Raw genomic sequence first — 144,179 nt, forward strand, 5'->3', positions numbered from 1 at the left:
ATCACATCCCTATCCATTTCCTGAGTCTTGGGAATCACATAAGTGTTTTGGTGAGAAAGCAGTTTGGGAAGCACTATGGTTTGGATGTTTGTGTCCCCCCAAAACTAACAGAGTCACTTAACCTCCAACCCAACAGTATTAAGAGGTGAAGTATTTAAGGGAAAAGTTGGTCCTGAGAGCTCCTCCCTCATGTATCGGCTTAAATTCTTTATAAAAGAGGTTTCCTACAAGGTTTGGCTCCCCTTTTTGATGTTCTGTTCCTCCTGCCATATGAGGTATACTCCTAGATGATACCCTCTATGAAAAACAGACTTTCTCCCTGATCTTGGACTTACCAGCATCCAGAATGATGAAAAACAAATTACTGTTGTTCATAAACATTTTTAATGTTTAGTTATTGCTGTAAAAATAACATAGGCATTTTTACAACTGTACTAAGGGACCGAGATGGAAATTTTAGGGACACTTACCTAAACAGACCATGACTTCACTGACACAGAACTGAGCATGTAAAACACATACCTATGCCAGGGAACTAGAACCTTCCAATTCTTCTTTCTAAAAGGAAGAGGAGGAAAGAAGGCCTATGAGGGGGAATTTTAGAAAATGAATTTCAAACTACCTCCAACCTCTGCAACCTCAACTCCCAAGTACCTTCCACTGCCAGACATTCCTAGAACCTAAAGCTGCTGTTGTGAGAACAAGGAAAGACAGGCCCCTAGGTTTTTCTTCTGCAAGCATAGGTTCCCTCAGCCAGTGTGGGTACTTGGAATCTGACATGATTGTATGAAAACTCCGTTTTAGGTGCCATGGATGCAGTACTTCATACTACCATGCTTACAAAACTGCAAAGTTGACATAACTATACAACAACTATCCTTACTTAGTAGGTAAGGAAATTTAGGTTCAGATCAAAGAAACCATCTGAAGCAATATATAAAGTAGGAGAAGAAATTTGAGCTTATTTATCTTTGGCTCCAAAACTGTTATTCTCACTTTATCCCTCTGTGAACAGAAGTCCTCTTCTTTCAAAGACAAACTTTCAAGCTTTTATGATACAAGCCTTACATCTCCCTATATTAATTTATGTGATGCTAGAATTTTATCTTACATCATCTTATCCTTTGTTAGAATTTTGACTTCCTCTTGCTAATTTTATAAAGTTGGTCAAGTTTTTAAAATTCATAAATCTCATTCTCTTATATCTGAAAAGATAATGCTAATGATATCAATAATAATGTCTTGTTAAATTATCAAAATATTCTATAATACATATAAAATTTTTTCTATAACATTCATTCTATAGATAACAATTACTATTATATTTTTTATTATTACACTTAAATTTCAAGAAATCATGTTATTATCAGTTTAAAAATACATATCTAACTAAAATAATAACATGTATATCAAAAAGTACAGCATACACACTAATAGGAACTGGCAGACATAGGAAAACAGCAGTAGTCACCTAGAAATGATATTTTTTCTACTGTTTCTCTTACCAGAAAACAAAAAAGGAAGTATACATGAAATTGACACAAGCCCAGCTCCTTCCATCTTGCTTCTTCTTGAACTGCTGTCTTGATACAATTGTCAAGCAAAGATTGGAATCCAGCTTTTGTCAGAAACCATGTTCACTCTTGATTTATCTCCATGGTCCTTTAATTTTGATCTTCAGTTCCCAGTGCTCCTAGTTATTTAGAATCAATTCCTCGTCCCAGCCCATCTCCCATCTTTAGCCCCTTCCCTTTCTGCCAAGACCTTCTCCAGGGCGGAAGTGAGTGTGACTCATGGATTGAGTCAGTAAATTTACACGCAGTGTCTAACACATGCTGATTGGTATCTTTAGGCAGTGTAGGGTACACACATTTTGACATAAAACAAATAACAGATCTGGCTCCAGTCCACTGTAGTCTTGCATGAAGTCAAAATGAAAAGTGGAAAGGCAAACTCTGTAATCTACATGGATCTATTTTGCTTTATGTAATCTTGGGTTGAATTGGCCAATTCTCTCTAATTTTCCTAACTTTCTTCTGATTCTCAGCAAATACTTGATCCATCATTTCTAATTAAAATGTATTTTCTTGGCAGGAAGATCATCTACCACACATATTTTAAATAATTCTCAAAAAAGAGTAAATACATAGGTTTGCTTCTAACCTCATGTGTGGAGCAACTGTGTAGGTGGTCATTCTGAATTTAGACTCCAGGGCAAAAGACACCTAGCTCATACCTTGCAAAGTGCCAAGTAGCCAATTAACTAATTACACTCAGAACTCAGACATTCTTCTAATCTCTGTGGCAGAGTAGCCCTGCATTGCCAGACATAAATTGTATTCCACCCAGATCTGAGGAAGTGTAGAACAGTCACTTATGAAGAACAAAGAGAATTTTAAAATATTCTACCAGTGAAGCCTTTTGAACTGGTCACTGATCCTGGCCCTCATACCACATCCACTTTGTAGACTTAATAGTAATTTTAAGTGCAGTCATGAAAGCAACCATTTTATCCACCATAGAAAGCAAAGGGACACCTTGTTTTGTTTGCTGAAACTCTGCTGTTAAACTGAGCAGTAAAATGGTCACAGGCAGGCTGTATAGGACAAACATCTGAATTCTAGGGAAAATGTATCATTCATCACTTTTTCTCTAAACAGAAATATTTTTTCTGTCATCATCTGCCTTTTTATAGGCTGCTAATGATGGGAGAAAATGATCAAATGGAGGCAGGCATTCACCTTCAAACTAAAGAGGGCAGAAACAAATGCCAAATGTGTCATTTACCATCACCAGCCAGGGAAAAGATTTTTATTACATTTTATAAATTTTCACATTGACACTGAATTGGGGAACATTCACATTCAAATAAGCATGTCTTGAGTGTACTGGAATACTGCTAATAAGAAGCAGTAAATGGTTGGATTAATTCCTCTGCTCCTTGTGGATATGATTAATTTTCCTGGCATTTGTTTCCTATTCATTGGAAATTTAAATTCCTGAGGTTATCCTGTACAATTTCTTAAATATTCAAATGGAGATGTCCATTATGGAATGCAGGAGACAGAGATATGAACATTCTCTCCATGAGCAATGCTTTTGAGTGCCAGACTTGACATAATTTTAGCTGTGGTCCCACAGCTTCTAGCTAAGCACCAAGATGCCCCAGGCTGCTCCAGCCAACTCACAGAGGTGCTGCGGGATATTTTAAATTTTGAAGGGAAATCCAGTAATAGCTGTCCAACACCACACCAACTACTGCTATCAAGTAGTTTGGATGTAACTCATAAACAGAATGATTAGGCAATTCTTATGAGCTAGCAGTGCCATAAAAAATTACTCAGGTATCAAGAGTGTTTAAGACCCCAAGAAGTATGGAAATCTCAAACATAGTCCCAAGTTCAAGAACATAAGTTCATATACGGTGCCTGAAACATTATACATGCCAAAAAATATACTATGGAAATTAGAGAAGCCTACCATACTACACTATGGGAATAGAGAAAAAGAAATCACAGGACAGGGATCTCAGTTCCCTCTTTATCTCCTTGCTGACTGCAATTTCCAACATATTAAGGCCTTTCCCTGAAGAAGTGAAGCTAAAAATAGTGAAATCTGGGCTTTGTGGTGAAAGCTGTTCATCAGCATGTAGTTTGAAAATGAGAAGGAGGTAATGTCTATCTGGTGCTTCTTGTTCCCTCTTTGTTCTTCAGTGCAGCCCTAGAGGAGCTGGAGCAGCTGCTTAGGGAAGAACTATGCAAGATCATCATGCCAAAGATTAGCAAAGATATCACTGAAGGAAGCCGCCCGGATGGGAGACCAGTCTGGGCTATCCAACTCCAGAGGAAATTGCAGTCTGCTAAAGAGGCAAGAGATTCTTGGGATTGGTAAACTTGTGGGAGTAAATTTGACCCACAGTATTGTACACAGGCCTGGAATAGTAGGACCAATAGCAGTAGTTTAATAGTAAAGACCTTGGCCACAATCCTATAAGGGATAGGTGATTGGATTGTACAGGACACTAGGAGTTATGAAAACAGTCTCAGTTGGACAGAGGAAGCTTGTTAGGGGGGAAAAGGGCTGAGGACAGAGAGAAATATAATCTCTTATTCCACCATGAGAAAGCCTCCAGTGGAGAAGGACTCCACTTCGGAGTCCACTGGGGGATTAACTGGTATCACTTGCCTCATAAAGGCTCTTAAGGGAGTCATTTTTTCACAGTTAATATTCAAGAATTTTTGGACAAGAAAATAAATTCAACTAACTTTAATCCCAATCATACACTTATAGTGCAGTCCCCAAATCATTAATGAATTAATAACATTCCCATTAGTTCTCGTCGTTAGTACAGAACCATAAGAGTATGTGTAGAATTGAGGATACTCACAGTTTGTCACTGGAAGGAACAATTACGCCAAAACTAGGAATGCAACATGAATTTCTTTCTCTGGGTCCTTCTCTGCTGAACATCTAAGTGTGATCCAGAACCTGGGGCTCCCTTTTGCCCTAATAAGGCGTCTCCCTTGAAATTTCATTCAGTTCACAACTTTAAAGGTAAACTACCTATTGGTAAAATTAAAATTTGTTGCTCCAACCCAGACCTCATCCACAATTTATATCTCCAATTACCCATTTATCTCCACCTGGATAGATAATGGGTTTTTCTAGCTTAACATGTGAACACAGATCTCCTGTTCTTAGGCCTTGAACCCCTCCTCTTCTTCCCAGCCACTACAGATGGCACTACTGTCCATTCAGCTGCTCACTGATTCCTCTCTCATTCTTTTATCCCTTAAAGACTATCTACCCAAAAGTTCTTTTGATTCTACTGCCCGAGCCTCTCATAATCTGTCTACTTTTCTCCATGGCATTTGTCACCAGCCATCACCTCTTACTAGAATAAGTTAAAAAAGTAAAATGACCTTTTCTTTCCCTCTCATCCTCTCCCATTCAGTTTTCTTTCATAAGCTGTAAAACAGAATTGATATCTTTAAATCTTTTGGTAAAGACCCCCCCAAACACTTTGTTAATGCAATAATAAATTATTACACTAAGTAATAATAAATTCAATAAAAACTGAATTCTTTAGCCCATCTGAGCATCTTACATAATCCATCCCTGCCGACTATCCAAGCTCTACTGTTACCAGTCTCCTCCTTTTCAACCCCTTCAATGACACACCATCTTCTTTCTTAAAAGACACTGAGCTCATTCTCACCTTAGGTTCTTGATACAACCAATATTACCTCCCTGGAGTGCTTTTGTATCTGCTGTTCATTTACCTGGCTCCTTCTGGCCATTAACATCTCATTTCCAATGTCACTTCTTAGGAGAGGACCAATCTCACTTATGCTACAGTCACTCCTTCTTATCATCCTAAAGCACTGACCACTATTTGAGTATCTATGTATTTACTTGCATATGTTCATTTCCTGTCTTCTCCTTACTGAACTAGGGGCTCCAGTGATGAAAGAAATTGTCTTCTCATTCAACTCTGTATAAGTTGCCACCTACCACATGGAAAGAGCCAAGTACATAGTCACTGGAATTCTAAGTAAATGAATGGGTATCTTAAGATATCCCTTTCACTCTGTTGCTGGTAATGTATACCTTATCTAATTGTCACTTATGGACATGATCACTAAATCTCACTTTTCTTTAGACTTATACAAATAAGAATAACTAAATACCAGAAGTCAAGAAAGGGAAATTGGAAATGGTACTGCAATTACAGCTTATATTAAATAGAAGGTTGCATTATAATATAAAAGAAAACACTTCTGTGTATCTTGAAAAGAAAGAAGACAGGAACATTCCATTAATTGTACATTTCTTGAGTGAAGAAATAGCACTCCTATATTTATTATAAAATTTTCAAATCTAATTCCATAGGCTTTGACATAATTGGAATGGATTTTTTTAATTTTATCTGCATTTGTATCAACATCACTAAACTTAAATATACTTAAATAATTTCTATGTTCACCTCTTCAGAAACAGGTAAGTAATAGCATAGAATTGTGTTAAAACAAATTAGACTCTTGTATTTCAAAGAAATTTTAAGAATGTTTACTGGCATACTTATTCTTCCACTTAATAAAGTGTTGGTTTTTTTAAAAATAATGATTATCAAATAGTTACTACTAGAATAAGTACCTGTTACATTTTTAAAATAACATATTCTTAGAATTTTTATAGTCAATGTTACAAGTGCTTAAAATTCATGAGATTTTTGAGTCAGTGTATAATAAGGGAACTTTTTTACAAGTCTTAGGATAATTAAAAATGTACACCAGTATTTAGCCTTTCAGAGTGTCAAGCAATCATAAATCTCCTTTGAGTTTTTTTTTAAAATATCAGATACACACTACATAGATGGGTGATTTTCCATCCAACTAACTGATGCCTATACATTCAAGCAGTTCATTTTATAACACTCGTAATAGAGATATAAAAACTATGAAATTATTGAATACCTTTCTATTCTTTGAGTTTTCACAAGTAGACATTTCCCTAAATACTTCCAGTATCATGCCTATTACTGATTTTCCTGTATGGGCTTGGTATGAGTTATCTGTTTAATAGATATCAGTGTTTCTCAATTGAATGGAAATAATCTTTAAAAATGACCTTAGAAAGGGATTTGATTTCCTCTGCTCTCCTCAACACATCACAGAGTAATGGATAGCAAAAATTTACCTACCTCTGCTATTTCCCATAGATAGGCTGCACCGAGGTCTAAACTGAGAAGCAATGAAAAGAAAAAAATCCTCTCATGTTTTTAGCAACAGAGAAAAATAAAGCAATGATTGTGAAATGTGCTAAGAGCATTTTCCATAAAAAGAGTCCTATTGTATTATTCATGCTTTTATTTTCTGCCCTATGATACAATGACAAATTAAGACCTTGCTGACCCAGGAGACACTGGGTTCCCAGGGTGATCTATCCCTCCAGGTAGGGTAACAACTTGACTGAGAGTGTGTTTTTCAAATGTAAACCAACCAGTCCAGACCCCACACCCACTTCCGCCTTCTTTACAGGGTTGTACTTTCTGCACCACTCTCTCCCTTCTTAAATCAAACTAAAATCAGGCATAAGACAACTAACTAACCAACTAACTAACTAAACTCTATGCCCCAGAGTCCATACAAATTATTCAGACAAGTCAATCCTAAACTAATCTTCCCTGCTTCACCTGTTCCTCTGAAAAGTTAATAAAGTTAAGCCATAATAAAGGGACCCTATGACAAACTATAATGAAGGCTCTTTCCCACAATTCCTCCTTTACTTCTGTCTCCTGATGGACCCAGGCATTTTCCTTGTAACCCCTCCCACATGATGTAATGTGTCCTCTCCTCTTGGGGCTGTGAGAATACAGTTGAAATTGTCCCTGATCTGCTAGTCTAGCTACAACTCACCTGTTTTATTATACAGTATGTTTAGAACACCTATTCTGCTGTCATGCCATCTACTTAGAAGAGCAATTGTAAAAACCCCTAGCCTCTCCACATTACATAAGGGGTAGCTGATTCCAGTGCTTCCAGGGCAGAGGAGGTGAGCCAATCCCAGCACACAGGAGGAGGATCCCTACCTCCATTCCACTGCTCCTAGGGCAGAGGAGGTGAGCCGTGTGGGTGCCAGCACCCTCCCCCCCGAGGAAATGAGAAGACACATAAACAAGCCTCAAAAACAAACTTTCAGATCACCTACAGCAACCCCAAAGGGAAACGAGAAGGAACAATCTGATACTCAACCACATCGACTCCTTGAACTGGCAACAAAAGAAGATCTGGAAAAAATGAAACCAGAAATAATTTCTCACATAACAGCAAAGATTGTGCCCATAGTGCAAGACATGATTAATAAATCTAGAGAGGACGCAGATAAAAAAAAAATTAGAGGATCTGAGGAACATGATGGAATCCCAACATAGGAAACAAATGGAATCCATAAAACAGATGCAAACAGATTTCCAGGAGATTAAAATCTCCATCGAAAGTCTGCACAGCAGAATGAAGCAATGTGAGGACAGAATTTCAGATATAGAAGATAAGATTGCAATTAGTGACCAGGAAAAGAAAAATTGCTTTCAAATTGTAAGGGACTACAAGAAATCAATCCAGCAGCTGCCAGATGATGCAAAGAAGAATAACATAAGACTAATTGGAGTCAATGAAGAAACAAGAAACAGTGCAGATGACATAAAAAAATCTGTTCACAGAAGTGATGGCAGAAAATTTCCCAAGCAGGGGAAAAGAATTCGACATACAGATAAGTGAGGCATATAAGACTCCAACTAGCCTTCATCAAAAAAATCTACACATAGGCATATAATAGTTAGGATTCCAGAAACCCAACAGAAGAACAAAATTCTACAAGCAGTGTGAGAAAAGAAAAAAATCAAATACAAAGGAAAATCCATCAGAATCACATCAGACTTCTCAATGCAAACCCTCAAGGCAAGAAGAGCTTGGAGTGATGCCTTTCAATCCCTAAAGGAAAATAGTCTCCAACTCAGACTGATGAACCCTGCAAAACCATCTTTCAAAATTGATGGAGAAATAAGATACTTCCATGATAAAGAGAATCTTAGGAATTTTATGAATACCAAACCAGCACGACAAAAAATTTTAAACAATACCCTAGGAAAAGACAATGAGGATCACAACTCCAGGAAGCCCAGCAAAATGAATGGTCAGCCCAGTAGAATTGGGCATGACAAATTAAACACAAAGGGGGAGAATCCAACAAAAAGAAAAAGTCATGACAGGGCTTATAAAACTTTTAACTTCATCTCCCTAATGAGTGTATAATTCAGTCTTGTTATTGTACTGATTAGTATTTTTCTGATTCTAGTGTTGCACACCTTTCCTTGTGCTGTACTGGCTATTTATCATCTTCTTGTATCTACTTTTTAATTGGGTTGTCTATTAATGAGCTTTAAGAGTTCTTTATATATTCTGGTCATAGGTTATATGCATTGTAAATATGGTCTGTTTAAGGACTACTTTTCATTTTAACAATGTCATTTAAAGTTCTAAATTTTGATGGAATCTCATTTATCTATTTTTTCTTTTGTACATCATGTTTTTTGTATCCTAGAAAGTTCTTGCCTACTCTAAATTCATAAACATTTTCCCTTATAATTTCTTCTTAAAGTTTTATAGTTTTAGGCTTTCATATTTAGGTACATACATCCTTTCAATTTATTTTTATGTATGGAAATAAAGGGTTGAGATTAATTTTTTATATACGAATCCCAGGTTTTCCAGTGCCATTTGCTGAAAACACTATCGTTTCCTCGGCTCTTGAATTGAGTTTATATTCTATAAAATGCTAATGTTAAATAATCTTTCAAAACTCAGTGGACCATATATGTGTGGTTCTATTTCTAGATTCTCTGTTTTATTCCAATGATCTATATGTCTTTCCTTACACCAACACTGTCTTGATTATTGTAGTTTTAGAGGAAGTCTTAAAATTAGGTACTAAACGTCTTCCAACACTGTTTTTTTTTTTTCTTTTTACTTTTCTAGGTCCTTTGTACTCCTACTTAACTTTTCAATTTCAATATCCAATTCTTCATTTATAGCAAGTATACATAGACCTCAATTTTTATATACAGATTGTGTATTCTAATCCTGCTAAATTCAAATACAAGTTCTAGGGGCTCCTAGAGATTTCTTGGGATTTTCTCTGTAGATGATCATTTCATCTACATATAAAGATTTTGCTTCTACCTTGACAATCCTATCCTAATTGTGTCATTTTATTGCCAAACTATTTTGGTTTAGGCCTATGTTTAAAAGTTTAATTGATAGATGAAAAGTAGGTGTATCTTCCCTTGTTCCCCACCTTAAGGAGAAAGCATTGTATCTTTTCCATTCATATAAGGCATTTTTACTGGAAGCATGGACTGCATGTCTTATCCTTTGAGAAGTTTCTGTTCTACTTCTAGTCTCCTGATGGCTTTTACCATGAACAGCTGTAGAATTTAGTCCAATACTCTTTCTCCAACTACTGACAGGATCATATGGCTTTTTCCTTTCCTCCCTTAAAATGATGACTTTTGGGGGTGGATCTTCCAATGCTGAACCAACACTGCCATCCCTATAACAAAACCACTTTCTACATCCTGCCTGATCTGACTTCTAATACTTCGTTTTGTTAAAAAATTTCTATCTATGTTCATACTTTTTTCTTCTATTATCTTTATCCAGTTTTAGATTTAGTACAATGTTGAGTTCCTAAAATGAGGGGAGAAGTGTTCCTTCTTTTTTCTGCTTTAATTGTTTGATATAATTTATCAGTTAAAATGTATATGAGCCTGCTATTGTCATATAGGTAGGCTTTCAAGTTAGGAATGTACTTTCTTTAATAGGTGCTATTCAAATTTTATATTTCCTCCAGAGTTAGCTTCATTAATTTGTCTTCCAAGGTACTTCTTAGAAGCTGTCAAATTTATTTCAAAAAAGATTTTTGTAATATGCTTTCTATATCCTTTTAAATTCTGTAAAATCTGTGGTAATGTCTCCTAGATCTTGATATTGTAATTTTTAAAATGTATAATTGATATTGTGTAATAGGAAGAAATGGTCCAAAGGAGCAGGGGAAGTGGGAGGGGTAGGGGAAAGGAAAGAAGGGAAAAGAAAAAATATGAGAAAAGGAAAAAAATAGAAACAAAGTCTTTGCAAATAGGGAAGGGTAGAGGGGGTGAAGGGAGGGCAGGGGAAGGGGATAAAAATAAGAACCAAGATACTCGTGTAAAGGTACAAGATCCCAATGATGTATGTAACTGTGTGTTTCTACCTAAAATGTACCAATAAACTTAATGGGGGGAAAAAAATGTAAGGGGTAGCTGAGCGGGAAGCAAAAGCCAAAAACTTTTTGTAAAGTTCATAGTTTAGGAGCACAGATCAACTGAAAAGTTAATATTTAGTCATGCAATAACAGAGCCCTTCCCTTCCCCACCAATCTACCACAGAATCAACAAGATTCCTGTCTAGTGACAGTGAGTTAAAGCTAAAAGAGCTTCAAAATGTAGATTTTATTTCAGGAGGAGCTCTTAGGGAAGTCCAGAGAAAATATAAGAGGCAAAAGAGAAAGAATTATCAAAAAACTCCAGTGCCTTCAAGCTACAGCAAAACATTATACATAGTCCAACTCTATGTTGGATTGACAAAATTTCACTCTAAAGCTTGATTTACCCAATATATCATGTCTCACTGTAAAATTATGAAGCATTATAAGAGGTAAGAAAAAATGCAGTTTGAAGGTACAAAGTAAGCATCTGAACCAGATTCATATATGACTAGTATTTTGGAATTATCAAATGAAAAAGTTGTAAATAACTATAATTAATACCTTAAATTATCTACTGGGAAAAGTAGACAACATACAAGTATGTATGGTTAATGTAGGACAAAAGAAACTCTAAGAAAAAAATCAAAAGGAAACACTAAAAACCAAAAACACTAATGGAAGTGGAAAATGGCTTTTATTCAGTCATCAGTAGACTGAACACAGCCAAGGAAGGAATCAGTTAGCTTGAAGATACACCAGTAAAACTCCCCAAACTGAAAAGTAAATAGAAAAAAAGAAGGAAAAATGAGAAAAAAAAAAACAGGCTACAATATCCAAGAACTATGGTATGAGTTCAAAAATGTGCATACATGTAATAGTAACACCAAAATGAGAGTAAAAGGAGAAGTAGGAAGAATATTTGAAATAATAATGACCAAGAACATTTGCACAGTAATAGCAGACAAAAGATCAAGGAATCTCAGAGCACCAAGTATGATTAATAGAAAGAAAAGAAAATCCTGTATTCAAAGTACAGAAAAAAAAACATTAAGAATGTACCAGAGAAGGAATATATAAAGGTAATTTAAAAATTTTTTTTAGTCTCATCAGTAGGATATTTGTTTAAAGTAATAGTAGTAACAACATGTCAGGTGATTTTAGCATATGAGAAGTGAAATTAATTGTTAACATAGATTGCAAATTTTAGGAAATCACTAAAAATGAAAAAATCATAACTGATATACTAATATAAAATCCTCAATTAAAACCAGAAAAGTCAAAAAGGCAGAAATATAAAAACAAAAGAACTTCAATGAACAGTAAAGAGCTACAAGTATGATAGCTAATCAAGCTACATTGGTAATCACTTTAGATTTCAATGACCTAAATACACTGATTAAATGACAAAGATTGCCGGAGTTGAGAGAAAAATAAGCCCAAATTATATGTTGTATACAAGAAAAACTGCTTGAATATAAAGACTAAGACTGAAAAGTAAAAGGATGGAAGTTGACGAAGTACAAATAAGAAGACATTCAAAAAGCCTATATAAATTTCAGACATAACAAACTTCTGAAAAAGAAAAATTACCAGGGATAAAGAGGGACATTACAAAATATCTAAAAAGGCATAGCAATCCTCAATGTATGCAGACCTAGCAACACAGTATCAAAATATTTGATATATATCCAATAAAATTTCAAGTAGAAATAGAGTAATCCACTACTATATTTGCTGACTTCAATATTCCTCATTCACTAAGTAATAAGACATGGAGTTGGAAAAACGGTTAAGGAGAGTTGACCTACATAACATAATCAAGAACCTGATCAAATGGACATGTAGAGAACAACAATCCCCAAGAGCAGAATACACACTAGATGTGATCCAAGATCACTCCGAACACTGACCAAGATGAATCACATTCTCCAATATAAATTAGTGGCACTAAAGGAGGGCATAAGTGCTGGATCACATGCCTCAATTTCTGAGCAAAAGAATTTTATTACTGAAACTAGGTTGGGCTCTTAATAAATCTAAGATACTACCTACATTTCCCGAGCAGCTTCAGTGTTGTTAATATAAAACCTCTGATCAGGGTTCTAGAAGCCCAGCGTAAGAGGACTATTAAGCAAAAAAGAACGAGGTTTTTATTAAAGAATTTTATATTAACATGGGTCAGAGAGAGAAATATAGAAAAGTAATTTAAAATAGGACATCCATGAAACAATTCTTTGAATTTTACTCAGAAATGGTTGAAAATCCTAAACACAGTTGTTTGAAAAATGTGCTTCAATCATATTATCAAAACAAGGGCAGTGAAATGATTAAAAGAGGAAGAAATGATGTTAGGCATGGATTAACCCATGGAAGAAAAAGGCCCTTTCTTCTCTTCCTCTATATTCAAAGACTATAATTGGGGTTTTTTAGTTCATTTCCATAATGGTGGCGATTCTTTTTTTAAAATTAAGTTTATTGGTACACTTTAGTTATACGGTATGACATTCATCATTGGAAATTTGCACCTTTCCATAATCTCTCTTAGTTCTTGCTTTTTCCCCCTTCCCCTGCCCTCAATTCAGCCCCTCCATCCCTCCCTATTTACAAAGACTTTATTTCCATTTTTTCATTTTCTCAGACATCCTGTGTAGGAAGAATCAACATAATGAAAATGGCCATAGTTTCAAACTGCTATACAGATTCAATGCAATCCCAATTGAAATTGAGGCAGCATACTTCACAGACCTTGAGAAAACAATCCAAAAATTCATTTGAAACAAGAAGAGACCTAGAAGAGCAAAAGCAATTCTAGGCAACAAAAACAAGTTAGGGGGTATCACAATCGTCAACTTGAAACTATACTACAAAAAGCTACTGTGATAAAGACAGCATGGTACTGGCAAAGAAACAGATCTGAAGACCAGGGGAACAGATTAGAAGATGCAGAAACAACTTCAGACACACTCAGCCATCTCATCTTCTATAAAGGAGCCAAACACCCTCACTGGAGGAAAGATAGCCTCTTTAATAAATGATGCTGGAAAAATTGGCTTTCAAATTGCCAAAGACTAAAACTAGACCTATATCTCCCACCATGAACTAAACTAAAATCTAAATGGATTAAAGAGCTAAATATTAAAACAGAAACACTAAACTAGCTGGAAGAGAGGTTAGGTAGAACTCTGGAAGACACTGGCGTAGGAAAAGACTTTATGAACAAAACCTCAGTTGCACTTGAAGTAGCACAGACAATCAACAAGTGGGATCTCTTCTTATTAAAAACCTTCTGCACAGCAAGAGAAATCACCAACAGTGTAAAGAGACAACCCACAATGTGGGGAAAAAAATTTTCCCCAGCAGATCCTCAGACAAAGTTCTACTATCTAGAATATACAAAGAACTTAAAATAATCATACCTCCAAATTTAAAGACCCAATCCAAAAATGAGCATCTGAAATGAACAGACATTTCTCAGACAAAGAAGTAGAAACAGCAAAGAAACATATGAAGAAATGTTCAGCATCACTGGTCATTTGAGAGATGCAAATGAAAACAATGCTGAGATTCCACCTCACCCCAGAAACAGTGGCTGCTGTCATGAAATCAACCAATAACAAATGCTGGCTGGGCTGTGGGAAAAGAGGAACCCTGCTCCACTGCTGGTGGGAGTGTAGACTGTTGCAACCACGGTGGAAATCTGTATGGAGATACGTCAAAGAAATAGGACTATAGGTCCCATTTGACCCAGCTATTCCCCTGCTGGGTATCTTCCCCAAAGAATTAAAAGAATCATACCCCAGTGATATATGTGCACCCATGTTCATAGCAGCACAGTTTGTGTTTGTGATAGCTAAATCTTGGAAACAATTCAATTACCCATCAATTGGAAACTGGATAAAGAAAATGCATTTTTTTTAAATGGAGCAGCACTCCACCATAAAGAATGAGAAATTAGAGACATTTATAGCTAAATGGATGCACATTGAGGGAATACTCTTAAGTGAAATAAATAGGACACACATATGTGTCAATACCAAATAGTTTCTCTGGCGTTAGAAACTGAAAGTTTAAATAAGGACTAAAAGGTAAAATAGATAATGTGAAATAGGAAGAAAAGGGGCAAAGGGAAAGGGAAAGTGGGAGGGGTAGAGGAAAGGAAAGAATGGAATGGAATTAATATGAGAAAATGAAAAAATAGAAATAGTCTTTGTAAATAGGGAGGGAGAGAGAGGTTAAAGGGAGGGCAGGGGAATGGGGAAAAAATAAGAACCAAAATAAAGTGTGTAAAAGTGCACATTCCCAATGATGAATGTTGTTATATTGCATACCTAAAATGTACCAATAAAATTAATAATATAAAGAAAAGATATGCAATATATTTAAACTATTTATTCTCAAAGTGGTTATTCAAAGAAGAGGAAGTATTTTAGTCAATAGCAGATCAGAAAATGCAATGGAGACTAAAGAAGTATAATAAGAAAAAATGCCAACATCTCAGAACAGACTAAAATTACTCTAGTAAAAGATAGAAGTCAGAAAGATATGAAGTTCTAAAATTGCATAATTGTTTAAAAATTGTTTAACAAAATTGTTAAAATTTAACAAAGTTTTGTTAAAAAATTTTGTTAAAATTAATTTTTAAAAATTTTGTTAAAATTAAATTTGTTAAAAAAATTTAACAAAATTGTTTAAACCTTAATAAGAGCTACCAGGGGCCAGGTGTGTAGTAACAGCTGGTGGAATCGCAAGGTGACATAGCAAAATCTACTTTATATTTGCCAATTTTGATTTTCCTCATTCACTGAATGATAAGACAAGGAGTTGGAAAAACAGTCAAGGATAGTGTTGACCTGAATAACATAATCAAGCCACCTTATCTAATTGATAATTGAAGAATAACCAATACGAAAACAGGAGAATATATACTAGATGTGATCCAAGATCACTTGGAACATTTACCAATATGAATCACATTTTGTGGTATGAATGGATGCAAATCCAGCACACTAGGAGGCTGAGGCTAGAGGATCACAAGTTCAAGGCCAGCCTGGGAAACTTAACTACTTAGCAAGATCCTATCTCAAAATAAAAACTAGAAACAGGATAGGGATGTAGCTCAATGTGAAAGCATAAAGGCCCTGTGTTTAAATGCCAGTAACACACACACACACACACACACACAACACACACACACACACACACACAAGAGTGACTGGGAAACTACCTTTTGAAAATAGGGAAAATGTGGTGAATTGTTTCCAGTGTTTGGGCAGAACTGAAATCTCGAAAGTCAGGTCAAACCCTCAATATGTTTCGGGTGAAATTCTGGGGGACTCCCCGAAATAACACCTTCACCTTGAAAGCCTGTATCTAAGGAAATCAGAAAATAATAAGGAAGATGAGGCCTATTAATGTGCAGCCTTTGGGAGCAGCTGTCTGGAAGGAAGAGTTAAGTCCTCAGCAACCAACTACAAAAGGTGAAGATGCACAATGCTTTGGTGAGAGCACCTTTAACTTTCTAGTTTCACAGTAAAAATGAGGAACGTGTTATACCAAGAAACGGTTGTGGTCAAAAGCAGAAAACAGGCATGAGGGAAGAGAGAAGGGAAGAAACCAAAGTAAGCAGTGAACATGTTGCAAGATTCAGCCAGCATTCAGGAAAAAGGAGAGTGATGTGGGAAACAGAACACAGGCTTTGCTCAACTTAGGGTTACATTTCCATAAATCCATCGTAAGTCAAAACTTTGCCTCTATCCATTTAATACACCTAACCTACTGAACATCACACCTTAACCTATCTTAATGTAAATGTGCTCAAAACACATTAGCCTACTGTTGGTTAAAGTCCTCTAACTCAAGCCTGTTTTATAAGGGGTTGAATACCCTATATAGTTTATTGAACATAGGATGGAAAAGAAAACACAGTATTTTAAAAATCCCACTGGCAACCCAACACAGTGTTGATTCCTGTAATCATGGTGCTGCTCCCAGTATCACCAAGACAGTATCATACATACTGCGTTACCGTGGCCTGGGAGAAGATTGAAATTCAGAATTTGAAGGGTAGTTTCTGCTGAATGTGTATCACTTTCACACCGTAATAAAGTAACACTGTCATGAATCAAGCCATTTTAAGACAAGGCCATCAGTACCTGACAAAAGTTCTGAACCACATGAAATTCCTCAAGTAAGAATTTTCCAGAAAATCTTCTCAGGAATCTGTGCTATGTGGATTATGATAAATCAAAAATTGTGGGAAAAACCTATGATTCTAGAAATTCCTGATGAAAAGATATGGTGGAAACTCGATCACTGACAGGGCTTAAATTTCATTTGTCCAAGGGTGCACACAAACACAAAGAATACAAAAAAATTATTATTTACCAGGATTTAATATATTATCTAAGAAGAAAATGTAACCAAGTTTACCTAGTAGGAAGACATTAATGAATCTAAACTTCTCAAAATGAAACATCACTGCTCTTACAGAGAAGGGGGGTGTACAACTGTATCTCTTCTTAATGTTTTGACTCTTCTCCACCAAAATTTCTCCTGCTGAAAGGTTTATTTTGTCTTATTTTCTGAGTTCACAGGTGTGAGACTTTGTTCTAACTGTTCTCTTTTGCAACACAGATACTGTGATTTGTTCTTCATCTGTCTTCCTTCTTCAGGTAACACCAAGTCTTTCTGATGGTATGTAAATGCTGAGTTCTAGAATTACAATTTCAGCTAGGATAACTGCTTTAGGGTTTGAGGTTCATTGTATTTAAATTTCATAGGCAAGATGGAGAATAATGTGGAAATCTCATATAGCCTGTTAACTCTCAAGATCTTTAAACATGAAGCACAAGATAAATTTGCATTAAAGTAATACAGCCTCTGAGGCCCTGAAGAAAATAGCAAGCAGCTAAAATATTCTAAAGAGATTTAAATATGGAGAATTCTATTGACAACATTTGAGCAACACATAAAATTTGGAAAGATATTAATTTCTTTGGACTTTGAGCTTGTAACTCACACAGCTAAGAAGATTTAATTGTGGTTTATTACTAAAAATAGGAATTAACTGCACAGAAATTTAATCTTTGTTAATTATTTCCTGGACTTTGATAATAAAAGGAAAATCACTCCAAACTAAATTTTGGAGTATCTTCAGATTGTTGGAGCTTATTTACATTGATTTTTAATCTCAGTACAATATTTGAGATGAACTTTCTCAGACAATGTGGCTGGATATCAGAATGCTTTGATCCATTTTACAGCATTCTTGGGACAAATCAGAAATAACCAGCAATGGACCCAAGAGAACCTGAAATAGAAAAGGTATTGGTATTAAGCAGTAGGAAAATGGAAGTAGAGTAGGCTGTACTCACAGACAGTTGCTCTTTGACGATGACTGGTTAGTCCAGAAAAAAGAACTAACTGATACCTCAGCCCTCACCTCTCCTGTCCTTTGGAACCCACTTCTTCTTGAAAGAACATTATAAACTCTTCTATAAGGAAGGTTTCATGAGTTGAAGCCAGCTACAGTCTATCTTCCTGGATTGAAGTTGCCAAGTCTATCTAATTATGCTATCAATGATATTTATATCCATTCCCACCATACTCTTCAATATAAAACTTGATACAATGTTAATATTTTGATTTCTATATGGATAGTGCTACTCTCAATTGGTTCAAAACTCAGGGAACAGTGTTGCTATTTATTAGCACCTGAAACTCCAGTAACACAGAACACAATTTATCCCCTTGTGATGATCCTAGGACACAATTTTGTTATGTTGATTAGTTGGCAGATTTTTTTGCACCAAGTAACAGAAAATCCATCCCAGCTATTTACATGAATAGGCATTTCTTTTTCTTATATAAATAATAATCTAGAGGTCTGTGGCAATGATTCAGAAGTGCAAAGCTATCAGGGATGATGTCTCAGAGATCTGCATTTACCTTCCCTGCAAAGTCACAAGATATCACCCCAGCTTCAAATGCCAGAGTCATGTCAAGTCATAGAAAAGCAAAGGGAGTATGTTGGTTACTTTTCTTGTTGCTGAGACAAAACACCCAGCAACCAAAGTTAAAGGGGTAAGGTTTACCATAGCTTGAAGTTTGTAGAGGTTTGAGTTCATAGGTGGCTGGCTCCAAGGCAAAGTGCCATGGCAGAGTGGCATCACAGGAGAGAAACAGTCCATGGCAAAACAAGGACCCAGAAGGCAGCAAGCAGCAAGTGACAGGCAGTGACCATCTTTCTGTCCTTGATATTTTATCCCTAAGGGTGAGTAGCAATCACACCCAGGGTGGGGCAGCCTTAATCCTAGCATTGGATCATGAATCAATCCCAGCATCACATCTTTGAAGCTAGCATCACACACCCTAAATCCAGCTACCTCTGAAAAGCTCCAACTATGACCTGGGACAGCATGGGGCTTTGGGGAACATCTAGAGGCAAGCCATAACAGGGTAAAATACATGTAAGCAACCTGTATCTCTCTTATCTAGAATGCAAACATGTTTACAGAAATTTTCCAACAGATATTTATTTGTGTTTCATTGCCCTGAACTGTTGCACAAGGTCACTTCTCACTGTAAGGAAGACTGTGAAAATGAGTGATTAGCTTTTCCGGCCTTTTTAATAGAGACAAATATGATAGGGGCTCATAATAAATATTAGAACAGCCAACCAGTAATAGCATCTGTCAACCACAACATGAGCCACAATACCTCCCGTACCCTTTGAGGTGATGAAGTGTTTTCCTCCATTTCGGTAAGGACTTGGTAAGTGGTGGTGTTTCTCCCCTCCGTTATCTCTTTTCCTTCTCTTTGTGTATTCCCATATGTTTTTAATTTGTTGCCTTACTTCCATTATGTATATAACTTAGTGGTGACTCTTTTAGAAAAAGAAGATAACTTTTCTTCACTCTGAGGATATTTTTTCTTTTGCTCTGGTTTCATAAGTCTGCCTCTGGTCATTAATGTTACTGAATGTCTGGCTTAGAGATATACCATAGTATTATTTTTAAAGTAAAAACAAATAATTTTTATTTTCTTCTTATTGTCTGGCCCTATTGTAAATTGTACAAAAGAGGAAACTTGGAATGTTTAAGATTTGGATTATTTATATTCCAGTAATACTTGATGAAGGTTACTTAAAATTCAGTTTCCTTTCTGTTCTGTTACCCTTGTTCCATTGTCTCCAGCTTTTCTCATTCCTTCAAGCTTAGTCAAACAGTGGGAAAGGTGCTCCCGTCACAAATTTCATTGAAATGTTTAGTCAGTTTTGAATTTCATCAAGATTGACATGGGCTTCACAATAGATTTAATTCCTACTTTTCATGAAAAGGTAAAAGCATGTCCATTAAGACCTTTCCTCTTCTAGCTTTGAAATACTGTATTATTAGAACAGTGCCACATTAGGATGTAATATTTGTTGACTTTAAAGAAATTTTTCCAAAATCTCTTGCCCTGGATTAGCATGAGTGGATTTGCTTACAATATTAACTTCTATGAATTGAGCTCTTCTTTGTATAAGCTTCCTGCTTCATTTGGCTGAAAATAGAATATCATGTGTGGAATTTAATAAAAATGGCATACACAAAGACTTTAGATCAGTCTTACCAGAAAAAAAGAAGTATTAAGAGTCTTTGGCCTTTAAAATAAAAGCTAAATAAATCTAGTATAAATAAAAAGGGTTGTTTTTCATGTTTGCATTTTTTACGGGCCCATTAATTTTCAAGTTTTCCACATGTTCCTTATGCATGAATCACAAAATGGAAAAGGAGCAAGCCAATAAAAACCAGACTTTGTAAAAACGCTGTACATCACTTTTGCACAAGCTTGGTGCCAGAATAATTAGTGTAGAATCTGCCTCTCATTACGGATACAAGATGGGCTTTTTGCTGTGTGAGCGCCGACTGCATCCCCCCGCCGGCCAGACAGGCGAACGCGCAGAGCTGGCAGAGACCCCAACACTTGCTGTCGAAACTTGCTGCTTGGGACCGAGGCTGCCAGACCTCTGCTAACGTTGATTGGCGTTCACACTTCATTCGAGTGGGTTTGCATTTGGACAAGGTCTTCATTTTCACCTTTCTTGTTATTTCCTGAGGAAAATGAGCAATTCTGTGAGGCTGGTGTGCTTTTCAATTCTAGGACTGTTCAGCGAAGCCCCTTTCCTTTATAAAAACAGCTCTGCGTATTTGAAGCTCGTTGCATACAAGGCCGTTATACTCCACCTTGCATTTTTCAGATAGATTTTTCTTCCCTTAATTTTTTCTTTCTTTACTTAGCTTAGGAGTTGTATGAATACTTGCTGATACTATTAGAGACATAAATTAATCGTTTTATCTACAGAATAAAGACAAAGTTACGCAAGGCAAAATGACATTGCATCAGCTTTTGGAAAGTTTGAACTAGACTTAAAAGGCCTGAGGATGAATAATTGACCTAACTTCTCCTAGATATGACTCTGTGCTCTGGGATGGAGAAAGCTACTCTCCTCACAGGAAAGGCTTCCTCCCGGGCACTGGCCAAGTGGGTTTTGGAAATGTCACTCTGTTTTCAATTCACTTCAGAGCCACGGGGCGTCTTTCAGACATTAACGTGAGAGTGACGCTGAGATTCATTTCTCTTTCTTAGAGCTAAAATCCATGTTCATGCGCCAGACTGGATCCGAGTTCTGGTCACTCTACACTAATCTCAGACAATAAAAGCAGCACACACACGCGTGCGTGTGTGCACAGACACATAGCCTTTTTTTTTTTTTTTTCATGAGAAGAACCTGGGCAAAATGAATCTGCAACAAAAATTAACCTGAGTTCTCCAGATCAGTGAACTGTCTGGTAAAACCATCAGGACAACTAGTCAGTTGTATGCTTTATTTCTTCAGTGCTCTCTTCCAAAAGTATTATCAAATACTATGAGCAATTTTAATAAACTGTTTTAATTGTGAAATGAAACCATTTTTTGTGATTAGAGCAAAGACAACATATTTGCAATAAACTTTCAATCTCAAGGTTTTTCCACCATATCGTGTTTCCACCTGGTAGTATTTTTCTGTTTTTCTCTACTCCTATCTTCTCTTCTGCCAGGTGGACCCTTTTATATCCTTTAAGACTGGGCTGAAATGTCATATGTGGTTAATTCCTTGACTTTGCTCTATTCATTTATTTTAAGAAGTAAATGTATTTAATGTATATATGTATTGAATACATAAGTGCTACTGCATAAACAGGGAATAAAATTATAGTTGTTTTTTTTTCCTAAGGAGAAAGTCACTCCATCTGTGTTCACCTAGAATGTATGTGTACATTAGGGTTGCAACCTTTCACTTTGCAATGCAATGTCATTAGTGGTCGGTTCTACCTTTTTCCAGATCTGCACAGACCAATGTGGTAGCTGGGAAATCCAAGGGACTCTTAACAGCGTGACATGTGGCTAGTCCAAATTGAGAGGACCTGCCATTACAATATGAACAACAAATTTTTAAAAGCACAAAATGTACAATTTATTAATAAGGTCATATATTCTAATAATATAATATGAGAATATTTTGAATATTTTTACTGTGGCTATTAGAAAATTTTAAATTACAAGCGTGACTAGTATTGTATTTTTATTGACAAAACTACACTAGAAATAAGTATCCTTAGAATAAGAATTGTTTTACTAATTTTGTATTTAAATATACAAAATAGAGACCCATCGTATTCAGTAAATGTGCCTAATTTAATGTATACATTAATAGTCATTATTAATGTCCTAGAGCTGAGAACAAGATGCTACTTTGAGAAAAGAAAAGTTATTTTAGGTTTGAAAAGATTTGCTGCCTTAAAATTTTTAAAGTTTTATTTCATATGATGTGATGGTTTGGGAACAATTATGTTTTCTCTGTGTAGATTGTTTGACTCAGTTATCTCTACATCTCATGTGTGTGTAATCTCTTCTGGGTTTTTTATAGGTAAAAGAACTTTACAGTATACAATGATTTTCCTCAAATGCTGCATGATGGTTGAGCAGAAGGCCTGACAGTATATCCTGATTCTGCCTGGCAAGATTGCTAGCTAGAATCATGATGGAAAAGACAACAAGTAATGGCACAGTGCTTGAGCAAAGCTTTGCCTTTACTACTGGCACTCCAAGCAGATGTCCAAGAAGTCTCCAGAGATCCAAAAGGCATTTTCCATGAGTTGCACAAAGGAGTGTTAAATCTCTGGGAAATTTGACGTCACTTTGGGAAGTCTATTATACAAGTAATATGTCATATTCTATTGACTTCTAGCATCTCAAGTTAGCCTCTTAAGACTTCAAAATTTGGTGAGGGGGCTTGTTGTTGTTTGGTTTATGGGTAGGGGTTGTTGGTTTTGTTTCTGCTTTTTTGGCAAAGAGTAAAAAGATGACAGCCATGACAGGCTCTTACTTGCTGTTGTCCTAAAATAAGTAAATGATAGAGTAAAGGGCTCTAAAGCAAGGTACTAACTAAGCATGGCTTACGGTCCTGGGTGCAGTCCTGGATGTCCATAAGACAGCTTAAAAAATTGAGATCAAGGGCCAGGGGTTTAGTTCAGTGGTGCCACCACCTGCCTCACAAGCGCAAGGATGCGAGCTCCATCCTGGGTAAAAAAACACAAAACAAAACTGAAATAAAGTCTGTGAAATAATAACAACATTGTATTATAAGAAATTAAAGTTTATTTCCCAAATTTAATAATTTTACTCTAGTTATGAATGTAGATTGACATTCAAATTAATACATTTTCAAAAAATGATTTTTCATGTTTTATAAAATGTTTATAAATTTTAGTTATAATTACAAAAATAATGATTCTATAACACCAACAATATATTCAAATTATATTTTCTTAACCACATTTGATTCTTCTCAGGATCACATATTTTCTGTCAATTACTTCATATTATCAAATAATATTTAATCTGATGGAAAAAGTTATTAGTACATATTCAAGCAACAGTAAACTAAATACATATGAATTTTTCCTTATGTTTCCTCTCAGTGTCAATGACCCACCTAACATTCATATTTCAACATCTTCTTAAATGTGCTTTAAATTTTTCAAGTTACTCTCAGAATCCTGTGGGGATCTTATGTTTCACATTGGGAGTATTAACTTTCATTCCTGACTTCAGGAATGAAACTTTCACTCCTGACACTGGGAGTTATGTAACAGTTTTGAAGGACAAAGGGAAATGACATCTATGGTACCACCATAAAGCAAAGACAGCAAGCAGAAGATAGCAGAAACATTGCAATTGAATCCGCAATAGATTATGGGTATCATGACTAGAATGGTGGCAAAGAGGACTGAACAGTGTAAGAGTCATTCCAGAGAGCATCATAGTGTTTGATACCCACTGCAAGGCAGAAAGAACTCATGCCTGCACTACAGTTTTGAAGAAGAAGGTGGTGGGTCTGAGAGAAGGCATCTGATAAAGAGTATTCAGGTAGATGTTTTTGCAGTATTTTATCATTGCTCATCATTTGGAAAGTAGTAGTTGTTGTTGTTGTTGTTGTTGTTGTTGCTGTTGTGTGGATTGAGATATACTCTTTAAGATACATGGTAGAACCTTGATTCTACTATTGCTAAAGCAAGCCTGGACAATCTACTTGGAGAAATTAAGAGAGTATTCTTTTGAGACTAGACTTACCCCATAGATATGCAAGCCTGAAAAAGGTTTATACAGATCGTATCCACCATAGACCATTGTGTTAACTTTTCAGTTTTTCCATGGGAAGAATGTGCTCAATTTGAGAATATTAAGGGGCAAAAGGGGGTATAAAAGAGGCAGCTGATATTGTCACAATAGGTCATAATTTATTTAACCTTCATTATAATATTACATGGTAAGTAAATTTCCTAACAGAGAAAAGGGAATAATGGAAAGACAGAAGATAGAAGGAGAAAAAGAGAAAGGAAAGAAGTATTATTTGTTCAAATGTTCCTTATTCATATATGGAAAATAACCCAGAAAATTATTGATTGCTTTAAAGGCAGTTGTGAGAACTTAAAATGCTAGTCATAATCAAAAAGATTCTTTAATCAAAACTTTATGGCTAGTGGCCAAGGTCTTCAATAAGTGATGTGGTAAAGAATCTCCAATCAAGAGGCAAAATGAATAAAGTGAAAATTACTGCTATTACCCTGAGTTGAAGATGACTGATCAGGCCAAGCTGACCTGTGAGGACTGAAAGTCAGTGAGCTGAAAACCATGTCGGAGACCCGGCCTGCTCAGAATCCGAGGGACCCTGCTTCTTCCAACAACAATCATCAGTGTTAAAGGGCTGTCATTGTCTGATTTTCACCACAGCTAAAGGGCATGCAGAGACAGACGTCCACAGCCACACCACACACTACCTCTCATGGATCATCAAATCTGCTATTGTCCTTTACAGGGGTTTGTTTTCCTCTATATCCAAATTCCCTTTAGCATTTGGTTCTAATCTCAAAAATAAACAAGCAAGCAAAAAAAACCTCCTGTTCTCTGTATTCACTAATATATTTAACATTGTTTTGTGCTCCTTTCGTGTAGATTATCTTTAACCTTAATAAGAAATCATTCTTTAACTGTTCAGTTTAGCCAAACTTATAGCCACTACATGTGTTGATATTTTCCCAAGAGCGTTTCACTTCTTCATCCTCTGAAGAAGCACACACATACACAGGCACACGCGCACACGCGCGCACACACACACACACACACACACTACTACAAATGGGAACTTTTTATTCCATTATCTTCTAAAGTGAGTTTAGTTTAGCAAATAGCTGATAAGTGTAAAGTTTGAAATTACTGTGTTTAAGATAATTCCAAATACTCTAGGTCTGTGGTTAAGAGGGTGACTTCAGTTCTAATTCTTTGAAAATGCATTTGTTTATGTGATGCACCGAGAAGACATGCTCCCCTCTGAAGGTGGGCAAACTCGGGCTTGGGCTGGCTCTCTTCATCTCCATATGACAATCTCTATTCGTGCTGCAGACAAAACCAGGAGCTGAACAAGTCCTCGTTCTAGGTATATTCTCTTTCTACTAACCCCTGAACTCCCCAGATGTCAGTGCCAAGATTCTGGTCTTGACACTTCTGGCCTGATTAGTTACTGTCCCTATGAAAAACAGCCCTAGAAGTGGGAAAGGAGACCTGCTATCTGAACCCTTGTGACAATTAATCTTGATTGTGAGGCTGACTGGCTTCAGAGACACCTAGGGGACTAGTGAAGCGCACCTCTGGGTGTGCCTGTGGGTTGTTTGCGGAGATGATTGGCAGGTAGGCCATCCTGAACGTGAGTGGTGCTATCCACTAGACTTGCATCCCAGATGAAATAAAAGAGGAAGAAGAAAAACGTCAGTCTGCATTTGAAAAGCTCCATTCTACTTGAGTAGGTCATCTTCTACTGCTGCCATCGCCTCTGGAACCAGCTTCAAACCAGTGACTCTCCAGGGAGCTTCCAGGCCAGGGGTGTCAAACCTATGGTGCATATGCCACAGTGGGCTGTTTGCATCATTGAAAGCTCTAAGAGGTTCAGCACACAGTCTCAAATTGGTGCTGTGTCCTTGATCCCTCTTGCTCCGAGGCTTCTAGTTTCTGGACTGAACATCTACTGGGTCCACTGGCTCTCTCGTGTGGAGATAGCCATTGTGGACTATCCTACCTCTGATCCTGTAAACCTATCTCCCAAATCCATTTGCATAAAACCTATAGAAAACATATATAATACATATATAAAGTAATCTATAAAAATATAAATAATCTATAAATAATATATAACATTATGTATATCTCAATCCAACATGTTGGGACTGGAAGCCCTGTCCCCTATCTGGGGAGAAGCTAGACCTCCTAGACCTCCTATGCCTCCCATGCCAGGTGCAAAGGCTGCCACTCTACCTAACCCCCACTGTGCAGCCATTCTGCTCTGTCTGACTTCTTCAAGCAGAGCCTTCACCCTGCTAGCTTTCTGCCCCGAAGACAGCCCACCTCACGATGGACTCCCCATGGGCTTACATACTGAGGCCCACCCTTTCTAACCCCCCTTGGGTACCCTCACTGTAATTAATTTAAGATGTTCTCAATGTTGTATCTATTTCATTGTACAACATTTGCAAGTGGAATTAGCATACTACTTTCCTGGTCCACGATTTCAGTGAATTCCTATTTCTAGATGTGGCTTTCAGTCAGTGGGACAGGAGAGAGTGGGGTAAGTGAGTTTGTACCCCCAAAAGCAGTTTCTAAATTATAATTGCCAAAAGACATAGTTATAGCACATTTCATTTTGTAGATCTTAATTGGCTTTAATTATGATTCTACAATTGGGCAGCATTCCAGAATGAAAATGGTTCAGAATGCCCCACTCCACCACGTGTTCAGGGTGTATTTATAGTCAGAGAAAAAGAAATGGCATACAAAACAATCCAACTGGCTACAGTTGGCGTTTACCTTGTATGGTCATATTTTGGCAGCTTTCAGTCTCTGATTGGCTGCAGGATCAGTTGCCATGATTGACTGAGATTCAGTTGCTTCATTGTAAAGGTATATTCTTGGATTAAATTACAGTGTTTATACCTCAAGCTAAGTTCACTGTGTGTAGAAACCACTTAAGGCTCCACTTTATCATGTAAGTATAGAGACAAGTTCAGAACAAACAACTCAATTTGACATAATTGGCAAAAATTCAAAATCATGTACTGCCTCAGTAATAAAACCTATATAAGGGAACTCCTCTCAAGTATTCATTCAATTAATACCAGTTTACTGCACACAGACTATCCAGAAGCCACTATTCTAGGTGAGGTGCAAAGCTTTGCTTCATTGCTAAGAGGATGCTGACAAGCTAGGGTAGTGTTTGGTGAAGATGGCCAAATTAAAATATTTGGAGTCTCCACAATTTAGCTCCACCTAAATCATTACAGATGATTGAATGGTAGACACAAAAGATATGCCTATGCATTAACTCCTGAAGCCAGTGAATGCCACCTCATGTATTTGGATAAAATATCCTTGAAGATGTGGTGAAGTTAAGGATCTCCAGATGAGATCATCCTGCCTTATCCTGGTGAGGATAAGGGCTAAACCCAAGGATGAGTGTCCTTATAAAAGACTCTAATGGATGGGCTGGGGATTGAGCTCAGTGGTTTCACCGCCTACTGTGCAAGCACAAGGACCTGAGTTCAATCCCTGGTACCAAAAAATAAAAAAAAAATTTTTTTTAAAAGACTCTAATGGAGAAAGACACATGGAGAAGAGAAGGTCATGTGTAGAACTGGAGGGATTGTGTCATTGAGTGTCCAAACACTAAGACAGCCAAGGAGGATTCTTTCTTGGAGCCTTCAGGAAGAGCATGGCCTTGCCAATACAGTTTAATTTCAGATCCTGACATGTAGAATTGCGAAAGAAGAAGCTTTATCATTTTAAGTTTGTGGTAATTTGTTACCACAGCCACAGTAAACCAATAAATCTATACACCCTAATTTGCAGTCTGGTTCCCACACCCTCTAGCCACATAGCTGATATCTAATAAATCCTTAATAGACTTCAGACCAATTGCTTTACATAGTGTGAGGACTAGCCCTGGGGTAGAGGAGAGAAGAGCATAGCCCAAACTGATTCAAGATTATTATTCTACTCATATAACATTTGTAATCTCACTGCAGAAAATACACAGTACATTTTTGCTTTTTTACCTAGCATGAGCTATATCAAACATGAAAGGAAAAACAGCACAAAGAGTCCTATTTTTTTCAAACACACTATACTTATTTTTCAAAGAAACTGTTGTACAAGTAACTCCAGAAATATATTTTAATTGTATATTATACAGGTTCTACATGTATTTGTTCTTTTTAGATCTAAAATATCTGATGTTACTCTCTTCTCATTAGCTACTTATAAAATAACTCATAAATGAATTATAAAATAATTAGTTATAAAAGAACTTCATAAATGAATTTTCATTTGACATGAGCTTATCTGAAAATCTAATATTTATTCTGAAATCATCCTAATTTTGTTATAGAGTAATTATAAATTAAAGCACAAACCAAAAACCAAAGCAATGTCTAAGGTTAAATGTAAATAATATTTTAATTCAAATAAAATATAATTTTTAAATAAGAACTAAGCATATAACCATATTTAAAGTAGCAATGCACTTTTTACTAAAATTAAAATAAAAAAGAGAAAAAAATACCAGCTCTTTTTCTGCACACTTTGCCTTAGCCACCTAAAGATGGCTGGGACTGTAATCAAGCATAAAGAAAAGATAGATGATGAGTGAAGGAAAGGGAAATAAATAAAGCTCTGAGTGAGAATTTTCTGACAAATGTACCTTACCAGTTAATCCACGTCCAGCCCTGAGCAGCATCTGCATGGCTTGCATTTCCTTTCGTTACCAGGACACCAATCACTTGCTCAATTATCATTCCTTCACATATGGTAGTATTGAAATGTGATGATTCATCATTTTCCATTGATCAAATAGCGTCCAGAATTACCTTCCTGATGCTTTTCACATAGAGGTGACTAAATAACTAAAAACCTGTGAAGCTTCCTTTTAATAAAACATTCAGGAAGGTTTGATAAACCTGATTTCTTATCATTTCTCCCATTAGCACGGCGACCATGCTTTCTCGGCAGGCTCCCGGGGCCTTCATGCCACTCTTCCTCCAAATCTGTGCATTCCACATGCTTTCGTGTGTAAATGGACAAAAATTGCTCTCAACTGAGAACATTTGGGAGCCATTTTCCTCGCATTCCCTTAAGTAAAAATATAAAAAGAACTAGGAGCAAATCGATGTGACTATTACATAAAGAGAAGCATAATATGTCACTTGGATAGTGAGTCTCTAAATATGCCATGTTATACGCGTGTGTGTGTGTGTTTTGCATGTGTGTTTAGAATGAAAGAAAAATCATTTATGTGTGAGTCATTTTCACAATCCACTCACAGATGAGCAATGTGTCTATCTGAGATGTTCAGAAATTGTTTATTGATTGTAATGGTCCCCTGGATTTTCCTTTTCCTGGTTGCAGAGCCTCCTTCAGTGAGGCTGGTAAATTGAGGACTTAGTCATACTGACGTGTTAGCCCTGTTGTATGTCTGCAGAAACTGTATGGCGTGGCAATCACACATCTCTGTCTGGCTTTGAGCAAACCATGGAACACAGCTGTCCCATATTTCCCTTCAGAGGTGATCACGGCTTAAGGCAAAGCTGAATTCAAAGAGAGAATGTGGGCAACTCAGAAAGGGCATAATCTCTCCCATGATGCATCTGAAGAAAATTGTGACACACATTATTACCCCTCTCTCTCTCTCTCTCTCTGTCTCTCTCCCTTCTTCCTGCATGCCCTTAGCTCACAGATTATTTCTAACATGAAGAACAACAGACAACACATTTTTCTGCTTCTGATACTTCACAATAATTGAGGAAGCAGGGTTTTTGTGTTATTTCTCCCCAGATACTCCATAGTCTGCTCCCAACCAACCCCTCCACCTTTAATTATGAGTCAGTTCTCTGCCTGTGAAAACTGTATTGTCCTGATGAGGTGGCTTCTCTGAGTGCTGCAGCAGCAATGGTGTGAGGAGGAGCGTGGTGGCTGCCGAAGGGCACCATGGCCTCCACGCTGGAAGACAGGCACTGCTGTCTGGGTTTCTCTGCATTATCGTGAACCCGTCACTCACATTTTGTCCCTCAGAGCATCTTCCTCGCCGATCGTCAAAAGGGAAACTCATGAAATTCAATCTCCTTCCACAGGAGATGATGGTGGAGGTCTCTGAGCTGGTCTTGATTTGTGGGGACACCAGTCCCTGAAGTCATTATTTTCAAATCAGAGGCACTAATAACAAAGGCACCATTTGATGGAGTAAATATTCACACAGAAATCATGGCAAATCAGTAGTGAGTTAGTCACTGTTCCTGTATTGTCTTTCTGAGAAATGAGATGTGTTCAAAATAGTGCCCTACTCTTTAAGAAGGGATTTGGTGATGAATGATCATGCTTCAACTTATCCAGTGAGAGAAAGGAATTGCACATCAAAACAGACACAAGGTGTCTTCAAAATTATAGACAAACCATGAAGTGTATTTTCTACCTTAAGCAAAGAAAAAGAAACAAGCAAGTAATTGCTGCCTCCTTTCAAAGGGTTAAGCGTTTCTGATTACCTTTTGGTCATGCATCACATTTTGAGTGCCAAAGCTGAAAGACACACTTCATTGAACCCCATCCAGCAAGCTCCATGCTCATGAAGGTGTCCCTTTTGATTGCTTCTCATCTGGGCTACAGAACGATTGGGTTGGAGGCTGACATTGATTAAGTGCAAGAGAACCATGTTTTACTGTGACAGCTGCTAGGCTTCTGTCAACAAATCAATGTAGTTTTTTTCCCCTTTTTGTCTTAACTCTCCTGTTAGCATCCTGCTGTTAGTAGAGATGAAAAACATCTCTATAACTGTCTGCTGATTGACCACTTTCTGATTTGCCAATCTTATGAAACGTTTTTATGACGGAAAAGACTAATCATTCTGAGCAGATTTTTTGTGCACAAATAGCGCAATTCATTGGAATTTTCCAGAGTATGGTCACTGCACCTATAATTTAGAATCTAAAAAGTGTCACTGTTCTTCCTGGATTTGATCAGTAAGTGTACAAAGACACCCTGTCCAGTCCGCGAAGTTGGGGAACGTTTTAGTAGTTGTCTCACTCCATGAACCTCAACTGCCCAGGTAGAGTAATCATTCTTGATAGTGTTCTGCATAGAGAATACAATTGATTATTTCTAATGTGGTGCAATTATTAAAAGCTTACCACCACAGTATACATCTGAAACAAGAAGTGAGTTTAAAAGACAGCAAATACAGACATCTTCAAGCAACACTGAGGTGAAACAGAACTTTCACAAGACACTCTGTATAAAACAGCAGAGGAGCCTCCTGCCTTCTACCTCCAGCTGCATGGCTAGAGACTGAACATTCAGTTTGCTTACCCAGGTCAAACACTTAGGGAGTTATAATCCAGAGATGAGAAAGAAAATTCTGAGACTTTTTAATGAAGTGTGTGAAGAGTGATGAAGACTATATAAAGCATATGAAAAATATGCTTTAAATTATGATTTATTTCATAGCAAAATGAATAGCCATAGTCTGCGGTGTACTTCAGTGGAAGCTCAAGCATATGTTTAGCCTGTTCGATCTCCAGTACCAAAATAAATAAAAACTAACGGTAAGCCAAGATTTTTACTATGTCATGTTTAGAAAACATGATTTACTTTGCCTAATGGATTTCATCTTGTGCTGTTGGTGATTTATTCAATGGACAAAGAATTTAACTGAAAAGTTGTCACATCATCAGTAATTTAAGAGGGCAAGGGGGTGCAAGCACTACAAGTTGCTCTTTGATGTTGAAGGCTGGATATATCTATGACTTGCCCTTGACTTTCTGCCAGTTTTATCAGGACACTGTGGGGGGAGGTAAAGGAAGAAAACTCCTATCTCGTGTACATTGTGTGTGTGAGGAGGAGCTACTGTACAGACCAATGAAAGCATCCTAAGCTATTGCAAAGGACACAGAGAATTGGAACACTGAATAGGTCAGTGTCCCAAGCTATGTACCATTGGACAGAAGTTCTGGGTGTTAATTGTCTAACCTCCTCATTCTGGAATGGCCTGGAGGGCCCCACGCTACAACAAATGATACACAGAAGAGGGTCGCTATACTAAGATCTCTTTTGAATCTGACACAGGAGAGAAGAACTAGAGCTAGTGTAGACAAGTCATGGGACCAAAGGAGAAAGGAAACAGAGGTAGATGAACTAATTTGGTCATGAGGCAAATAGAAAGGCGTCAGGGAAAAGACACCAGAAGAAATTCCCACCGGACAGCTCCTTGCTGTCTCCCGGCCCTCCTCACCACACCCCTGATGGCGAAGGAGGCAGCCAGTCCACCCCTTAGAAAAATGCAAGGTTTGTTTTGTTTTGGTCTTGTTCTGCTTTTGCTTTGTTTTTCCATAGTGGGCATTGAATCCAGGGCCTTCACACTGATGGATAGGCCCAGGCCTCTTTCTTTAATTTTGAGAGAGGGTTTCATGAAGTCATTAATTTGCTCAGGCTGGGCTGGAATTTGTTATTCTCCTGCGTTAGCCTTTCGGAGCACTGGGATTCCAGGTATTTGCCATGATGCTGGATAGGAAAATAGTTTTCTGATTGACATAGAGATTTAACTAGAATTTTCAAAAGTTTTGAAGTTCTTAGAAACTAAAAGTTTGCTTGGTGAGGTATGGTGGTACACGCCAGAATCCCAGCTCAAAAGTCTGAGGCAAGTGAATCATGGCCAGTTAGAGGCCAGCCTGGGCTACATAAGGCAACCCTATCTCAAAAAGAAAACAGAAGAGGATTGCATGTAATGGTGACCTATTGGCGCTGTGTTCTAATCGACCAAAATAAAAAACAAGCCAGAATAAAAAAATCAAAAAGACTCTTTTCTTATCTGACTTCCAGACTGCCCTAAAAGTCTCTGACTACTGTAATGCAGTTCATCACATTGGAGAATTTCTTCATATTCAATCACCTTTGCCATAATAGCTCGTGACTTGAAGAAACAAAAATCTTGACCACTAGGCACTGTTGCAGCTGTTGTGTGATATTCATGCACATGCTGTATGAAAACATTTTAGGTATATCTATAAGTGTTGATGCTCCCTCGTTTTTTAGGGTTTGCTTTGTCCCCTCATCTCTCTCACTTATAGTTAATAAAACTTTTCATTCAGAAATAAACATTGAATTAAAACAAATAGATGAGCACTAACTATTCTGGTTATTTCTCCTCCAGAGCGTTCATGAAGGAGAGAGATCCCTTTCGCATTAGAGGGGAAGATGAGGAGCTATGACTTTGGCTGAGTCAGTTTCTGAAGCTGAGGCCGCCGTCCCTGCAGAGGCAGCTGGGAGCTCCCAGCAGCAGACATTCCAAACCACCAACTGTGGGAGCCCAAACCAGAAGACAGGAAGTGAGCAAAGCCATGTAATGTCTACTGAGGCAAATACATCACTTACCATACAGTCTTTTACCTAGTAAAAATTCAACATTTACAGGGGCTCGTTTTGACAGGAAACTGTATTACTTGAGTTATTTTGTTTTGTTTCTTTGCTGTTTGTATGCATGTATACATCAGGTTTCATTTAGTTCTAATTAAAAATTAATTTCTCTCAAAATCATAAGAAGGAACTTGAAAAAGATCTGGCCCATTTCTCATTCTACAAGAAAGGGAACTCTATATGTCAAAGGGCTGGCTAGTGTCAGAGACATAGCTAGAAATAGACTGTAATCTAATTTCCTTTCAGATCATCATTCTGCTTCATTAATTTTAAAATCTTTGTGCATTATCATCCTGCCTGTATTGGAAATTTGGGGGAATTACAAAGGGCATCCATGGATCTTACCTCCACATAATTTACAATCTGGAGATCATTTATGCTAAAATATTCTCTATTATTATTGAAAACATTTCTTTGAGAATGAGCCTTCACAACATTTATAGTAGCTGTTTTATGACAATCTATTGTGAAACCCCAATCTCTTTTTCCCTGTGGAGATGTGCCATTCTCCCCATATTTTAATTATGAAGTCAATTTCAGTGATATTCTCCTTTCTAGCTATCATCCAACTCTATCTCAAATAACTCTCCATGAGTGGGAGTGCTGTGCTCTTTCAGAATTAATCAGAACCTATTCAGGCTCAAGTATACTTTCCGCATTCTTTGATCCTTGCTCTGTCCCTACTTAATGTACTTGCGGGCTGAGGTTTCCTTTCTGCTTGCATGCCAAATGATCTGATCTAGTGCCAAAAATTGTTCTTTTTAAGAGAATCTCTGTCAACATTACATGGGTCATCCTGTTCATTCAGCCTTGTTGGAGAAACTAAAGGCATCTAATTGCAGGGGGCTACAGCTGACAGTTCTAGAAACTGTGGCCGAAAAAGCAGTATATTCTACTGTATATGCTGGGACCTTCCAACACAGCACAGCAAGCTCTGGTCACAGAGATTGCTCCTGGCCATATGGTGCTTCCATGTGTCTACACTTCTGTCTCAACTTAGTTTGCATGATTTATGACAAAGGTGAACATGGCAATAGTGATGATGATGTCCACCAAGCACTGACTGTAGCAAGTGCATTCATAGACTACTTCATTTTTACTTTGATGTACAAAATGAATAAATGTCAGAATTGTTACAAACATGGCCAACCACTTCTCATATCATTTTTTTTCTTCGTGATTTGTCTCTAGAGTGTGTTGTCAATCCACACAGATCTCCTATCTGTGCCTCCAAGGCATTTTCAAAAGGCATTTCCAGGTGCCTGCTGGAAATGCTTCGCCACCGTCATGTCGTTGTCTTATTATTGTACCACATACCCTTTTCTAATGTATAAATCTAGTGGAACCTCTGCTTTCTTCTTCATGGCAAATAAATATAGTCAAAAAACTGGAAAGCTGAAATCCTGTATTAAAAAAGAAATATTCATTAAGAAAATATATATCTTACTGCCTTTACCTATTTCCCCTGAAAACACTAAAATAGAATGAAAGATAATCTTAATGTCACAGTGTTCCAATGCTAAAGCCTTCTCAACACAACCTGGCATTTTAAAAAAGTCACACACAAATCTAACCCCAAGCATTGATGAGTAACAACTATGTGTTGTTGTTGTGCCATTACTCTGATGAAGAGAGAGAAAAATTTGTACCCTTGTTCCGTATTTTTCCTCTTGTAGGAAGCTGGAGCCAGCCTCCCTCATGAATTAAGGTTTAAAAACCAAAAGCAACATTCTTTGCTTTGAAACACAGGGAAAATATGAGTAAACCCTCTAGCTTTTCTTGCTCTTAGTTACTTGCTTTCATCACTTGTTTTAGAATAACTAAACAATAAAGTAACAACTCCCACTAGCTTCATGATAGATGAGTCCTCTGACGCATGGTCACCATGATTGTTGGTAATGATTTAGGAACTTGGAAATCACCTCGTCTAGATTAAACTAGTAGAAGCCACTGACTCTTTCCCTTGGGCTCACACAAGTGGCCCACTGAGTCACGATTTTAAGTTAGAGGGACAAAAACTTCACCCTCAGATCATATTAGTCCCTCCTCTTTCTGAAAATGCTTCCTATGAAAAGCCATGAAGCTTGTTTACTTATGTACAAACCACCCATAATGTCACCTTTCCTGACCTCCAATCACTTTTCTCCACACCTCAGACCACCCTGTTCCTTCCCCCCATAAATATCTCTAAACCTTTACTCAGAGAAGTGAACTTGAGTCTGTGAATATTCTCTCATGACTGACTACCTCGTGAACAAACTCATTTTCTTTTTCAAAACTCATCACCTTACTCACTGACAATATGCACAATGGAGAGAACATAGGCCTGGTTCAGTGATAAAATTATGGCTTTCATCTTTCATTTTGTCCTTTGGCCAAGCTGCCCACCAGATCCTCTGTTTCTGTAGAACAACTTCACAAAATAAAACAATTTAACAGTCACAGGAAGAAAAAGAAAAACAACTAACATCTATTCAATAGATAGCATTTCAGTCAAAATGGAAATCGACTTAAAGGAAGGTGTCTGGTGGGGGTGAGGAAGGGGGATGGGGAATGCCAGAAGAGCTGATTCAAAATTGCCAAACAGAGAGAGAGAGAGAGAGAGAGAGAGAGAGAGAGAATATGAATACTGTCTTACTGTATAGCTCCCACTCCACCATTTTTCTCCCCTCGAATCTCCTATCAAAAACTTCCAGTTGTAAAACTCTCTCAATATCCTACCAGATTCACAAACTACTACATTAATAATATAAACTCATTGTTTGTCCCGTGACATTTACTTCTGATTGATTATTCACATCATTCAATTGCACAAGATTTAAAGCTTAGAGTCCTCTCATCTTCCCAAATCCAAGTGATTCTAATTGAAAGCATCTCTATTTTCTTCTCATAGTCATCTCCTTCACTAAAGCCATGGTTTAATCCTTCATCATCTTTTATCTGCATTTTACAATGGCTACTTAGTTTGTTTCTTGCCCTCAGAAATTGCTTCTCCCCAGCTTCTTTGCTTAATTTCTCTGTGATTAACAAATTTTATGTTTTGCACTTTATTATGGAAAATTTCAAACTATAGAAAAGTAATGAAAACAGTGAAACAAACTTTGGTATCCATCAACCATTTTCAACAATTTGCATGATATCATGACTTACAAGAAATATATATTTGATCTTTGTCTACATTCCTGGCACAGAGCACCCAGATCTCTTGGAATTTCCTAAGAGAAATAAAAGAGAATGGTGAATTTTTTGTTATTCATAACAAACCCTTTTAAAGGTATCTGAGTTTATGTTAATGAATGACATCTTGAAAAGCACCGGGTAACTATAAGATGAAAGCTGGTTGTCAAAGGAATGAACCAGGTGGTTAGAGAGGAGAAACTTACAGCCTCATTCCCTGACCTCCAAATCAGGAGAAGAAACAAGGATTGACTTGGTCGCCAGTGGCCAATGATTGAAATAATTATGCCTATGTCATGAAGCTTCCATGAAAGCCCAAAAAGTTGGTGGTTGGGGAGCTTCTGGCTTGCTGAGCACGAGGGGCTTCCTGGATGGTGGCATACCTGAAAAGGGCATAGAAACTCCTCTCTCCTCCTTCAGACTGGGCTCTATGCATCTCTTCCATCTGGCTGTTCCTGAGCATATCATTTTCTAATATATCAGTAAACTTGCAAGTAAACTGTTTTCCTGAGTTGTGTGAGCTGTTGTAGCAAAGGAAAAGCGTATTATGGAAACTTCCTCTTGTAGCCAGTCAGGAAAAAGTACAGGTAACAACTTTGACTTGCAGGTGGCAGCAACTAGAAGGTGAGGGCAGTTTTCTGAGATTAGCTCTTAACCTAAGGGTCTGATCTTATCTGTTATCTCCAGATAGGGACTCAATTAAGTTAAATTATAGAACACCCAGTTGTAGTACATAGAGAATTAGAGAATTGTTTAATGCAGAAGAAACACACACACACACACACACACACACACACACACATTTGGTGGCCCAAAGTATTTTATGAGTAAGAACATGGTGGGAGTTTTTCTTTATAATGACTAACTCAGATTCCTCTTCATCCTATCCCTGTTTACAGTGGCACAAGTCCCAGATATATCAACTCTAAAGAATGAAAGACATGGTTTTTTAAAAATCTAATTTAGAAAACATTACTACACATAAAATATAACTATAATTTGTTAAAGCAACAAATCCCTATTATTTCATACACTTCTATTTCACAATTTGATTCAGTATCTAAATATGGAGCATTAATTGAAATTGTTTGTCTCAAAAGTCTCTTATGTAGATGTCCATTCTTATTTTTCTTTCTTTCTTTTTTTTATTGTGGTTGTTGAAAATGATGGACTGTCGTCCACCTGCTCTTCTCTGATTGTACTCTCTTAGTGTCGTTAATATATTCATGTGTGTTCTATGTACCTCCTGTAAACTGGTAGTTTGATTTAGAGGACTGATCAGTCTTAATTTGTATATTTCCTGTAAGAAAACTTCCCCTGTCACCTCATACTTGGATCAAGAAGTATATAAGAATAGTTTGTCTCTTCTTTTTTATTTTTTTTGTTACCAGCCATTGCCTAGATGTTTAATTGTGATTTTTTAATATTCTTTATTAAACTATAGTTTTAACCTTTTCATGATGCAGTCATAATACATATTACCAGTCTTACCTGCACCTCCCCATCACATTCATATTTCCCCTAAGCATGTGATGACTTATAAAAATTCTGTTTCAAGATCTCTTTTACATCTCCAACATTTAGTAACTGCTGGTGTACATTAGGTAATTAAGAAATGTTTGCTGAATGGGAGAGTGAATGAGATCTCCTATGTAAAGTAACTGTCATATAATACTTATATTTATGCATGATTTCCACACATACAGACTTTCAGATGCTCATACTTAATGTCAGAAAGGATTCTTTTCAATATGAGTACAATAATGCACTGACAAGTCATATTAACTTCTAATACAACATTAGCAGTGAATTAAAGAAAGACATCTTAAATTATACCTTTCAAGATAAAAATGTTGTTCTAGAACAGACTTGGCACCATGCACTCTTACTAATATGAAGTCACCAGTTTTGAAGAATTTTATTCCCTATCCCCCACAGTAACTAGACCTTCACTCTAAGTAGAAACAGTTAATATTAGCATTTATAGAGAACACTAAACAAACCTTCTTCCATTACAAGGAGATAATTTCATTCTGTTGAATAGCATTTATCACTGCTTTATTCTCAAAGCATTCTCCCAACAGTGCCTCTTCAAGGAAAGAAAATCCCCTTCCCATTTCTTATGTTGTGAAACTCTTTGGTTTTTCAGTTTAATCTTCCTCTTGGCTCTCTTTGGTGGGCCTTTAATTTCATTGAGTCCTCATTAGTAAGCTCCTTGTATTGTACAGCAAGGAGTTCAATGAAGACATCCTCTGGAAGATCTAACTCCAGCTTCTTGCTAAGAATCACTAAGTTGTTAAAGACCTCTTTGGACTTTTCTTTCATTCTCTTTCTTGCCATTTCTACCAAATCTGGCAAACTCACTACAAATATGAGCTCTAACAGAGGCAACTGGGGCAATCGAACTAAAAGTTTATAATATCATTGAGTATGCATAGCTCTCAAGAGGACTGTAGGGACTGCAAACCTTTCACCTTTCCTGTGTTTGTTGGAAAGTGTTGGAGTGAGAAGAGCAGTAATTCCTTCTTTTAATACCAAGATCTGGTCATTATAGAGGCTCAAGGGCAAGTGATTGCCCTTGTACCTGGATCCTTGTACCTAGAATGGTGCATGAACCCAAAAGAACCTGTTCAATTTTACTCTTGGAAAGGATGCACAAATATTAATTCTGAATGGAAAAACTACTTATTCTTAAGGCAGAAATATTAGATCAAATGGCTTCAACATTTCAATATCTGATTCTTACTGATCTAAGAGCCCTAAAGAAATATTGAGGTGTAATAGAGAAAAAGTACATGCTTCCCAGAGTGTGTCATAGAAAACGATGTTAACAGAAAAGGAGACAGGCTTTTCCCGACATGCTCAATTCAAGCCTTTCAAAGTGTAGATTTAAATTTGCATTTGAATTTGAATTGGAAAGATTTTGGTTAAGCCTAAGTGTGAGCACAACAACAAACAGAATTGTTCCACATAAGAAAAGATTGTTAAAAATTTTTTGATTGAATGGTGTCAAAAGAAGATAAAGAAAGCAAGGGTTTATCAACAGAAAGCTGTTCACTAATGCAAAAACAACACTGAATTTCAAGTTAATATTTGTGCAATGAAGTAAGCACCATCCAATCACCCACAGCCACTAAATAAAAACTTTCACAGATAAATGCACATGTAGGTATTTTTTTAAGAGAAAGGAATTAGAAATTAAGAAACTAATATTCACATTTGGTTCAATTCTAGTTGGAGATAAAAGGGACACAAAAGAGAAAATATAAATACAGGTAATGCAGGAAGTTAGTCTATCATTATATAACCACAGAAATTAGCATTTCATCTTTGTTTTCATCTATTTGTAACCCCTAACCTTGGAGACATGATAGAAATCCTGGGTGGAGAAGGAAGGTGTTGAGTTTCCAATAGGACAAAGAAGAGAAACTATGCAACATTTATCAAGACCCTCCAAGGTGCTAAGATCTGAGGCCAATGCTGGGTTGATGACTTCTAAGTTATGACTGTAGATCAAAAGGTGTCACAGGGCATAAAGGAACACCCCAGACACACCTAGAGCCCCTCAGAGAGGTTCTGTATCAAGGCTGACCTTCACAACCTGATATATGTCACAGACACAATTAAAAGAGCAAGCAGATCAGTCCCTCTGATACAATAAGGAGAGTAAGACAACTACCAACAAATCATAAAACATTTGGGGTGGGACATGGTTGTGTATGTGCATGTGCATGTACTCACATTCTTTTTTAAAAACAGCTTGTAAGTTCAAGGATGGAAAATTAATTACTTCCTATCACATAGAGGAGAAGGATGATGAAGAGACTGAGTATTTAAATGTCTTTGGAAAAAGGTTGTAAATGTTGGTACATTTTTAAAATTGAGGTATAACTTGCATGTGACATATTAAATGTACATTTTCGGAGATCATACGTGTGCCTCTGAATTGAATCGAATACATACACTAAGGTAATCTACACTCATTACAAGACAGAGAACATTTCTAATACCCCCAGAAAATTCCTTGTACTATACCTTTGCTCTGTCAATCCTCACCACACATGCTTCTATCCCAAATAATCACTGTTTAGTGACTCTAACAACAGATGTGGAGTAAAAAACATGAGCAAGAAAGTATATGACATCTCAAGAAGCATCAAAAGTTATTACAAGGAGTGCACAAAGAGAGTAATGTGAGAGAAACCTGTAAAAGTAAGTTGGGAAGATAAGTGAGTAAAGAAATATGGTATCAAAATACCATGGAGTACCACTCTATCATGAAGAAAATAAGCTTGACTCATTTGTAAGAAAATGAACGCACCTTGAGACCCTGTTAAGTGAAATAAATCAGGCACACAAGCTTAAGTATCATATTCTTTCTTTTATTTGAGAAACCCAGAGTAAAAGTAGAGCAAAATAAAAGATAGACCATAGGAAATGGGGAGGTGGATCATTCTCAAGATGGAAGGGGATCAAGGGATGGAGGGAGGGAGGGAGGGATAAGAGATGAAAAACAGGAACTGAGGCATGTTAGGCCTATGTGCCAAAAATGGGACTATTAAGTGCTGCAAACATGTACCAAGGGGGGGGGGGGGTCGAGGGTCAGGTGGAGGGGGAGGAAGGGAAGAGAAAGAGGATTTTAAAAAGGAATTAAAATGTGTCATGGACGCGCACCAACTTCCCACAAGGAACGTAAACTTCGTGCACCACGCATACGCATTAATAAACTGAAATAATAAGAAAAGCAAGTTGGGTAGTCATGCACAGGCTCCCAAATTCAACTTTGAATGAGATGTTTATATTCACACAGAAAAAAATGGTAAAATATTCAAATAAAATGTCATTTTATAAAGATATCCTGGTCATATGGAAAGTTTTATTATTAAAAGGGACACAATTGCATATTTGCACACTGCATAAATAAGCCTGTAGCAGTTTTGGAATAGTATAAAATTTCCATCACTCAGACTTGGGACACTTCTAATGAACCAAACGTATCTTAATTTTCCTTCGGTTTAAATACACTTTCTTTTCCTTATCACTTTCTATTTCCTCTTTATCACTGTTCATTTGCAAGAGACAGATTTCATAGTAAAGAATATGTCATAGGTTGAATTCAGCTGCTGTTATCCATAAAATAAACATATAATAAAAATTTTCCATGGTTGGTTTAATTTCTGGGTGAGATATGTCTTCCAGCCTAAAATATAGATATGACTTTGGAATTAGTATCAGAAAAATGGCAGAGCAAAATTAAAATTTGGGGTCTCTATAAATTTCTTGAGAAGCCATTTCCATCTTGGGCTATCTTCCCAAGCTTCTCATAATGTGCAATAGACTGACTTTTATCTATTGGCATTGCTTAAAGTTTTCTGTGGTTTACAGTAGAATGAACTTTTAACTAATATGTCATGCAACTAATGCTCATACTACTAAATTTTTATACAAGAAAGTTGGGACAGAGCTAAGAATAAAAATGTAGTGATTCCATCAGTGAAATCACTGAGAATCAAAAATTCCTTCTCCCTGCTGGTCAGGTATAGTATATATCAAATATGTCATATAATTTTTGTGGTGGCTATCAAAGGTTTCCCACTGTTATATACCAGTCCCCTGTATTAGAGCACTTAAATATTCTCTGCTTCTGTCATTAGTACCCTCATAATACAGAATCAAAGAATATGCCTCACATCACAGAGGATTGCATGCAAGAGCAGCAGTTCCTGAAAGCCACAAATGTATTGCCCTAAAATACTCTGACATCTCACATCTCTTTCTGCAGCCTTCTTTGTCTAGCCATTCAGGCCACTCTCTGCTTAGAGCAGAGGAAGTAATTATTGCCTTCCTTTTTAACATTTAGGGGTTCACCCTAAACCAATCCAATAGACCCCCAAACCAACCCAAATGATCTTAAATTTCAAATCACTGCTCTCTAAGCAATGCAGGATACAGGTATGCTCAAGTGCACACACACCTGCACTCATAGTCACACTAATCTGCATATACATAGATTTCAAGGATAATCTATTTGATCTCCATGGCCATTCCGTGTTACTTTATTTGTAAATTTAGACAACATTTACTCCAGATAGTTCAAAGTATGCTATGTCCCTATTTCCTAATAATTTTTATCTATTTTCTTAAGTGAAATAAACCAGATATAAAAAGTTAAACATCACATAGTTTCTCCAATATGACAAATTTAAAATATAAATAATTTAAAGATTAAAACAAAAGAGAGATTGCAGAAAACAGGGAGATAGGAAAGGGAAGTAAAAATGATCAAAATGGACTGTGTATATGTAATGATTCCCCAAAATGAATACAATTATTATGTATCACAATCATATACTGGTAAAAAATGGTCTAGCTATTTTCTCATAGAAGTAAACCTTATAATCACCTTATCACATAAAAAATGTAATTTTATTCAAATGAAGCTATATGTAATTTAAGCCTATCAAACATTAGAAATCGTGGACATTCTTTTAGTATTAAATTTGTCCTACCAAAAACTGGCATGTTATAGATATTTATCTTGCTCAGAATCAATAAACCTTGCTACAAATCTTGCTAAAAATAATAGATTGGAACAATTGAAAAGTTTTCTATGGACTCTCATAGGCTTTCAGCGACAATATCCCATGATGATGGAAGATTCTTGGTAAAGAGCAGTACTTAAACCATTGACTTTTGTAGTCAGAGCTTGGAATTTTATTAGCTTTTCTCAAGCTGGGTAAAGTAGAATTAATTGATATTGACTACATTAGCAATTTTCAAAATCAGCACTGCTGTTTAGTTATGGCAACAGAAAACAATTGTGATTTCAAAAGAGCAGAATTTCTGTGGTGTTTGTTGTGGTGCAGCAGCAACATCTCCCCAGCCTCAAGCCTCTCTGTCTTTGCTCACACTCGTGTTGTCAAAACCTGTGATGAACTGAGGAGGAAAGATTTATCAGTATGTTTTCCTGTCATATAAGACAAGATATACAGAAATGGATTCTTGAAATGCTCATTAATAAGACATAGGTTGTCAGCATTGTATAGCTGGACAGGGTAAATCCATTATGATTAAGGGCTGCCATCTTAAAGGTAATTTGCACTTAAAGGTAGGCAAGCGGCCAAAGGCCCATACCACTCTGCTTGTATGTGAAGGGCTTAGGATAAAAAAAGAAGAGACATCATTTTATTTTAAGGTATTGCTTTGTTAGAAATGTTGAATACCTCCTTCTTCCACTTGTGTGTGTGTGTATACACTTGAACCTAAAGTGAAGCTAAAAGCAAAGCTCCAAGTAGAAGTCTGTTTGCTCCTTTATTTTTCACTTACACAAACTTTGTGGTATTCAGTAAGAAGAAGTTAAATCCAACAACTATTTTTGATCTTCTGCAAGAAATCCATAGAAATAGAAACATGATAAAATTTTCCTTGGTGACATTTACTCAAATGTCTGGCTTAAATAATCGAACAAGCTATGTTGGACGTTTACTTGGCTCAGTTGAGTCTAACATTACTAATTTCATAGAATAGATTTCCTATAAACATTTCTAACATAGACAAGGATAACACTGAGTGGGGAGCATATGGAAGAGTGGGAAAATAGCACAGGACAGAAACCAGAAACAAATATTCATGGGGAAAAAGCTCTGCAATATCTTATACCACCTGCTCTCATGCAGACTATGGTCTGATAACTTGGTATGCATTGGATCTTTGGCATGCTGCACCATTCTTGATGGTGTTCTTTAGATGGGATCTCAGTGACCACCTTCTCTAAAAGAGTATTCTGTCTCCTCCAGGCACTAGGTTCCTTCCCTGTTATTGCCTCCCCTCTCAATATTACCTTCTTTATTTCTTCACTCAATTCTTCTTTACCTCTAGACTAGAATTAATGTTCAGTGACAGCATAGCACTCTTATTTTTATTTACAAATGCATCTCTAGGATCTTGTATAATGATTGACTTGTAGAAAGTTCTAGTAAATACTTATTGGATTAATAAATTATATCAGAATGAAGAATTTGTTTCAATAATGGATGTTACAAGGCAATAGGTTTACTTTAATATAAAGGAAGAACAAGATAATTATCTGTGAAGTAAAAAATGCAATCATCTCTTATGAAAGTGTTAGGGCCCAGACTGAAGATAACTTTCCCTAGATTGATTGACTGACTGATCTATTACTGTAATGTATTCATTCCTTCACTCATTTATTCATTCATTCATTCATTCACTTTGTTTGTTTGTTTGTTTGTTTGTTTGAGATACTGGGGATTGAACCCAGGACCTTCACACGGAACTATATCCCCATTATTGTTCTCTGCTGTTGTTTGGGGATTTTTATTGTTATTTTGTTTTGTTGTGACACATTCTCTCTGAGTTTCTAAATTGCTCAGGTTGGGCTCCATCTTGCAGTCCTGCTGTCTCAGCCTCCCAGAATGTTGGGGCTACAAATCCATGTAGTTGTTTTAGGAGCAATTTGGAAGTAAATTGGAAAAATAAAGAAACTGATCTCAAACATTCCTTCCTCAAGATCCTCAATATGATAAATGTGTATCACACAGTACAAAGCAAATGACTATCCTTTGGATTCTGTGAGGGTTGGGGCTTTGTCTTGTTCATTTTTATACTTCCAAAGATATGCTGGCTCATATATAGTAATTGGAAGTCATTTTGGATATTGCAAGCCATACTGTGTATTCATTAGAGCCCTAGTTAGGAGAGAGACACCATGCCAGGAATTTAAACAGGGAGTCAATACTGTCAACTGTGGTGGTAAACCAAGGGCAAATGTGGCTAATGGTTGATAGGTAGAAGTGAATTCTATTGCATAACAGAAATAAGAACTGCAGGGAGCAGCTACCTCCCCTAATTGCTGAGAAAAAGGGAATAAAGAGAAACACAGAGATGATCAGAATGAGATTTGGACCTCTCAGGAGGTACCTTCCCCCCCTATACAATGAAACAGATTTTTGCCAGAAATGGAAACACTAATCCTCAGGTGAAAACCCAGACTCAGGAGAAACTGTGTCCCATCTTCTCCTTCAGTCCTAGGACCTCGTTCCCTGCTCGACATTCATAGAGCCAAACATTGAGTCAGAGCACTAAAATTAAATGTTTTTTGCTTGTCCAACTCCAGGAATACAAAAGTTGGACAACGAAGTATAGATTTGGCTTAAAAATAATTAGTACACTCCAAATTTAACCAAAAGTATTAAAAGCTTCTTTTAGCAAACATTTAAAAAATACATAAGCAAGTAGGATAGAATCAGAAATATGTAAAGGTAAGAAAATTAGGATAAAACTGGAGGTTTTATGAATATACAAAATAACTGTTTTGATGGATTGTAACTCTATTGTATTTGTTATCAAAATTAATTCTCATAAAATACTTGTAAGATAGATATTATCCCAAATTTTGTAGGTGAAAAATCTTCTTGAAATCATAACATTTTTTAAATGCAGGGTCAAAAATGGCCACACACCAAGGTTTATAAATTCTGTTATATCAAACTACCTCTTTGGGATGTGTGAGGAGTTGAGACAGAATTAGATAGAAACACATTCACAACAGAAAGTGCTGCCTTTGCTCTTTATCTTTTTCCTTTTTATGGCTCTGTTATTTTTGATGGGCAAATTTCCTCACCACCATCTCCAGTACAATGATGTATTAAAATGAGACGTGGAGACTCAGCAAGTGTAGTAACAGCATAATGCATGCAGGTGGAACCAGCCCACAAACCCCAACACTCCTTATGAGAGCAGTAGAATCCAGTTTTCTCCTTCAAATTAAAGAAAAGTCACAAATTTGTAGCAATGGGCCTGTTGTGCTCAAAGCTAAGCTTTCAAGCCAGCAAATCAACAATTAATATTTAAAGAAGAAATAAAAGTCAGGTCAGCAGCAAGTATCCTTTAGAAGCCATCCTAGAGATGATTTTTATTGACACTTTCATTTTGTTGACCCATTTTTATGTACTTTTATTATAGAATACCTTTACTTGCACACTCAAGAGCATCATTTCAAAACTCCTCTAAGAAAAAGATAAAAATTTCAGGCACCACTGAATATCTGATCAGTGTTCATTAGGACCTAAACAATAATGATGAGTGATTTTGGGTGCAAGGAGAAAACTACTGTTCCAGTGTGCTCAGAAAATGTCACGCAGGCTTCATAGGAGAAAGAGAAATAATACATACTACTGTGCAGATGTAGTCAATTTTATCTTTGTTATGAAAATTTCACATCCCATGCACATTTAGAATTTCACCTTACATCGATGTCATTATATAATTTAAATACTTTCTAATACGATCTCAATCACATATTAGGACCAACAAGACACTTGGCTAGCAGGACAAATCTAAGCACTCTGTTGATGATGTGATCTGACAATGGAGACAAAGTCCTAGGCTAAAAACCTCTCTCAAGGAATTTTCTATTGATAGATACTATAAACCTGAGATTTCTTTCAAGCTACTAAAAAAAATAATAGTGTGTCAGTGTGGGTAACTAACGGTGACTAAAATTAGCCTAACATCTCAAGTGAACCAATAACGTACAATGATGACTTTACAGACCTAAAATGGACATAGAGCTGGCATATCATCACGAAAATGTATTCTATGTGCCATATGGCTGGGAATAGAAATAGGAATATAATTTCTTGACTCAAAGAGTCATAAAACAATTAATAACCGTTGGATTATTATCCAACACTGGCAGAATCAAGCCAGATGCTCAGCAATTCTATTTACTTTTCCAGGATGCCAAAATGACTGCACCTTCCAGTCCCCCTTGCAGTTAGTTTACTGCCAAGCCCTGGGATGCTACTCAAAGTGATGCCAGCAGAAATCATGTATGTGACTTCCAGGCCATCTGTCAAAACAACTTTCCAATTTTGCTTGCTCTGTCTACTGGATACTGAAAGCAAGGGTTCAGGAGACCACTCTAATGAGAAGTGGCACCAGCAGCACCACAAAATCGATGGAGACATGATCCTGGAGTGCCACATGAAGGCTACCTACCATACATCCAATCAAACTGTACTATAATTGAGAAATATATCTTTACTGAGTTAAACTTCAGAGATTTGGGGATTAATTATCTTGACTACAGAAGCAAGTATTCTGTCAATCACTAAAGGTGGGACAAATCAGGTAGGACTTTTAACTGAGGTTAAATTTAGTAAAGCAGAAACAAGGAGCTAGAAATGATACGCAGGAACAGCAATCTGAGCAAAGTAAAAGAAGAGATGCTCACATTTACCAAAGAATTTTAAAAATCAACTTGGTTGAGGATTTGCGTAGAGAGAGTTCAAGTTGGAAAAATTAATAGGTTAGATAACATAAAGCATGTGCAGGAAGGACTTGAATCTAATCTCATAGACAAATTAGCAACAAACTTTTTCTAAGGGACAGATATTAAATATTTTGGATATAGTGAGTCATACCATCTCTTTTATAACTATTTAACTCTGCTCTTGTAGTCAAAAGTACCCTTAGACAATATATTAATGAATCAGTATATCTGTACTCCAGTAAAACTGTGTTTATAAATGTTAAAATTTAAATTCCATGTAATTTTTTTACTGATGGAAATAGCATTGCTCTTTTGAGTTTTCTGTAGCCAATAAACATGTAAAAATCATTCCTGCCTCACATGCCACACAAAAGCAGATAGTGTGTTCAGATTTGGCTCCCTGGGCCACAGGTGACCACACCCTGCTGTCAGTAATGGAGCACCACAAATGCTCTCTGACTGTAGTAGAGACCCGGGCACCAGTGGTAATTAGTGCTATGCGCCTTAACTTGGTGATGTGCACAATCAGTTTTTGCAGGAAGGCTACTGGAAAAAAGAACAAGATGTGCAGCAAAGTCAATGCAAAAAATCTTGGATTATTTTGTTAAGAAGGAAAAGATAACATTGATAAAAAGAAAAGAATATCAAATTTAACTGGAGTATTTTAAAACTAGATCATTGAAGGCGTGGTGTGCCAGTAACTAAATTAGAGCATCCCAGTGGAAGAATGGCTAATTCATCATACTCTAAAACTGTTGCAGAATTCTAAGAGATGGGAGAGACCGAATGGGAGTCAGGAAGATTTATTTAAAGTGGACACTGGCTCAGCAGGCTCTGTATTTAAAATGGCTGAGCATTGAACAAAGAAAAGCATCAGCTTTTATACATTTTGTGGAAGGGAGTGGTTTTTCTAGTGATGTACCAAGTGAGTTTACCAGAAAAGGACAAGAGCAGACAGATTTGTAATTTTGTCTTGGAAGAAGACAATGTCTTATGAATCATATGAGAACAGAGTGTCATAAACTTTGTTTACAGAATACAGTTGTTAATTTTATCTGTACCAGAACAAGGAGTTACAGCTACAGGGTGGAAGAGGCTGATGGAGTGGGGGGATTGCCCAAGGCTGGGAAGGATTGTTTTTATTTAAGTCCTGCTTAAAAGCAAAAAAGATAGATTACTCTTTTACTAAAATCTCAAGTAATGTACATAACTCATACATCTAATTATATTTTTGTAGAAGTATTTTGTTGTGTCTCATAATTCTTTTCTAAAATAACACTAGGTAGAAATAAACAAAAGCTGACATTAATTACTACCAGCATCTGAGGATTTTCACAAATGACAAATCTATGAAGTATAGTAGGGAGAAAATAGATATTTTACCCATGTTTTAGCTCCATGGCTGAAAGATAGTAAAAATATGAATTGGTCTTCTCATAAAATATATGCTTAATGGCTTAGACTCCTATGGTATGTTCCAATTGTTTTGGATACATAGAAGATAGACAGACATATAGGCAGATAGACAAACACTGTATCTTTGTCCTAACAGAGGTTTATGTTCTTTTTCTGAATAGAGTCAGATAGTAAATACGTTTGGTTTCAAGGACCATAAGACCTTTCTGTAACTACTCCTCTCGGACACTGTAACTTGGAAGCAGCTACAGACACGTAAAAATTGGGCATGACTGTTATCAACAAAATTTTATTTTACAAAATCGGATGATGCCTTATAATTTGTTCACCCTTACTCCATGCCACATGTGAATTTTGTTTTGTTTTGCTTTGCCCAGGTAGTCTGAGTAATCTCTCTGTCCCCTACCACTCTCCAACTACCATCCCTGCCAATATCACGAGAACTTTCATGAACTCCTACTGATTTAAATTTTCCTTTACTTTTTACTTTCTCTGGAAGGGCTTTCTGACCTCACTGATACTATATAAAAGTTTCCTCATGTCATACCTATTTACTCCCACACCTACAGAGATATACGTATATAGTCAGTTTAATAAAATTGAAATGAATTGAATTGAAAGAGAACAAAAAGCTAGTTTTGAACTTAGTATTTAAAGAAAAGAACAGTTTTGGCATTAAAAACATATCAATAACATAATTAAAATCATTCTATCACTTAAACTACAATAAAAAGTTTTACCAAAAAGGGGGTTATAATGACAGAACACCTAAAATAATCCCCTTTTTATTCATAAAAGATATATTTTGGGGCCTGCGGAGGATGCCTAAAATAGCAGATAAGACTGAATCCTAAATATTTTGCCTATACAATGCTTTATCTAAACATATCTATGATAAAGTATAATTTATAAGTTAGGCACAGTAACAGATGAATAATAATAATGACATCTTACAATAAAGTTATTTAAAACTACAGTTGCTTATTTCTAGAAGTTTCCATGTAATATCTCTGGAGTTTGGTTACCCATAGATAACTGAAACTAGAAAACAAAACTATAGGTAACTAAATTATTTAACATGCTCTGGAAAACTATTCAATATAAAAATGATCAAAGCATCCACATATGGAAGGAAAAATCATAAAAATGAAAGAAATACAGTGATTTATCTCAACCTTATAGCATAGTATCAAGTATTATTGAACCATACATCAATAACTTTTTATCTTTAAGCAAAAAATTATGAACACCAGCTTTTATTGCTTTTAATGTGTTTTTTACATGTGCAAGCAATAATTTTTTTCAAATGTGCCTAGTTCAGGTACATTAACTTATACCTCTCCTGAAAAAAAGAAGAAAAAGAAGAGAGTGGAGATGACATAAAAAAACAACTGTTCACAGAAGTGATGGCAGAAAACTTCCCAAGGAGGAGAAAATAATTTGGCATACAGATAAGCGAGGCTTATAGGACTCCAACTAGCCTTGATCAAAAAAATCTACACACAGGCATATAATTGTTAAGATTCCAGAAACTCAATAGAAGAACAAAATTCTACAAGCAGTTAGAGAAAAGAAACAAATCACATAAAAAAGAAAGCCCATCAGAATCACAGCAGACTTCTCACTGCAAACCCACAAGGTAAGAAGGTCTTGGAGTGATGTGTTTCAAGCCCTAAAGGAAAACAACTTCCAACCCAGATTGATATACCCTGCAAAATTATCTTTCAAAATTGATGGAGAAATAAGATACTTTCATGACAAAGATCACCTTAGGAACTTTATGAATACGAAACCAGCACTCCAAAAAATTTTAGACAAAGTCCTAGGAAAAGACAATGAGGATCACAACCCCAGGAAGCCCAGCAAAATGAATCCACTGGGCAAAACAAGAAATTAAAATCAAAAATGGAGAATCAAACCAAAAGAAAAAGTCATGACAATGATAACTCAATAAGTATCAGATATAACCATCAATGTTAATGGTCTCAACTCACCAATCAAAAGAAATAGACTGGCAGAATGGGTCAAGAAGCAAGATCCAACAATATGGTGCATACAAGAAACACACTTAATTCAAAAAGAAACTCATACACTGAAAGTTAAAGTGTGGAAAACAATACTCTATGCAACAGGAACCAGAAAAAAAGCAGAAGTAGCTATCCTCTGTGCAGATCAAGTGGATTTCAAACCCACACTGATTGAAAGAGACAAACAAGGACACTATATCCTTGTAAAGGGAACAATCCAAGAGGAAGAGATGACAATCATAAATATCTATGCACCAAACACTAGTGCACCCAAATATATAAAACAAATACTAACAGACATAAAAAGCCATATAAGCACTAATACGATAGTAGTGGGGAACCCCAATACCCCATTGTCACAAATAGATAGATCAACTAGACAAAAAAAACTAATGAAATACTAGAACTCAAACTCTTGAATAAATTAACTTTGTGTTTCACCCCACAAAATCAGAATACACACTGTTTTCAGCTGAAAATGGGTCATTTTCCAAAATAAACCACACACTCACTCATAGAACATATTTAGGTAAGTGCAAAGGAATTGAAGTTATCCCTTGTATAGTATCACACCATAGTATGATGAAATTAGAGATCCATAGCAAAAGAAACTGCAAAAACTTCAAAAACACATGGAAATTGAACAACACACTTCTGAATAACCAATAGGTCACAGAGGAAATTAAAGAAGAAATCAGACAGTTCCTTCAAATAAATGACAATGCCAATACAACATATTGGAATCTATGGGACATAATGAAAGCAGTCTTATGAGGGAAATTCATAGCAGTGAATAGTCATATTAGGAAAACAAAGCGGGCCCAATTAAACAACCTGATGCTGAACCTCATGCTTCTAGAAAGAGAAGAGAAGGACAAACCCAAAGTTCATACAAGGAAGGAAATTATAAAGATCAGGGCAGAAATCAATGCAATGGAGACTAAGAGAACGATACAAAAAATCAATGAAGCCAAGAGTTGGTTCTTCAAAAGAATCAACAAAATTGACAAACCCTTAGCCAACCTTATCAGAAAAAGGAAAGAAAAGGCCCAAATCCATGCAATTAGGAATGAAAAGGGTGAAATTGCAACAGACCCAGCAGAAATCCAGAGGATCATCAATGCCTACTTCAAGAAACTATAACCCAATAAGATGGAAAACAAAGAAGAAATGGACAGATTCCTAGACACGTACGAATTAGCAAAGCTGAATGAAGAAAACCTAAAAATTCTAAAGAACCCAGTATCAATCAATGAAATTGAAAACATAATTAAAAACTTACCAACCAGGGCTGGGGATTTAGCTCAGTGCTTTCGCCGCCTGCTGTGCAAGCTCAAGGTCCCGAGTTCAATCCCCAGTTCAAAAAAAAAAAAAACAAAAACTAACCAACCAAGAAAAGCATGGGTCCTGATGGCTTCACTGCTGAATTCTACAAGACATTTAGAGAGGAACTACTGCCACTACTGTTTAAACTCTTCAGCAAAATTGAAAGGGAAGCAATACTCCCAAAATCATTCCTGGAAGCAAGCATCACCTTGATCCCCAAAGCAGAGAAAGACCCAACCGAAAAAGAGAACTATAGGCCAATCTCAGTAATGAACATAGATGCAAAAATCCTCACTAAAATAATGGCAAATAGAATGCAGAAGATCATCAAGAAGATCATACATCCTGACCAAGCGGGATTCATCCCAGGGATGCAGGGATGGTTAAACATATGCAAATCAATCAATATAATACACTATATCAATAGGGCCAAGGGCAAAACCATATGATCATCTCAATAGATGCAGAAAAAGCATTTGACAAAATCCAACATGCATTTATGATAAAAAAAAACCCTACAAAAAATCAGAACAGAAGGTCTCTACCTCAATCTGATGAAACCCATCTATGAAAAACCAACAGCGAATATCTAACTTAATGGTCAGAAACTGAAATCCTTCACACTAAAATCAGGAACAAGACAAGGATGTCCACTATCACCACTCTTGTTCAATATAGCTTTGGCAACATTAACTACAGCAATTAGACAAGAGAAAGAAATAAAAGGAATAAAGATTGGAAACGAAAAAGTCAAATTGTCATTATTTGCAGATGACATGATACTCTACACAGAAGACGCCAAGAACTCCACCAAAAGTCTTCTAGACTTAATAACCAAATTCAGTCAAGTAGCTGGTTACAAGGTCAACACACAAAAATCAATAGCTTTCCTCTACATGAACAACAGACTCACTGAGAGAGAAATAGGGCAAATAATTCCTTTCACAATAGCATCCAAAAAACTGAAATACCTAGGAATCAACCTAATGAAAGAAATCAAAGACTTTTTCTCTGAAAACTATAGCACTTTGAAAAAAGAGATTGAAGGGGATATCAGAAAATGGAAAGACATCCCTTGCTCTTGGGTAGAAAGGATCAACGTAGTGAAAATAGCCATACTTCCGAATCTGCTATATAGATTCAATGCAATCCCAAGTGAAATCCCAGCAGCATACTGCATGGTCCTTGAGAAAAAAATCCAAAAATTAATTTGGAACAAGAAGAGATCCAGAATAGCAAAAGCAATTCTAGGTAACAGAGACATGGCAGGGGGTATTACAACCCCCAACTTGAATCTATACTACAAAGCTACTGTGATAAAAATAGTATGGTACTGGCAAAGAAACAGACCTTAGGACCAGTGGAACAGATTAGAAGATGCAGAAATAACTCCAGACACACTCAGCCACCTCATCTTTGACAAAAGATCCCAACACCCTCACTGGAGGAAAGATGGCCTCTTTAATAAATAGTGCTGGAGCCGGGGATTTAGCTCAGTGGTTTCGCCACCTGCTGCACAAGCACAAGGGCCTGAGTTTGATCCCCAGTACCAAAAGAAAAAAAATGGTGCTGGAGAAATTGGGTTTCAATTTGCCAAAGACTAAAACTAGACCTATATTTCTCACCATACACTAAACTAATATCAAAATGGATTAAAGATCTAAATATTAAAACAGAAACACTGAACCAGCTGGAACAGAGGTTAGGTGGAACTCTTGAAGACACTGGGGTAGGAAAAGATTTTATGAACAAAACCTCAGTTGCCTGTGAACTAGCACAAACAATCAACAAGTGGGATCTCTTCTTATTAAAAAGCTTCTGCACAGCAAGAGAAACCACCAGCAGTTTGAAGAGTGTGAAAAAATCCTCACCTGCTGTTCCTCAGACAAAGGTCTACTATCTAAAATCTATAAAGAACTTAAAAAAATCAGACCTCCCAAATTTAAAGATGCAATCCAAAAATGGACATCTAAAATGAACAGACAATTCTCACGCAAAGAAGTAGTAACGGCAAATAAACATATGAAAAAATGTTCAACTTCGCTGGTCATTCGAGAGATGCAAATGAAAACAATGCTGAGATTCCACCTCACTCCAGAAAGAATGGCTGCTATCATGAAATCAACCAATAGCAAATGCTGGCGGGGCTGTGGGTAACGAGGAACCCTGCCCCCCCTGCTGGTGGGAGTGTGGACTGGTGCAACCACTGTGAAAATCAGTGTGGAGATATCTCAAAGGACTAGGACTGGAAGTCCCATTTGACCCAGCTATTCCCCTGCTGGGGATCTTCCCCAAAGAATTTAAAGAAGCATACCATAGTTACATATATGCACTCATGTTCATAGCAGCACAATTTGTAATAACTAAAACTTGGAAGCAGCCCAAATGCCCATCAACTGGAGACTGGATAAAGAAAATGTGTGGTTTTTTTTTTATATATAAAATGGAGTACTACTCAGCCAGAAAAAACGAGAAATTAGAGACATTTATTGCTAAATGGATGCTCATTAAGGCAATACTCTTAAGTGAAATAAATAGGACACACATGTGTAAATTCCAAATAGCTTCTCTAGTGTGAGAAACTGAAAATGTAAATAAGGACTAAAAGGTATAATAAATAATGTAAAATAGGAAGAAAAGGGGCAAAGGGGAAGGGGAAGTGGGAGGGGTAGGGGAAAGGAAAGAAGGGCATAGAATTAATATGAGAAAATTAAAAAAGGAAACAAAGTCTTTGTAAATAGGGAGGGATGGATGGGTTGAAGGGAGGTCAGGAGAAGGGGGAAAAAATAAGAACCAAGAGAATATGTAAAGGTGCATATCTCCTTTGATGAATGTCATTATATTGTATACCTAAAATGTATCAATAAAAGATATACAAAAAATAGATGAGGTAAAACTATATAAGAAAATTGTAATAGAACCATAGTTCCTAAAGAATAGCACTGTAAGGAAAGTATAGGAAATAATGGAAAATTAAGAATGACAATATAGAGATTTGAATGATATAAAACAAGATAGACTTTTTTGAAGTATCTGTCAAATATTTGTACTTATTCAACTGTTATCAGCAAAATCTCTTAATGAGAACTTTGAATCATGAACTGTGCAGCATGAATTGTGTTAACAATAGTAAACTAAAATTCAAAATTAGCATCATTTTAAATAAAACAGCATTTTGAAAATTAGAAATTATTGTGGTAATTATTTGTGAATGGTTTTCTATTCCAAACCTTAAAACTTTATTTCCAAATCTATACTATTCCTTACAAAAGGGTTTTCTAATGGCCCCAGCCAACTAATCTCTTTCTCCTATCTGTTATTGTTTAGTATAATTCACAAGATTAACTTGATATGTGGTTTCGATTTATAATTGATTCATGCATGTAAGTTCCCTAAGGACAGAGATATTACAATAAATTTCTTTACTGTCACAGCATTTAAGTATCATCTAGAACACAGAAATTCCTCTTATTAAATGCTTATTAATGCTTATTAATATGCTTATTAATTGATTTCATTAATATGCTTATTAAGTGATTTCATTGTATAATTGAAAAAGCAGTAAATTGTAAATTAAAGGACAAGAACTTTTGGCCATTATTGGAAAGGCTTTATGACTATCAGCATGTCACTTTACCTCCCTGGGTTTTCATATCCTCCTTCATTAAATGAATTAGTATTAAAATGTTTCTAAGTTTCTCTCAGTTCTAAAATTGTATGATTAAACTTACAGGGGAAGAAAAAGCATCATTCAGTAGTCCAGAAAATTCCCCGTCCTGTCCAAAAACTCTGTTTTTTTTAATATCAGGACTCAAACAAATGGTGTATTGTTGAGAAGGGAATCATTCTCAATTACTCATCAATGGTGGAATGTTCTTGCTTTATACTCACTAACCCTCATTTCCTTGCTACCACCCACCCAGGTCCCAGGGGAATATACACGTGTCTCAGTGTGTGTGAATTTTTGCCTCTCTGACGACATTCCAAGACTAATATAAACAGCTTTTAAATTACGCATTACCCTGTCACTTCACCCTTTCATTAAAAAGAGGTTAGCCTGTATTTACATTTGAAGTTCTAATATTCTACCCTTTCCATCACACTTCTCTTTCTTAAAAACTGATTTCTTCATTGCTTCTAAATGCGACCTACAATTTTAATAATTCTTTAAATTTATGTATTGGCAGTAGCATTCAATACTTACTATTAATTGAATATTATATCAAGTCACATCTTCATTATAATTACCAGGAGATATAATGAATTATCTTTTAATTAACATTTAATATAATTTATTATAAATACATATATTGAATTAGTATTATTTCATGAATACCAAATAATTTCCAAGAATATAGACCAAGAGATTAACTATGGAATTGATATTATGTGAGATTTTTATATTTATATTTTTCTCTATTTCTATCTCTATTTTGGTGGATTGATAATTATATATGCATATACCCACAGATGCCTCTCAATTATCTGAGCTGAAGTCAAAGAAATTGCTGCACAACTCTTTATTACTCTTCATTTCATTGTAAGAAAGGATAATTATTGATAACATAAAAGATTAGATAAATATATTTAAATGTACTCTAAAAACAAATATCTCAATAAATTAGTGGGTTCAAGTTATTGATACTAACCTTTGAATTAATAATAATTTTGATCTTGTGATAGGGTCAAAATTTGTTCATTTTCCACACGATTTTCCTCTTAAAATGAGAAAGTAGAACAACAGACTTGAGCAAGATTTTCAATTATTTTGGGCAAAATAAAAACTTACAGTTAACCAGAAAACTCAATTAGTCATAACATATTCTCTAAATATCTATGAGTCAGGCAAGTTGTTTTCAAGGCCTTGTACAGAAGCTTTTTTAAATTCTAAAAACCCATAAACAATGCTAATTATTCATACCTAAAAACTGAATACTCAAGTCTATTCCCAGATTAACACAGACTCTAAGTAGATGTGGTCTTACCAAGACTATATGATCGTAACCCATCCATTTATTCGAATGCTGAACTTAACTGAACACATCTAATAAAGCTTATTTTACTGGGCATGGTTTCATAAAACATTCACATTTTATCATACAGTACAGTTTAAATTTATACTAAGCACTATTTCCCTAAAGATCAATCTGAGTAAATCATGTAGTAAATGATGTAGCAATGTATATTACTGTAAAACTAAATTCCTTTAAATGTATTAATAATCTCTAATATTGATAAGTTAATGAGTGTGATGCTGTCATTTAATAATGCAGTCTTACTAAGGGTAACAATCTGATTCTCTGTCATTCCTGTCATTTGTCAGCTACAAAGAGAAGTACTTGTGTTTATCAGACTGGGGCTCCACTTCTACTCAGAAAATAAAAAATTTCTATCATTCTCTCTTAAAAATTATTGAATTTGCCTTGGGATGTTTTATATGATAGTGATGGACATTCATTAACAAGAAGTCAGACTCTCATAACTTGCATATGTTAATTCTAAAATTTTCTCCAATCAACTTAATCATCTGAGAGAAGGACAACTTGTCAAATACATTTTACTCAGACTTAAAGTCCTTGTGTTTCTACTGCAATTTATTTCCAATGCTTCGGTGATAGGAAGGAAAATAGGGTTTATTTTGCAGGTGTAACCACAAAGGTAGCAGCTTAAGACAACATCCACTTATTAGCTCAGAGTTTTGTGGATCAGAAACCAGATGGGTTCCACTGATTTTATTGCTAGATTCTCACAAAGCCAAAATCAAGATGTCACTGGAAGGATTCTTCTGAAGGCTCTAGGAAAAAAAAATGGTTGCTTCCAACTTCATTAAAGTGATGGGAAAACTTCAAATACTTGAGAATGTCAGAGTGAGACTCCCTTTCTTAGTAGTCTGGCTTTCCCAGGGGTGGGAAATTTGTTGTCTGCATTTGCGGACATGTGGCTCCCTCCATCTTTCAAATTCTCAAAATAGCTTCAGATTCCTCTGACTTCTCTGACCAACAGGAAAATACCCTCTGCTTCTAAAGGGGTCCATGTGATTAAAAATCCACCATTTTCATCTCTTTAACCCAAAGTCAACGGAGCCATATACTGAGATATTTCTCCATAATGAAGGTTTTGAAAATTAGGACTACAGATTTTGGGGGGCACTTTTGGAATTCTGACTACTGCACAGGGAATTGGAGAAATTGAGGTTAGGAATGCAAACAAATTCCAAATTCAGATCCCATGAATAAAAACCAGACCGAAGATCTCTTATTAGAGGTAGGGAGTAAGGTTCAGAAACATACTCTAATGGTAATGTCCTATTAGTAATAGGAAAGAAGCATTGAGGCTTAAATGTTATTTGAAAATTTGTGTGAGCTAGTTCTTCTTGTCAAATAGACATGGGGAGATTGATGGAAAAGGAAGCTGTAAACAACTGGTTGAAGTCCACATCACTCAGTGGCTCTTACTGGAGAATTGCGCATGGATTTATCAGTAAGAATTGAGGAAATTTGGATTCAGAATCAAGAAATCAAATCCTAAAAACTAGGAAAGATCATGGAGACATTTCTATGATTAAGGCTAACTAGGACTTAATCTAAGGCGGTCATTACACAGTAATGGGGGACAGGATAAGGGACTGAGGATTACTGACGGACCGAGAAGGAAGTCAGTCGGGCACCAGAATCCCAATCGTACATGATCTCAGCCAAATTAGCATCTAACTTGACTCAAAAGTGAGTCACTAAATTACTGATCCAAAGCTCACCAGGCACCATCCATTTCTCAGGGCTTGGATTACTTTCAGGTTCTGAGATATACCCAAACATACTGGATCTGCAGGGCAGGGGCAGCTCAACCAGAGGTTGCAGAGCTGTCAAGACAAAGTCAATAAAGTCTCTCCGTTCCTCTCTTTTATATCATCAAAAGTCATGATGCACAGTTTTAAAAGGTACTGAAACTTCCTTCTGATTACTGGAGATAATGATGCAGACAGGAAATAACAAGGTCAGTATGTTGATGAGAGGTCAGAAGCTGTGTCAGGGATGAGCAGAGGTCAGACAGGGAAACACACTGAAGGTCTTCCCAGGATGTTTTACCCTGTTTTTCCCCTCCTAAGAGATCTTGTGGAACAGAGAGAGAAACAGGAGGCCAAGAACTGCTAAAAGCTTTTTATCCTGTAGATGAATCATAATAACACATTTCATCATTTGACAATTATTCCCCAAACATGGCCCTATTCCAAAATGGCTCTATTGTTTTATACTGTCTGATTTGTAAAATATACCAGAATGGGGATGGCAGTATACTAGTGTTAAACTAAATACGGCCGGAGACTGTCTCCTTTCTTTTAATCCCTATGAAAGAAACTGCAGTATAAGTTAGTACAGAAATAAACCCCAACCTAATTGAGGTGCATATTTTTTTGTAATAGACAGTCAGATCTCTGCCAATCACAAGTGGCTGAGCTTTAGCCAATCACAGATGCAAACTGATGAATCCATGTTCAAATAAGGGAAATGCTGGCTGTAACCCATTGAACTATTTATGTACTTTACTTCCCTGCTGACTGCCCATATTTTTGAACAGAGCTCTCTTCTGAGTGTTGCAGGATTCATGAATCAGCCCGTGCTCAAATAAACTCTAAGTCTAAATTGTCTAAGATTTTCTCTTAAAAGTCCTCACTCTTCATTTCTTAGAATTTTGTAAAACAAAACCCGCTAGAGGGTGAAGGAAGAGAGTGATGGCTTCCGATTGTGTTGATGGAGAAGACACGCAGGCCTGGGGAGTTGGGAGGTGGATTCTCCACTAAAAGCCAGAAAGAGCCAGAGGCCTGTGGCTTCTTTCTAATAGTTGGGGGTAAAGCAAGCCCTGTGATCGGCACGCTCTGAGCCTTTAGGCTTTTAAGATGAGTGGTGCACTGCTTCAGGGCATTCATGTTTAAAAAGCTCAGTGGAGCAAGAAAAGATAAGGGAGCACACAAAGATTAATTCCGAAGTTTTGTTAAAACCAAAAACTTTAATCCTGGAAAAGAAGGTGGGGGAAGCTCTTCCTCTAGTACATTCGGCTGAGTTCATGTTCAACATTACCAAAGGCTGATGTGCATATGGCACGAGGAGGGACTGGGGAAGTTCTAAAGCACTTCCTTCTCCTGTGAGTGCACTGACTGTGCACTGGGTCTTTCACATGTCAGCAGATACTCATTTGGAACTGATTGCTACAAAGATTTTGAGATTAACTTGAGGAACCAAAAGAAACAAATTGGGAGAAAACTGTTGCAAAAATGTAGAGAAAAGTGTTTAGTTCCTGGCATTGATATTGTTTTCATATGTCATTAGCTATGAAATGCAAAAGAAAACCAGGCAATAGGAGAGAATGGCCCACGGATACCTCCCTGAAAGCTAAATGTAGGCCACATGTTCGAGACCATCATTTAAATAGTATACATTTATTGCCAGGGTTTTTTCTGGTGATTCATTGTTACTCAGTTCATGTATCCTCAAGTGGGGAGGAAATGTGTAGAGGGAATTTGTGTCCACTTTTTATTTTTGACTAACTGATTGAATCAGGAAGGGACAAAGTAAGGAGAAAAATAGGAAGAGATGGAGAAAGAAATGGGTGAGAAAAGAAAAAGGAAGGACAAATTGGGGACATTACTGGAGATGGTTACACAGGCAAACTCCAAGCAAAAAGTTTTGCCTCGTGTCAGTTGCTGAATTCTGGAGCAGACTTTGGAAAGAACCCCTCAAGCAACTATGTACAAGTATTAGACAGAAAACCGTTTTTAGAGCAGTGAAGGACAAGTAGTTCATTTGGGGCTTTCCTGAATTAAACTATGGTTCAATGTGACCTAATAAGAATTACATTAAATCATTTATAGTAGCTCAAAGCCAGTGAGCCTCTAATAGGGGAAACTCTGAATAAATGATCCCCCAATATCTGGATGTGATGTTTTATTTGGAATTAGGCTGTTCTTTGTCCCAATTGGGCACTAACAAAGGGCAGTCTCCTACTACTGCCAGGCAACCATCATAAAAAAGCAGGCTACAGTGGTATTGCCTTCACATGCTGCTCACAGGGCCCTTTGAGGGGAGGGATAAGAGGTGCCCAGGCTTGTTTCTCCTGTCAGCAAGTTCTGGAAAAGATAAGGTAAGGACTCCAAGTATCACCAATTTGGAGATATCTGCCCCAAATTTAGGCTGAGAAAGAGGAGTGTTAAGACAAATCACAGCAGCATAATTACTCAGAGCTGCTAAGGGAAGATCCAGAATATATTTAAGTAAATTATGGAAGTAATGAAATAGAGTCACATTTTCTCCATAACTAACCTGAGGCTTTGTCTAAGTCTACAATGGCAAAACCCTGCCTTCATTCCTTCTTTCTGCACCAACTGTATACACATTGTTGCTTTTCATGTAATTTAAATGTTTTCTCTCTTTTATGCCTCAAGATCTCAATTTTGAAGAGTAATACACTCTCTAGGTCTTTTTAGTACTCTTGTGTAGCCAGAGAAGTTCAAGAAATAGTTTCTTCAATGAGTGAGTGTTTCTCAGAATTCTAGAATGTCAAGTTGCTGAAAGTCTGGCTTTGATTGTCCATTAGTAACAAGTGAAAAAAGCTGTTTATCATTAGTCATGATTTTTCATTCTAAAATGTTGGCAATGTTCATCACCATGAAAATGAGTCATTTCTCAATTGACACCCAGTGAAGGAAAGTATATACTAACTAATGGAAAGGATCTGTCTAGAAACAAACAAACAAACAGAAACCATCAAAATGAAATCAGTGGTACTGTATTCTCACCTGCAACTACATAAATGAAAGGTTTTCCAACATTATCCCTAACATGGCCAACCTACAAAGACTGTTCAACTCAGTAGTTGACTTAGAAGCTGGAAAAATGAACCACCAAGACCTTAAGCCAAATACTACTCCACATATATTCTTCACTATGAAAACGTAGTTGCCTTAATAAAAGTACTCATTTTGGGGCTGAGGATGGATGCCAGGGCCTCATGCACACTAGGCAAGTTCTCTACTACTGAGCCACGTTCACAGCCCTTACCAATGCTCTATACTGCCTTTAGAAAAGGCAGATTCTCTACCCTTTAATTCCTTTTACCTTAAATCTTACACTCAATATTAAAACTTCATGTTTCATAACCCTTATAGGACTTAATTCAGAATAGAAATTTTTACTGAAAATAAAAATGACTAATTTATTTAAAGCTCCGGGCTACTAGTGGACATAATATTGCTATGAAGAAGTACAACCACAGGAAAATTCGAGTGGAAAGCTCACTGGACTTGATGACTTAAATGCATGCCCTATTGAGGTAGCAGCTTTCTTGCTCAGGGATCTTGAAGGAATCACCAAACCCTCTAAGCTCAAATACATTAAATAAAGTTTTCTATATTTTATGGAGTTTACTAGGCCACATGACCAAAATGTGGTACAAAATTATCCCTTGCTCTGGATTGTGCACAATCTACAGAGAAGACAGAGACACCTAGCAAATATTTGTACTAAAGATAGAGACCATCTTCCTCACAAATTTGTTTTGTTTATGTGAGTGTGCTTCACAAACTGTTATAAACCTTCTATTTGTACCATTCTCTTATTTATTGAGCACCTATACATGCAGATATAATCATACCATAATTATGCTGTCAAATGTAATAAGCTATGATTATCTACTTAAAGATAAATAAATTGGACTTCAGAGAAATTAAATGTCTTGTCCTACATGACAGCTTCTAAGAAATTGTGCAAGTAAGGTTCAGAGCTGGCTCCAATAAAAAGATTCAATAAAAAAAATGAACTACTGAAATGAGTAAACACTTCTCAGAAGAAGTATAAATGGCCAATAAATCCATGAAAAAATGTTGAACATCTCTGACCATTAGGGAAATGTAAATTAAAGCAACAATGAAATTCCATATTACTCCAGAAAGAATAGCTATCATCAAGAAATCAAATAAGAAATGCTAGAGAGGCTGAAGGGAAAAAGGAACACTTCAACATTGTTGGTGGAAATATAAGCTAGTACAACCATTATGGAGATCAGTACAAAGATTCTTCAAAATATAGAAATTCCATTTCACCCAGCTATTTCCCTCCCAGATAGCATCCCAAAAGAGTTAAAGATATACTACAGTAATACATGACCCATGTTTATAGCAGCACCATTCATAATAGATAAATCTTAGAAACAGCCTATATGCCCATCAACAGAGGAATGAATAAAGAAAAGGCAGTATTTATACACTTTGGTGTAATACTCTCCCATAATAAATAAACTTGGGTCATTTATAGGAAAATTTATGTGCTTTCAGACCATAATGTTAAGTTAAATAAATCAGATACATGAGGTTAAATACTTCATAGTTTCTTTTATATGAATAACCAAAAATATAAATAAAGAGCAAAATAAAAGACAGATCATTGGAAACAGAGAGACAGATCTTTTTCAAAAAGTAAGAGAACATGGGGCCGAGGATTTAGCTCAGTGGTTCTGCCACCTGCCTGGTGAGCGCAAGGTTATGAGTTCAATCCCTGGTCCCCCCCCAAAGAAAAGTAAGAGGACAAAGATATGGAGGGAAAGAGGAAAGAAGGGGATAAAAAACTTAAGATGTGTTATGCACCAACTCCCTATGAGGAATGTCATCATTATGTACTGAAAACATGTACTCATAAAAATAAGAATGAAAAAAATGTCTGGTCACTTGTCAATACTCTGTAGTGCCTCTTACATGCTTCTAGTAGTAAGAGTGAAGTGGTGTTCTGAGAAAATGTGTCCTGTCTTAAGTCCCTGATAGGCAGCTCAGCTCATCATAATGGCTTCCTCTAGTAGTCAGTCCCAACACTGGTTTTTAAGAATCTAATTTTGTAGAAGGAGAACCCAGTGTGAGACTGTTAAAACTACACCAGTGAGAGTTACTCCCTCCTTATGTAGGGCAGACCTAGCTTACTGGCCAGTTAAAACAGTGTAGCATAGAGTCATTAGAAAGAATGCAACTTAAGAGTATAGAGTTACAGAAGTTGTTCCAACCAAATTCTCTTCCCTCACTCTCAGGTTAAACACCAATATTAGTATTTGTCATTTTTCTTTTTATATGATATTTCATTCACGAGAGTTAGGAACATGGTTTTAGCTAATCCAGAAACTAGTTTCCTTTGTTTTTAATATATGAACTATCCAACAAGAAAAGCCATCAGCAATTCAGATAAGAACAGAGAGGGGGAAAACTCAGTATCAGAGAAAATGTTGCTTGCCAAAGCCAGAACTTGGAAGCAGAAGTAATAGCAACTTAGGAACCAAGAAGCAACCTACAAGTCAAGAAAGAGTGGGTGAAAACATTAGCGTTCTTGCTTCTAATGTATGGAAGTCAGGGAACTACAGAGGGGAAAGTAGAGCAGAAGTATGGTCTCAATAGTAGAGAAAATAAATTGGTTTTCCTTCCAAAGAAATCACTGCTATAGGGAAATAGTGGAAGATACTAGGGAGAAATAATTTCTATTTATTTGCTTATTTGACAAACTCATATGAGCATCTTCCATGTCCTAGGATGTATGGTGGTTATAAAGTTGAAAGAACTAATTTAGTGGAGGAAAAGGTAAAAAGGTTGAAGGAGGGATAGGATCTTGATGGTAGATATAGGTGGAAGGTATTCACACCTGAGGAAAGCATGTAAACTAATTATGAAAAAGAGAAAGCAAAAAAAAAAGTGCTGTAAAGATGGTGAGCAGGAACCTGAGACCCAAAAGACCACACTGGAACAATTGGGATGGGTAGGTGGGGCGAGATAGGACCACACCTGAGGCAGCCTTGACAGAGCTAGTAATAATTATAACTAGAATTACAAGAATTGTAACAACTATCATTCATCATCACTCATATACCAGAAGAAGACTAGCACTTAAATAGTTACGCTTTCCAATCACTTCATGAAGTAGTATTATTTTTACAGATGAGGAGATTGAATTCAAGATTGACTCTCCAAATGTCACAAATTAATGGAAGACAGAACTGAAACTCAACCCTTATGAACCTTAATCCGGATATGTCACCTTCATCAGACTAAGAAACGCCTAGTAGAATAGTAAAGCATGCTCCTGGGTTTGTCTGGGCCATGGAAGCGCGGCCTTGGTACTTTTTATAATACCTGAAAGATTCCTCTCAGGCACTCTTCCCAAGCTTTGTTTCCCTGCTTGGCTCCAGCATACCCTTCCACCATGATTTCTCTGCCTTGGAGCCAGCCAAATCACAGATCAAAACTATGAGCAAATTAAAGCTCTCCTCCTTTAAATTGTAGTCTTGGGTATTACGTTGGTGTTGAGTATTATGTCTCAGCAATGAGACAGTTAACTAGCACATCTGAAGATGTATTTTTTATGATGGTTGTAAGTACTGAAGAGTTGCATGATTCCTTTCCTTGCTCATCACATGGGTCACAGCCAACACTCCTATGACAAAAGACAAGGTAACAAGAGAAAACATACAAAGTTTATTTAATCAAAGTAATCAAAGTTTTACATCACATAGGAGATATCAGAAATGAAGACCCAAAGATTGAAGGAAAACTGCCTATTTTTATGCTTACATTTGATGAATAAATAGCCATGTAGAAATATGACTGAACAGAAAGGTGTGACCTCGTGGTAATAGACTGAGGAGGAACCCAGGGTTTCTGCCTGTTCAAATTCTGCTTGGCCTTTCTGAGTAGCATTAATTCCACTTGGAATGAAGGTCTTAAAACAGTTAGAAGTGAACTTTTAAGTCTCACGGCTTACTCGGGGGAAGAAGGGTTATCCTTTCTCTGACCTGCCTTGTGGAAGAAAAGTTTTGGTTTTTATAAATTGCTTTAGGGGCAAAAGCCGAGGGAGAGACAGGAGGGCAGGGGAAGATCAAAGAGATCGTGTTTTTGAGATTGCTTCTGAGCTCTTCCAACATCCTGTACTTCAAAGATTCAGCATGCCAACTGTCATACTTTGAGGTGGCATCTTCTGAGCCCCAACATAATAGGGCTACTCTCTTAAAACTTTCTGACATTTGTCTTGCAAAGAGAAGAAATGTACTTAGGCATTTTTTTGACCCCTCTACATTTTCAAATGCTCTTGGACCTCTCCTTTCTTGACCTATAGCAGTATTTAGCACAGGCCATCTTTTCTCCCTCCTTAGTAGGCTTCATCTGTCTCCAAAACAAAATGCTATCTGGGTTTCTCATGGATTTCACCTTCTCTATTTTCTTTGGAGGAGTCTCCCCTCCACACACAATGTCAGGGTGGCCCAATAGTCTTTGCTTACCTCTTGTATCTACCAACTCTCACTCCCATCCTTTAAGTTTTAAAAATAAATTGTGTTGAGGGCTAGGGATTTAGTGCAGTGACACCATGCCTGCCTTGCAAGTGCAAGGTCCTGAGTTCGATACCTAGTACCAAAAAAAATAGATTTTGTTTATTCAAGGTTCACAACATGGTGTTATGGAATACATACAGAATAATAACTTGCTTACTATAGTAAAAGATTAATATATCTGTAATCTCACATACTTCCTTTTTAAGACAAGTGAAGCTAAAATCTACTCATCTGCTTAGTTAACAAAAATCCCTACTGCATTACAATTTTACTATCTAGAGTCCTCATGTAGTATATTAGATCTCTAAATGTGTTCCTCCTTAGTCTGCTGCTTTGTATCCTTTAGGCTTAGCTCCCCATTTCTCAGCCCCTCCTCTGTGGAAACCACACTTTACTCTGGCTTGTTTACTTGTATCTTCGATATGCTGATAAGTCACAGACTGGTGTTTCTGGTCCGTATCCACTTAGTTTCTCCATTTCTCCCCTTGCTTGTTTGAAAGTGAACTCCTGGACCCTCTCCAACTTTGCCTGGCCAGCAGTGGCCTTTCACTGTTTTTTCCATAGCAACTGCATGTTCACATCATTTTTGACACCCAATTTGCTCTCATGTCCCACCGTGAGAACTTCAGATCTGTTCAAGATACCCAGACTCTGCTTCCCACCACCAGCCAGGCTACTACCCAAGACTGAGGCACCATCACCTCCTGCTGGGCTACCCACAGGGCTCCTTCCTTCCTCCTGTACCACGTCTACCCATGGCTCTGAAGGGTCTGTTCTCAGCACAGCAGCCGGAAGATTCCCTCAAAATGGAAGTCATTCCGGTCAAGGCCCTTTTGTGATCAATTTCCTCCTTTTCTTTACAGCACTGTACTCTCACTGGCCTTTGTGTTTTTTCCTCTCTGTTTGTTCTAGCTGTTTCTACTGCCTGGATAGTCCTTCCTCAAACATCTGACGGGCTAATTCTCTCACCTCTTTAAATCCTCAGTTTATAACTCACCATTCTATAATCCTCCAACCCCTGCCCCCATCACCCTCACCCTGAACCTGATTTTTCTTTTCTTTCATTTTCCACAACACTTACAATCTTATAACTGTCCCACCTAAACCACCTACTTATATGATATGTGATGGTTGTCTGTTTCCCCTACTAGTAAGCTTTTAACAGATATTTTCTTTCTGTTTCGTTCTTTCCTAACAGTTCCTAAATGACTAGAAATTGCCTGGTATATAGAAGGTGTTCAATAAATATGTGTTTACATTCATTTGAATGTTGAATAAATGAAAAAGCTGATGTAGAATGCACTTGCTGTTCCCTTTACTTTATTTTTCTCTCTTCATGGATACTTGTTTTCTGAGTGGCCAGGCAAAGTCATCTACATTTTCTAAGACGTGATCACATGCTGCCTGGACACTTTTTAAAAATTGAATTGTCTAGATAAGTAAAGCAGATTGACCTCAAGATACAAGTCTTTCTGTACCTGAACTCACATTATGGGATGTATCTGCACATTGTAAATGATCAGTGAATACTTCATGCATGAAATAGGTAATCATACTTCAGTTATTAAAATAGAATGGGAGAATACAAGGCAAGGTGTTGACATGGAAATACACATAGGAGAAAGGACTGAAAATAACTAAGAAAAAGTATCCTTTGAGGTGACAAGGTGGCTATGAGTCCCAAGTAGGAACCCTTCTTATGTGCATACTCAATAATCAAAAGTGAGTTTGGAGGGGCATTCATTAGTCGCTGCAGTTTCATAATGCTTTTACTTGAGTGTGTGATGAGAAACATACATATCCTCTAGAATAACCACTGTGAAAAGATAATCAGAAATATTAAAATTAACCAAGCTTTAACTGTCTACAAGAGAATACAACTCACTATAAATGAGATCACAGAGTACAATATCATATGTGGAAGCTGAGTGTGAACATTTGCACACATATAATACAATATTCACATGACACTAATGCAGTAATAAAAACTAGCCATCCAGCTATTACAGGTAAAGAAGTATAAGAAATTCAACATAATTGGCCTTACTTTTACATATCTGTATTGTGTTTTATGGGAAAATTGAGAAAACTAATATTAGTTACTTCAAAGTCTATGTGTACTGATTAGTTTGCCCTCTAGTGAAGAGCCCCAGCCCCTGGTTACAGAAAGTCTGTCTTTAAAGGTGAACTTCATCATTTCCCTACAACTCTGAAAGAAATTTGCTTTGATATAGATTAAAGTTGTGTTTCAGTACACTAATTTGCCCGTTTACAAAAGTCTAGGGACTAGGGGTATGCCTCAATGGTAGAACAAGATCCCCAGCACACACACACACACACACACACACACACATAATGTGTGTTTTCTAAAGCATATGTGTGTGCATGTGTGTGAGTGTGCATGCACATGGTATGTAATTAGAAAACTTAGTTTTATGAAATCAGGCCACACTGATATAGTGTCAATCTCTTATTCATCCATAGATCCATTTCCTCTGTGGTGTACTTAGATAAGTGTGCATCGAAAAAACAAATAATCATTTTTAGTGTAATTTCTATGTGACTACAGAAAACTAATTTGTTACATCGTGATACACCAGTATTCTCAAAAATCTTTTATGTTGACTAGGGTTTTATTTTTATTAAAAAACCTTAAAAAGAGAAAACATTAACCTATAGTATATTTGTCATTTTTTACAGCCTTAATTCTAACCCTTTCATGAGAAAGATCACTTCTTTGTTGATGGTCCTTCAGTGAAGAATTAATTTTTATAACTCCATGACTTGTCAGCATGTTATTATGGAAATAACTCAGATATTATGTATTGAAATCCTAGTTTCTCCATAGTTTCAATAAGGGAGCAATACCCCCAAAAAAAGACATACTTGAAAAGAACCAATAATAATTTGAAAACATAGTGAGAAAAAATTAAATTATAAAGGTAAATGAATTTGAAAAATAACACACTAAAAGTAGTCTCCATAAAAAAATCTTGTTTTAAAAATAATGTTTCCTCAACTTTTCTTGACATCCATAAAAAGACAAAGTATCCTTACATATTTTCATATGTATTATTTTATTAATGTATAATAAAAGCTGTCAGTTACCCCCTCTGCATACTAACAGAAAAGTACAGTCCTTTGTTCTGTGTAGTACTGCATTTGCACAATATAGAACCATGAAATATTTACAAAGGGAAGGTTAAATCAATACAGCTCTAAAATTTGTACTTCAATCTTCAGGGATTTATATCATCTCGTTTTAATGAAGTATGAGGAGTAAGAATGTTGACACACAGAAAAAGTATTTCGGTTTTCCCTCTACTGTACATACAGGAAGTATTGAAGGATTTGTTAATACCTATGCAGTAACTAATTATTACCTCAACTATCATTTGAGTATTCTTACGGTGAAAAGCAGATGCCAATTATTAAAAACTGAAAAAAGGTGATGTATACTTTAGTAAAGAAAAACTGTATTTTCATTTAATTTAGCTTGTTTAAAATCTTCAAAAATTATATATTTAATTTTTGGAGTACAAAGATAGTCCAGATATATGCAAATTATAAATATAAAAATAAAAACTATGTAGTTATCTATAGTGCATCATGCACAGTATATATTTTACATCTATAATACATATTTATTTCATATTTTGTGTTATTATATGTCATTAGTACAAACTGGAGCTGTGGAAAGATTTTTCTGTTGCAATATAATATCACACTTATTAAATAAAACAGAAATGTCTCTTACTTGCAGAATTAAGCAATGTCACAGTTATTTTTTCCAATGAAATCTGTAATGATGGTGTGTGAGGATTGGATGAGGAAAGCATAAAGCTTTGGAGAAAGGTATTTTTAAAAAATAAACAAATAAAATGAACATAGAATAATAAGAACTTACAAAAGGGCACAGAATGTGCCAAGATAAAAACCTAGGTGAAATTCAAGTTGATATTTTTATATAGAATTGATTCATTCTTGTCAAATTTACATATTAAGTACAATATACTACATTTTATAAATTATAAAATTATGGCTTTTATCTAGATGTCCTCCCAAAGCCTCATGTGCTCACAGGTGGGTTTTTTCAGGGGTGGCTGGATCTAGGGTGTGCGAATATGGATTAAGACAAAAACTTCTAGCAATTAGCATCAATTAAAAGATTAGACTATAGAGTACTAGGGACGCCACCCACTGATGCATTAACAGTAAATTCTATTTATTTATAAGACTGTTTTTGCAAACTCCTGATATAAGAGTCCAAGGGAAGTAAGATTTTGGGATCTCTTGACTCTGGTTTTGATAATTATCTCCTTTGAAACCTCAAGTAAATCACTTTATCTCCCTGAACCTCAATTACCACACTGTAGAAGACAAATAAACCTGTTTCCCTGCTTACCTCACAGGACTCCTTTAAAGACCCAAAGATATTATAAATTTGGTTTGTAGAGCATTAATAATTCTGAAGAGACAAAAAAATCAGTTTTTCCTCCAGATTATGTACTGCCTATGTTTTTATTAAAACAACCCAAGAGTAGTCAGCAACCATTTGTGGAGCACAGATCCCTCAGCATGTCCCTGCGAAAGGCAGGGGCCAGAGTTCCCGGAGCATGCAGCAGTGGAAAGGCAAGTAGAATTTACATTTGAAAAAGGAGACAAAAGATTACAGTGTGAGAAATAAAACAATTATTTAATATACATATTCAATTGAAAAGACTTGCTTCATATTTTATTAGACTTCCCTTAGGTCCCCTAATAAAGTGACGATGTTATTTTGTGTCAAGGTCTCCAGCAAACAGAACATTAGAGAGCTTCAAGTGTTAATGTATAGCAGCAAGCAGAAGACGGACACAAGAGATGAAGGAGAAACTAATATGGAAATGTGTTCTCAGGTCACTGTCAAACGTGCAAGTGATTGTTAATTTCCTGGGCTGCTCCTCTGAGAAACCACAGAAGTTGCATCTCAGGACCATTCTTTGAGAGCAGAGAGAAATGGAAAAGGGAAATGATTTGCTCTTAGCTCTTACCAATCAAACTTTTGCTACAAATGGGATAAATCCTTCCTAGCTTGAATCTTTGTGTGCCTTTGGGTAAACAGAGAGACCCTGAAGCAGAGGTGAAACTGTCCAATGATATCTGCACAGAGTTAGAGCCGGCAGCAGCAGGACCCACAGAGAAATGAAGTGCAGAAGTGCACCCACAGAGGTGCAGAAGTGAGGTGACAGACAGCTGGCATGTGGCAGACACAGGGATCTCTATATTCCAAGCTTTTTGAGTTCATACTAAGAAATATCTATCAGTATGCCCTTATCATGCTGAGACTGCTGACACGTTCATCTCACCAACATGTCCCCAAATGACTACAGAGCTAAAAAATTTCAGCCTGTTGCAAGCCATTTTTTACTATGTCATCTTTCATTCAAATGAAGCATGCTTTAGGTTCAGCTATCACAATAGGAAATAGATGTGTGTACTGGAGATGGTAGCAAATAAGGGGATATTGTGATGGCTGTTTCTGTACTGTGATTCCACGGTAGAAAAATCCCTGGATGTGTGCGTGTATGTGTGTGTGTGTGTATGTGTGTATGTGTTTGAGACAGAGTCTTTCTATGTAGTCCAAGTTGGCTTTGAACTCACTATGTATCCCGAGTTGGCCTCGAACTCATGGCAATCCTCCTGCCTCAGCCTCCTAAGTGCTAGGATTACAGGCATGCCTGTAATCACACTTGGCTCTTTAACATCCTTGAACTAAGTCTTAGCCCTACTGAGTGTCCATTAAATTGCTTTGGTTGTTATTTCAAAGAAAGTCAATAGGAAGGAATCTGAAATCATTATGTGGATAAGCAAGTTGCATACTTTGGCTACCCAAACTTGTGGCTCAGCCTCATTAGAAGTAAATGTCCCTCCCTTCCTGAATGTTGGTCAGCTTTTGCAATGTTGAACTCTCCTTGTTCCCCTCTAGACTATTTTAGTAGATAATGATGCTGGGGAGAGATAGTGGCTAGTTTGCATGATTTTTGTAGAGACAATTCTAAAATTGATATGCAATGAAAAATTAACAGAAAGAGCCAAAAAATGTAGCAAAAAGGTTGGGGGACTCACATTTTACAATTATAAAACTTATTAAATTACAGTGATATTAGTAATATTAGTGATCACATAGATATAAATCAATGAAAAACAGAAAGTCCAGAAATAGACCCACACAAATATGCTGTTATCTCCATTACTGTAACAAAGTACTTGAAGTAATCAGTTTATAAAGAAGAAAGGTTTATTTTGGCTCAGTTTTTGAGATGTTTCAGTCTATGGCTAGTACCACTTGCTTTTGGGTCATGCTGGGAACATGTGGTGGGAGAAGCTGTTCTGTTCCCTGTGAGGTCACTCCCAATGACCTGAAGACCTTCCACTTGGCTCCACCCGTCAGAGGCCACACCACTTCTCAACAGCACCACACTAGGGACAAGTGTTTAACACATGGGCCTTCAGCACATCCCTGTTCCACATTCTAATGCATGCTATGTTTTTAACCAAAATTAAAGTAATTCAGTGGGAAATGCAGCTTTTACAACAAATGGTGTTGGCACATTCGTTTGCAATAAAATGGATTTCAACATAACCCTCATCACTTCCACAAAAATTTAACCATTATTATATTAATCATAGATCTAAATGTAAAATGTTAAACTATGAAAGTTTTTAGAGGAAAACATAGGACAAAAAATTTTTGTCTAAGATTAGGCAAATAGTTCTTAGATATAACACCAAAAGCATGATTAACAATTTAAAATTGGCAAATTAATCTTTATCAAAATTAAAAATCTTTGTTCTGCAAAGATACCATTAAAGGATTGTAAAGAGAAGCTAAAATTACAAGAAATCAATTTCAAATCGCTTGGATCCTGAAGTTTAAAATTCAACAATGTAAAAACAGCCCAGTTAAAAAATGAGCAAAAGACATGAAAGACACTTCACCTATGAAGATATGCAGATGACAAATAAGCACACATAAAGACTTTTAAACATCATTAATGATGCGGGAAGAAAATTAAGATAATGATGTAACATTAATAAGCCCCAGTCAGAAGGACCAAAAGACCAAAATAAAACCCATTAACAATGCCAAGGCCTGGTGAGAAAGCAGGGCAAAGGGAGCTCACCCCCAATAGAATGATGACAATGTGAAAAAGGAAAACCTTCTTACAAAGTTCAATGTGTAACTACCAGAAGAACTCGTCATCCCACCTTAGGTATTTACCTTCAAGGGATTTGAACTTATGTTCACACGAAAGCCTGTGCGTGAATGTTTGTAGCAGTACGACGCACAACGACCCTGAACTAGAAACCTAAATGTCCTTCATTGAACACTGAATGGAGCAGCAGGAAGACAGGCTCTGGGGAGGCCCCGCCCCAGCCATGGGCGCCGGCCTGGTCCCTGGCAGCCCACGTCTAGCTCAAGTGCGGCTCAGAGCCGTGTGCGACAAACTAGTAAGTGGCACACTACTCAGCAAGAAAAAGGAACCAAGTGCTGATAGCCACAACACTTGGACAGACCTCGGAGTCATCCTGCTGAGTGAAGAAAAGCCACTTACAAAAGGTCACATAGCTTGATTCCATTTATAAGACATCCACAGACAGACAACACTCGTGTCGGATGAGAAGTGCCGCTCGCAGATATGGAAGGGTGAATCTGTGAGTGGCAGCACAAGAGAGCTCCAAGGAATGATGGCACTCTCTGCATCCTGAGTGTGGTGGTGATCATTCGGATCTGTGTCCTAAAATGTCCACAACAATCTACCAAGCGGGCATATTTACTCAATACAAATTTGAAAAATCAAAAACTTAAAAATACATATGTAGCAAATTATAGGAGTAAAATAGTTTCACTTGGCCAAGAATGATGCCCTCAGTAGAGGCCAACTACAGCCTAACCTGTCATCACTAGCTACTGTTATGTGATTTTAATAAATAGTGTTGCACTGTATTCCTTCCTAAGTTCTCAAATTTTTCTACTAATAGTATTTTCTAGACAGGGAATCTTTTAGATTTTAGGAATATAACCCCTACTTTAGGTTCTTCTGTATTTCAAATTATTATTTCTTTCCAAACATTTCCAAATATTTCAAATGCTATTAAATATTAAATAACATTTGAAAACCATACTAAAAAAGTAAAATAATGTTTTATAAAACTACTATATTTTCCCCTGTCTCAAAAACAAATAAAAAAGATTGTGAAAGATTCTCCATATCCCAGGGAATTTGGATAAATTTAGTCAAAATCAGAGTGCCGTTATCTAAGAGCCACTTAAAATACTGCCCCAAATACGAATTAACTGTAATACCTTTGAAAAAGAAATCACTTCTCATATACTTACACTTGCTACTTACTCATACTCAATATGATATCTGCACTAAGGGCATTGAGGCATGACATGTATTAGATGGTAATGATTTTTGGATACAACAAAGGCAGTATTTTTCAAATCTATGAACTGGAAGTGAGAGATTTTAAATTTCATTAATAATTTCTCGAGTTAGCAGTTCCTCCACAGATAAGTCCAGGGAAATGCATACATCTGTTGTTCATATATTATTTTAATGTCCCAATCATCTGCCTAAATGAAAAGCCAGGATCAGAAGGTATTAAAATAAGTGCTCTTTCAGAGAGCAAGGGAAATTAATTTGTAAAACTCTTCAGCTCTTTGCCAAAATTCAATAACTAGTTTAGTAATATCCTTCATTGTAGTATGGCTTTATGTTGACTTTCTTACTACTATTTTGGGGGTGCAGAGGACAGTTTCTGAAAGATGCTGACAGAAACAGAAAACCCTAGACATGTGAGCTCTATTTCTAGATTATATATTGAGTTCAATGAACCACACGGCAATGGCCATGTGGCGTTGTCCTTGACAGGCGATGAAGAGTTCCACTGTAAGCCAGGATTCTTACTCCTGTAAGCACTGGTCTCGCCTCTCACAGGGAGGGAAATGGAAACCAATGTTCATACATAGGGATGCCTTCTTGCATTCTCAAAACCCTAGGACAGTTTGGTTTCATTTTCAAGCCATTTGGTTGCATGTTCTCTCCTTGGAATGGATTGCTCTTCCTTCTGAGCTGTATCTTGGGATAAGCAGAGTCCTAGTATTATTCTCCAACTGTGCAGGCTTGGGGTATGGACATAATTTTAGATTTTGCAGACACAATTGTAGGTGCACACTTGGTTGACCTAAACACCTTATCATCATCTCTGGCAAAAATTTTAAGCTTCTAAAATTGAATTTGCACTGCAGTTCCTTTGGCCTCCATGTAAAAATGAGATATAGGAGCAAAAGGGGACAATTTGGAAACCAGCTCTCCATCAGAGCAAATGAAAAGGTCAATTGCTCAGGGTTACTTAGACTCGGGAGTTAACAAGGGTATGTGACTGGTGGAAGCATTGTCAGGAATTCTGGCTCATTTTGAATTAGGATGGTTTCTTTGTCTTCACAATGTGACACGCTGAATTCTTACCTCACCTGAGTCTTTCTGAGATTATTCCATCAATCGATTTAGGTTAATTTCTAATCCTTTCATATCTATATTTTCTACCTCTTGTGGCACAAAAGAAGCTAAATACTTGGAGAGTATGAAATTTACACCTTATCTGACCGGAATCAGTGCTAGGAAACTGGTATATAAAGTCTGTTAGCACCTGGCTCCTTTCCTCTAATCATTAGTATTAAAATGGAGGAGGAATACATAGCATGGCCAAGGTGCAAGACAGAGAGAGGAGCATAGGCAAATGTTCCCAGGAAATGCTGTAAAGAAGCCAACAATGAATATCTGGTAATGCTACAATGACACAAGTCAAGGTGTCTCTTCTTCATTATGGGACAGGTAATTCTTTGTTGTGAGGCTGTCTTTTGTATTTAGCAGCATCTCTAGCTCTACCCAGTATGCCAGTAAAACTTCTCCAGTTGGGACAAGTAAAACTGTATCCAGACACCAACAAATGTCCTCTGAATAGTAAGCCACCCTCAGTTGAGAACCACCTCTTTGAAGCCTTTTCTATATCTTAACACATTCTGCAGCACATGAAAGGCAATGAACATTATGTATGCTACATTGATGTTATAAGTGACAGAGGAACAGATGGCTGAAAAGGAGGAAGAACAGGCAAAAGAGGGGAGAGAGAGGGAAAGAGAAATGAAAGGAGTCTCCGATCCTCACTGATATTCATTGGCAGATAATGTCAACTTTAAACTCAGAATCTAGATAATATTAAATATTCACTATATACCAGTACCAAACATGAGAGAACTTGCTCCTTAATGCAAAGTCATATTTAGAAACTCTTATATTTTAGAAAGGATTTAAATAAAACATTAACCACAAGAATGAAAAATAACTATTCCCTTAGGAGTGCAATGGTTATAGATCTGATCTTCTTACCATGTGGTTGTTTAAAAAAATTAATAACAATGTTATTGATGGACATATGCTCATTTTACTGAGATAAAATTACAATGGAATGGATAAGTAATGACCCTTTAAATCATAAGAATAAAGCTCAAGAATATTCTTGTATGAACCCCAAGGCAGAATTTCTCTGCATTAGTCATACCGCTATTGATATACTGTCATACTGATATTAATGCTCTTGCATGATGCCACATCAATAAAGTATTAACAAAGTTTTTATTTTCTGTTCTTATGAGATATTTTGGGAAAACGTATTTAAAAGGAATAGCTCTGTACTAACTATATGAAATAAATCTAATTCAAATTAATTAAAACACTCAGTAAATATTTGTTGAGCACCACCCAAGGAATTCTGAAAAACATTAAGCTTTTTTCTTTAAATATATACATAATGATAAAAATTCAAATCTATCCATAGTTTCAGCCTTGCTAATATGTAAATTATATTTATATTTATGCATTTCAACTATCAGTGGGTCAGGAATTGGAGACATTAATAAAATATATTATTATTCTAAAAATTGCTAAAATGTCTCCGACCCCAAAACAACCCAGCATTAGCTAAAATATAATGACATTGATACATTATTTCAGAACTCAGATCACTCTCATCCAAAATCAATCCCTTCTCTTGATGCTCAAAACTACTCTTTTACTAAGTTTTATTATTGTGTCCCTTTCAAAAATGAGCAAATAAGAATTTCAAGGGGACTACATGGCATAAGTAGAAAAATGCAGGTGAATTTTTATTTAGAAGGAAAAATAAGAATCGTTATTCCAACTGCTGTTTTCATTACATTTTAGCAATGCCACACTCATTTCTTTTGTAATAATAGAAAATTCTTCTTATACTCCTCTTTAAAGAGACACACTCAGAGCAAATGCTTCTCTACTAGGATTGAGTGAGTCACCTGAGTCAGTAATTCCAGGTAGTTCACAATGCCTTTGAGAATTCAGGACTGAGGATGGGCTCAGTGACAGAGTGCTTGTATAGAATGCGCAAGGCTCTGGGTTTAGTTCAATTCAAAATAGGGGGAAGAGGAGGAGGAGGAAGAAGATGAGGAAAAGGAGGTGGAGGAGAAGGAGAAGGAGGAAGAGAAAATACAGAATTAGGAATCCTACTTTCCTCCAGTTGGTTTTATAGTGATGCCGAGCACATAACCAAATTCCAAAGATCGATTGTCTTATATTAATTTAATGTCTGCCTGATCTTAAGAATATATCAGAGTTAGTTTTGTTTGTGCTATATTTTTTAATTTTATTGTTACGTTTTAGATCTACGTAATGATAACATTAATCATGGAGAATATACATCTGGCTTTATATTTTAGAAATTCTTGGCCCAGATTATTTGGTGAGCCAAAGTTTTAGTGATTTTTCTTTCACTGTATGAGATGAAACAGCAGAGCTGAAATTATAACCCCACTTAACATTCCATTCTGTGGAAAGAAAGGGCAAAAATAGGTAAAAAGAAAAAAAGGTCACCATCTATAATACAAAACAAATTTTGGCATTTCTGTGATGTTTGGAGTATTACCAAGACTGTTTCACATATACAATCTTATGTAATATAAGCCTGATTACCAGTTAGTAGGAGTCATGGCTTCACCTTGCCAAAGAAAAAATAAAAATTCAGTCACTTTAAGAGATGTGTCCAAGGCCACACGCCTGGAAACTTCAAAGAAGCAGAAATCATCTGACTCGTTAGCTAGTAACCCTACCCACATAGTCTGTGTAGAACACCAAAGAATTTTACACTTCTTCATCCTTTTTCATATGTCTTCTCTGATATTTTCTATTACATTCATGGTTATACAGTGTCTGTGCTTTCCAAGGATTTGCTGTGCCCTCTGCACTTTGTCTGCATTTGTCACTCAAATTTCTCATCTAAGTATTTTTCAAGATTAATTTCTCTGTTACCAAACTACTCAAATTTGCTTCTGTAATTCCATCACATTTTTTCTACATCCAACTATCATGAGAGTATTTCCACTGAGACAGTACATAGGTGTGCCTAACTCACTGCGGAGAAAACAGAACTTACCTTACCCACCAGTGAAACTGTGTTCTCTGTCCTGGAGCATGACGCCAACATTAGCTCAGTCCGAGGGAAAGGGGATGAAAGTCACCTTATTCTCTTCCTACCCACTCTCCATTCCGTACATCCACGTGCACAGACTGCGTCTTTGGTGGAGTTAACCTCTACCATACCATTGGTCACTTTCCCTTCTTCTTTACTCCGACTGCCACTGCCTTCCTTCTCTTTAACTTTTGTACTTCAATATTCCCCTAATTGATCTCTCGTTAGCTTTTCAAATTTCTATTGCTCATAGCTGCCCAAACTTTCAGGAAACAAATCTGGTCTTGTCGGACTCTTCACCCTTGCCAGTGTTTTTCAGGTCAAGATCAGCTAACAGCTCCATCCCTATGAACCTTCATGCTTGTTCTAGCCACTATCTCTCTGACGTACTTCCACCTACTCACTCTTTGGCCACATGACTTTCTTCCCAGGTGTACCGACTTTTGAACAATCCCTCAAACACATTATGTCCTTTACATGTCCCCAGATGACTCGAATGTCATTTATTCCCTATCTCCATTAACTTCAAGAGTAAATTCCTTTTTTCCCCTTGGAATTTAACTCAAACATCACATTTTTTTCAGAAATATTTCCCTCCTCTCCTAGTCACACTCTATATTCTCTTGATTGCACTCCTATTTTTCTAGAGTCATAAAATGCTCATACTATTTAAACTATTTTTTTATTCTAAATGTTCCAAACTGTAGAAACCTTTGTAAGTGTGAAATTCATTTGCACCTTCTAGGAAAACAGCTGATTTTTCATTCTTTCAACTTCTATAAGACTTCTATATAATTACACAATAACCCTAAATCAACTAATTTTCTCAAACTTAATTTTTTACATCAGATGAAAAATAAACATCTTAAGCTATAGCTTCACTCTTGGAAGCACTCATTTGGTGGTACTGCTTTCATTTTTCTCACTTTGGCAATGTTTATGATATGCTATAGAATGTCTTATAATTTGGACATAATGCTTATATGTATTATTATGTGATATAATTTGATATATTATTGAATATTATACTTATTTGGTAAATAATGTAAAAATTAGTGAAGAAGAAAAAATTGCTTATACAAAAAATACTGATTCTACTAATGTACTAAAATTTTAAAAAGAAGAAATCAGGAAATTTTTAATTTCAGCCAGTTACTCACTGGAATCAAGCTACTATTTCAAAGCTCCACTTTCAGTAAAAGAACTAAAGCTTTCTGTGAATACCTATTGGAAACAGATTGTCTTAAAAGAAATATAGATATGAATTTCATAAAGTTTTTAGCTTTTGGGAATAGCTTTTCTAACTTGTAAGTGTATTGTAAAAATACTGTGCATTTTACTTTCACAGACCAGTCTAGGAATACATTATGTTACATTACGTGGAACTATTTGTACCTGTTACATATTGGTTGCAATCCCAATATGCATCTGTAGGATGGAAGTAAATTAATAACACAACAACCAGTAGGTAGAATATTATGCAAGCATTATTAGGAAAGCTAGGTGAAACCATAGTTATAATCTGATACTAAATTGAATGGCAAATTAAACCTTGCATGCCTATTATCAGTTAACAATACATAATATGCCACACTGAAAAATGATTGAAGAGTGATATACCAAATTTACGAACCTCTTCTGTCTCAATTGTGATATTAGGGTTGATTTTCATTTATAGTCCAAGCTCTTTATAATTGTCATAATATCTTGAATAAAAGTTTTGGAGGACGCTATTTCTATAAGTCCATCATTGGGCACAGAACAGATTTCAATCATAAATAAAATAATAGAGAACTTTGTGAATCTTCTATGGGGGAGAAAGTAAGCATATTTTCAGCTGTAAAGAAAACAGATTCATTTTAGTCGGAAGGATAACTTTTCTGTCTATATTTAAAATATAAAATACAATGAAGAACTGTGAATAGACAGCAAACTGACAAGGAGCAAAGTGTGCAGGCTGGTTTTTTTGTTGGCAATTTGTTTTCATTGGGAGTAGTTTACCAGAATCCCTTTCTCTGTATGACTAAAGCACAGTCTCAGATAAAAGTGAAGTTGTACGCGGCCTGAGAATCAGCAGTGAAACACCAGCCACTGCACTCTGGATATCAACATTGGTTGAAGGAAAGCAGAGACAAGTGTGAAGACAGGTGTTCCGGAACTTTCCTGCTTATCTTTTTCCTGCTGTTGTCTGTGATAACCAATAATGAACCAAGCCAAAGACCACCAGTTAGATATGAACTCAGGAAGGCAGTAGTCATCAAAAACCAATGGTCTTTCACAGATTCACGTCTCAGCCACCGTAGTGGCCCACCAGCTTGACATGACTAGCCTGCAGAACTTTCAGCAAAGTCTCACCCATTCTCCTACTCTGGAATTGGTTAGTGGCATTTCTCTGATGCTCTAACTTTCTCCCATCTTTGGAACTCCACTGCCACAAATTATGTAAGATCTGATCTCCATAATTAATTCATTATATTATAGTACAAGTCTATGTACCAGACTGATGGTGCAATATAAAACACAAAATATGGAGCCTGGGAATAGATAGACATTCAAAAGTTCTCTATGTAAAGGCCTGGATGATAGGGTATTTCTATTACATACATAAGAAAAAGAGATCCCATTTAAAAACTTGAGCTGTGAATTCAATAATGACATATATTCTAACTTGAAATACACGTTGGGGTTTCAAAAACTGACTTTTGTTCCAAAGTATGTTCAAAATGTGACTATAGTTGAACTCAGATTAGGGAAGTGGTTACCCCAGTGGTGCTTTTTAAAATAATGTGAGTTACACTTAGCTTCCAGACTTTTTGATTCCGTCATCAAAGAAAGGGTCCTAGAATCTGTATTTTTCACAAGACTATTTATATCATTTCTATTTAAATCTCTATTTAGCCACCTGTTTTCACAGTCTTTTTCAACTTAATGTACATATCTAGAATTTTCGTTTATACATTCAAGTGAGATTTGATATGTGTTTCATTTCCTTTGAAGAAATAAACTAAAAAGTATTGTTTCTGGGGTTTAATATTAATTTGTATACAATTTATTCATGAGTATAATATTTAATACAATATATAAATGTTGAAAAAGTGTACTATATTAATATAAACAAAGAAGCTCTGCAAGGAAAGAAAAGAAACAAGTGTAAAAACAAGTAAATGAAGGAGCCAGACCATAAAAAGGAAAAGAAATTCAGAGTAACATCAACACTGAATTTTAGTTAAATTGTAAAACCTTCATATAAATGTAGGAAAGACACCTATTCTCAGAAATCAAGAGATAAGTCAGACAAGAACAGAGACAGAGACTGATAAAAGAATAGTCTTTATTTAAAGATAAAAGCATTTGATTTAGTCCTACTAGAAGTCAACATAATTTGTCAGGGTCTAAAGTTGCTTCACAAGTAAAGTCTTACTATAAATCCTTTAAGGATTTTAGGAAAGGATCAAATTAAAAATGATCTGAGAAATTCTAGCTTCCTGTGTTGTTTTTAATGTGTCAACTTAGCTATCATATGGGACTCAGTTGTTTTCCTACAAAGGTATTTTGTATATGTAACTAATATGGACAATCAGTTGACTTTAAGTAAAAAAAAATGACTCTCAATATTGTATCCAATCAGTTGAATTTCCTAAGAGCACAGAGCAATGTTTCTCAAAGAAGTTATTTTGCTTGAAGACGGTAACAAAAATCTTGCCTGAATTTCCAGATCATCTCCTTCTCCGTGGATATTTAATTTAAAACTGTAACATTATTTCTTGCCTGAGTTAATAGCTTGCTGATCTACTCTGCCCAAGACTTTGGACTTGGCAGTCATCACAGTGTGTCAAACAGTTCCTTAAAATAAATCTTTCATGTACATATATACACACACATACCCTATTGGTTCTGCTTCTCCTGACTGACACACCTCCATTAAATTTGTGCAAACCTTTTCCAGTTGCTTGACCAGCAAAATGCAGTGAAAGTAATGTTCTCAGATCTTCTGAGGTTAGATCATAGGAAGCCTTGTAGATCTCTCCCAGGTCTCTATTGATACCTTTGCAATACTTGCTTTTGGTAACCAGACCCCAACTCACAAGGAGAAGACGTAGGTTCTCTCATTTATACTGCAGCTGAGCTCCCGCTGCAGTTGGCACCAACTACAGCACATGAATGAGCATCTTGAGGTCCACATCACTGCAGATTCACAAGACAGCAAGAGCCAGAATCACCCAGCCACCACATGATACAAAGTGGTAACACTGGTAAAAGTATCCTAAATGAATAAACTTTAGAGTGATTAGCCCTATAGCCATAGTAACTTGAGTTACAAAATGAAAGGAAATGCTTCAAACACTGCAACCTGGAGAAAAGTAATATGTCATTCTTTCTTCTCAGAAGAAGTACCCTAGGTAAATTAGTATGGATTCAGAGCCCAGTGACTTTGAATTAACTTATTCTGAATTTTTAATTTGCCCTTTTGGAAACGAAATTCAAAATACAAATCTGACACTACCCAAGGCATATTTTTTTAGATCATGAATTTCTCTGCCAATGGATATGTAGTTTTCAAGCACTACTCACATAAAAGTGTCTAGTAATAAATGAACACAAATAGAATCTGTGTTGACCAAGGGGCTTTTTTTGTAATAATGCACAAGGATAATGCCTCCATTTAATCAACTTACTTTACTAAATACCAAAAGCCAGTAAGAAAGCTTGGGTACTAATTAACATGCATTCCTTGAAGATAGTTATAAACAAAAAGTAAATTAGTGTTATCCATTGACTTCAAATTATAAATCTTGAAAAAAGGTGAATTTTGCCTGTCTTATGTTTTTCTTAAAGTAAATCAATTCATATTATATTTTCAGAGAAAATGATAATGACAGAATGGATGTTTGTCCACTGGTACTATCATACTTAGCAGAACAGTAGCCCACTAAATCAGAACATATGATGAAAGAACAGGTATGCTGGATTCCAGTTGATATTTTTCTTAAATGAAGAAAAAGATTTTAATTTATTTATTTTTATAAGTAGAAATTTTTCATGTTTAAAATTTATTTTGGCTCATCTAGATCTAGATACAGATATAGGTACAGATATACACATACAGAGAGATAAAGATGTTAATGGAAATGCACACATGTATGTAGACATAGATTTGGTCATTGATATAGGCTGACAGATATTTGAAAAAGTAAATAAAGAAGATCTTTTGCATTTATATGATTTGGTGAATGTGGTTAAATAGAAACATCATAACCCATACAACTAGAACATTGTGGCTTCAGTTTCAAAAATCCAATCCTAGGATACAGTACCAGTGATTATCAACACTGGTCTCCCTCTCATGGGAAGGACTCTGAGGAGCATTCTTTTGTAAAAAGGCAATATTTTAAAGCTCGCATTCTGCTATGCTACTTTAATCCCCATGAAGTTGTTTATACTTTACAGATTAAAATTATAAAAGCAAGTACAATTAATTATACCAGCCCTTAATGTCAAACTAAATCCTTTTCTAATGCTGGTGTTAGGAAAGAGAATCATATATTCCTTGTCTTAGTTATTTTTCTCTCATTGCTGAGAAAAAAAATACCCAACATCCAAAATTAAAGGGGAAGGGGTTTATTTAGCTTACAGTTTGTAGAGGTTTGAGTCCATAATTGGCTGGCTTCAAGGCAGAGTGGCACATGGCAGAATGGCACACAGCAGTGTCACAAGGAGAAACAGTCCATGGCACCCACACAGTAGCCAAAACAAGGAACTTTAGCAGCATCTTTCTGCCCTTTTATTTTATTTTACTTATTTATTTTTTTGGGGGGGTACTGGAGCTCCACCTCTGGTCCTTGAGCTTTCAAGACAGGCAGCGTAACCACTAAGCTAAATCCCCAGCCCTATCCCTTTTATCTTATCCAGACTACCGGATGATGCCAAACCAATCAACGTACTGGTTTAGTAATCACAGGCCATTAATCCCAGCATCATACACTCTAGATTCAGCCACCTCTGAAAAAGCCATCTATGACCGCATGGGGCTTTGGGTCCTGTAGGCATTAACTTCAAAACTGTACCCAGCTCAGAAGAGAGAATTGCACTAGAATCTTTTCTAAACTAAGTCAAAAGAAGAATGAAAAGTTTCTATGCTATTTTTCTTAATGTTTGGGAAATTTTTCACCTATCCATAAGAAATGTTTGTATCTTTGCTATCATGGGTCCATGTAAAGACATCATTCTGAAGAACTAGTTTGCCTCCCACTCCCCGTCCTGTTAATGGTTAATTACATAATGACTCAGGGTGAACTAACTCTGTGTATTCTTTCGTTTTATGTAACTCATCATTACAAAATACAAACAACACTGCAAATCAAAGGTATTCATCATTGACACTCTAAAGAAAATAATTCTACATAACTTTTAAAGATATATGACAAATACAATAAGTTTAAAAAATGGGTCTGTATTCTATTATCATCTGTGGGGAAAAAACACAAATGTTCCACAATCTTCATGTTACTTCAAAACTTTCATTTCTCAAAGGAATCCCACTATTTAAGAAAAGTAAAGTACAAAAATACATAAAAAAAGATTTTTCAAAGAAAAGTGGAACAATATATTGAAAGTAGTTTGATGCTTTACAGATTGCCTCTAGAATTCCCTTCATCTATTTCTTAGATATCATACTCTACATACTCTAGAAGGCAGTTTACCGGTCATTTTAGAAAACACTCACAGACACATTCACACACACACACACACACACACACACACACAGCTGTACAAGCTGAATGTGGCAGCAATGCATCCACCCCCTCTCCCTTACCCTTAAACTTACAGATTAATAGTGCAATTTAGATTTTTTAATGAAGCTTTAATTTTTTTCTCAAAGACTTGGTCATTTGTCTGTCATTGAAGTGACATCAAGAAATACCTGATAGGAAAACTTGAGCTCTTCCAGTAGATCTGAGAGATCCCAATAATGAATATTCGCTGTGAGATACAAGGGACACCACCAAGGGTCCCTAAAACTTTAAGCTTGCCTTACAATGGTTGGCATCACACAACCCGTCTCTGGACCTACTGTCTCTGAGAAGCTGTGCTCTCTTGAATTAGAGACCCAATGTGATATTTCAAACACTGTGTTAAGCCAAATTAATCAGGATCAGAGTGTTAGAAAACAAAGAAAGGGATATATATAATTGAACTGGATAAATGTCCTTTTCTCTCCCACTTGATATGCATTGTTTACTGTATTTTGCCTACCTGTTGGTCTGACTATCTACCTATCTATCTACCTATGTAACTGTCTGCTGATTATCTATCTAATCTACCTCTCTCTCTCTCTCTCTCTCTCTCTCTCTCTCTCTCTCTCGCTCTCGCTCTCTGTTGCCTTTTATCATGGGTATCTATCTACCTACCTATCTTCTATCTGTTTGTTTATCATTTTATGTAGCCAAATAAGGTAAAATAGATCAGGAAACCCTCTATTATGAGAGGATGCAGCTGTACCCATCAAAGGGCAAACAGCCAGAAGGTTTAGGCCTAGGGAAAAAGCAAGAACTAGGACCATTACACCTTTAGGCCTTGTATTATAAAGGCTAGAGAGCCATCTAAGTTCATTTAAGACAAAGTTTCTACAAATCTTGGGAACAAAGCATATAACACTAGTTTGCTTTTCTTGAAAAGCACCCCTTACCCTGTGGTAGCACCTCCTTTGGTAGGAGTGAATACTATTCAAGCATTTCTAGACATTTATCTTGACCACATAATAGCACAACTAATAAGAGACACTTTCTACATTTTAAATTTAAATGACATAGATAGCTAAATATAGCAGTGGTTTTATGTCCCTAATAAATTAGATCACCAAACATATTCAGTTTGGTGAGGGTTCACCATTTAAGCATAAATAAAACAATGCAAATCTTGACTGATGCAAAGATATTTGTCTGATTGATCTGAACAGATTCAAAAGTGGAAGTAAAAATCAGAAATGAAAACATTCTTAAAACTAAGAAGCACCTCAACATCATAACTACCTGATTTCATCATGCATGCAACACCTGAAATATTTTCAAGTGTTCTCATCATCCTGCTCAACCTTTTCAACTTTTCTTTATCTTCACCCACTCTTTCTCTTTCTTTTTTCTGTTTGATTTTTGTTTTTTGCCAGTTCTGGAAACACTGAGGCATTACTTAGACCCTTACTCCAGAGCATGTGCAGTGATCCCAATGTAAATTCAACAGCCACCTTACTTCCAAGCTCAGATCCTTCAGCTTGGTAAAGGGGAGGTAGAGATCTTCTCTCTCTCTCAGCAACTTGAAAGCAAGGACTACATCTCACTCAGTTTCCCTTTTTAGTGCCTAACACTGAGCCAGAACTACAGCAAGTCTTAACTAAATGTTTATTGGCTTTTGAATTTAAACTAAGAAAAAAATTCTTCCTGATAAAGAATGTGATGTGTGTTCACTTATACAATGAAATCAAGTTTTTCAATTTTTTATATTTTAGGCTATGAATTAAAATAAGCATCTAAAATGCTTGGTGATTCAATATTAGTTATATATCAGCATGAGTTTTGTTCTTTCAGATCAACACGGGACATACTTTTAACACTTTAAAGTGTGAAAAAAATACTGTGTGCCAGTGTGACTGTTTATCACGTACACAATTGCATCCTCCAATCAGAAGATACTTTGGGGAAAAAATGGCATACTGCAATGGTATGTGTGTGCTTCTGAATATATAATAATTCCACACCTCAGCCACCTTCCCTTAATAAAGAACTACAAAACACATCAACGTCAATCCCAATCATCTTTAACAGCCTCTTTAGAAATTGCAACGATTTTAGTGAAGCTCAGCCGGTCCCAGCACCCAGAAGGAAGCTCCCCACCTCCATCCCAGGCTCCTAGGGCAGAGAAGGTGAGCCGGTCCCAGCACCTGGAAGGAAGCTCCCCCACTGCCATCCCAGGCTCCTAGGGCAGTGAAGGTGAGCCGGTCCCAGCACCCAGAAGGAAGCTCCCCCTCTGCTATCCCAAGCTCCTAGGGCAGAGAAGGTGAGCCATGAGGGTGCCAAAAGCACACCCCCCCCCCCGCCGTGGAAATGAGAAGACACATAAACAAGCCTCAAAAACAGACTTCTGGATCACCTACAGCAACCCCAAAGGGAAACAAGATGGAACACTCTGATACTCAACCACCTGGACTCCCTGAACTGGCAACAAAAGAGGATCTGGGAAAAATGAAATCAGAAATAATTATTCAGATAACAGCAAAGATTTTGCTCATGGTGCAATACATAATTAAGAAATCTAGAGAGGGCACAGATAAAAAAATAGAGGATCTGAGGAATATGATGGAATTCCAACATAGGAAACAAATGGAATCCATAAAAACAGATACAAACAGACTTCCAAGAGATTAAAAACTCCATCGAAAGTCTGCACAGCAGAATGAACCAATGTGAGGATAGAATTTCAGATATAGAAGAAAAGATTTCAATTAGTGACCAGGAAAAGAAAAATTGCTTTCAAATTGTAAGGGAACATAAGAAATCAATCCAGCAGCTGCTAAATGATGCAAAGAAGAATAACATAAGACTGATTGGAGTCAATGAAGAAAAAGGAGAGAGTGCAGATGACATAAAAAACTGTTCACAGAAGTGATGGCAGAAAACTTCCCAAGGAGGGGAAAAGAACTTGACATACAGATAAGTGAGGCATATAGGACTCCAGCTAGCCTTAATCAAAAAAATCTACACATAGGCATATAATAGTTAGGATTCCAGAAATCCAACAGAAGAATAAAATTCTATAAGCAGTGAGAGAAAAGAAACAAATTACCTACAAAGGAAAGTGCATCAGAATCACAGCAGACTTCTCAATGCAAACACTCAAGGCAAGAAGAGCTTGGAGTGATGTATTTCAAGCCCTAAAGGAAAACAGCCTCTAACCCGGATAACCTGCAAAAATATCTTTCAAAATTGATGGAGAAATAAGATACTTTGATGATAAAGAGCACCTCAGGAACTTCATGAATACCAAACCGGCACTCCAAAAAATTTTAGACAATACCCTAGGAAAAGACAATGAGGATCACAACCCCAGGAAAACCAGCAGAATGAATCCATTGGGCATGACAAATTAAATGCACAGGGAGAGAATACAACAAAAAGAAAAAGTCATGACAAGGCTTTTAAAACTTTTGACTTCATCTCCCTAATGAGTGTATAATTCAATCTTATTATTGTACTGATTAGTAATTTTCTGATTCTAGAGTTGCACACCATTCCTTGTGCTACACTGGCTATTTATCATCTTCTTATGTCTACACTTTAATTGGGTTGTCTATTAATGAGCTCTAAGAATTCTTTATATATTCTGCTCATAGGTTATATGCATTGTAAATATGGTCTGTTTAAGGACTACTTTTCATTTTAACGATGTCATTTAAAATTCTAAATATTGATGGAATCTCACTTATCAATTTTTTTCTTTTATACATCATGTTTTTTGAATCCTAGGTAGTTCTTGCCTACCCTGAATTCATAAGTATTTGCCCTTATAATTTCTTCTTAAAGTTTTATACTTTTAGGCTTTCTTATTTAGGTTCATAGATCCCTTCAAGTTATTTTCATGTATGGAAAAAAAGGGTTGAAGTTAATTTTTTATGTACGGATACCAGGTGTTCTAGTGACGTTTGCTGAAGACACTCTCTCTTCCTCGGCTCTTGAATCAAGTTTATATTCTATAAAATGCTAATGTTAAATAATCTTTCAAAACTCAGTGGACCTTGTATGTGTGGTCCTATTTCTAGATTCTCTGTTTTATTCAAATGATCTATATGTCTTTCCTTACACCAACATTGTCTTGATTACTGTAGCTTTAGAAGAAGTCTTAAAATTGGGTGCTAGACATCTTCTAACACTGTTTTCATTTTTGTTTTTGTTTTTGACTTTTCTGGGACCTTTGTAGTCCTACATAACTTTTAAATTTCAATATCCAGTTCTTCATTTATAGCAAGTATACACAGACCTGAATTTTTATATATACCTTGTGTTTTCTAATCCTGCTAAATTCAAGTACAAATTCTAGGGGCTCCTAGAGATTTCTTAATATTTTCTCTGTAGATGATCATTTCATCTACATATAAAGATTTTGCTTCTGCCGTGCCAATCCTATCCTAGTTGTGTCATTTTATTGCCAGACTATTTTGGTGGGGACTAGGTTTCAAAGTTTAATGGACAGATAAAGAGTAAGCATATCTGTCCTTGTTCCCCACCTTAAGGAGAAAGCATTGTATCTTCTCCATTCATACAAGGCATTCTCGCTGGAAGTATGGAGTACATGTCTTTAATTTGTTGAGAAGTTTCTGTTCTACTTCTAGTCTCCTGATAGCTTTTACCATGAACAGCTGTAGAATTTAGTCCAATACTTTTTCTCCAACTAGTGACAGGATCATATGGTTTTTTCCTTTCCTCTGTTAAAATGATGACTTTTGGGGGTAGATCTTCCAATGCTGAACCAACACTGCCATCCCTCTAACAAAACCACTTTCTACATCCTGCCAGATCTGACTTCTAATAGTTTGTTTTGTTAAACAAATTTCTATCTATGTTCATACTTTTTTCTTCTATTATCTTTATCCAATTTTAGGATTAGCACAATGTTGAGTTCCTAAAATGAGGGGAGAAGTGTTCCTTCTTTTTTCTGCTTTAATTGTTAGATATAATTTATCAGTTAAAATGTTTATGAGCCTGCTGTTGTCATATAGGTAGGTTTTCAAGCTAAGAATATACTTTCTTTAATAGGTGCTATTCAAATTTTATATTTCCTCCAGAGTTAGTTTCATTAATTTGTCTTCCAAGGTACTTCTTAGAAGTTGTCAAATTTATTTCAAAAAAGATTTTTGTAATATGCTTTCTATATCCTTTTAAAATCTGTAAAATCTGTAGTAATGTCTCCTAGATCTTAATATTGTAATTTTAAAAATGTATAACTGATATTGTGTAACTCGAAGAAAAGGTCTAAAAGAGCAGGGGAATTGGGAGGGGTAGGGGAAGGGAAAAAAGGGAAAGGAAAAAATATGAGAAGAGGAAAAAAATGGAAACAAGGTCTTTGCAAATAGGGAAGGGTGGAGGGGGTGAAGGGAGGGCAAGGGAAGGGGAAAAAAGATAAGAACCAAGAGACTCATGTAATGGTACAAGATCCCAATGATGAATGTAACTGTATTGTATACCTAAAATGTACCAATAAAGTTAATGGGGGGAAAACAAAGAAATTGCAATGATTTTAAAGCAATATTTTATGATCTGAGATGGCATCAACTCCTTCACTATGAGAAACTTGTCCTTGAATGTTGAAGAATTAATATCAGCTGAGTATAGTCTCCTAAACAGTAGATGACTAGGCAAAAATACCTATCTTATCATTCAGATTTTTCATTATCTTGGATCATTTATGTAGTTTTGTCCCAGACTTGCCATTTCCATCTAAACCATAAAGCATGTGCATGTATGCGCACACACGCACACATGCACACACGCACACACACACACACACACATCACACAAGTATAGAAGTTGCTCTAAAACAAGACAGCTAAGATCCTCTCAAAATTGACATGAATTATGGGCCTCGGTACCTTCTCACATCTTTAAAACCACCCCCATCATCTCAATAAACCAAAAAAGAGAAGAAAGTTATGATTTCCCTTGCAATAAAATGTGAACTTCATGTAGCTTTTAATTTACAATTACATTAGTTGTGATCAACTTTCCCAATTTATACCCCAAAGAAATAGTACAAAGAATATTCTTAGCTCTCACCACTGAGCTAGGAATCTAGGCCAAGAAGGCTTCCTACTTAGCAGCAGAACATACCTTCTGAGGAATTTCTATGGAGTCCAACTCATCATTTCCAGAATTGACTCAAAGTAAGGTAAAAGGGAAACCAGGTCTTAAAATCCAAAATATCAACTTGGATCATTTTAAAGCCTCTGATTTTGATTTCTCTTTTTAAGGAGACCTTGAAGGTTTCTTCTGAACTCTTCATCACTAAATAAATAACAACAATTTTTATTTGTTATTTTTGTTGCTTTACAGAAGGTCTTTTGGATATATTATTTTCCTTCCTTTGATCAGTCTTGGGAAAAAGTCCAGGTCCATTGGGTATGGTTATTTTTTTATCTGCAATGAGACATCTGAGCCTCAGATATTTTTGTTTATTTCTCAAAATCCCCAAAAGAATAAGGGTTCAAAGCAGGACCAGAATCTAGAATGCCTGTCTCCAATGAGGGCTTTGCAAAACTCATTCTTTCTACATAACCAAGTGCATGTTTGATCACGGAAAGCAGTAAACGGTGTATAGGAATCAGACTCTTCCAGCACTATCTATGTCTGCTTTACTCACAGTTATTCATATTCTTCCCTAAACATCTAATTTAGTTCACAGAGTGCCTTAAGCCCAAGGGAGAATTTGGTTCACTGGTGTTTAGGACAGTGTGCACTCCTTAGCCGTTGAGTTTAATGTTTCCTATTTTATGACTCCAGGCCCAGTCCCACCTCTGCTGGATTGCATTGTCCTGAAAAACTATTTATATGTACCCAGGGACTCCAGTAATGGGCCCATAAAAAATTCAATAAAGAAATGTTTTAATCAAAATACGCTATCTGACATCACAGAGTCACTGAATTCTCATTTAAAATAGGGGCACACCACTGAAAAATGTTGCTTGCTGTTGTAACCTCACTGGTTTCTAAATGCATTCTGTTCATGCTCTGCTGTTGATGCAACTGGCTACTGACATGTATCCTTAGAAGAACCTTTCCGTATAATGAATAAAGAATCTCAAAATATAGAAAAAAGTCCTGCCATCTCTCCCAGCCTCGGTTCCAGAGAAAAAGAGAATGGGCAGCTGACCCACTTCCTTTTGTTGGGTGTAATGATCATATGAGCACCATAAAAAAGAATAATATATCTTTAAGAGGAAAGAAATGTCCTTTTATTCCTCCTGAGCAACTGCACGTGCAAGTTTCCTTAAGTATCTTTGCAGAGCAAGCTGCAGGTCCTTTTCCAAGGTGAACAAAATACCCAACAAATGCCTGCAAGGAGAGATGTTCCTGATGCTTCCCTCGGGCATTTACTGAGCTCGCCAAAGTCTCCACTCATGCCATAGATCACTTTGGCACCATTAAAGAATTACAGGGCATCACATGGTTTGTAGGAATTAATCACTGCTTAACGGTATGTGCTCCTGTGTTTATGAAGTCATTTGGAGTGTCTGCATGTAACCACTGGCTGAGTGAGTCGAGTATCTGCAGGTAATGAACCGTAGCATTGTGTTATGGTCAGGCTGGAGAATATTCCAATTGGCAATTAATATGCTAGCAGCGAAATATATTTCTTTTAGGGAAAATAAGAGTCATAGGTTGAAACATTTTATAGACCATGATGAGATTTTATTTATATCATATTTTGCCAATATAAATCTTTACGAAGGATTTCAAGGTGGGGGACAGGGTAACATCAAAGATAAAAGCCCTCTGGCATTGTGCAGCAAGTAATTCTTTAAAGGCACAGCTCATATAGCCTTATGCCTATATGTTCCTTCAGGGACTCCTCAAAAATATTAAATAAAGAATATATATTAAATTTCAGTTTCAAGTATTTGCCATCAATAAACTAGGACTGTAGGATATGGTCTACTAAAGATTTAACTGCCATAAAAAAACTTTTAGCAAAAAAATAAAAAGAAATAAAATGAAGTGAAAGGAAAAGAAAAGAGAAAAAAGAGATAAACTTACGTTTTTACAAAAGTACGTATAGCTGTTTAGTGATTAGAGAACACAATGAGTAGTAAAACCAAGTGTGAGAACCCTTTTCTGGATTTCTCAAATATTACACAGTCTTTCACTTATAAATATTTATCTTGCTTGTATGATTCAGATGATATACTCAAGTATCAATTAGCCTACCAATAAAAGACAAGGCTTAGAAGTGTGAAGATTTATGTAAGGCTGTTGAGCTCTGTGCTGCCAATTCATTTCCAGTTCAAGTTGTTTATCATTATTGTATCTCATTTTTAAAGTGTTGAAAAAGGTTTTTAATAGATGCTTTTGGAATTTATATGAATTGAGTACCCTAGAAGGAGGGTACTCCATTCATGCTGGAATTCTGCTACAAGCACTAATCAAATCATGGAGAACTTTACATAGCTAAAGCAATATGTGTTGCTCCCCTTTTTGTTTTTAAAGTTTATACCAAGAATTATAGGAAATAGATTGTAAATAATTAATTCATTTTCCTTTCTCCACTCTTCAACCTCCATGAATTATCACATTCCCAAATAATTATGATCCAGTTTCTCATGGTGCTATTTCATTAGCAGGTAAAATCATCCTGTTCAAATTATTTAGGATCCCCCCATTTTTAGCCTAACTTTATTTGGGTCATGTTACATTAAAGAAATACAGACAAAATCACTGTAGATGTGTAGACATCTACATAGATATCTAGTTTCCCTCACTCAGGGTTTTAGTTGTCAGTTGGTAATCCTCTCAGGAAGAGCTGTTGCTTCTAAAATGTTAGAATCCAGAAGCTGGAAGTATCCTTTCATTCTCTTTTTACCATCATTTTGTTATATGTTGGCTGTATGAAAACAAAAATTTCTGAGTTAGTGTGGGGAAACCCAAATAAGAATCTAATATTGAACACTGATGTATTGTTTTTTTTAAAAAAAAAATAAGTATCTAATTAGAATCAGAATTGTTCTTATCTTAAGGGAGAGAAAAAAGAAGAGGAGGAGGGGGAAGGGGAGGGAAGGAGGAACAGGAAAATAAGGGAGGAGATGGAGGGTGGAGGAGGAGGAGAAAGGAATGAAGGGAAGGAATCTTTCAAAGGAGTGAGATCTAAAGATTTCCAGTTCTATCAGAAGATTTCTGAAGTTAGTGTAGGAAAAGTTAATGAGAAAAGTATGAGTTAACTTAATCTGAGCTTTGTCTGTCCTTTATAGCACCCAAGATGTAGGATTCCTTAAAAATTACTACATCTATTAAATCACAGATGAAAATATTTTAGTCTCCATCCTTCCCTTTGAAGGAAACCATCTTTTGCTTCTCATTCTGTTCACAAATCCCAATGCTCTCTTTACCATCCAGAGGTAGTCAGTCAACCCTGAAACTTCCTTTGGAAACAAAGTCAGAGGGAAATGATTTATCCATGCTATTGAGACTCACCTCTTGCCAAGGACTTCTGCTGCAAATTAAGGAAGCCACTTCCCATGTGGTGTGGTCATTTCATGCTTCAGTTCTACTGAACTTTTTGTTCTCTTTGAATCTTAATTCGGAATTGAAATTTCATTTTTGTATGAGGAGTGGTAAAGAACACTATCTGGATACATATTTGTGTTCAAATGTGAGTCCTTCCATTGCTTGATGCCTTCTTTGGTTGGGCTTATTAAGATCACTGGAATAACCTAGCTGCCACAGAACAGATCAGAGTCACTTTCATTCCTGTCTTCCAGCCTTGACTTGCTCTACTGTCATCTTGTCTGCTGGAGAAAGAGGTATGACTATTGTGTTGTGATCTACATTCCAGGTCCAAACTCCTCTGGCCTAGCAGCCCAGGGGCTTTCCTTTGCGGGCATACCTCTCAGTCTGATTACACTGCTATGAAAATGACCCCTGGTTTCTTGACCTGCCCTTTCAGTGGCTGTTCAGCCTCTATTACAAGTGTTGTGGCAACCTCTACTAATGCTACTGTTATGCCACATTCTTCTGCAATGCAAGGCTAAATAAAAGTTACATGCCTGTCAGAAAACCAAGAGTTTCAAAGTAAATATAAGTTCTCTCATCATCTCTAATTGTCACTTGCTGTGGATGTCAAACTGACAGAGTAGCAGAATCTAATTTCCTTGTTTGATTCACCATGAAATTAAACTGAACTGACAATTTTTATTTTCACCTGGCAAATTCCTCCGACACTATTTAAATCTAGCTAATCAAGTACACTTATCTGTTGCACACACTCATTTCTACTAACACACCTCTGACTTGCAGTATCCCACTTCCTGGCTGCCCTCCGACAGCCAAGTGTTGGATTACATTTGCAGTTTTAGAAGGTGTAAAGGAATGCATGAACATAGTTAGCCAAGGTGCCAGCAAATGTATCGTGTTACAAAATTACTACCGAAAGATGAAAAAGAAAAATATGAGTGAAAAACAAAACTCTTGGACTACAGCACTTTAAAAAACCATCCAGTCAGATGGTTTAGTGAGGGCTATGCTCAGTAGAGTAGAAATGTAACACTGCCATTAAATGGGCTTTAGGGAAAAACATATTTAATGCCTGTTAAAAAAATAAACATCATCAGTCAGATTAAGTCTTATAGAAGGAAGTGCTGGATGTGTATTCATCTGATGAAATGGGACCATCTGGCAGTTTGGGATTAGCCAGTGAAGAGGAACTTAAATTTGAGTTTTCAAAAACAAAGAAGGTTTCACAACCTAGAAACACTGTGAAATGTCTCAAAGATTTATGATACGTTACAGCACCAAAAATATGATTTGGTTCATCACTTAAACATTAGCAATTACCAGCATCTCTGAAGGGACAGCTTCAAAGACCACTGAAGAAGGAAAGAAAAACCAAGTGTGCTTCTTGGTGCTGGATCCACAAGGAGTAGTATATTAACTGGACCCACATCTAGCAGATTTATCACATCAACTCTGAACATCCCTTAGGTTTTAGGACAGTTTCCAGTTTTCCATACTGATTTATCACAGACATAGGTCTGGTCTTTCTCTACTCTGAAACTGGGGTCTATGGATTTAATACAAGCCCGAAGACATCTTCAAAGATGAACAGAAACTCTGGGTGGATTCCATATTTGGGACAGAAAATAAAATTTCTCATTATGCTGAGTAGTTAAGAGCCATATAAGAAGAATCTAATTAAATATGTGGCCCAATCCTTAGAAAAATGCATCCATGAATAATTGGCATGCAATTTGGGAACATATTTTTGGACTCCTTGAAGCCCTTAGATTAACTAAACATAATCATAACCACAATTTTTAAGCATTTTCTGTTTGCTGGACATTGTGTTGACATTTTAGAGATATCATCACACCATCTGGCATGGTCTCTTCAGTTCCACTTGGAAGAACCATTAATTAAAAATGCTAGGCCACTCACTCTTGAAGAAGTTATATGAAATTGCTCTTGTAAAAAGCTATTCAAATACAAACACCTGCAAGTAGGAGTATCTGCATTGTAATTTTAATTTAGAGCATCTATTTAAATTGCTGGGTGATTGTTTTCATTGTTTCCATCATAAATATTCTCTTCAGAGGAAATCAAACAGGGCTGTTCACTGAATCTAGGTAACAGCTATCTTGGAGAAAGTCTGGCTACCATATAACTGAGGTTTCCCTTAAACCATACCAAACATATTCAAGTCATTTTTTGGAACAGGATGTGCAAAACCTTAAATTTATTTGCATAGTTTGAATCCCTAAATATCCTTGGAAATAGACATTTTTTTCATTTGAAAGTGTGAAAAGCTAAGGTCCTAAATAACTCTCCCTTGTCCACACACCTGGTAAGTGGTAACTTAGAAAGTTATTCAGTCTGAATTTAAAAGCTAAATTCTCAGTTGCCTTACTTTATTCCCCTAGACTTCATTGTAAGAATCATTACTAAATAAGATTAGTGTTATAAAATTGATGAAACATTATTTTACTTCCACTAGAATAGAATAAACAATTGAAAAGTTGACCTTAAGCAAATCATAAAGAATCCAAGTTTATGTCAGGTTAAGAAGTAAGTTTACAGAGTTCATTGTACAAATCCTATCCTATTAACTGCCAAGAGTAGCTCATTCTAGAAACTTTTACCAAATCATTCTGTTCTATTTATTGGAAGACTTTGTGTTTTCCTATCTTAAACTCAGTAAAAAAAGACAGATCAAGGACAGTCCAAGCTCTGGGATCTTAAATCTGTAGTTTTACACTACATCTTTGCTAGTTTTTTTATTTCTTTCTCGTAAACAAGATATTACAGGCTGCATGGAAATTGTAGCCTGTTCAGGATAAACCAAAAATTTACCCAAAAGACAAATGGGTAAATGATGATAACATTATAGGAACAGCTACTAAAAAAAACAGAATGGAACTGTTGAAGCAAATACTGAGGAACTCGAGTTCTTAATGTTGTTCTTAATCTACTGCAAAGTGCTCTCTCAACACATGGCAATATCCTTTTCATACAGTACAGGACAAGTTTTAGGAAACTGACATCTTGATGTCTATGATTTAAATCTTTAGATCAGTCAACCTGGACCCTTGAAGCTTTGCATGTCTTCCTCCTCTTCCTTTGGAGTAAAGTGCTTATCTTTTGGATTCAGTTGGATGATACTGTGGGTTTTTCTACCTTTGGAATATTTCTACTCCATTCAATTAGTTCTCTGCTGTGGGAAAGAATTTTATCCAGTTACCCTAGTGATTGAAAAATGCCATTTCATTTGCATTAAGTAGAAGCAAGTGCTTAAGATGATCAGTCTGAATGAGAGCCCTCCAAACTGGAAGACTCGCAAGGTGTGTGTGTAGGATGTTATTTTACTCTGTTCCCTTCACAGAGAACACTCAAACCTGCTCTGATTCTTTGCTCATTAACAGCATAAGTTATGCAAAATGTTGCAATGGTATTTGATAGAGAATTTGAATTAGACCACAGAGAAAATGACAGTACTTCTCTGAAGCTATAAGATTCATTTCTTTGCACCAAACCAGAAGTTGAAAATACAGTGCAATTTTATAATGAGCAGAATAGTGGCCTCTGGCCCTTACACAACTCTGAAAATAGTTACAAGACTGACCAAAACATCAGAAGGGTCTTGTACAGAACCTTTTCAGAAGTTGGCTCTACTTTGATAGGCAGACAGATTCCCCATTTCTCTGACTTTTTTGTTTTGGTCTCCCTCTTTGCTTCTCAGTCCTTCGGTATCATTTGTTCTGCTCCTCACTCCCTTTTTCTCTGTTTCTCTTTGTGTCTCTGTCTCTCTACTTTTTGGGGGGTTGGGGCAGGGCAGGGGGCTTTGCTTGTATCTCTTTCTCTGTTCTCCTTGTCATTTTCTGTGTCTTTCTGTCCCTTTCATTCTCTGAATCTCCAGCTGTCTCTTGCTCTGTGTTCCTTCGTGTCTCTGTCTCTCTTCCTGTCTTGTTTTCTTAATCACGTCTCTAAGTCTCTTTAACTATGTGAATTTCTGTTCCCATCACACACACACACGAGAGAGAGAGAGAGAGAGAGAGAGAGAGAGAGAGAGAGAGAGAGAGAGAGAGAGAGAGAGACTGAGAGCTAAGAACAATGTCATTTATATTTCTTTTACAGAGAAGTTGCATTTCGATGTGGGCTTCCTTCTCTCCTCTCCTCTCCTGTCTCCAAAACTGGGTGTGCAGTTTATGGATCACCCAGCATAGAATGTGTAACTTGTGCTTTCCACACAACTTTCCTATGAGAGCTAAATGTGTGTGCTCTTTCACACTACTGAGCCCGGCTTGCCTCAGTATGAAATTTGCAAGGGCGTCTCAGATCTCTTCTGTAGTTGGCTTGTCCCCAGTCTGCTCAAACCATCCCCTGACTTTGCTATTTTGGCCTTTCCAGTGACTTCTAGGTTTCTTGTTTGTAAGAGAGAATTTTTTATGCTTATGTCTTATAATCTGAAGAACTACTTTGAATAGAATGACACACAGTATATTAACCATTCTTATTCTCTTATTATTTTGTTAAGAAATTTGGTTTTATTCTCACATAAAATAAAAAGTGACTTCTAGTTACTATTAAATATAAAGCCCTACATAGTATTCCAGTTATATGTTTTACTTCTAAACCTCATAATAGAATTCTAAAGGATGTAGTGTGTAGCTTGCTAGGCCAGAAGAGAGATTGTGAAAAGGATGTAGATTTGGACTTTTGCATAGTTTCAGGGTCTTGAAAATTAAGGAAGTGCAGTTAGGGCAGTTAGGGTCAGAAAATCAAGGAAGAAATCTTTCAGGCAATTGTATTCTTTAGTTCAGAAATGGAGTATTTTGTAGTTTATGCACAGTTAATTACATAGTTGTTGCAAAAAATAAACAGCACCGTTATCACATTACCATGTAATCACCATTGTTTCTGAAAGAGTTACTATGTAGTTACTGCATTACTAAAGAAAAATAAAGCATGTTATTTCATGGTAACTATGCAATTAGTTCATGTCACCATCAAGTGTACACTTATTGAATCAACAATGAAATAAAATGTTCAATTTTTCCATCCATGCTCATGAGTCATAATATTGTCCTTTTTTTAGAAATGACATAATGAATTATTGTACTAGCATAGAAAATACACAGATTGTGTTTTTTTTTCCTAATCTCCTTTTTTTCTGGTGAGAAAATGGATACCTTGGAAATTATAGATGCAAAGAGTTAGCACACCAGATAGGCAGGCAAGCAAACAGATTTCATCCAGAAAATCTGCATCTAATGACAGAAGAACAATGAGTCCTTTCTGGCTGTGGTCAGGAGGTAGCTTGGCAAGCCATGTGCCTCCGTGGTTCCAAGGAATGAGAAAAGAATCAAACATGTTTCATTCTATATTACATGCAGGCTGAAAACCCTAGCAAGAAAAGTCTGGAACCATGTTATGTGTACATTCACAAAAAAATTTCAGTTTCTATTGCACATACTTTGATGGAAAAAAAGCTAGTGTTTCAATTATTAAAAAATTCTATAAAAAGCAGACTACTCAGTAAAAGTTTCAATGCACTATCAGAAGTTAATTCACTGTTTGTCCACGCCAGCAGGTTTTTTTACCTATAGCCTTGTGTACAATCATCTTTCTATGTAGCTAATTGCTAGCTGCTTAAAATAATAAGAACATTTCTATTTATTGTTACTAATTGATTTCCAATATATCAAAATTAATTGGGCAGAGTAGGTCATCCCAAGATTTCTCTGAGATATGTTTAAATGGATCTGAATTTAGGCCATTAATGGACAAGTTAGGATAATTTATTTTCATATTTGTTGTTTTTCTAAAACTAGCTTTAACATTCTCCAGGGAAAAAACCCTACACCTGTTCCATTTCTCAACCCTCTCTTTTTTTTTTTTTGTAATACTCAACTTACTTTTCCTCTATTTAAAGCAGGAAAATCCTTCTATTCCTTAGCTGATGTGAATTCTAATCATGAAAGTAAAGCATTCCAGGGATGATCTGAACTCACGAGAATATTCACCTACTCTTCAGTGGACAAAAAGACATCTGGAGGGGACCGTGCTTATCTTCTCGTCTATACAGCATTCATATCTGCAGGTAGACCCTAAAATTCATAGCAGGTGTGTCATATTTGGAGAATGTAGATTGAATACAGTACCAGTTCTCAATTTTTCTATTAGGTCATACTTCTTTTTTTAATAGTGAGCTTTTTTTAACCAGTTTTTTTAATTCATTAAGTTTATCGGTACATTTTAGGTATACATTATGATCACATCCGTCCTTAGGAATTTGGACCTGTACATGTCTCTTTTCTTTTCTTTTTCTTTTTTTTTTTTTTTTTTTTTGGTACCAGGGAATAAACTTGGGTCCTTGCACTTGCTCAGCAGGCAGCGAAAACACTGAGCTAAAGCCCTTGTACCTGTACATGGTATATCTTACTTCTTGTTTTTTTTTTCCCTCATTCCTCTGCCCTCCTGTCTACCCCTCCACCCTTCTCTATTTACAAAAAAAACTTGTTTTCATTTTTTTCCTTCTTTTCTTATATTTTTTCCTTTCCCCTTCCCCCCTCTATATTCTCTCCCCCTTTGGACCTTTTCTTCCTATTTCACATGACCTATTATACATTTTGGTCCTCATTTACACTTCCAATTTCTCATACCAGAGAAACTATTCGGCATTTACACATGTGTGTCCTATTTATTTCACTTAAAAGTATGGCCTCAATGTGCATCTATTTGGCTATAAATGCCTCTAGTCTACCATTCTTTATGGTTGAGTAGTGCTCCATTTTATAAAAAAAAAAAAACAACCCGTACCTTCTTTACCCAGTCACCAGTTGATGGACATTTGAGCTGTTAACTTTTAGCTATTACAAACTGTGCCGCTATAAACATGGCATCTCACCTTATTGAAAAGCTTCTGCATAGCAAGAGAAACCACCAACAGAGTGAAGAGACAACCCACAATATGGGAAAAAAATTTTATCAACTCTTCCTCAGACAAAGATCAACTATCGAGAATACATAAATAACTTTAAAAAATCAGACCTCCCAAATTTAAAGACCCAATACAAAAATGGGCATCTGAAGTGAACAGACATGTCTCAGACAAAGAAGCAGAAATAGCAAATAAACACATGAAAAAATGTTCCACATCACTGGTCATTCGAGAGATGCAAATGAAAACAATCCTGAGATTCCACCTCACCCCAGAAAGAATGGCTGCTATCATGAAATCAACCAATAACAAATGCTGGTGGGGCTGTGTGGAAAGAGGAATCCTGCTCTACTGCTGGTGGGAGTGCAGACTGGTGCAAGCACTGTGGAAATCACTATGGAGATACCTCAAAGAACTAGGACTAGAGGTCCCATTTGACCCCGCTATTCCCCTGCTGAGTATTTTCCCCAAAGAATTAAAAGCATCATACCATAGCATATATTTTTAAAGGGAGAATAATAAATAAAAAACAAAAAAATAAAATTTTCATCAATAATGAAGTTACCTTAAATTTCTAATGATTTGATCCAATGGCTGACAATCATGAAAGCATACATGTCTATGTATGTCTATACCTATGTATCTTTTTCAAGATAAGATAATCAAGTATGTGACATTTATCTTAGAAATGTCAGAAATTTAAACTCCTTAAAGGAATATGCAATAGAACCAATTCTATGTTAATCTACAGGTAACATTCATCTGCCATTAAAGTAGGGATATTGTGTCTTTCTCTTCTTTTATCTAGTCTATCTCCTACTCCTTCTTGACCCCAAACTTTCAAGGCTTTTATTATCCACAGAACATAATTATCTGGTTTAATATCACACCAAAGCCTTTATTTGCTACCAATGATTAAGAGAAAGTTTTATTTCTGCAGAAGTAGAAATTGTTATAGTAAATGGCCCTCACGATTTCCCAGCTCCTCAGTTTACATGCCTGGCAAAATCTTTAGGATTGTGAAAATGATGAAGCCTTCTTTCTATTTTTTCCCTACCTAGGAGGCCCTTTGCCCCCACATGATGGACTTTACTCTCACAGTTAGATCTCTTTAAACAGGGAGATTGTCTAGGCAAGACTGACCTAAACACATGAGCTCCTTAAAAGAGATTTCCCTTAGTTGGTCACAAGAGTCTTGACTTGTGTTCTTGTTGTTGGATAGTGTCTTTAAAAATAATTTGCCAATTAAAAGTATTCCATGTCCTTCTTGCCTTAAACAAAGAATTGGATGAGATAAGCCAAAAATAGTGCCAAAAGTCTACTTGAGAAATGAAGGATGAAGGGATAAGGGAAGAACTAGCCCTGTTGAGTGAACTTAGGCTGAACAAAAGAAAGGAGAAAAACAAAAATAAAAGTGCACTCTGCTTCCAGAAGTGGGCTCCTGAGGAGTCACGATAGCAGTTTCCTCCTGGTGTCTGGTCTCCTTTATGCCATCCACATCTCGTGGGAGCCCATGAGCAGTTTCACATATGGATTCTGAGAATCACTTAGCCTAGCCCTGTTATCTTGCAATTGACACACACACACACACACACCCCGCTCACTTCTCCAGGCGGCTTTGCCACACCCTACCCCCTATATCACTCCCACTAGCCTAACAGAAGGTTGGTTCTATATTGTCAGCTGCCTTTTGGTGACCACATTAGAAAGAATGACAGATGTCCTCTAGTAGCCAAAAGGTTCCTGTTCCATGGCTCAAAGGAAAACAATATCTGCAGTCCTGCAACCACAGGAAGTGAATTCTGCCAACAACCAATGAGTTTGGAAGATTTCAAGTCCACATGAGAACCTCTGAATTTTAGCCAGGTGAGACCCTGAGCCTCAATCCAATCATACCACACAAGATAGTTGACCTACTAAAAAAAAGGTCAGATAACAAATTTCTGTTATTTTAAGCCCCTAGTTTTTGATAGTCTGTTGTGCAGTAAAAGAAAAATAACACAATTGGAAGGAAAGTGTCTGACCCTTGAATGTGTATGACTTTTTCACTTTCATGCTTTTCCAACCCAGGAAGTTTAGAGATAGGCAGATGGGCTGTTGAGGTCTTGGCCTCACATTAGCTTTTCTCTAATAAACTTTCAGAGACAGTGTTCAAGATTTACTGGACATACTTGGTGGTTAAAGACTGCAATAAAAATAATTTTAATAGAGCCAGAGATTACCACAGAGTCTTCATATTTTCTGATAGTGAAAATTTTTCCATGAAAGAAGTTGCTTTCCACCCAAACATCAGGTTTCTTATTTAGAAAAGCCCAATTAAGCATTTCCTACCACCCATTACCAGAGTTTGGTCTATTCAGACTGGGTATAAATCATTATGCTCTTGGGTGGTACAATAAAGGAAAGGAGGGAGAAAATCCAGCTCCACGTCAGTCTACATCACATTTGTGAAAATCACAAAAGGGATAAGATTTCAGCTCAAGTAGGTGATGCTGCTTTGTGAACAGGGATACCCCCATCAGACTCCCACACACAGACACCAAGAGGAAACCTGATATTGGCAAACATGCAAAGGCAAGCAACCCTGTGTTTTCATTTAATGAGTGTCACTGCAGAAAGAGACAGATCTTTGTGAAGCTGAGCCCATGGATAGACTGTCACTTAAAGGTACAATTAAATTGCACTCCAGGTAAGCCACATTACAGAACCTGAGAATCTCAAGTAGAGTTGTCACCTAAGTGTTTACGAACTGTCTATCATTTGTCATCAGTGTGCTTCCTTGAAGAGTTGGGTGTTGGGAAAAGCTTCTCTGTTGTGGTCTTTTTCAACATATGAGCTTAATATATGGTCCTTTCCTAAACTGCATGCATGCAGCTTTGTTTTAAAGTCAAAACACCTGGTTTTTAAAGCCACTTTTAACAATGTAATTAATGTACCTTAAAATTCACTCTTTTAAAGTGTAAATTCTGTGGCTTTTAGTATATTCACGAAGTTGTTCTAATTTTAAAACTTTTATATCACCCCATAAAGAAACCTTTTACCCATTAGCAGTCACTCTGTTGCCCCTTCCAGTCCCAGGAAACCTCTAACCTACTTCCTGTCTCTATAGATTTGCCTTCTGGACATTTCAGATAAACAGTCATATAAAATGTAGTCTATATATCTAGGTTTTTTTTATGTTTTCAAAGTTAATTTAGTTGCCATATGAATTGGCTCATCATTTTAAGGCTAAATAATGGCCACCTTTTTAAAAAATATTCATTAGTTAACAGACAGTTGGCTTGTGTTTCCACTAGTTAGCTATGATAAATAATTCTGCTAGGAACATTCACGTACTGTGTGTGTGTGTGTGTGTGTGTGTGTGTGTGTGTGTGTGTGTGTGCGTGTGTGTGTGTGTGTATGTGTGTGTGTGTGTGTGTCTGTTTTCATTTCTCTTGGGGATGAAATTGTTGGCTCATACGGTAATTATATGTTCAGCATTTTTGAGGACCTAACAACCTATTTTCCAAAGTAGCTGTGCCATATTGAAATCTGACCAACAATGCATAACAATTTTTAATTTATCCACATACTAACACTTGTTACCACCATTCCCTTTATTCTAGACATTCTAGAATGTATTACTTCATTATTGTTTTAGTTTCCATTTCCCTAATGACTTTGAATGTTGAGGAACATCTTCATGTACTTATTGGCCATTTGTGTATCCTCACTGGATAAATGTCTAATTCTTTGCCTATTTTTAACTTGGGGTATCTTTTTATTCTTGTATTATAAGAGTACCTAGTATATTCTCTCTGTATGTACCTTATTTGAAAATATTTTCTCCTGACATTTTCTTAGTGTCATTGGAAGCACAAAAGTTTTACATTTTGACACTGCTCAAGTTATCTGTTTTTCTAATCTTGTTTGTATTTTTAGTGTTATTTCTAAGAATCCACTGACTAACCCAAGGTCATAAAGATTTATGCTTATCTTTTCTTCTAATAATTTTATAATTTTAGTTCTCACCTTTAGATCACGGTAGAAGAGGATTCAGTTTCTTATGCTCCCTACTCTTCCAAAGCAGCTGTGTATCTTCTCTTTTTTCTGACCTTTTCCAAATGAACTATCTTCCTTTATATTAAACTCTTCCTCTTTAATTCATTCCTGTTGCTGACTTTATGATCCCAGTAGGATCCTGGTAGCTACATGTTCCTGCAGAGCAGTGGCATGACGAAAACCCATAGATATTCACTTTCTAATGTTCCCTACTTCCCAGAGTAACTATCTTCTTTATTTTTCACCCTTTTCCAAATAAACTGTCTTCCTTTATTTTAAAAAAAAAAAGCAACAGTGGATATCCAGATATCCAGGTACCAGTTGTGAAAAGACTACTGCTTTACCTTTGAATTGTCTTGGCACCTTAGTCAAAAATCAATGGAGCATAAAGATGTGGGCTTATTTTTGGACTCTTAGTTCTGTTCCATTAATGAATATGTATATCCTTATGCCAGTACCACACTCGCTTGATTACACTAGCTTTGTAGTAAGTTTTGAAATAGAGAAATGTAAGTCCTCCAATTTTGTTCTATTTAAAGATAATTTTGGTTATGCAAGGTCCCTTATATTTCCATATGAATTTTAGGATCAACCTTTCAATTTTTGCCAAAACTGTAGCTGAAATTTAGACAGGGTTTTGTTAATTCTGTTGTACAACTTGAGGGGCATCACCACCTAAACCGTACAAGTCTTACAATCCATGAACATAGGAAATCTTTCCATTTACTAGATCTTCTTTATTTTTTTATATTTTGTACTCTTGTACTTTTTTGTCATAATGTTTTGTAGTTTTTAAGGTAGTGTACTGGTCTTGTACTTCTCTTGTTAAATTTATTCCTAAGCATTATTTTATTGTTCATGTAAGTGGAATTTTTTTTCTTAATTTCATTTTCTAGCTATTTAATGCTAGTCAGCACAACATGGTCTTAGATAAGACAACTACAGTGACTTCTCAGACATCACAGCCATATAAAAGTCTTCAAACTCTCCTAGTAATTTCAATACTCTTGTAAGGAATGTTGTGTCTATTTCTGCTTCTCAGATAAAATACTGCATGATTGTTAAATCATAGGAACATTTCCTATACAAAAATGTAGCTATAAATATAGAAATTATTTCCCACAGTGTTCATTCAAGCAACAAACATTTACTGACCATAAGGGACCGCTGTCAGATGTGTCAAAACCTGGGCATCTGAGGGCATCTGAGGACACAAACCCCTTCATTTAGCACAGGTGCATGATAGGGTTTTGTTATGTAATAATGAATCAGCATAGACAAACAGGCATGCACCACATGGCCCTGCAAGGTCACCCAGGTGTTTATTCTCACCATGTCCCAGTGGTAGTGGTCTTCACATCACTAGAAGATAAAACCTAACTAAAGGTTCAAGATATATGAAAAAACAAAGCAATGAAATGCCCCAAAAGACTCCCACCTCTCCCAAAGTAAACCTAAGGGGCACCCATAGAAAAGCAAACACCAGGTAGCAGAGCTATATGAAATGATTAAGGAAGAGTTAAAGAAACTTGGTGAATTCAAAGAGAACACGACCCAAAAGATGGTGGAACTAACATGTAAACTGAGCAATGTAGGTATAGGAAAAACAAATGAAAAATTTGAGGAGCTTACCAAGTTGCATCAAAATATGCATGACAAATTTACCAAAGATATAAACTCCATGGAAAGTTGCCTAAAAGAAACCCCAGAGATTAAAAGAATTCTATAGAATTTATAATCTGTGGAAATGATGAATATGTGAACAGGCTGATGCAACAGTGGGAAACAGCACAGCAGGATGCATACTACTTCAATTGTGTGAAGACACATTAAATCATCACTGATTCCAAAACCAGGAAAAAAAAAAAAAAACAGCTAACTATATTTGGAAAAATCCTCAACAATAGACTGGAAAACAGAATGCAAGAAATTCTCAAAAGGGTCATTACATCATAACCAAATAGGTTTTATCTCAGGGATGCAAATTGGCTCAACACTCACAATCAAAAAATGTCACAAAACACATAAACAGAAACAAGGATTAAAATTAAATGATTTTATCAATAGATGCAGAAAAAGCTATTGACAAAATGTAACACACATTCTTGATAAAAATCCTGCACAAAATAGGTATAGAAAGACCTTACCTCAATCTGATAAAAGCCATTGGTGACAAACCAATGGCTAATACTATATTAAATGGGGAGAAGCTGAAAGCTTTTCCTCTAAAATCAGGAATAAGACAAGGATGTCCATTGTCACCATTCCTATTCAATAGAGTACTTGAGAAAATAGCCAGAGCAATCAAGCAAGAGAAAGTAATAAAAAGAATATACATATGTATACACACATATATACATATACATACATGTATACATACACACATATATACATATACACACATATATACATATACACACATATACACATATACACACATATATACGTGCATATACATGCACATATACATATATATACACACATATATACATACATATACACACATATATACAAACATATATGTGTGTATATATATGAAATGAAGAAATTAAATTATCATTATTTGCCAATGACATGATGCTTTACATAGAAGATTGCAAAACTCCACCAAAAGATTTCTAGAATTAATAAACAAATTCAGGAATGTATCAGGATACAAAATCAATGCATAAAAATGAATAGTGTTTCTGTGCACCAATAATGAGCTGAGAAAGAAATTAGAAAAACAATATCATTCTCAATAGAATCATGAAAAATTGAATTCTTAGGAATTAACCTAACCAAAGAAGTGAAAAACCTCTACAATGAACTTGAAAAAGGAGATTGAAGAGGACATCAGAAAATGGAAAGATACCCTTTGTTCCTAGATAACCAAAATGAATATTGTTAAAATTGCCATACTCACAAAACTAATTTACAGATTCAATGCATTTTCAATCAAAATTCCAACAGCATTCCTCACAGAATTAGAAAAAACAATTCTAAAATTTATATGAAACCAGACAAGATCCAGATAGCAAAAGCCATCCTGGATAACGAGAGCAAAGCTGGAAGCATTACAAACTTGGACTTTAAAGTTATATTATGAAGTTACAGTGATATTAGGAGCATGGTACTGGCATAAAAACAGAGTGTGGATCAATGGAACAGAGTTGAGGCCACAGAAACAATCCTTTGCCGATGTTTTGGCAAAGGAGCCAAAAACACATGCTGGAGAAAAGATAGCTCTTTAGCAATGGTGCTGAGAAAATGAGATGTAACATACAAAAGACTGAAGCTAGACTCATTATTTCTCACCATGTTCTAAACTAAAGTCAAAATAAATCAAAGATCTAAACATAAGCACTTAACCTAGTGGAAAATAAAGTAGATGAAACTCTTGAAGTCATAAAAAAGGACTTTCTGATCAGAATCCCAGTTGCACAACTAATAATATCAAGCGTCAATAAATGAGATTATATCAAATTTAAAAGCTTCTGCACAACAAAGGAAACAATCAACAGAGACACCCACAGTGTGGGAAATATTTTTGCCACTAATTTCAAGGGACTAATCTTAAATATATAAAAAACTCAAAAATACTAGACTACTTAAAATGAAAGACCCCGTCGTTAATTGACCCACTGAAACAAATAGACGCTTCACAGAAGAAATCCAAGTGGCCCATAAATACATTAAAAAAAAATTCACTACCACTGATCTTAAAAAAAAACACAAAAATTAAAGCAACACTGAGATGCCACCTTATTCCAGAAAGAATGGCAATCATCAAGAAATGAAATAATAACATATGCTGGTGAGGCGGTGAGAGAAAGGAACATTTCTACATTGCTGGTGGAAATGTAAATTAGTACAACCACTATAAAAATCACTGTGGAGAGTCCTCAAAAAATAAAAATAGAAATTCAATTCCAGCCATCTACTCCCCTACTAAGTATCTTTCTGGAAGAGTTAAATACATCATACTATGGTGATACATGCAAACAAACGTTTATAGCAGCACAATTCATAACAGGTAAATCCTGGAAGCAGCCTCTGTGTCCATAAACAGACAAATGGATAAAGAAAATGTAGTATTTATACACACTGAAGTACTACTCTGCTGTAAAGAATGATAAACTTGAGTCATTTGTTGAAAAATGGATGCACCTCTCCCAAAAGATTTTTGACATGTTGTTTTTTAATTAACAGTATTTCTTGGTTTTAATGCAGTTTAATTTTAATGAATAAAATTTCTTTTTATGAACGAGATTCATTAGTACTGTATTAATATTGTCCAATATCTCACTCTCTTTTTATACCTAGCAGGCCTAATGTTGAGTTTAAGGAATTTTTCCATATTCTGAAGTCATAAAGAAATCCTTCTCACGTTACTTTTAGAAGCACTGTTTTTGCATTCATAGTAATCTTATTGGAATCCAACTGTCCATCAACTATAGAAACTGAAATAAAATGTATACACCTATTAGAATGTCTAAAATTAAAAAGATTAAGTATCCAACTATTACACAACAGTTTCCAGTTTGTTAAATAATTAACACACTCTTACAATATGCCTAGCTATCTATGCCTAGTTATTTCCCAAGATAACTTTCATGTCCTTACACTCTTACATAAATATCACACAACAGCCTTATTTGTAAAAGTCAACAACTGAAAATTAATCAAATGTCTATTAGCAGGTGGATGAATAAATAAACCTGATATATCTATAAAGTGGAATGACTCAAAAGTAAAAAGGAATGGAGTTTTTTGTTGAATAAATCCTAGGTGTGCTATGATGGAGAAGGATACAAAAAGTGTATGTATTGTATGATTCATTTACACAAATTATTGAAAATATGAAGCATAGTAATAAAAACCAAATCACCGATTTTTGGGGTACTGGACAATGCAGACTAAGGGGAGTTTTGGGAAAACATACTAGGAAATGCGGAAGGATGCTGAATCTGTTCATTATTTTGATTTGCAGTGACAGATTTTTAGATTTATATGTATGTTAAAACAAAAAATTTTATACTAAAACATATATGGTTTCCACAATGTCAATTAAGTCCTAATAAAGCTCCTAAAATAAATGAATTTTGTACATATTTGTACAAAAGAACATTAAAAAGTAATAAAAGTAAACTGCACATCTATATGACAACATAGATGACTCTTAAATTGGTAAACAAAGGAAGCCAGAAAACAAAAAGCACATAGACTGTGATTCCATTTCCATATCAAGTTTAAGACCAGGCAAAGCCAATCTAGTGTATAAAGAATTACAAGAGTGGGAAACTTGGAGAAGGAAGGAGAGTTCTTTGAGAAGAAGCATGAGACTCTCAGGAGATGAAAATACTTCATTTTTAAAAATACAAGGACGTTTAATGTGTAATAACACATTGAATTTGATGTCCATGCTATTTTAGGAAACTCTGTATTAGTGCATTATGGTTCCATTAAAAATAAAGAATCATACAATACCATATAAAAGAAAGAATGGGCTAAGGGTGAGTCCTGTTGAGAATATTTCAGCAAAATAAAACCGATGGAAGTTAAGGTGTGAGGAATAAGGCAGTAGTCACTTGTAGAAACAAACATAAACATTCCATTTGTTCCATTCCATTGTTCCATTTAAAATGGAACAATAAAGTCATGGAACATGAGTCAAAAATGTAACCGTACTTCTTAAAAAACCATGATCTAGTGGTCTTAAGAGGCTGTGTTTGGGAAATCTTTCATTTCAAATCCTTGCTGTATTCCTTACTAGCTGAGAGAGACTTCAGGAAGTAGTTTACTCAATGCTCCTCAAAGATAGAGGAGGAATAGTAAGAATTTAATTCTTAATACTTGAGAGTATTGAATGAGAATTAATTATATAGAGTGTAAAATGGGGCTAACAACTATTAACTCTTTAAAAACTCCAGTAATTGTTTGACATCATTTTTAAAAACTATGTAATTACCACAGAAAAATACAAATGAGTTATGAGAACTCAGAACTCAAGTGTACTAGTCTATTTTTTATTACTATAATAAAAAACCCGAAGTAGGCTAACGTTGTAAATAAAAGGGGTTAATTTACCTCACAATTCTGATGATCCAAGAGCAAAGCACCAGCATTTGCTTGGCTCTGAGGATGCCCTTGTGGTAGATGGCAGAACAGAAAGAAAGGAAAGGTTGCATGAAACAGGGAGCCAGAGAGAAACTGGGGTACCATCATTCCTTCTGAGGGCACATCCACCATGACCTGAAGACGACCACCCACAGCCCCACCTCTTTAATATCCCACTGCCTCCCACATTGCCACATCACAGGCCACATTTCCAATATAGGATCCTTTGGAGGGCAAACAAAATCCACACCATAGCATCAAGTGTGGCCTATCCAGCGTTACAGGGAGCCAAACAAAACAAAGCAGAGATTGCACTTATGAAGATCTTCATTAACTGTATAAGAGTTCAGAGTTGTCACCTGTGCCTGATTTCTCTCTCAAAAATATTTTGGGGAAGGCTGCTGAAGAACTGGAGTGAAAAGCTCATTTTTTTTTTTTAACGCGAGAGATCGAACTCGGGACCTTGCACTTGCGAGGCAGGCACCAGAACCACTGAGCTAAATCCCCAGCCCATAAGGGTTTTTTTTGGTACCAGGTATCGAACTCAGGACCCTGAACCTGCAAGGCAGGTGGCGGAACCACTGAGCCAAACCCCCGGCCCTGAAAAAGCTCTTGAGGTCAGGTCTAAATTTTCCTGTCTTTCCCCATCTTCAGAGCCCTAGAAAACACAGACCCATCAAATCCTCAATTGAAAGCTTTAGAGGATCATGCACTAAGAATAGAGAAGAAGAAGAAGTAAACTGAATCTTTTCAAAACTGTAGCTCACTCTACACCAAGTTTAATCTCTGATTAAATCGAGGTGATCAGTCTAATTTACCTAATTAAAAAAAGCAGCACATCCTCTGTGGTGAAAAACAACATTACATGGATTATCTCTTTTATCCACCATTCCCAAAATATAATAGAAATATCACTAGACATTCAAAAATACATCACAATTGTGACAAATAACCAAGAGAAAAGACAGAAGCAGACTAACAAATGATCCAGGCCAAAAGCAATCCATATTAGCAGATGAGGATCTTAAAGTAACTTTGATTAATGTATTCAAAATAATAGAACAAAAGATGGAAAAATACATGAACAGATAAAAGTAACAATGAAGATATGAAAGAAAGCAAAATAAAAAATCGAATATATTGGAAAAATAAGCAAAATGAAGTTGAGTGGCTCAAGCATAAAACTAATAGAAATCTTAACAAAAGAATGTAAAGAAAATGACAAGGAAGTCATATTGAAAAGATAAATATTTAGGGTTATCCAATTTAGATCAACAAATAATGTTTTCAGATCTATTTTGCTCTTTAAAAGTCAAGAAAAGCTGATAAATATAATTATACACTGAGATATATTACATCATAAAAGTGAAAGATGATGAGAAAATTTTAAAAGTTACTGAAAAGGTATATTTCCTATAAAGATTGACAAACAAACAGTGACCTTACAGCAGTAATAGATGTCTGAAATCAGTGGAGTGTTTTTAGGTATAGAGGAAAAAAATATCAGCTTAAGAATTTATATCCAGGTACATTTTTGTTTGTGAATGAAGATACAATAAAGAGATTCTAAAATATAATGGCTAAGGATTATTAAGGATAAATACAAACATGTATGTACATGAAAGAAATATATTTATTTTACAAACTAGAAAGATTTAAAATGAATGAGTTGATTGCTCAACTCAGTAAATTAGAAATTTGAATTAAAAATTAATCTAAATAATATAGAAAGAATGAAACAAAATTGAAATAAAAAAAGATTATAAATAGAAAATAAAGAAGGAATTCACATGCCAAAAGCTGTCCTACTGAGGAGTTTTCCTAAACACAAAAACAAAAACCTTTTAAAAATAGGCTAATAAAATCAATTAAATGATTAAATTCCCTTATTCAATAATGATACTATAAACAAAGTTTAAGATGTTACTGATGGGGAAGAAATATTTGCAAGTTACATAGCTAAAAAAGGTTTAGAATGCAGAATGAAGAAAACATATCATTAAGAAAACTACTCTCAATATTTGAAAATCATCAAAGACACAAATAAGCAACTCACAGCATGCAGAAAATTATAAATTGATATTTAACCTCAGAGCAGAGATATACAAGTCGAAACAATTAAGAGCTATCATTTCATACACGAAAATGACAAAAGATTAAAATATGACGAACCACTCCATTAAGGTAGAAATCTTTAATTTTTTCTCGCAGGGTTCAGCATATGGAACAGTGCCTGGCTCATGGGAATCACTTGGTAAATATTTGTTAAAGGGTTGAATAAGTACTCAATACTCATAAGCATGAGGAAAACAGACTTTTCACCTACTTCAAGTGGTCTTTAAAAATGCAGTTACCTGTACATCAGAAAAGAGCCGAGTCAAGGTGGGAGGCGTGCACACCATCTACCCCAGCTCTTCTGGTTCTAGTTACACTCTCCAAAATACTCTCCCACAGATACCAAGGCACATTCACTGCAACACTATCTCTGTGCACCTTGAGACCATGATATTAAGTGAAATAAATCAGACACACAAACTGAAACATCACATGGCTTCTCTTTTATGTGAAATCCAAAATATAAACCAAGGAGCAAAAGAAAAGATAGATAATAAGAAAGAGAGAAATAGATCTTTTGTGAAAGGAAGGTGACCAAGAGATGGAGAAAGCGTTGAGGAGGATGAAACAGGAATTAAGATGCATTTTGTGCATGTACCAACTCTCCAAGATGAATTGTAATCACGATGCACTACAAAAGTATCACATATTAACATAACACTCAGATAATTCTTGTAATATAATTTTATCTCAATAATTAAACATTCAACTCTTCAAAGGTGAAAAAAATTTTAAAATTAATATCCTAATTCCTTTCAGAGAGAAACTATTTTAATAATTATTATATATTCATAATATAGATGATTCTATATAGATGCAACTGTAAAAATGAATATATGGATTCTATAATGTGAGTATATGATAAGAAAAAAATCAAGGTACAAAAATGTATAACTAGCAAGAAACCACTTACCTGACCTGAAAACATTACTGTGTATTGCTTTAAAAACACAGGCACATTTTATTTGTACTAAATCCTGCTTGGGAATTTCATTTGCCAGGTTCAGAATAGTCATTTTCTTTGTGGAAGTTCAGAAGACACAGAAGACACAGAAGGTACAGAAGCAAACACTGAACTCTTCTACTGTACATGTCACAGACAATCATTTGTTTAAATAAAAGATCTAACCCTAAATAAGATAAAATACTAAAATTTGTTGGAGTCATATAGGTAACAATTATTCTTATATTTCTTGTGTTTTAAATATTAATTTTTTACAAAAAGAACATGCAAGAAAGGGGTTTTACTTGCCCTTGGACCAGAAGGAGACACTGTCTCTGTCAAGTAGGAAGGCATATACACTAAGCAAAGAACCTGAAGTGAAAGCAGGGCTGATGAGCTTGGTGATGCAAGGTACAGAACCTCAGTAAGCAAGGGAACAATTGTGGCTAGGAGTATATGAAATGTCCTAAACCATCTTGATCAGTACATAAACAAAATGCACATCCATACCACAAATTTAGTTCACAAAAAGATCATCTTCAAAAGGCTGTGTGTGATTTGGACACATATCTACTGATACATTTAAAATGTTTCCAAAGAAAAATAATGCTGGTAATGCTGTTTGGAAGATGAAAACTAATAAATATTACTATCAGGAAGAGAATGATGTCATTAGGACAAAAAATGAGTGACTTTTGCAGAGCCACACTGCATGCCCATGATCGAGTCAGCATGCACCACAAGTCTTCATGTGCTTTCCCCTCACAAAAGGAGACCTGTGTATCTATAGCCAAATGAAGATTTAATCTCTGGCTGCCCTTGGCTCTGCCTCTGTCAAGGCAGGGCTCACTGAACTGTTCGATTGTGAGTAGTTTCTTTGATTTTTAAACTGGTTAGATATGATGAAAATCTGTGCACAAACTTGCAAATGAATCACAGAAAGACAAAGGCCTCTGAAATGGACATTTCAAATGAGCTAAGTAGGTGAAGGAGCTTGCAAGTAATTGTTCGTATTTCATGGGGACTTGGCTTTTCATGAATTCATCTCAGTGTCATCTTTCATACATATTACAGAGTCGGTTCATTAAAATTCTTGATGCAGCGCTGAACCTGGTCAGACTGAAATGGAGCTGACAAACCTCATGTCTGCCGCACAGATAACCAGACCTTATGAAGGTGAAATTAGTTTTCAGGAGCTGTACTGCTCACTTGATTGATTCCGTCTTAGAAGTCATATGACTTCATGTTTCCTGCTTGGGCTGCCTCTGTCATGCAAACATGACCTGATAACACATTGTCAGGAGTGCTCCAGAGAGCTAACAGCAATCTAACATCTCTCTACTGAGTGTGAAGTTCCATCTGAAATGTGCATATTTGATAAGCAGCTCCTCTTCTCTCTGTCCTTTTCATTTTCGGAAAGTTAATCTTCTCTGCTCCAGTGAATGCATTGGAGAGATGAGGTGGGCAGACATGCCACAGGTGGCCCCAAACTCCAGCACATAGGAAGAGAAGCTTGCTAGCTAGAGGCCAGTGTGGCCGGATGTCACTTCCAAGAGGCAGCCAGGCAAGGAATGACAAGGCAGGTCCACCATAGTGCTAGCATTTCCAAGGATTCTGGGGAGGAAAACTAAATCAGAGAGTTTCATTCCTGAGTGTTATTTGACCTTGTTACAGATTTATTTAACCATCTCTTAACTATGGTAAAAAAAAAAAAATTGGACAATATATAAACCTCATTTCTGTGAATTAAGGTTGCGGAACCATAGATTTTAACACTGTATGACATAGAGGAACTGCCTCCTTCGTAGCATCAGTTTACAGTCAAATAAAAGCTCCCTACGGCCACACTGGCTCATCCAAAGTCACAAGGCTCTGTTAATGATGGATACTAGACTAAGCCTAAGATCCCCAAGTTTGGTTCAGCTCTTCCAGCAGTCTGTTGCAAAGACCCCATCGAGAAAATAGACTCAGATTCAAGGAGATTACAAGCATAAGGTTGTATTGTATCCAATACAGCAGCTTCTCATTCCTGATCCAGGCCTCACATAATAACATTTTTAAAATTAAACTTTGCAAATTACAAAGTAAAATGATAGACTTATGTCCTTGCTCTTTGCAAAGAAATTTTATGATACAAAGCACGGCAAACCATTCATTTGTGATGAAACTGAGACTCGGATAAATGAGGTTCAATAGATTGGATCCAGAATGTCTCCCAGGGGCACATGTGTTAAAACCCTAGTCCGCAGACTCGGAGGTCAAGGGCCCTTCAGGGTGTAGGGCCAAGGGGCCCTTCAGGACATGGAGAGTTTGCCTGTGATGAAGACAGTGGAACCCTAACCCTTTCTTCTTTCTCCTCTTCCGTGTACCAGCCAGGAAAGGAGCCACTGTGCTCTGCTGCACATGCCCCTCTGTGATGTCCTGCCCACCCCAGGCCCCAAAACAGCAGTGCCAATTAATCATGCACTGAAACTTCCAAACCTGTGAGCCAAAACAAACCTTTTCTCCTTGGAAGTCAATGATCTCAGGTATTTTGATAACAGAAAGCTGACTACATGTGAAGTAACTCATACCGAGTGACCAAGACTGTACTTGTAGATACTGGTTTGAGATAACAAATGAAGACAAAAACATAAGAACCCCCACATCAGAAATTTCAACATTGATGAAGAGCTAATTGTCAGTTTTGTTGCCAGACTGAAGAGCAACCAGATGAGATAGAAGCAAGAGGACAGGTTGTGCCAAAAGGGAGCCTCCAGGAAAAAAATAAAATAATAAAACTAAGATAAGTCATCTACCTCTTAGTCATAATTTTTCCAGTTTCCTAGAGATATAATTGACAAATAATAATGTATATATTATAGTGCACAATTTGATATATGCATATATCTCACAAATTAAATAAAGCTAATTAATATATTCATCATCTCAAATACTTATGTTTTGAACATTTAACATCTCTTAGCAAATTTCAAGTATGTAATACACTATTGTTAACTATAGTCTCTACGTGAAAAAGTAGATCCCCAGAATTTATTCATGCTAAATGCAACTTGTATGCTTTGACTAATTGCTTTTCATCCTCCTTCTCCCCTTCCCAGCCCATGGTACCTACTTTTCTACTCTCTGCCTCTATGAGTTCAACTTTTTTAGATTCCATATATAAGTGGTGTCATGCAGAATTTATGTTTCTATGCTTAGCTTTTTTCATGTCATTCAGGTTCATCCATATTTTTTGCAAATGACAAGATTATCTTTCTTTTAAAGCTAAATAGTATGTCAATTCACATTATATATATATATATATATATATATATATATGTGTAATTTTCTTTGTCCATTCATCTGTTGATAGAAACTTGAATTTGCTCTATATTTGGCATTTGTCAACAATGGTGTAGTGGACATGGAAAATTAGATATCTCCTTGATATCAAGGTTCATTTCTAATAGGATAAGATTTTCAGATTATATAGTACATTTATTTTTCATTTTTGAAGACTCTCCATACTCTTTTCCATAAAGGTTTTACATTCCCACTAACAGTATGCAGGGAGTTCTTTTCTGCATATGTTTATCAATAATCTTTTTTATAATAGCTAATATGACCATATCTCACAGTTTAAATTTGTATTTATCTGATGATTACTGATTTTGTGCTTTTTTCATATAGCCACTGGTCAATCCCTTTTTGAAATAAATGTCTACTCAGGTCCCTTGTCCATTTTTAATTAATTCTTTTGCTATTGGGTTATGTTTCTTCTATGTTTGAGACATTTATCCTTTATTAGATATCTGGTTTGCAAATATTTTCTCCTCTTCTGTAGATTCTGTGTTTGTTGTTTACTTTGCCATGCACAAGATTTTTTAGTGTGATGCAATTTCATTTGTCCATTTTTGCTGTTGTTGCCTGTGTTTTTGCAATCATATTCAAAGAATTACCCAAACCAATGTCAAGAAGCAAGCTTTTTCTCTATATTTTTTAGTAGTTTTAGTTTCTGAGCTTACATTTAAGTCTTTAATCCACATTGAGTTTATTGTTTTATATAGTGTGTCATAAGGGTCCAATTTTATTCTCAGGCAGGTGGATATACAGTTTCCCCAGCCCCATTTATTGTCCTTTCCTCATGGTGTGTTCTTGTTATTGCTATCAAATCTCAATTGACTGTAAAGGCATTGATTTATTTCTAGACTGTCTTTTCTGTTCCATTGGTATATTTATCTGTTTTTATTCCAGTACCATGCTGTTTTGATTGCTATAGCATTATAGTATAGTTTGTTTGATCATCATTAAAAAAAATTCATTTATTATTGAAAAATCTGAAGGAGAATTTTTAAGTAAAAGGAAAGGTACCAAGAATTATGCCCAGGGAAAATTAAAAACAAAGTATTGTTTGATGGATTATTTAGCTCTGATGTAAACAATGTCAAAAAGTTATAACAGTACAATTACTGATTTTGGATTAATCAAGACTCGTAATATAAATATTTTTGGTGAGAAGCAAGAAACTGAAGTTGTACAAGGGATAGAAGACAAATCCATAAAATGAAGGCAGTAAATAATATATGAATATGACAAATGTATGTTAGTTTTTGCTATATGACCAATAACTACACAAACGTTGAGAACTTAAAACAAGAACACTTTTATTTGTTCATTATTATGTGGAGTAACAATTTAGGCTGAGGTTTTTGTTTTGTTTTGTTTTGTTTTTTTGGTACCAGAGATCAAACTCCTGTCCTTGCACTTGTGCAGCAGGCAGCAAAACTACGGAGCTAAATCCCCGGCCTAGGCTGAGTTTTGATGAGATGATTGCAGCCCTGTGCTTTCACCTGATTGATGCACGTGCTGTGGTCAGTCCATGGTAGATGGCTTTAAACATGAATTTGGAGGTGATTGGCTGTCAGCTGGGTCTGGGAGGCCTTGCATTAGGCCTCATCAGCAAGATACTCCAGGTTATTCACTTGGCAGTAGCTGCAGGACTTCCAGGCGCAGTAATAAAACAAACCCACTTTCAAGCTCTGCTTGTCATCACAATTTTTTCAAATGACACATTGCCCAGAGCAAGTCCTGTGGCCAAGTCCAGATTCAGAGCGGCCTCTACCTCTTTGGGGAAGAACAACAGCATCCCATTGAAAACATGCATCCCTTTAGGAAGAGGAAGAAAGTACAGTCATCTAAAAATATACCTAGAAAAATTAACATTTTATTTTAATATATTAACTTAAAAAACAGAATCAAGTAGATATATTGCACCAATCACAGATATACATCTATAGTAAAATTGAAGACAAAACTGCTACTTTAACATTATTTGAATGAACATATGAAGCTGGGATGAAGTTTTCAGTCCTGTCTCAAAAGTTGCTTAGAAACTGGAATGATGTTCTCCAGAAATTGTGTTAGGGAACTTAAAAAGTGGATTGGAAATGAAAATTCGAAGGACAGTTCAATTGAACCATTTTTTGAATCATGCAATCATGCTAACAAAGAGAAATGTTTCTCAATCAGTATATGAGTACATGAGTCCAAAATGTACTTTAAAATTATAAATTAAATATGGTTGCCAGCTATTGAATACATTATATTCACAAAATATTCAAATTGGTCAAAGTGTAGGGGCTGAAGGACATAGAAAAAATATAGGACAAAACCCAATGTCTAACACTGTAAGATCATCACATTCATACCTGTGGCTGATGATTTTATGATCATCATATTTATTGTGTGTCATGTTCTTGAGAAAATGTACCCTCCTGTATCCTTATGAAAATGCTACCCACATTTACTTATTCGGACCTTGTCCTCTTCCCAGAATCAAAGGCTAAGACCCTGATTGGCCTAGACCACCAATCAATGAAAAGGTTATTTTTAGAAAGCAGCTCACTCCTATAACAATGAAGCATATCTCTGAAAGGTTGTCCCAAGCCAGATGCTCACTCTCTTGTAGCACCACTCTGCTAAGATAGTTTTCCTTCTGCTTTCTCTGCATCTGCCACACTTTAAATAAACTTCTGCTTCCCACTCTAGCAGCCTTGACTCCCCCATTTCTTGCTAAGAGCCCCACTTGTCCATTCTTTGCTGAAATGAGGGCAAGGACCAGAACAGAGGGGGTGGACCACCCAGAAACTCTTCCCTAGATGTAACAAAAGCTTTCAGTTAAATCTTTTATTAAGATCCTGACACATTTGGTGATGACTTATTATGGTTATTTCTTAATGATGGAACTGCCAAATTTTAGGAATCTTTTTGGGGGGATGATCTAGTTTTCCAAAGTGAATTAATATTTTTATTTGTTTTGTTTTGTTTTGTATTTTGGGGGGTTTTTTTTATGTATTTTTGGTTCCAAGGATCAAACTCGGGACCTTGCACTTGCGAGGCAGGAGGTAGAACCACTGAGCTAAATCCCTGGCCCAACATTTTTATTTTAATAATGATAGCCACCAACCACTCTACCAGCTTGGTCATCATGTTTCCAAGATAACGACCATCCACAACGTTTAGAGATCCTATTTGGTTTGACAGTTGTCCTAGGGATGTCAGGGGCCATTGCACATAGCTGAAAGGTACTAGAGTCATGATCAGTGACTTCAAGATGTCAGCCCTACAACACCTGGTGTGGATGAGAAGTTTCTCCCACATTAGGCAAATCATCAGCTGACACTCGAACTGGGTGCTGGCACATGTGATTCACCCACAAATTGTTTGTGAGGCTCACAACTGAAGACCAAGCCCTGTTCTCTGGAGAGATTGTTCAAACAAATTGGAGAATTACCAGCACTGGAGGTGATGCAACTGTTCTGTACCTGATTGTGTGAGTATTTAAAAGGCATAAAACTGAGCACAAACACAAAATGTCAATTTTTCTATGGAATAAGATATAAATTTTTTAAAAACATAGGACTCATGGAGAAAACCACTTTCCCATTCCTCTAGAAGAACTGGCTCTTTGAAAACAATACAAAAAGGAAGTCTGATACTAATTGTCTGGAAAAAATGTTTGAATTACATTTTAGATAAAGCATCTTCATTTTAGGCCTAAGTGCCACAAATTTTTAAAAAAGCATAAAACCATTGAACACCTTTATCAGAAAGAATTGAAACGTCCCTATCTTACCTATATTAAATAATATTTATGTTTTTTTATTTATTCCATTATGCCCATGGAATATCCTGAAATTTTGCCTTGTCTTTAAACACTTTCATGTAATATTATGCCCAACACTTTTTTTGTTGTTTGGCACATGGTAAGAATACAATAAATGTTTGTTAAATTAAAAATGTATGTTTACCCCATAATTGGCATATTCTAATGAAGTCAACACAACACTGAAATTTCTCTTAGAATCACACAATAAATTATTTCTCATTAGTATCATCACTGACCCTGTAGAGCAAATGCAAGCAAAACAAATTCATAAATATGTACATCAAATAGTCAGTACTTGTCCACCTTCATACTTTCTGGGTATGGATTGATCTCATGCTCAATGGTACTGCTGTTCCAGTCTTCTGGGAAACAGATGAAAGGTTACTGTGTCATAAGAGCAATGCAATACTAGGGGGTATGCTTAGAATTTCTGAACATTTCATATTTTAGTGCTAAATAAAAGAAGGCAAAAATAATTTAATTATCAAATACTTCTATCTTTCCTTTGCTTTTCATCCAGTGTTGTCAGTTCGTATAAAACATAAAATCTACCAAATATATATGGAGTTACTCAGGATGTCGCCATGTCTACTGGCAGAAGGGAAAACATGAGTGTGGTCATATCCTAGAAAACTTCAGTGTGGTCATAACCCAGAGGTTTGAACCTAACATAACTTTTATAAACTAACCCCCAACTGCAAGAACTCCACTCTGACTACACTGTTCCTTTGCCTTTCGGCTTAGGGATAATTGTGTTGCTGACTTCAGGTGAATGGTGATGAATGAGTGGTCCTCGTGAGGTCAGAACTGCATCAGCTCCATGCAGGCAAACCGCTGATCTCTCTCCAGTTGTTCCAGCACCAAGCCCGGGCTGCAGCCAGTCACTGGAAAAGGAGTTACAGTATAGGTAAGGCAATCGGTGGCCTGGGGTTGAAATCTCCAAGCAGTTTTTCCATCTGTGACATCGATTCTGTTTGGGAACAAAGGTGACAGCCTGTGTGTTTGCTGGAGCATTTGCTGTGCTTCACAGAGTTCAGAAAAGCCCAGTGTGTCACTTCACCTGTCCAGTGCCTGCCCGAAGTTTTCTCAGGTTCTTGTCACACATGCCACTGTAAACCTGGCCACGCTGACTGTATGTCCCAATTCCCTTTCCTTTTTAATAAGAGCAATTGTCCTTTATTGGTTCCTCTTTCTCCACACATTTGAGGAATTTCCTGGAGGTTGAAGCATTCATTTATTTTCCCTGGAAATTCTCTAGATGCATTTTTCAGCTCAACCACTAGATGCTCAGATGCCAAAATAAAACTCTAGCAGCTTTTCTGAGGAAAACACAAGGAGTCTGATTTAACAAAGATAGATTATTTCAACCATTTTATGGACATACCTGGTAAAGTTGTGTACTCATGTTCTTCAATGTGTCTTTCTTCAATGTGCTGAACAATATAATAATACAGATTAAGAAAACAATTACTGGAAACCAGTAATAAAGATCAAAAGCTGCCAATATTTTACTAGTGCTATACAGTAGGAAAAATTAGATCTTTTGCCTTAGAATATAGTACCCAAGCTTCAACATTATTGCTCCACACACCTCACAACCCATAACAAATTTTTCTATCAACTGTCCAACCGACCTGGGACAGTACTAAAACTCCAAGGCCTGAACTCTATCAAAACTGAAGCTATAAACAGAAATGTCAAAGTATTCCTGACAAGATGGGGGATAGCATAATCACATTGTATTTTATTGGAATTTTCTGCTTCTGTTCATTTGGAGGATAATGAATTCTCTTCTGGCTATTTTTTATATATAATGTAGATCATCCATGGAGCATCTAGATACGAATGACTTGGATTGCAAAGAGCCTCAAAATCACAGCCTTGGAAACACTAGTAAAGAAACAGAGTTGGATGTGCCAACATCAGAGTGGCTGGAAAGAGAGGGATGAGCAGAGTATGGAGAAGGTATCCAAATATCTAAGGACCAAAACACAGAGCTGCAAGACACCTTTGAAGGCATTGCCACTGAGATATGATGCTATTCTCACCCTCATGGGCCCCTTTCCTCACATAAATCTTCTCCGGTTCTGCAGCGTAATGGCAGCATAAATAAGCATGCTACATAATTATCAATAAGTCTTTAATAATGATCCAAAATAATAGGAGAAAAGACTGTACAGATAAATTAAAATCTCCCTGCCCACCTTACACCCATAATGGGGTCTATGACTAAGAAGCTTTTTGGCCTTGCTCCTAAGCTGCCTGTGTGTGGCCAGGAAGGAGCTTCATCTCAGGGTCTCTCGTTGTGTCCAGTTTGGGCCCAAGCCAAACTTCTTCCTTGTTCCTAGAGAAAGGAGCAGCTGTTCAATGTTCTCCTGCTAAGATGTGCCACTGCAACACTTCCTTCTCTGCTCCCAGGAATTCCTGGAATGGGGAGCAATCATTCCTTCTGCAGGCAACCTACATATATAGTCATAAATAGGTTCTGATTCAGCTATGGTCACAAGCAATCAAAAAATGGGATGAAATGGTTAGATTTTCATATTGACATCTAGTGCAAGAAAGAACTTTTTAACAGTTAAAACCACGCAACTGTGAAATATGCATTGTCCAAACTACCGAGCGCCTTTTGAAAAGGTTTATGATAAACTAGTGAAGCCTCTGCCTAAGCTGTTGAGAAAATAGTTACTCTGTTGGGGAACAATCAGCCCTAGAGATCTCATTCAGTGTGTACTTCATTCTTATTCTGTGTTTCTATTGTTAAAAGAGAAAATTATAAGAAATCTAATTTCACAAATTTTAATTGGCTTTATTTGATTCTAGAATTTGACAATGGTCCAGAACAGAAGAATCTACTCTGCCACATGGACAGCTTATATTTATAGCCAGAAAAAAGGAAGTGAAGTAGAGACAGCCCAATTGGTTATAGCTCCTGTCTGTCCTACTTGAACATGATGAATAATTGTCCACTTTTGATTAGCTGAGACTTGGCTATCTGCTACCATAGTAGATTACACTAAGTTACACATTAAGATTATAGTAAGTTACACATTAAGTTACACATCAAGTTGGGTTGCAGTTCATTAAGTTTAGTGAAAGCTGTGGCAAACAATTCAACTTAACATTATTGTTTTTATGGACTACAACTTGGAAAGCAAAAAATGTAAGTCCAGAATTTGAAAGCTACATAGATTAATAAGCCATCTATTTATCTATCTATCTACCTATCTATCTATCTATAAAGCTGTGTATTTTGAAACCCCCAAGACACCAAATGTTCATATAAGGTTAAAGAGATTGATTCTTTCCCTAACAGGGCTATATATAAAAAATTTCCTTAAAAATATGAGAAACATGACTCCAGCTTTTATATAAATATTCTACACCAAGCAATGTTTCCTAGCAAATATTAACACCTAAATCATCTAGAAAGTTCTAGAATCATCTTTTTCTAAGAAATAGTAAAGCTTACTGGAAAAAAGAAACTTGGATCTAAATTTCTGTTAGCAAATACTAAACCAGGAGCTTGCAGTCCTATGATTTAATATTCTGTGTTTTCCAGACAAGTGATTGGTACTACCCCATACTATGTCAAGGACATGGACTGTGTAGAGGTAATTATTAGGGCTCAGAGGGAGATAGTGGCAAAAAAAAACCTTTCCTAAAGCAAGGGATCTAGGGAAAATATATATATCGCGTATTATTTACTATATTATTGACTATTATATATCAAATAATTCAAGCAACTTTTATAACACAAGAATTATAGAGGCTTTCATTTCCAACCTATGGTGTTGTCTGCTAACAAAATTCAGTGCTATGGAAAGTCAGCTTCCTTGAGCAACATTCACCCAGAAGAGGACCAAATTCTAGGAATAAAGCTGCTGTTTTGCCAAGCTTGGCTGCAGATTCCTCTGTTCTGACAAATAACTAGTTTTTTATAGCAAAGAATTAGCCCAAAAATCATAAAACCTATCCAATCTTTGGTTTCCCTATGTGAGTCTGTCAAAATGGTACATGCCTGTGCACAAATTTTAACTTTTCCTCAACTAAGCACCATTATTAATATCCTTCCAAAAGAATAATCTTGATATCTCGATATTGTTGCTTCTACAATGACACATTTTCTGCTTATTGTGCAGTAGCATGAAGAAGCTTCAACGTAAATGATACAAGGGATAACAGGTTACCACTAAATTAGTTCATTCATTCATTCTTCAATACATTTAAATTTTAAAATTTGATTATCTTTATTTAATGCAATTCCCACAGCTTTCTTCACAAAACTGAAGAAAACAATCCTAAAATTCATATGGAATCAGACAAGACACAGAATAGCAAAAGCAATCCTGGGTAACATGAGCAGAGGAGGAGAATTCACAGTCCCAAACTTGAAGTTATATTACAAAGCTACTGTGATAAAAACAGCACGGTATTGGCAACAAAAACAGACATGAGGATCAATAAAACAGAATACACGATGCAGAAACAACTCTAACTACATTCAACTATTTGATCTTTGACAAAGGGGCTAAAAATAGACAGTAGAGGAAAGACAACTTCTTTAATAAATGGTGATGAGAAAACTGATTATCCACATGTAGAAGATTGAATCTAAACTCATATCTCTCACCATGTACTAAAATCAAAATATATCAAAGAACTAAATGTTAAACCAGAAACACTTAGCCTGCTGGAAGACTAGATGGGTAAAACTCTTGAAGTCATAGGCATCATTAAGGACTTTTTAAACAGAACCCCAACTGCACAGGAAATAGTTCTGAGAATCAAGAAATGGAATAATTTTATATTAAAAAGCTTATGCACAGCAAAAGAAACAACCAACAGAGTGAAAAGACAACCTAAAAATGGGAAAAGATTTGCCAGTGATTCCTCAGACAGAGGACTCATATTTACAATACATAAAGAACTCAAAATTTAGACCCTCCCCCAAATAAAAGATGGGCAAAGTGAAATGAACAGACACTTCACAGAAGTATAAATGGCCAATAAATACATGAAGAAATGCTCACCATTGCAGGTCATTAAAGGTATGCAAATTAAAACAACACTGAGATTCCATCTTAACCCAGAAAGAATGGCCATCATCAAGAATCAAAGAATAACATATGTTGGAGAGGCTTCAGGGAAAAAAGAATACTTCTACACTGTTGGTGGGAATGTAAACTAGTACAGTGGACCCTTGACTTGTGAATTCAATCTTCTGAGAGGGTGAGAGGGCTGGTTATAACTTAAGTTGGTCAGGCTCCTCTACACATCCTTCAGAGTCTCTCTTCTGTATAATTTTAGGCCATACTTTCTTCCAGGCAGCTCTCAGTGTCCTTAGAGAGACACTGGCCTAGGATTTCTCAATTAACCCTACATAGGAAAGGATGTTGTAATGTTCCTTCCAAAATTCTTTAGGGGTTAAATCTGTATCTGAAGCCATCTGGAAGCACAAATAGCTGGCATTTGGGTCATAACTTACAACTTTGGTAGTAAGTTAAAACTAAAATTCCAGTCATAACTCAAGTTGTTTGTACATCAGGCCAGTCACAACTTGAGGGTTCATTGTACAACCACTACAAAAATCAGTACAAATATTTCTCCTAAAACTGAAAGTAGAAATTCCATTTGACCTAGCTATTACCCTTCTAGGTGTCTTCCTGAAAGAGTTAAAGATGCAATGTCACAGTGATGCATGCATAGCATAGCATAGCATAGCATAGCAGCACAGTTCATAATAGCTAAATTTTGGAAGTGGCCTTTATGTCCATCAACAAATAAATGCATAAAGAAAATGTGGTATTTACATAACATGGAGCACTACTCTGCCATACAGAAAGATAAACTCAAGTCATTTGTAGGAAAATGGATGAACCTTGATACCATAATAATAAGTGAAATAAATCCAGACACACAAGCTTAAATGCCACATTGTTTCTCTTATATGAGAAACCCAGAATGAAAATAAAGAGCAAACTAAAAGATCTGTAATAAGTAGAGAGATAGATCACTCTCAAACAGATAGAGGAAGCAGTGGGGGAGGGAATGGCTAAGAGATGAAAAAAGGAACTGGGATGTATTATGTACATGTCCCAATTCCACACAAGGAATGGAAACATTTTGTACTGCAAACACATACAAAATAAAAGTAAGAAAATAAGAATCAAGATACATCATGTACAGGTACAAACACCCAATGATAAATGTAAATGTATTGTATACCTAAAATGTTCCAATAAAAGAACTTAAGGGAAAAAATAAAAGAAATAGCTCTTCAGGAAAAAATAAATAAATAAATAAAAATAATAAAAGTAAGAGCACCAAGGGATAAATGGAGGGAGGAGAGAGGGAAGGGAAGGGGGATGATAAAAGGAATTAAGATGTGTTATGTACGTGTACCAACACAAGGAATATAAATATTTGGTACTACAGACACATATTAATAAACTAAAATTTTTAAAATTTTGGTTATCTTTAACACTTTTTATTTATTTTTATTTATATCTTTGTGGTACATAATAGTTACATTTGTTTTGAAGAATTGGTACTTATAAGAGATGTTACCAAAAACCCCAGGCCATTTGTTTGTATCAGTCTCCTATGACACAGTATGAAGTCCATGAGATAGAAAAGAGAGAAAGAACAAAAGACACAGAGACAGAGAGACTGAAGAGAAGCTGGGTCTTGGGCTGATCTAAGCTGCTCTGGGCAGCAAAGACAAAAGGCACCAAGGACATCCAGTGTTTATTCATTACAAGCTGGGAAGGATGGGAACTGGGGGGGCCTCAGGACACCTGCTGCTAACAGTATAGTAAGCAGGGGCACTAGCATATCTATGCTGAAGAGAACAAACAGGTAATTCAGAAGGAAAGAATTTAGTGGAAGAAAAGTTGACCTTGGCTGGAAGTGAACTCAACATGGCCGTTACTTTTAACGTAATGTAGCTGAATTATAGGGGGCAAGAAATTTGTGCCACTTGTAGCCTGCTAATAACTGGGCTGAGATCTCTGCTGCAGGTACTGTGTGTGTGTGCTTTGGACATCTTTGAGCCACTCCCCACCTCTCTTCCCTCTGTCCTCTTCCACTGATCCCCTTCTCCATCTCCAAATAGTCTGCCTCTATGTTTTCTACCATCTCACCTTGATTTTACTCTTTAATTTATTAAATTATATATTATATTAATTATATAATAAAATTATATGAGTTCCTCATATAAGAAAACCATGTAATATTTTATCTCTGTGTTTGCTTTATTTTACTTAACACTGCGGTCTCAAAATCCATCTATTTTCCTACAAATGAATCAAATCGATCCTTCTTCATGGCTTAATAGCGCTCCATTGAGTATATCCAGTCATCTGTTGATGGCCATCTAGGTTCTTTCCATAGTTTAGTTATTGTGAATTGTACTGCTATAAACATAGGTATGCATGTGCCATATAGCATATCTTTAACTCTTTGGGGGAATACCTAAGGGAGACATAACTGCAGCAAATTGAATTTCTACTTTTAGGTTTTTGAGAAATCTCCATTCTGATTTCCATTATAGTTATACTAGTTTAAATTCCTACCAACAGTGTAGACATGTTCCTTTTTTCCCACATCCTCACCAGCATTATTTTTGTGTGTGTTCTCAGTGATAACCATTCTGAGATAACCATTCTAAAATAGAATCTCAGAGTTGTTTCAATTTGCATTGCTCTAGCAGCTAGTCATTTGTACTTATTTTGGGGGGGGGATGTTTTTATTCATTTAATTTGCCCACTGTTTGATTCAGGGGTCTACTTTTTTGAATTCTTTATGTATTCTAGATATTAGTCATCTATCGGAGACAAAACTTTATCCTATTTTGTAGGTTGTCTCTAATGCCAAGAATAAATGGGATTATATTAAATTAAAAAGCATACCAAAAGAAGCAATCAACAAAGTGAAGAGCCATGGACTTGATAGTACATTGTCTATGTGCCTGATGCTGTATTAGGCACTACAGATGTAGATAAGAACAAGATCAGCAGTCCTCTGCATGGGGCTAAGTGTGAACTTGGTATTGTAAATGGTATGATTGAATTAGTATGGTGTATAACAGGAATAGACAGCATGTATGGAGAGAAGGTACTCTTCTGGGCCTGAGGAAGAAATGCAGTTTTCAACATAAGAGCCATATGTTGGAGAACTGGAGGGGCAAAGACATGAACACAAGAGAAAGCCAGTCATTTGGATTTATGGAGCATTTGAGGTAGAGGTGTGTGACAGAGTGTGAAGCCAGAAGGAAAGGAGTGTTCAGAAAATAAGACATTCGCTCGACTTTCTCCTGAAATCCTGAAAAACCACTGAAGAATTTTCAGAAGGTTTGTAGTGTGATTATATTTGTGTTCTACAAAGGTCACCCTGTAACAGTGAGAACAATGAATGCCCTGTAATGGCATCAGAAGAAAAGAAAACTACTAGGAGTTCTGAATGGAGGAAAGGGAACTTTCTCCTCTTCCCCTTAAGTTAGTTCATGGGTTCTGCAAATTAAATTAACAAATGACAGAGTAATAGGAGAAGTATTTATGTATGAATGTAATATTTTTACATGCAACTGGACTCAGCAGTAAGTAACTCAGAGAGATGTTTAGAATTGGGGTCTTCTATGCAATCTTCATATGTGAAACAGAAGAGGACAATGGCATTTAGGGAGGAACAGATGATTTGGGGAATGATAAGAGTACTCAGAACAAACAAGAAAGTTTGTGATGTTTGTCTATGCAGATATGAGTGTCCTGTTAGCTTCCTTCATGACCATAAAATTTCCCTAGAGAAGGTATTTGGGATAGGATCCATTTGCAGTCTCCCCACCAGGAGTGTCTGCCCTCTGAAGAATAATTTCTGGCAGTCTTATTAAACAGAAGTTGATGCTTTCAGTAAGGTAAGGATTTTTTTTTTTTTTTTGGTACCAGGGATTGAACTTGGGGCCTTGCGCTGTGAGGCAGGTGCCAGAAGAACTGAGCTAAACCTCTGGCCCTGGAAATTTTTTTAAAAAGCTTTGTTTCTGCATTTTAAAAAATTAATTTTATTGGTACATTCAAGGTATATAACATAATGAAATTCATCATTAAAAATTTGCACCTTTACATAATCCATCGTGGATCTTATTTTTTCCTGATTTCCCTGCCCTCCCTTCAACCCATCCATCTCTCCCTATCTAGAAAGACTTTCATTTCCATTTTTTCATTTTCTCATATTAATTCCACTCCCTTCTTTCCTTTCCCCTCACCCTCCTACTTCCCCTTCCCCTTTGTGCCATTTCTTCCTATTTCACATTATCTATTATACCTCTGAGTCCTTATTTAGACTTTCAGTTTCTCACACTAGAGAAACTATTTGGTATTTACACATGTGTGTCCTATTTATTTCACTAAAGAGCACTGCCTTAATGTGCATCCATTTAGCTATAAATGTCTCTAGTTTCTTGGTGTTTATGGCTAACACTCCATTTTATTAAAAAAACACACATTTTCTATATCCAGTCTCCAGCTGATGGGCAATTGGGTTGCTTCCAAGTTTTAGTGATTACAAATTGTGCTGCTATGAACATGGGTGCATATATATCACAGCAGTGTGATTCTTTAAATTCTTTGGGGAAGATACCCAGGAGGGGAATAGCTGGGTCAAATGGGACTTCCAGTCCTAGTACTTTGAGGTATCTCCATAATGTTTTCCACAGTGGTTGCACCAGTCCACACTCCCACCAGCAGTGGAGTAGGGTTCCTCTGACCCCACAGCCCTGCCAGCATTTGTTATTGGTTGATTTCATAATAGCAGCCATTCTTACTGGGATGAGGTAGAATCTCACTGTTGTGACCAGTGATGTTGAACATTTTATCATATGTTTATTTGCTATTTCTACTTCTTTGTCTGAGAAATGTCTGCTCATTTCAGATGCCTATTTTTGGATTGGGTCTTTCCATTTGGGAGGTCTCATTTTTTTAAGTTCTTTATAGATTCTAGAGAGTAGACCTTTGTCTGAGGGACTGGTGGTGAAAATTTTTTCCCACATTGTGTGTTGTCTTTTCACCCTGTTGGTGGTTTCTCTTGCTGTGCAGAAGCTTTTTAATAAGAATAGATCTCATTTGCTGATTGTTTGTGCTAATTCATGGGCAACTGAAGTTTTGGTCATAAAATCTTTTTTCTTTTTTGCTTAAATTCTCATATTGGTACATTTTAGGTATACAATACGATTACATTTAACATTGGGCATTTGTACCTGTACATGATGTATCTTGGTTCTTATTTTTTCCCCATTACCTATACGCCCTTTACCCCCTCCACCCTTCTCTATTTACAAAGACTTTGTTTCCATGTTTTCCTTTTCTCTTAATTTTATAAAATCTTTTAATACACCAATGTCTTCAAGAGTTCTACCTAACTTCTGTTCCATCCATCTCAGCATTTCTGTTTTAATACTTAGATCTTTAATCCATTTTGATTTTAGTTTAGTGCATGGTGAGAGATATAGGTCTAGTTTTAATCTGTGGCAAGTTGAAACCCAATTTATCCAGCACCATTTATTAAAGAGGCTATCTTTCCTCCAGTGAGAGTGTTTGGCTTCTTTGCTGAAGATGAGGTAGCTGAGTGTGTCTGGGGTTGTTTCTGCATCTTCTAACCTGTATCACTGGTCCTCAGGTCTGTTTCTTTGCCAGTACCATGCTGTTTTTATCACAGTGGCTTTGTAGTATAGTTTCAACTTGGGGGTTGTGATATCCTCTCCCATGTCGCTGTTACCTAGAATTGCTTTTCCTATTCTAGATCTCTTCTTGTTCTAAATGAATTTTTGGATTGTTTTGTCAAGGTTGGTGAAGAATGCTGCTAGAATTTTGATTGAGATTGCATTGAATCTATATAACAGATTCAGAAGTATGGCCATTTTCACTATGTTGATTCTTGCTACTCAGGAGCAAGGGATGTCTCTCCATTTCCTGATATCCTCTTAAATCTCTTTTTGCACAGTGCTATAGTTTTCAGAGTAGAGATCTTAGATTTCTTTTGTTAGGTTGATTCCTAGGTATTTCAGTATTTTGGATGCTATTGTGAAAGGAATTGTTTGCCCTATTTCTCCCCCAGTGAGTCCGTTGTTTGCATAGAGGAAAGCTATTGATTTTTGTGTGTTGACCTTGTATCCACCTACTTTATTGAATTTGGATATTAACTCTAGAAGACTTATGGTGGAGTTCTTGGGGTCTTCTATATAGAGTTCCATGTCATCTGCAAATAATGACAATTTGACTTCTTCATTTCCTATCTTTATTCCTTTTATTTCTTTCTCTTGCCTAATTGCTGGGGCTATTATTTCCAAAACTATATTGAACAGCAATGGTGATAGTGGACATCCTTGTCTTGTTCCTGATTTTAGTGTGAAGGATTTCAGTTTTTGACCATTTAGTATGATATTGGCTGTTGGTTTTTCATAGATGGCTTTTATCAGATTTAGGTAGAGACCATCTAATCCATTTTTTGGTAGGGTTTTTATCATAAATGCTTGTTGGATTTTGTCAAATGATTTTTCTGCGTCTCTTGAGATGATCATATGGTTTTGCCCTGGCTCTATTGATACAGTGTATTACATTTATTGACTTGGATATGTTACACTATCCCTGCATCCTGGGATGAATCCCACTTGGTCAGGGTGTATAATCTTCTTGATGATCTTCTGCATTCTATTTGCCAGTATCTTATTAGGAGTTTTGCATCTATGTTCATTAGTGAGATTGGCCTATAGTTCCCTTTTTCAGTTGGGTCTTTCTCTGCTTTGGGGATCAAGGTGATGCTTGCTTCCAGGAATGAATTTGGGAGTATTGCTTCCCTTTCAATTACATTGATGATTTTGAACAGTAGTGGCAGTAGTTCCTCTCTAAATGTCCTATAGAATTTGGCAGTGAAGCAATCTGGACCCGGGCTTTTCTTAGTTGGTAAGTTTTTAATTTCTTTTCATTTTCATTGATTGATATTGGGTCATTTAGAATTTTTAGGTCATCTTTGTTCAACTTTGGTAATTCATATGTATCTAGGAATCTGTCCATTTCTTCTGTATTTTACATCTTATTGGCATATAGGTTCTTGAAGTAGGTATTGATGATCCTCTGGATTTCTGCTGGTCCAGTGTGATTTTACCCTTTTCATTCCTAATTGCATGGATTTGGGCCTTTGCTTTCCTTTTTTTGATAAGGTTGGCTAAGGATTTGTCAATTTTGTTTATTCTTTCAGAGAGCCAGCTCTTGGCTTTATTGATTTTTGTATTATTCGTTTACTCTCCATTCCATTGATTTCTGTTCAAATCTTTGTAATTTCCTCCCTTGTATGAGATTTGGGTTTGTCCTGCTCTTCTTTTTCTAGAAGCTTGAGGTTCAGCATCAGGTTATTTAATTGGGCTCTCTCTGTTTTCCTAATATGTGTATTCACTGCTATGAAATTCCCTCATAAGACTGCTTTCATTGTGTCCCATAGATTCTCATGTGTTGTATTTTCATTGTCATTTAATGGTAGGAACTGATTTCTTCTTTAATTTCCTCTTTGACTCACTGATTATTCAGAAGTGTGATGTTCAATTTCCATGTGTTTATGAAATTCTTGTGGTTTCTTTTGCTATTGATGTCCAATTTCATCGCACTATGGTCTGATAATATACAGGGGGTAACTTCAGTTTCTTTGCACTTACTTAAAACTGTTCTATGAGTAAGTGGTCTATTTTGCAGAACAACCCATGTGCAGCTGAAAAGAATGTGTATTCTGATTTTGTGGGGTCGAACACTCTGTAAACATCTGTGAAGTTCGTTTGTTCAAGAGTTTGATTGAGTTCTAGTATTTCATTGTTTATTTTTTGTCTAGTTGATGTATCTATTTGTGACAGTGGGATATTGAGATCCCCCACTACTGTTGTTTTAGTTCTTATTTGATTTTTCATGTCCTTTAGTATTTGTTTTATATAGTTGGGCACACTAGGTTTTGGTGCATATATGTTTATGATTGTCATCTCTTCCTCTTGGATTATTTCCTTTACAAGGATATAGTGTCCTTCTTTGTCTCTCTTAATTGGTGTTGGTATGAAATACACTTTACCTGCAAAGTGGATAGCTACTCTTGCTTTTTATCAGGTTCCTGTTACATGGAGTATTGATTTCTGCCCTTTAACTTTCAGTCTATGAGTTTCTTTTTGAATTAAGTGTGTTTCTTATATGCAGCATATTGTTGGATTTTGCTTCTTGACCCATTCTGCCAGTCTATTTCCTTTGATTGGTGAGTTGAGACCATTAACATCGATGGTTAGAACTGAAACGTATTGACTTATCCTTGTCATGCCTTTTTCTTTTTGTTGGATTCTCCCCCTTTGCATTTAATTTCTTGTCATGCCTGATGGGTTCATTCTGAAGGGCTTCCTGGGCTTGTCATACTCATGGTCTTTTCCTAGAATATTGTCCAAAACTTTTGGACATCTGGTTTGGTATTCATGAAGTTCCTCAGCTGCTCTTTGTCATGAATCTTATTTCTCCATTAATTTTGAAAGATAATATTGCAGGGTACATCAGTCTGGGTTGGAGGCTGTTTTCCTTTAGGGCTTGAAATACATCACTCCAAGCTCTTCTTGCCTTGAGGGTTTGTGTTGAGAAGTCTGCTATGATTCTGATGGGCTTTCCTTTGTATGTGACTTGTTTCTTTTCTCTAACTGCTTATAGAATTTTGTTCTTCTGTTGGGTTTCTGGAATCTTAACTATTATATGCCTATGTGTAGACTTTTTTTAAAATCATGGCTAGTTTGCATCCTATATGCCTCACTTATCTGTATGTCAAGTTCTTTTCCCCTATTTGGGAAGTTTTCTGCCATCACTTCTGTGAACAGTTTTTTTACATTGCCTGCACGCTCTCCTGTTTCTTCACTGACTCCAATCAGTCAGATGTTATTCTTCTTTGCTTCATCTAACTGCTACTGGATTGATTTCTTGTGGTCCCTTACTATTTTTAAGAAATTTTTCTTCCTGGTCACTAATTGCAATCTTGTCTTGTCATCTACATCTTATCAATCTTATCTCTACATCTGAAATTCTATCCTCACATTGGCTCATTCTGCTGAGTAAACTTTCAGTGGAGTTTTTAATATCCTGGAAGTCTGTTTGTATCTGTTTTATGGATTCCATTTGTTTCCTATGTTGGGATTCCATCATGGTCCTCAGCTCCTCTATTTTTTTATCTGTGTCCTCTCTAGATTTATTAATCATGTCTTGTTCTATGGGCCCAATCTCTGCTGCTATCTTAGAAATTATTTCTGATTTCATTTTTTCCATATCCTCTTTTGTTGCCAGTTCAGGGAGTTGAGGTGGTTGAGTATTAGATTGTTCCATTTCTTTCCCCTTTGGGGCTGCCGTAGGTGATCTGGAAGTCTGGCTTTGACATCTATTTACATGCTTTCTCATTTCAATAGCTGCACCCTGCTGTGCATTTGTTGAGCTGACGTTTTCCTTACCCAGTGGTCTTGAATTCTCAACAAGCCACCAAGCAGCCTTTAATCTGCTGCTCACCAGTACACCAATTCCTGAGTTCAAAGTGGTGGCCTTCTCAATCCCTGATCTGACCTATTGTCTGGGCAGGCTTCTGACTGGAGCCTGTACACATTTTCTATGGTATCTAGGCATGCCTTTTGCTGGGGCTTCTATGTAGCTGTTGTCTGGGAGGGCCTTTGGCTGAGGGCTGTGCACCCCAGTTCCTGTTGTCTGCACAGGCTTTGGCTAGGGTCTCCATGCACTTATCAATAATATTGGAGTGAGCCTCTGGGTATTGCTTATGTGCCTGTGTAGCTCTTTTCCAGGTGGGTCCTTGGCTGTGGCCAATGGTATGGCGGGCCTCTGGCTGAAGGTTGTGCACCTGTGCAGTTCTTTTCTGAGCAGGTCTTTGGCTTGGGTGTCTGTGCAGGAGCCTCTGGGTTGGGACAGAGCCCTGGCTGGGATCCTCATGCAGCCTTACTGGTCTGGGCCTCACAGCTGCTCCCCAGGCTCAACCAAGCCAGAACTCAGGATATAAGCCAGCTGGTGGAACTTGCCATTAGATAAGAATGGGAAACAATACATTAAATGTATCAACCTAGTTCTTCAATGACATCTCTTTTAAAATCTGTTTCTGCATTTTTGACTCCCAGACATTTTTAACTTAAGATAATCTTTATACCAAAGGGCCAAGATGGCACCTTCTGATCACGTTCACCAGCATGGAAGGAAGAAAGCTGATTTAGAAGGTAGTTTTCCCCATTTTAGTTGACTCAATGGATTTTGGGGATCAGCAAGGTGGAGGAATTTTGTCTTATTTATAGGTAGTTGGATTGGGCTAAGACTTTGACCCTAAACCCTAGGTGGACATTAAAATTAATTAAGAAGCCTTTAAAAATATTGAGCTTGGGTCCTTTTTCTCCCAGGGTTCTTATTAAAAGAACCTGGGATGGGCCCTAGGGAACAATATTTTTTAAAAGCTCTCCAGATGACTGTAATGTGTAGGCAGGTTTGAGGATTTGCAGTGTGAGGGATAAATGGGATGGAAGATGGAGTGAGGTGGCCATCACCACAAAGGAAGGAGGACACCTAGAAGTTCTAGTCTGCTGAGGTTAAGAAGGAAATCAGTTTCTGGGCCAGCACAAATTCCAATATCTGTGCCATTGCCTTAACATATGCTGAACATTTGTTTCCAAATGTGCACATTCTTTAGCACTAGAAACACAGATAGGATGTGAGCAGAGAAAACAACTGCAGGGAAATGTTTCTGCAGGAAAAGGGCATAAAAAGGGTCAGAAATAAAACAGCAGGAATTTACATCCATTCCAAAATATTGTGCTGCCTGCTCTTTCTCGGGAAAAGATTCCCCAACTTACGAATTCTTCCCTTGACTAAACTCTTCAGCTAGGAAACTATTATTGTGATGAAATCCTGCCAGGAACCCTGGAGCACTGAGGGATTAATGAATAACTGTGTAGCTAGCCCATCCCACAATCCAGTGAATACTCAGTGGTGTTTGAGGCTCCCAGAAAATTAAATTGAAAACCAGACAATAAGGAGACTTGAATTATAGAATTATAATATAGAATTATACCAATATCTATTTCTTAGTGTGGCTATTGATGAAAGATCACAGCTCATATGGATTATTTACCTCCTCTTTCTCTTAAAAGCTGAGCACAGTAAACCAACTGCATTCTAGGGAGAATTTTCTACCTATACCTTATGCATTGAAGTACAACACACAGATATACAAGCCCATGGATTCCACCTCCCTCCTAGAAGGAAGAGTACAAAAGTTACTATCATCTTTTCTTCCATTTATTTTCAGAATTGAAATGAGGAATAAACATTGACAGCTGATGGAATGAAAGCTTTAGGGAGCTAGAAAGTAGGCTTCAGAACATTAATAGTGTAGAGTGAAGTGCCATTGTCAAAAAAGAAACTACAACTTTACAGTAATCTCATTTAAAATTGCACTGAGCGAAGCAGATGTCTTAACACTATACAACCCTGGACAAGTTACTTGAATCTCTTTAAACCTCAACTCACTAATCTCTAAAGTGAGCTAATAATTACTTACATGAGAGGGTTGAAAAAGTTAAAATAGATTATGCTCTAAAATCACTACAATAGTGCATGGAGCAGCTAAGCACTCTCATGGCCAGCGCTAACGTATCTAGAGTCCATGCCTTCCAAATTCCGGCAAAAGCCTAGCCTCAAGTGTGACATGAAATGACCTCCATGAAGTTGCAGTCACTTAACATCTCTGATCGTAATGTAACATCTTCTGTATAGAACAATCTCTAAACTTCTGCAGATGGCAATAATACTATATTCTCAACTTTTCCATTGTTTCTCATTCTCTTTCTGTCTCCACATTCTTTTTATAACCTTGTGCATTCTACTGGTTTAAGGAATAAGATCATAGTTGCTATGAAGTAGAAAACTATACACAATATTCCAAGGTAGGCATCAGTATGAATTTTCTATTTGGTCATAACAAAGCATCACACATTTCATGGCTTAAGGACAGAAGTCCAAAACCAACCTCATTAACAACAAAGTGTTGGCAGGGCTGGTGGTTTTTGGTTTTTCAGAAGGGAGAATCCATATTCTTGCCTTTCTTGGTTTCCAGAAGCCACCTGTATGGCATGGCTTCTAGTCCTTATTTCATCTTCAGAGTCCTCAGTGTAGCTTTTGCCATGTATCAATCTGCAACCTCTGCTTGGGCCATCACTTCTCCTCTTGTCTTCTTACCTCCTGCTTCCCTCTTAGGAAGAGCTTTTTGATTGGATGGGTTCTACTCAGATAATGTAGAATAATCTTCCAATCTCAAGGTCCTTATTTATTTTATTGGGTTTTTTTGTTGTTGTTAAATTCTTTGATTGGTACATTGTAGGTATACAAAACAATTACATTTCTCACTGGGAATTGTACCTTTATATAATGCATCTTGGTTCTTATTTTTTCCCCATTCCTAGCCCTCTCTTCATGCCCTCCACCCTTCCCTATTTACAAAGACTTTATTTCCATTTTTTCTATTTCTCAGCAATTTTCCTTTCCCTTCTTTCCTTTCTCCTACCCCTCCTACTACCCTACCCCTTTGGACCTTTTCTTCCTATTTTGCATTATCGATTATTCATTCTAATCATTGGTACATTTTAGTTATACAATATAATGACATTGATCATTGGAAATTTGCACCTTTAAATAATCTTTATTGGTTCTTATTTTTCACTCTTGCCTAGCCCTCCCTTCAACCCCTCCAGTCCTCCCTATTTACAAAGATTTTGTTCCTAGTTTTCCATTTTCTCATATTAATCCCATTCCCTTCTATCCTCTCCCCTAGCCCTCCCACTTCCTTCCCCTTTGCCCCTTTTCTTCCTATCTCACATTACCTATTATACATTTAGTCCTTATTTACACTTTCAGTTTCTCACACCAGAGAAACTATTCGGTATTTGTACATGTATGTCCTGTTTATTTCACTTAAGCGTATCGCCTCAATGTGCATCCACTTAGCTATAAATGTCTCTAATTTCCAATTTTTTTATGGCTGAGTAGTACTCCATTTTATAAAACAAACCCCACATTTTCTATGTCCAGCCTCCAGTTGATGGGAATTTGGGCTGTTTCCAAGTTTTAGCTATCACAAACTGTGCTGCTATGAACATGGGTGCACATATATCACTGTGGTATGATTCTTTTAATTCTTTGGGGAAGATCCCCAGCAGAGGAATAGCAGGGTTAAATGGGACTTCCAGTCCTAGTTCTTTGAGGAATCTCCATACTGATTTCCATACTGCTTGCACCAGTCTACACTCCCACCAGCAGTGAAGCAGGGTACTTCTTTCCCCACAGCACCACCAGCATTTGTTATTGGTTGATTTCATGATAGCAGCCATTCTTTCTGGAGTGAAGTGGAATCTCAGCATTGTTTACATTTGCATCTCTCAAATGACCAGTGATGTTGAACATTTTTTCATGTATTTCTTTGCTATTTCTACTTCTTTGTCTGAGAAATGTCTGTTCATTTCAGATGCCCATTTTTGGACTGGATCTTTAAATTGGGGAGGTCTGATCTTTTTAAGTTCTCTATAGTTTCGAGATAGTAGACCTTGGTCTGAGGAAGAGCAGGTGAAGATTTTTTCCCACATTGCGGGCTGTCTTTTCACAGTGCTGGTGGTTTCTCTTGCTGTGCAGAAGCCTTTTAATAAGAAGAGATCCCACTTGTTGATTGTTTGTGCTAGTTCACAGGCCACTGAGGTTTTGTTCATAAAATCTTTTCCTATACCAATGTCTTCAAGGGTTCTACCTAACCTCTGTTCCAACTGGTTCAGAGTTTCTATTTTAATATTTAGATCTTTAATCCAGTTTAATTTTAGTTTAGTGCATGGTGAGAGATACAGATCTAGTTTGAATCTTTGGCAAGTTGAAGCCCAATTTTTCCACCACCATTTAATAAAGAGGCTATCTCTCCTCCAGTGAGGGTGTTTGGCTCCTTTATAGAAGATGAGATGGCTGAGTGTATCTGGCGTTGTTTCTACATCTTCTAATCTGTTCCACTGGTCCTGACCTCTGTTTCTTTGCCAGTACCATGCTGTTTTTTGTCATAGTAGCTTTGTAGTATAGTTGCAGGTTGGGGATTGTGATACTCCCTGTCATGTCTCTGTTACCTAGAACTGCTTTTGCTATTCTGGGTCTCTTCTTGTTCCAAATGAATTTTTGGATTGTTTTCTCAAGGTTTATGAAGTATGCTTCTGGGATCTCAATTGGAATTGCATTAAATCTATATAGCAGTTTTGGAAGTATGGCCATTTTCACTATATTAATCCTTCCTACCCAGGAGCAGGGGATGTCTGTACATTTTCTGATAACATCTTCAATCTTTCTTTTCAGAGTGCCATAGTTTTCAGAGAATAGGTCTTTGATTTCTTTTGTTAGGTTGATTCCTAGGTATTTCAGTTTTTTGGATGCTATTGTGAAAGGAATTATTTGCCCTATTTCTCTCCCAGTGAGTCTGTCACTCATGTAGAGGAAAGCTATTGATTTTTCTGTGTTGGCCTTGTAACCAGCTACTTGACTGAATTTGGTTATTAAGTCTAGAAGACTTTTGGTGGAGTTCTTGGGGTCTTCCATATACAGTATCATGTCATCTGCAAATAATGACAATTTGACTATTTCGTTTCCTATCTTTATTTCTTTTATTTCTTTCTCTTGTGTAATTTCTGTGGCTAATGTTTCCAGAACTATATTGAACAAGAATGGTGATAGTGGACATCTTTGACTTGTTTCTGATTTTAGTGTGAAGGATTTCAGTTTTTGACCATTTAGTATGACGTTGGCTGTTGGTTTTTCATAGATGGCTTCTATCAGTTTGAGGTAGACACCATCTATTCCAATTTTTTGCAGGGTTTTTATCATAAATGCATGTTGGATTTTGTCAAATGCTTTTTCTGCATCTATGGAGATAATCATATGGTTTTTGTCCTTGGCTATATTGATATAGTGTATTATATTGATTGATTTGCATATGTTGAACCATCCCTGCATCCCTGGGATGAATCCCACTTGATCAGGGTGTATGAACTTCTTGATGATCTTCTGCATTCTGTTTGCCATTATCTTATTAAGGATTTTTGCATCTATGTTCATTAGCGAGATTGGCCTATAGTTCTCTTTTTCAGTTGGGTCTTTCTCTGCTTTGGGGATCAAGGTGATGCTTGCTTCCAGGAATGAATTTGAGAATTCATTGCTTCCCTTTCCATTTCATCGAAGAGTTTAAACAGTAGTGGCATCAGTTCCTCTCTAAATGTCTTGTAGAATTCAGCAGTGATGCCATCAGGGCCAGGGCTTTTCTTAGTTGATAAGCTTTTAATTACCTTTTCAATTTCATTGGTTGATATTGGGTTGTTTAGAATTTTTAGGTCTTCTTTGTTCAAGTTTGGTAATTCATATGTATCTAGGAATCTCTCCATTTCTTCTGTTGTCCATCTTATTGGTGTATAGGTTCTGGAAGTAGGTATTGATGATCCTCTGTATTTCTGCTCGGTCTGTTGTAATTTCACCTTTTTCATTCCTAATTGCATGGATTTGGGCC

The sequence above is a fragment of the Heterocephalus glaber genome, unplaced genomic scaffold (genome assembly GCF_053883595.1).
Source record: "Heterocephalus glaber isolate CG9 unplaced genomic scaffold, H.glaber_assembly_v1.0 deba00001481, whole genome shotgun sequence".
Lineage (NCBI taxonomy): Eukaryota > Metazoa > Chordata > Mammalia > Rodentia > Bathyergidae > Heterocephalus > Heterocephalus glaber.